The 144,179-nt window shown below is 36.1% G+C and overlaps 20 protein-coding genes across 20 annotated transcripts; 12 read left to right on the forward strand and 8 right to left on the reverse strand.

Moving 5' to 3' along the window:
- Nucleotides 1-1,112: 1,112 nt before the first annotated feature.
- On the reverse strand, nt 1,113-4,376 carry K444DRAFT_613465 (lysine aminopeptidase ApsA). Its single transcript, XM_024880355.1, has 2 exons — nt 1,866-4,376; nt 1,113-1,805 (listed from the first exon to the last, which is right to left on the reverse strand). The coding sequence occupies exons 1-2, from the start codon at nt 4,071-4,073 to the stop codon at nt 1,317-1,319; spliced, it is 2,697 nt and encodes an 898-aa protein (XP_024735467.1). The 5' UTR covers nt 4,074-4,376; the 3' UTR covers nt 1,113-1,316.
- Nucleotides 4,377-5,984: 1,608 nt separating this feature from the next.
- K444DRAFT_630282 (uncharacterized protein) lies at nt 5,985-7,266 on the forward strand (the record flags this gene model as incomplete). The annotated part of the gene is made up of 3 exons (XM_024883183.1): nt 5,985-6,531; nt 6,601-6,696; nt 6,755-7,266. The coding sequence occupies 3 exons, from the start codon at nt 5,985-5,987 to the stop codon at nt 7,264-7,266; spliced, it is 1,155 nt and encodes a 384-aa protein (XP_024735468.1).
- Nucleotides 7,267-8,575: 1,309 nt separating this feature from the next.
- K444DRAFT_663899 (uncharacterized protein) lies at nt 8,576-10,024 on the reverse strand. Its single transcript, XM_024886899.1, has 2 exons — nt 9,747-10,024; nt 8,576-9,694 (listed from the first exon to the last, which is right to left on the reverse strand). Exons 1-2 carry the CDS (start codon nt 9,970-9,972, stop codon nt 8,649-8,651), a joined length of 1,272 nt encoding a protein of 423 aa, XP_024735469.1. The 5' UTR covers nt 9,973-10,024; the 3' UTR covers nt 8,576-8,648.
- A 6,451-nt stretch (nt 10,025-16,475) lies between these two features.
- Nucleotides 16,476-21,133, forward strand: K444DRAFT_630284 (ankyrin; the record flags this gene model as incomplete). The annotated part of the gene is made up of 3 exons (XM_024883184.1): nt 16,476-19,632; nt 19,728-20,251; nt 20,372-21,133. 3 exons carry the CDS (start codon nt 16,476-16,478, stop codon nt 21,131-21,133), a joined length of 4,443 nt encoding a protein of 1,480 aa, XP_024735470.1.
- A 23,669-nt stretch (nt 21,134-44,802) lies between these two features.
- On the forward strand, nt 44,803-45,343 carry K444DRAFT_723981 (uncharacterized protein). Its single transcript, XM_024888601.1, has one exon. It carries the CDS (start codon nt 44,909-44,911, stop codon nt 45,209-45,211), a length of 303 nt encoding a protein of 100 aa, XP_024735471.1. The 5' UTR covers nt 44,803-44,908; the 3' UTR covers nt 45,212-45,343.
- Nucleotides 45,344-48,391: 3,048 nt separating this feature from the next.
- K444DRAFT_723983 (carbohydrate-binding module family 13 protein) lies at nt 48,392-49,035 on the forward strand (the record flags this gene model as incomplete). Its single annotated transcript, XM_024888602.1, has 4 exons — nt 48,392-48,501; nt 48,548-48,660; nt 48,748-48,832; nt 48,900-49,035. The coding sequence occupies 4 exons, from the start codon at nt 48,392-48,394 to the stop codon at nt 49,033-49,035; spliced, it is 444 nt and encodes a 147-aa protein (XP_024735472.1).
- A 3,458-nt stretch (nt 49,036-52,493) lies between these two features.
- On the reverse strand, nt 52,494-53,657 carry K444DRAFT_413145 (uncharacterized protein). The gene is made up of 3 exons (XM_024872627.1): nt 53,373-53,657; nt 52,785-53,323; nt 52,494-52,708 (listed from the first exon to the last, which is right to left on the reverse strand). The coding sequence occupies exons 1-2, from the start codon at nt 53,554-53,556 to the stop codon at nt 52,794-52,796; spliced, it is 714 nt and encodes a 237-aa protein (XP_024735473.1). The 5' UTR covers nt 53,557-53,657; the 3' UTR covers nt 52,494-52,708; nt 52,785-52,793.
- Nucleotides 53,658-55,376: 1,719 nt separating this feature from the next.
- On the forward strand, nt 55,377-57,389 carry K444DRAFT_531619 (uncharacterized protein; the record flags this gene model as incomplete). The annotated part of the gene is made up of 2 exons (XM_024875003.1): nt 55,377-55,468; nt 55,532-57,389. 2 exons carry the CDS (start codon nt 55,377-55,379, stop codon nt 57,387-57,389), a joined length of 1,950 nt encoding a protein of 649 aa, XP_024735474.1.
- Nucleotides 57,390-58,540: 1,151 nt separating this feature from the next.
- K444DRAFT_562408 (cyanate hydratase) lies at nt 58,541-59,549 on the reverse strand. Its single transcript, XM_024876985.1, has 3 exons — nt 59,481-59,549; nt 58,941-59,380; nt 58,541-58,878 (listed from the first exon to the last, which is right to left on the reverse strand). The coding sequence occupies exons 1-3, from the start codon at nt 59,511-59,513 to the stop codon at nt 58,857-58,859; spliced, it is 495 nt and encodes a 164-aa protein (XP_024735475.1). The 5' UTR covers nt 59,514-59,549; the 3' UTR covers nt 58,541-58,856.
- Nucleotides 59,550-61,229: 1,680 nt separating this feature from the next.
- On the forward strand, nt 61,230-62,680 carry K444DRAFT_630288 (uncharacterized protein; the record flags this gene model as incomplete). The annotated part of the gene is made up of 2 exons (XM_024883185.1): nt 61,230-61,339; nt 61,393-62,680. 2 exons carry the CDS (start codon nt 61,230-61,232, stop codon nt 62,678-62,680), a joined length of 1,398 nt encoding a protein of 465 aa, XP_024735476.1.
- Nucleotides 62,681-63,080: 400 nt separating this feature from the next.
- K444DRAFT_531019 (glycoside hydrolase family 76 protein) lies at nt 63,081-64,454 on the reverse strand (the record flags this gene model as incomplete). Its single annotated transcript, XM_024874948.1, has 2 exons — nt 63,081-64,324; nt 64,370-64,454. The coding sequence occupies 2 exons, from the start codon at nt 64,452-64,454 to the stop codon at nt 63,081-63,083; spliced, it is 1,329 nt and encodes a 442-aa protein (XP_024735477.1).
- A 6,651-nt stretch (nt 64,455-71,105) lies between these two features.
- K444DRAFT_613473 (ubiquitin-domain-containing protein) lies at nt 71,106-73,750 on the forward strand. The gene is made up of 3 exons (XM_024880356.1): nt 71,106-72,735; nt 72,808-73,000; nt 73,053-73,750. The coding sequence occupies exons 1-3, from the start codon at nt 71,292-71,294 to the stop codon at nt 73,288-73,290; spliced, it is 1,875 nt and encodes a 624-aa protein (XP_024735478.1). The 5' UTR covers nt 71,106-71,291; the 3' UTR covers nt 73,291-73,750.
- Nucleotides 73,751-76,038: 2,288 nt separating this feature from the next.
- K444DRAFT_613474 (uncharacterized protein) lies at nt 76,039-78,401 on the reverse strand. Its single transcript, XM_024880357.1, has one exon. It carries the CDS (start codon nt 78,335-78,337, stop codon nt 76,082-76,084), a length of 2,256 nt encoding a protein of 751 aa, XP_024735479.1. The 5' UTR covers nt 78,338-78,401; the 3' UTR covers nt 76,039-76,081.
- Nucleotides 78,402-81,989: 3,588 nt separating this feature from the next.
- K444DRAFT_493838 (ankyrin) lies at nt 81,990-84,628 on the forward strand (the record flags this gene model as incomplete). The annotated part of the gene is made up of 3 exons (XM_024873254.1): nt 81,990-82,243; nt 82,504-82,700; nt 82,869-84,628. Coding segments are annotated over 3 exons (2,211 nt in total), but the record flags the coding sequence as incomplete, so codon positions are not given.
- A 20,994-nt stretch (nt 84,629-105,622) lies between these two features.
- Nucleotides 105,623-107,165, reverse strand: K444DRAFT_590408 (uncharacterized protein). Its single transcript, XM_024878147.1, has one exon. It carries the CDS (start codon nt 107,120-107,122, stop codon nt 105,695-105,697), a length of 1,428 nt encoding a protein of 475 aa, XP_024735481.1. The 5' UTR covers nt 107,123-107,165; the 3' UTR covers nt 105,623-105,694.
- Nucleotides 107,166-109,248: 2,083 nt separating this feature from the next.
- On the forward strand, nt 109,249-117,594 carry K444DRAFT_530546 (polyketide synthase; the record flags this gene model as incomplete). The annotated part of the gene is made up of 11 exons (XM_024874910.1): nt 109,249-109,416; nt 109,475-109,728; nt 109,808-110,032; nt 110,086-110,363; nt 110,419-110,666; nt 110,717-110,896; nt 111,128-111,461; nt 111,513-113,074; nt 113,108-116,323; nt 116,376-116,690; nt 116,746-117,594. The coding sequence occupies 11 exons, from the start codon at nt 109,249-109,251 to the stop codon at nt 117,592-117,594; spliced, it is 7,629 nt and encodes a 2,542-aa protein (XP_024735482.1).
- Nucleotides 117,595-127,379: 9,785 nt separating this feature from the next.
- On the forward strand, nt 127,380-128,927 carry K444DRAFT_413345 (HET-domain-containing protein). Its single transcript, XM_024872628.1, has 2 exons — nt 127,380-127,857; nt 127,909-128,927. The coding sequence occupies exons 1-2, from the start codon at nt 127,515-127,517 to the stop codon at nt 128,532-128,534; spliced, it is 969 nt and encodes a 322-aa protein (XP_024735483.1). The 5' UTR covers nt 127,380-127,514; the 3' UTR covers nt 128,535-128,927.
- Nucleotides 128,928-131,678: 2,751 nt separating this feature from the next.
- Nucleotides 131,679-134,125, forward strand: K444DRAFT_663908 (choline-sulfatase). Its single transcript, XM_024886900.1, has 2 exons — nt 131,679-132,563; nt 132,613-134,125. Exons 1-2 carry the CDS (start codon nt 131,968-131,970, stop codon nt 133,739-133,741), a joined length of 1,725 nt encoding a protein of 574 aa, XP_024735484.1. The 5' UTR covers nt 131,679-131,967; the 3' UTR covers nt 133,742-134,125.
- Nucleotides 134,126-134,675: 550 nt separating this feature from the next.
- K444DRAFT_613478 (heavy metal translocatin) lies at nt 134,676-138,989 on the reverse strand. Its single transcript, XM_024880358.1, has one exon. The coding sequence runs from the start codon at nt 138,576-138,578 to the stop codon at nt 134,889-134,891; it is 3,690 nt and encodes a 1,229-aa protein (XP_024735485.1). The 5' UTR covers nt 138,579-138,989; the 3' UTR covers nt 134,676-134,888.
- A 2,733-nt stretch (nt 138,990-141,722) lies between these two features.
- K444DRAFT_663910 (uncharacterized protein) lies at nt 141,723-142,440 on the forward strand. Its single transcript, XM_024886901.1, has 2 exons — nt 141,723-141,835; nt 141,888-142,440. The coding sequence occupies exon 2, from the start codon at nt 141,897-141,899 to the stop codon at nt 142,365-142,367; it is 471 nt and encodes a 156-aa protein (XP_024735486.1). The 5' UTR covers nt 141,723-141,835; nt 141,888-141,896; the 3' UTR covers nt 142,368-142,440.
- The last annotated feature ends 1,739 nt before the right edge of the window (nt 142,441-144,179 follow it).

Genomic DNA, 144,179 nt, shown 5'->3' on the forward strand with positions numbered 1-144,179 from the left:
TCATCTGAAAGTACCTTGCAGCAGCAACGCGAGGACAACCTTGGAGTACGGAGAAAGCCTTCACTCTCCAAGGACATTCCCAGTGAAAATGCCTTGCGCATCACAAAAAAGGCATCTCTTACCCCACACGAGCAATGAATCCGAAACAAGGCACCATCAACAAACCCTCCGACTAGGGATGCTAATAATTTCAGGACTTGAATATGTAATATCGTAATATAATCACTCCGACTTGATTATGGTGATACTTATTATCTTGCATATGAGACACCATATGACCTTAGCCAATCAGAAGCCTCCATTTGACTAGCGCGGTTTCGTGTTCCTCCCCAATAATCAAATCCATTAATTTACTGCCTTCCACGTGACGAATTACGCACGATTTATAGGCAGTTTTATACAGTGCGTCATGAAATACGTATTTGACGACATGATCATTGTATAATTACGCCGGACTTGATTATTATAATCGTAATAATTACAAATTGAACATCCCTACCTCCGACAAATCGCATCAAAATCCCCATCGCTTTTTGTGAGTTCGTGCGGGACGATCTTCGGTACGAGTAGCCCGGCCGAGATATTGAGGTTTGGGCAATGCTTCTAGACGGGGAGACGAATCGCACGTTGTTCCGAGACTTGCGTTCTGGAAGAGAGAGAAAAAGAATCGCGAGTTTTGTTGCCAATGTCTACTCCAGAAGGACGACGCTTGATGGCACGAGGCGAGATCGTCTAGTTTCTTCCACAGACTGCAAGAGGAGCCGAGGGAGTTTGTTGACACGACAGGGAGGATTGATTTCTAAGATCTTACCTTGATGATGGATGCGATAGGCTGCACACAGGCGTTGCTGACACCGACATGAACTCTCATCTTTGTAAAACAAACCAACGACGTGTTCAGAAAAGGCAGAGAGCGATTACGAATTTTTGCCATTTAAAGCAAGGAAGTTTGTGTTGCGGTGAGGCTGAACGAATTCCGATAGGCTACTCGATACGCCGTTGCAGATCTTGCGGACTTGACTTCCCTCGAGATGATAAGTTCCATGAGCTTTGTCCCAGACTTCGCAGGATTATTCAAAGAAGGAAATTTCGACGAGAACGACCAACTCCTCCTTCATTCTGTATTGATTCAGCTCAGGGCATCTCCTTTCAGGATGGACCCTGGACTCCTTTAGGGTGTCTCTCCCGAAATTTATAGGGGCTTCTCGCTAATCACGTGCTTCACACCTGGAAGATAACAAACATCACTTTCCTTCTGTATTGTGCTTGTAAGAACATGCCAAAAAATGAATCAAAGATGCCCTCTTCTTTCCTATCTAAGAGTCATCTTCGTAATACCCATTCGCCCTCAACCACTCTCTCACCTCCTTCCGGTCCCTCTCAACCCACCCAACCTTCGCCCTCACAGCATCCAAACTCTGCTCCAAAAACTTCTCGAACTTCTCCACACCATTCCCCTTCTGCCTTCTCAGAAAATCCTCAACCTTTTTCAGCTGGCCTTCCCTCGTGAAGCCCTCCACACAAAACCCCACAAACCTCCCACCCATAATACCGCCTCTCTCGCCAACAATCTCGTCCCAATTACCTGTTAGGTATTTCCAGAGGGCGTCGATGCCATTTTGATGTGCGGAAAGCGCGGAGAAGATTGCGTTCCTGTCGGTCGTGCTCTGGACTTCGGTGGAATTGGCGAAGTCGAGAGTCTTTTGCACTAGGGTAGGACAAGTTGCGTGGCCGAGAGCTTTGATAACATCTGAGCGGGTTCCTAGGCTGGAGGTCGTGCGGAAGACGTGAAGGAGCTTATTGTACTGTTCCCAAGGCGTTAGTGCAGCCAAGATAGATTCCGAGAAGGAAACGGAGGTACGTACGTTGTCGTCGTTGTCCGACAATTTGGGGTCAGAAAGCACTATTCTAAACACTGCTTGTCTGATGTTCGGGTTCACGGCCTTGGTATCGCCATCCATGAACTGGTCGAAAAGGTACGAAGCGGTGAGTTTCACAATTTCATAGCCCGCAGCATTCCCGAACAGGACAGCTTTGAAACTCTGTTCTTTGTAACTCTCGCCTGGCTTGAAGCTCCACAGGTCTTGGCCCAAGCCGCCCAAAACCTTAGACATTAGGTCTGCTTGAAATCTTTTCAATGCAGCGAGAGTGGAAGAATCTTCGAAGAGCCATGCTCCGTAGACATCTTGCAGACAGACGAGTATCTGGCGCCAAACAAAATAATTTCTTTCATTCTTAAAATGAGAGAGGAACCCGAAGAGGTGCGAGGTGTGAATTTCTGTTTGGCCGGCTGTTGCGATGGCGCGAAGGTCGGAAATGAGACCAACTCGATCAATTGAGGAGAGGAGGCCAGAGGAGTAGAGCTGTTGACCAAGATTTTTCCAGCGAGAGAGAGGATACGAGATGCGGTACAAACCTGTTTGGCCTGCGTTGAGTTTGTAGAATTTGAGATCAACCGGAAACGTGTTTTCGCGAGACGAGAGTTGGGACTTCTGGTCAATGCCTTGCTGGGTCTTGGTCTTGAGATAGACAGGATAGAGGACTCTGTCAGCTTCAGGGGGAACCTTGCCAGATTGGAGGAACCGATGTTGGGAGATCTCGATAGTTTTTGATTCTTCGTCCTCAATGATTGAGAGAACAGGGTATCCAACTTTCTGCGTCCATATTGAGATGATCTTTTGAACGTCCTGGCCACTCACAGTGCCGAGAGAGTCCCATAGATCATTCGTAGTCGCGTTCCCAAACGCGTGTCTCTTGAGATGAAGCCGCACACCTTCGATGAATACTTCTACGCCTAGAAATTCCGATAACATTCTTAAGATTGTGCATCCCTTCGCATAAGTAATCGAGTCGAAGATCTGGGAGATTTCTGAAGGTGTATTGACAGGGACCTCAATCGGATGGCTCCCGCGATTAGAATCCAAAGCCAGCGCAGCTTGGTAAGCATTCAAACCTCCGTTCGGATGTCCAGCCACAAACTCCGACCACGGCTCCCATTCCGGCCAGATGTGCGTGACTGCATTGTATGTAGCCCAGTCTGCGAAAGACTCATTCAACCAGATAGAGTCCCACCAAGACGCTGTCACGATGTTGCCAAACCATTGATGGGCTAGCTCGTGAGTAACGACATAAGCTTTCGACAGATTATCCTTTGCCGAAGCATCGGATTCGTCGGAGACCAGATATTGTTCGCCGTATATGACACAGCCCCAGTTTTCCATTGCTCCAGAATGACCAGGAACAGCCACCATGTCTAGCTTGGGAAGCGGATAAGGCGAACCAAAGGTCTCCTCATGGGATACCATTGCGCGTGCTCCAGCATCCAGGCAGAAGGCTCCCTGTTTGATGTCTCGATCTGGGGTTGCATAGATTCTGACTGGGACCCTGTAGTCATTGGATTCAATGTAGTTGAGCTCTCCCACAACGAAAGCAACCAGGTATGTAGACATCGGGGGGGTTTTGTTGAACACGATTTTCTTCTTGTCGCTACTGATCTCTTCCTCCGAGGCAATGTCCATGTTACTGAGAGCAGTAAGACCTTGGTCTACAATCAGGGTTGAGGAAAACGTCGCTTTCAAGCCGGGCTCATCTGCGCAAGGGAAGATCTGACGGATACCAGTTGGCTGACCTTGTGTGGAGCCAAACCATTTTGGCTTTCCATCACGTCCTACGTACCTACTCCTGTTGAAGCCGGACATCTTCTTGGAAGAATTCAAACGACCTTTGAATGTCTGACGGATCCGAATCTTCGAGCCCGCCGGGATTGACTCGGGGAGGGGAATCATAATTGTTTGCTGGAGTTCATGGTAGTGGACTCTTTCGATCTTGATTGATTTGCCGGAAGACTGAACAAGCACCGTGGTGAGTATCTTGATCTCGTCGGAGTTTAAAAGGATGAATTTGGTGTCTTGGAGAACATCGAAATGAATGACAACCGACCCGCCAAACGAGCCGTTCTCCAGATCAGGCTCGAGATGCAGGTCGTAATGAGTCGGCTTGACATTCTTCGGCAGTCGGTAATCTGCATTCTCTGGGCTTGATTGCCCGATGAAGGGATTGTAGTGGTCTCGCATGATGGCGTGGGCAAGGGGTGAGAACGCTAAAGCAAGATCAGAAAATTGTACTGCGTAGGGGGGACGTACTCTGCAAGCTGATACAATGCAATGAGTCGGTTAATCTACCCCGAAAGTTTATCAGAATGGGGTAAAACGGTGCCTGGAAATTGATTGCCTTGTGCGGTGTTCGGAGTTCAAGATATTTCAAACGGACCTGCTATTCGGGGCGTCCAAAACCATGACTTCATGACGATGTGCGGCGGCAACAACAACGAGGACTTAACCTTCGCGGCTCAACTCTCGAACCGACTTGGAAATCAATTCCAGACTCCAAATTCCACGATGAAGTAGAAAGATCAAAAGGCAGCAACATCTCTCGTCAGGGAAATGGAAGGGAGACCAACTGAAGCAATTGGCGGAGACACACTTCACAAGGAGTCCGCACGACAGCTGTAATCAATCAAGAGCACCAGAAGAAATTCTATGCATCAGGTCGACGAATTGGTCGATGATTGGGTACCAGTAAACGTTGAATTGGGTGGTGTTTCGATGAACAATGAGATGAAGTTGTTGATGTGCAGTCACGTCAAGCCGATGAGACTCGACGTCGGCTCCTAGCGGATGAGGCGTGGGCGGGAGCGCTAACTCTTCGGGGGTTGCATCGCAATCCGCGTTCCTGCACTGCTTTTTGCGGGCGTCTCCCCGCGAAAATCAGGGGCAGGCTATAGTCATATTACAGCACCGTGCAATATTCATTCCCTTCCTTCTTGACTTGCTTCACTCTTGAGACGCGTTCATTGTCGCACGAGCAATCAATTACATGATTTTTATGAGGAATATCACACGTGCGAAGCATACAGCATTAGATCGACAACCATCCCTGCCCCCTTCCTGCCAATACTTTGAATTGGCACTGTCTGATTCTGACATGAGTACTCCCCAAGAAAAAACACCCCTTTTCCGCAAGTCATTAAGCTGACGACAGTTAAGGCGATCTTTCCCCAGCGTGGAGAGTGTACAATAACTTTTCCGTTACGGAGGGGTGGCTAACCATTCAGTATTTAACACATGGTTTTAAAAATCGTGCATGGCTGGCTGTTCCTTTCTGTCCGATTTGAAGGGGTCAAGGAAAAGGCTTGGACGACTTACAAAAAAAGCGTGATCGAAAGGCAATCAAAAACCATGGTGCCCTCAGCAAGGGTGACTAAGCTGGGTGCTAGCGGGGTCCAAAAACGTGCCAAGATTTTGGCAGGACCGGGATTTCGCCCACAAACTTACCAATTATCTGCCTTATTGCCTCGCGGCAGCAGGATTACATCTTTTGCTCGTACCACGTGCACCCTGCCACAAGAAGCATTAGGTTTTCTGTCGCTGTCTATGTGTGATCACGTGACACCTTCCTAACTCCGGGGCACTCCCTCCAAGATATGAATGGTTTCCCTCGCCCTGGCGCATTCCTGACGTAATATTGCTTCATATGCGCTGACTCGTTGAGCCTAGCACGTTCGCTTCTTTGTTGCCTTATGCATTTTCCTACTCGGTGGGCGCGAGAGAACTGCTGAGCCTTCGCCAGCGCCCACGATAGCAAGTTGCCAAGGATTCGACATCAAGTCCCCAGAGCCTCGCCTCCGTTTATTCCGAGCCTTCATTTATTCACATACCTTTTTCATCTATTCATCGTTTTCTAATCTTAAAGCTAAATTGCATCCTCCTGTCGCCTGCTCACTCAACTGCAGCTTCCCCAAGATAGGTCTGCCCAAAGATGCTAAAAAGCAGCAGTATAACAATGCTGATTTCTTGTCCTTTTAGACTTCGAAGAAGATCCGGCCTAATTTTTTATTCCGGAACTCTAAGGTTACCACAACCTGGCCGCCAGCGAGGATCATAATCCTTTGAAAGCGACGGAAAATTCAACATCCTTGAGAACCAATGGCTCATCAAGCCCCCAATTCTGTACCGACATCCGATCGAACTGATGTCGAAAAAGCTGAAGAGGAGAGGTGTACGAAAAAATTTCTCGAGTGCCTTTCCAATTTCCGGTACGAGTGGGATGAGTTGGATGTTAGTGAATTTGCCCTGTTCTATTCCGAGAATAAGGAGGCGGGGTGTGCATTCCATGTGCTCCGGTGTATATTCAAGAAGGTCGACGCATTTATTGGCATTAAAAGCTACATTGATTGTCCATGGGTATACTTTTCCGACTTGAAATTGCTTGTTAGCTTTAGTAAAGTAATTGAGACACTTGCGAACGCAGCTCAAGGAGTTAATGAGCCACCGGTGGTCGAGAAAATGCGAATAGTCGACCGCACTCGTATAAGAAGAGCGATGCTCAAAAGGATCGCCGATCTTAAGCCTTCACGCAGAACGTTCAATGCCGAGGTTTTAGAGTACCTAACAGATCGGAATACTATCTTCGACAACTTCTGGAAGGCTGTGTATAAAGAAAGAGCGAAAAGGCAAGATCTTTCTATGACAGGTAAGGCCAAAACTGGGTCATTATGTGAATGGATACATTGTTTTAAACTATACTAACTGAATGGCACAGGTTTACGGCAGAGGAAATCGAAGAACGTAACTTCGGCCGTAAAATCTCGTGGTGAGACGAAGATGACTGAGGCCGGAGGGAAATTTCCAAATTCCAGTAAGTTGCCTTCCCAGGTCACCATATGATTTTTAAGCAGCTTATGAATTTCGAGCAGGGCAACTTGGGTATTTCAGAGAAACAGTCGGTCGGCTCTTCACAGCGGTAAATGGCCCATTCCAAAGACCCAATTGGAGAAGTGTAAGAGACTTTACTGGAAGAACCGGTACAGTCCTTACTGTCTCAGCCATCTGTCTCATGACCACCACAGGCCTTGCTTGCAGAGCACTCTTCCTCTCACTCTACGACCCAATCCAGCCCAACACCATAGACTCCGACTTTTTCACGTTACTGCAACAAAGTATACTCTTGTTCTTCTCTCAATATGTACTTGTTGTCCCCTACTTGCGCAGCCTGAGGTTAAACACTGAGCGCTTCTGGTTCCTAGCCACATTAATAGCCAGCACAATTACTGGAGTGGCATCGGTTCTCGCCTACTTCTGGACGCTTCCGGTATCGACATTCCTTGGCTTTGTAGCCAATGCAGCGCAGATCATAGCAACTCTCTTGTTAATACAGGAAGCCACTCTCCACCGTCCTGCGAACCCTGTCTCCAATGCAGAGTCGTAGCTGGGTTTATGACGACAAATTAGTAAATTAAATTACTTGGGTGGCTTGAATGAGATTAAAATGACGTTGCAAAAGTTTGAGAATAACTTTCTCGTGTCCCTGTGAGATAGTGGGATATGTAGAGTCAGTGAGTGTGGTCGAGCTTCACAGGTATATGGAAACTTATAGTTCGATGGCTACGAGATTTCTATATAAGGGGGGTGTATATTTTCAAGCCATTCACAGGAACAATAACAACACGGGATTAGAGTATTGCGTGCAGTTTCCGGAACATTAAATAAGAGAATGGCTAATAAATAGCGATCGAGAATATTAAAGTCGGTGGGCCAATGTGCTTAAATCTTATATCTGCTTTCCTGTACTTAGAAAAGCCAAACCGAGATTATATTAGTTCTAAGTATATTACCTTATAGTACTACGGGTATTATCATATAATATTATATAAAATAGTAATAAAGTATATTATATACTTTAGTATTTTAAAGTTTATATTTACGAGAATATTATATTATTATAAGAATAAATATTTCTAAATATAATTTATTTATTAATTAGAGAAAAAATTAAAATAATAAAATAAACGGAAATTATATAAGAAGATATTATAGTAATTTGTATTATAATACTAAAACTTAGTATATTTTAAGGTTTTATTTTATATTTTATTTATATTTTAAATTAAAGTAGTTTTAATTATAATATTATAATAAGTTCTTTATTATATATGTGGCGGCGCTAGCTAGGGGCCATATGGGGGTGGCTGTCACATGACTGGTTTCACCTAGCTAGCCGGCGTTTCAGTGGTTTTAGCTAGTACTTCCCTTCTTTTATCCCCTTTCCTTCTCTCTCTCTCTCCTTCTTCTCTTTAGCTTAGTATTCTCAATACATGGGATTTTCCTGGATCTTTGAGCCCTTGTACCATTGCCTCGATCCCGCCGTCACAATATATATTAATATATTTAATATATTTACTAAAATAAGATACTAGTATATTATAAGTTATAAAAGCCTAGTAATTATAAAGGAATATTAAATATTCTTAGTCTTAAAAGATATAATTAATAATAAAATAAAATATTTATTTAGGAGAAAGCTAAAAAGAAATATTTTATTATTATTATTATTATTATTTAGAAAAGTTCTTTTAATTTATTTAATATAAAAACTAATTATTAAATATATTAGTATTTGTAATAAAGTTATTAAACTTAAATAAGAAATATAATTCCTCTAAAAAATAGCTATTGAGAATTTATTAAATAAAACTGTAAAAGTTTTGTATTTTTAAGTTATAAATATAATTAATAAGCTCTATATTAAGTAAAATTACTTGAGCCTACTATCTTAACAAGCAGCAGCCTCCTCTATGCAACTAAAACCAATTATCCACCACGTGCGTCTGACGGCCCACTCACATGTCTCCTAAATCGTGAAGCTGGAGTCGAAAATTCTAACATCGGCTCGCTGCGAACCCTCTTCCCAGCCTGGGCTGAAGCAGGCCTATTTCCAAGGCGTGCAGGGCTCAGGAGCAGCGAAGGGCTGGTCGCTTCTGGTATCGGTCTTACCTCTCTCTCGTACAGAAGAGGCGTTCTTGGACGAGGTTCAGGCTCGTCTTCCCATATGCTTGCCCACGGACCCTGGAGCAGAGGCGCAGAGTGAAGGTATAATCCCGGCCGTTCCTCTACGATTGTGTTATTTGCAACAGCCCATAATCTCTGCACGGCTGCTTCCCCATCTTGCAAGACGTCGCTTGGATCTTCATTGCATGTGAAGCTCGGCACCACAGGTGGCGTTGGTTCGAGAGGAGTTATGTCGTAATATGAGCGAACGGGTTTTGGAGGGAACATCCAGTTTAATGCCGATCTAGAAGAGCTGCTAGTTCTAACCAGGGAAGTACTGGAGTCCACCGTATCTTCAAATTTGGGCATTTTCCAGCCGGAAGCTGGCGAGTATATATTACTTCTTTGAGGACTCGGGGCAAAAAGAACTCCCAACGATGTTTGGCTTGAAATAGCACTTCCGCTCCCTTGGACAGGATTACCAACCGAAGTCTGATCGGTCTGAGGGTTCAACGTCGTTTGACTCGAAGATGCACTTCCTGCGGGAGGGCGTCCAAGCGACGCTTGGCTGGAGTTTAGATTTGCTCCAGGTGGTTGAGGAGGTCGCACAGGCCGAAGTGGCATAGGAGGCAAAATATCTCCAGGATCCGTCGCTCGGAAGGGGCCGGCAGTCCCGGTCAAGATGAGATTCGACAGCTCGTCCATCGTCAGGATCGTATCCTTCCTCGCCGCCTCTGAAGCTTCTCGAAGAGCAATGGGATTGATTTTGGCGTTATTTCCTCCCTTCTCGGCCACGGAACTTGTCAATACGTCGACAACAGCGTCGCGGAATCTCTTTCGAATGTTTCTTATGCTATCTAGGGATTTTTCTGGTCAAGGCATCAGTGCATCTCCAGCTGCTCGTGGTCGGCGAGCTCTTACTATCACCGGAGTGGAATCTTGCCCCATGTTGAAGAGACAAGTGGTTGAATGTCCCTTCTATCGTCGTTTGTCCTTCGTGTAGTGACGTTTCGCATTCTTCTTGTCCCACAGCCTTCTTTCCGGCTCTTCCTTTGCGCCACCTTTTGAACAACTCGTACGCCTCTGCAAACTCCTGGATGATGGAAACAATGCCTGTACGAACATCCGCGATTGGTGAGGAGTCCATGGGAGTGTGTCCAGCACGACGGTCTTTTTTGAAGTGGTAAAGTCAAGATCTGCTGCCTGCCTCCGAACACGGCTGAGGCGTTCAAGACATTTCCTGTCCCGTTCGCGCCGGGAAAATGTAAAACAACGCCCCGGGGTGTCGACCAGGGGCCAAGGTATTAACGACTTGTAATTAGCTACTTAAGCTCTGTAAAGACATCAAGTTAAAATTTTAATATAAGTATAAGCTAGTTTATTATAAGGCTTATAATACAGTCACGTTTTTCTTATCTTATAATAGAAAGATATCTTAAAATATAATTTTCTTTAAAGGAATTAATATACTAATTAATTAAGTTACAGTTTCTAGATCCTATAAAGTCCTATAAATCTAGAGCTTATAGGGTTTTTATATCTAGTTTAAGGACTTATTTGCTAAATTTCAAGGCTTTCTTTAGCTTACTTTTAAGCTATAAAATATTTACGCTTTAATTTCTTTAATTTAAAAAGATATTATTAATTGTTATTTTATAAAATGTTAATATTTGAATAGCTCTTAATTGGCCCTATAAAATTTCAAAAGGGTATTAAAATCTATTAACTTTTTATGAAGTAAATTAAATTTGAAGACAAAGCTAGATTTTAGTATTCCTGTCCGAGCGCTTCTACTTTGGGTTGGTGGCTAGTCCGGCTCCCAATCGATACCCCCAATCGACGCCGCGGGGCTGTCGTCTTACTTTTTTACTTCGCGCCGATACGGGCTGATTTAGCGACGATGCTGCAACTATAATTTTTTTCGCAAAATCAAAATTACGATAAATCGCGATTTATTTAATAGCCACATTTTATATGGAAAACACACCTAATTATGGCCAAATACGCAACTCCCATACATTATAGTCAAATGTATCCAGTAGTATTACTCTGTTCTCGCTTTTTTGAACTGCCCCCGATTATCCCTATGCCTATTCCCCGGCCTATAATCACCATCCCCTGGTAATTCCTTCTCTTCATTATCAAGATCTGAATTATCGTCGTTATCGCTTAATATAATCACCTCCCGCTTCCTCTTTAATATAGACTTCAGAGGACGTTAAGTGGGTGGAGCGGGAGCGGGAGCAAACGCTAGTAAAAACGTCAGATCTACTAGTATATTTAAATCTATTAACTTACTAGGTATAGAAGCAGGAGCAGGAGCAGGAGCAGGAGTAGGATCAGGAGTAGGAGCAGGAGCAGGAGAAACCGTAATTCTAGCTTCTAGCATAGGCATATCGTCGTCTGAATTAAAATCGTCAGAATTCAGGTCATTACCTGACCAATTCTTTAAAGGAGTAACCTTCTCCCATATAGCTTCGATCTATTAATTAGGAGTCGAAGCAGGTAAAGAAGATGCCGTAGATATAACTATAGATATAGATACTACGTTAGGGGTAGTATTAGGAGAGTCTCCTAATAGGGGACTAAAATCTAGGAGATAAGGCATCTCTCTATCCCTTCTTTTATACTCATCCTAAATCTCGTCGTCTCTTGCCTGAATTTTATTAATATCTTAATTAAATACAAGATAAATATACTTTGGCGTTCTCTTATTTAATTGGCTAAAGTGGGATAATAAGCTATTAATAGTATTTTCAGCTCCATATATCAGATTAGTCACATGGTTAATCCTCTTGTTTTTGTCCTTTGGCCATACCTAATTATATTAGTACTAATTATATTAGGATACTAATAAATAATAGCTTACTTTAGTAGTAAAAGACACCCTATTTGCGCGTTCCAAGATCGTAATCCATTAATTAAGCTCCTAGTCTTCAAGTAACGGAATTAATAATAAAAAAGCCTTAGCTAAATATATAGCAAACTCCTTATATAATAGTTCTTGACTATAATAAAGTACCATATTAGCAAAGAGGTATGTATTTCTATAAATAAGCTTTATATACGTATTAAACTATTCTACTATCTATAGCTTAATTTAAATATTTTGAGCCTCCTAATACTCTTCTAAGCTAAGGAACTTCTTTGTGGTTAAAACAGGTATACTTCTCCTAGTAAAGCTACTCTCTAGTTCTTCTATTTCATATATACGTAGTATAATAGAAATAAGGACCTTATATCGTTTTTCGATAATAGGAGCAGGAGAGATTAGTGATTTACCCTTACTAAAAGCCCTTATACGTGTCCCCTGGCCGAGAATAAGGGAACCAAGGGCTTTACCCCTTTTAAGGGCTAAACCTAATAAAATTAGTATTAATATAGGAGTTAAATAGATAGATACGCACTTTCGCCCTAAGCTTCCTAATGGAAATTACTATATAATCGCTCTAAATACTCGAGCTTAGCCTACTATCTCCTCTTACGTGCTTCTGATTCAAGGACCTCCTTTAAGAGATTCATATCCGGGGGATAGTAAAAAGGATAGGAATTAGCTGAGATATTAACCCCTTGGTCTCTTAATAGCTAGGCGGTAGTATTCTGAAGTTGAGTTTGACTAGAAAATAGTATACTATCTAATATAATAGTCGGTATAGCTAAAGTAGAAGTAATAGGAGCAGGAGGAGAAGCAGCTAGGTTAATTGCACTACATAGTAGATACTTTACTATAGAGGGGGGATATAGTACCTCCCGTATAAAACAAGAGTTCTATAGATTGAGATTATCTATTAAAAACGTTTAGGGATAATATAATAAGGATCTGATTTATAATTAAATATCAGAAGGAAAATATAGCTAATAAATCTATAGTTTAGTAAATAATAGTATAAAGTCAAGTAGCAGGATAGAACTATAATATATTAATATTATTTTAATCCTTTAGCCCATATCCCTATAACTTTTTCTCTAGGGAATTTATATATTAGAGACTTATTTTGGAGGTTATTAATAGTAGCGTATTACTAATATATAAAAAGGAGTAAATAGAAGGACTATAAGAGATGCCCCTTAGTACAAGTTAAATTCGGACATATTTTATTTATCCCTAGTATTATTCCTATATAAACTATAGTTTCCTATACTAGGGGCTATAGAATATTAAGTAAGGAGCTATAGAAATTAAGGGGGGGAAACTAAATTCCATATAAAAAGAGACATTTTTACCAAATATGTCTTATAATTACTTTAAAAGTTCTCAAGAACTATTAATTTAATAGAGCTAGTATTAACGGAGAATTTGATCTATACTATAGACTCCTTACTACTAAAATAACAAGTCAATAAAATAATTATAGGGGATATAGAAAATAAAGGAGCAAGGGTCGATTTTCTAACGAGGTAAATCATATAATCTTTTAATATTAAACCACCTATAACTATGTGAATTTAACTAATTAAGCAGATTACTATTAGCTTCTATAATTAATTACTTTACCAAAAATTAATATTTTTAGCTAGTTCTTTCTTTAGGATATATATTAATATGTCCCTATTTAGCCTCTCTAAGGCCGGGTAAACCGACTAATATTTATAGGAGGAATTTCTAGATTATCCTCCTTCTCCGCTTTAGGCTCAGATACGTATCCATTATTCATAAACTGTCTATACTCTTAACTATTTATAACCCAATTGCCATTTGCCCTATTAAAAGTAATACTATCTATAGTAAACATTATCTTTAATCTCCGCTTTGTTATTAGAGCTAATATAGGTGAGATCTTTATCTCTATAGCTAGTATCTCTTTCTTTATTAATAAACTGAATACTATCTTGATTATTATAATCCTTTAGCCTTGCCTCTTCTAGTCCCATAGCTACCTCTGGTAATAGATTCCAATTATATATATCCTTAGGTAATAATAAAAGCCCTAGCTTTGGATAAGTATTCTTCGTATTAATTAGGTAGTCGCTAATTGACTCCCTTAGATATATATATATATTCAGGTAGTTCAGATCCCCATTCGAGTTACGTATAGACTCTGTAATTAGGAGTATAAAGCCGGCATTCTTAAGCTCTTGCTTATACTACTCAAGTATAACCTCCGGTAAATATACGTCTTTATTATAGCTAGTATATTCTTTACGTAGCTTGTTTAGTTTATCGATATTAATAGGAATCCCGTAGTCCCTAACCCCTATTTGCTCTGAAAACATGTAGTTCTGGAATAGTTAACCAGGGATAATATATGGATAATTAGGCTGTTTCCTAATTAAATGAATATTCCAAACCCGGATAAACTTCTTAGTTTATTCCCGTATAATAGGTAAATAGACGAAAAGCATAGTAATATAGTCAGGGAGAAGTTTGCGGGAGTAAAGCCTTTGAGAGCGTAGTTACTTGAAAAATATCTTCTATTTATTTAGTATACCCTATATAATATTAGCTAATTAAATAAGTCTATATGGGATTAGTATAGATAAATTACCTTTGCAACTTGCCCCTACCATACCTCAATTCGTTAATTAGCTATACTAGTCCCAAACCAATAGAGATCTGAGAACTAATATGGATTAATACTCCTTGTTTAGTATATTGCTTTATGGAGGATATAATAGGCATTAGTAACTATAGATGTTTCGCATCCTCTATCCGATCGAATATAGAGCGAAATAACCTCTATTTCGTCTACTAAGTCAAGGTATTATACTAGGATAGTAACCTGGAAAGTAGTATAAGTAAGTGTATATTAGTATAATATTAATTAGCCTAAAGAAGAATGTGGTGTGGAGATTTAGGGGATTTATTGCCTAAATTAAGGGTTTTTCAAATAACTAGTTCTCTATAATACTACAGAATTATATAGCCGAAATTACGACTAAGTGAATTTTGGCATTTTTAAGGGGATGTATTTATACCAAATTAGGAAATACTACTATTTATAGTATAGCTATTTAAGATTCCAATATAAATCCAAGGTACGAATCGTGAGTAGGCATTAATACTAGCATATATCTCAATCCCACAAAATCGTAGCTAAGTAAACGGATTAGTAGTTATTGAGATAATGATTTTTGAAGTTAAGTATATACTATACTTACCTTATAATAGCTATTAATAGACTAAATAAAGTTCGGCCCATAAATATTATATTTCCCCCTAGCTGCCTTTATCTTTTCCGAGTAATGTTATATACTTTCTGGATTAATTTCCTGTATTACAGAAGCTATTCTATTCCTAGAAAACTTCTGGCCATTCCCTAGGGAGTTGAGATAAGTATATAGAAGCCGGCAGCCATAACTTCTAGTATTGCCTTATAGGCCTTTATCTACTGTGTATTACTTGAGGATATGGCGAAGTTGCTCCTTTTCTAGCTTAACTTGCGAATTAAGCATTCGACGTCGAAGGCCCATAGCCCGGCGAGCTTATTGTAATAGTCGTAGATTAGGAATATTATATCCTAAGCTCCGGAGGTTAGTAAGTATATTAGTATTAGTCATATGGATATTATAAAAGAACCAAGCGATAAGACCCTTTACCTGCGGCGAAGGATCAAATATCGAACGTTTAGAGGGCGTTTTCTATTCGGAAAGCCTACTGCGTAGCATTCTCAGGGAAATATTAATGTTAAAGTCATGCTTTAACCTCTCTATAATAGTCTCATATAATAGCTACTGCTCAATTAAACAAAGAATATGGGCTTGATAGCACATAATATTAATCTTGAAACGACCCATTATAAAGAGTTTAATAATAATAGATTAATAGTATTAGAAATAATAATATAGGAACAAAAGTATAAACGAAGTGTGCCAGATGGCTAGTAGGCCAGGGGGCATATCACGTGCATTTTATTGATTTTTCCTACCCTATTGCATTCCTACCATGGAATGCAATAAAACACCATATAGATCGACTGTTTTAATTGTATTCTACCATAGAAATTAGCTAGACTATTAATAATAGCACATTTTTAAAATATCATAATTTTGATTTTGCGAAAAAAAATTATAGTTGCAGCATCGTCCTTAAAGGAGCCCGTAGCCGATGCATTATCACAATGCATACAGAGCGCCAAAATAGTTGAGCTGCAAAGCTAGTATGTTTCACGAACCCATTTTCTAAATACGTCAGCGCCACATTCCAATCACAAACAACACACTGCAGGCTCTCCCAAATCCGTTTCACCGTGCATAGGCACTCGCCTGTTTTCACTCCTCCTGGAGGAGGCGCAATTCACACTGGTGCGGCGAGTCCGTATCGTGCATCACGAGTTGGTCATTTGCACTTGCTTCTTATAGATAGATAGTTTGCAAGGCGCAATCTGTATCGGGAGCTTGTTTGTTCGCTTTCTTTTTCTCTTTTACGACATTGGAACACTCGCCATTAGCAGCATCCCGCCCTCAGCCTGATCTAGACACAGCAGCACGTGCAAGTCACACCGGAAGTCGTGACTTGAAGGGCATCGCGCGAGGTAGAAATCAAATTTTCTTATATCCATTCTAATCAGCTCCCCAAAGTGTACAGTACATGTCTAATTAAGGTTATCGTATTGCCACTAAACTTGTCAGCTCCGAAGAGTAGTCCCTCTAGTTCGTCGAGAGCCATCGGATGCCGACGAGGCTGTGGTCGAAGTCAGCTTAATCTCAAACATGGATGAAGGGCTTGGTCCGCTCACTGACAATGCCAATACCATTCATCTACCAAGCTTTAAGCAAAGGTCGCAAATACGGGAGGAAGAAATCTACAATCCGGTGGGTCACGACACCGACGTAGACATACAATACACCAGGCAATGGTCGCCGAGACCACACGAGGATTACAATCCACCAACCCCCCACATTAGCCAAGCATATACAGCAAGCTCGTACGAAGAAGACAGCCCGCCAGTCCGCGATATCGATCGAGCATATACACCAAACCCCATGCCACGGTTTCAGGGACGGGGTGGAGAGCCGGGTTCAATGCTTCGCAATGTCAACATCAATCCTACACACACACCAAGCATCAGGCAACGATCATCGAGACCAGACAATGAATACGCTCCACCAGTTCAAGATACCACTCTTGAATATGCACCCAATGCTCGGCGATGGTCCCACAGACGGGGCGAGGAGCAGGGTCCCATACCTCGCGATGTCGATGCCAACCCTATGAATACACCAAATATAAGGCAATGGCCACGCAGATCGAACGAAGAATACACTTCTCCAGCTCACAATACCAACACTACCTACGAACCAAGCATCATGCGGGAGCCGCGGTCTTTCGCACCGAACAAGAGAGACAGCTTTCGAAACTCCGAAGACAATAAAACGGCCCAAGAGATTCTCAACCGGAACAAAGAGGGGAAAATCGAGAAAAGGTCTTCTCTCTCGCGAATGATGATGACAAAAGCCAAACGGACGAAGTTTAATCAAAGAGAGATATATCGTGCTCTCTTGGCGGTGGTCAATGGGCAAGAGAGAGGCGGGCCAGGAGTCGTTCAAGCGCTGATGGAACAATTTCAAGCAGAACATGGAAATATCAATTTTGTTCCTCAGCAGAAGAAGTCTCTTGGAAGTCTATTCAAGAAGGGCCATGAGGAACGGAGTGGGCTAATTGAGATGGCCGCAAGAGGTGGCAATGTCGAAGTTGTTCAACTTCTATCCAAGAATTCGGACCAGACGGGTTTGAACAACGCATTGGAGATTGCGTTCCGCAACCGGAATGCTATAACCGATCGGAATACTACCCGCGAAGACCAAATGATCCGCATATTGGTCTCAAGAGGCGCGGATGGCAGTCATACTATCGGTGCTGCTGCGGCTGCCGGAGACGAGACATTGTTACACATGTTGCTTGACGGTCATCCTCCAGTCCTTGCGTTGTCAGAAGCTCTGCCCGAAGCCGTCGCCTTCCGGGACACGGAAATCTGCCGACGACTCACTAGAATGCTTCTTGGGAAAGGTGCTGATGTCAACCACAGCGGAGGCGAAGCGATATTCCGAGCTACCAGGCTGTTTGACATGCATGTCTTGGATATGCTGCTTGAACGCCGTCCGCATGTCCCGTCTCTCAGTCGGGCCTTCGCCTCAGCTCTGACTCAGCCTGACTCAAGCCGCCGATTCGAAGCTTGCCAAAAGTTGATCCGTGCTGGCGCAACAGGCGACGAGGTTAGCAGAGGCCTTGCAATTGCTCTTACGACTGAGAATCAGAACATTGATTTCCTCAAGCTGATCCTCGAGAGTGCATCAGTTGACTTCGAGGAAGGCCATGCATTGTGTCTCGCTGTTGCCAACAACTACCAAGCGCATTTGAAGTTGATGCTAGAGAAGCGTCCAAACGAGCGTACCTTTGACCATGCATTTGAAGCCGCACTGAGATTACGAAATCATCGTGATCAACTTAAATACTGCAATATTCTTGTTGGGGCAGGTCCTCCACGGGATTCCTGTTCTAAGGCCCTGTTTATTGCTGTCACGATCCAGAAGGATGAACTGTGCAGAATATTCCTGGAAAAGGGAGCTTCTGTTGACTTCAGCGGGGGAGCATCCATAACGACAGCAGCTCGGTCCGAGAATGTTGGAATACTGGAGCTATTGGTTGGAGGAGAGTTTCAACAACCTAATAATGCCAGCCTGGTTCCGGCTTTTGAAGTTGCTCTCTCGCTGCCATCACCTCCGGCGAAGAAAAAGAAGCTGATTCAACTCATACTTGATGCCGGCTTGCAAGGGCCAGCACTCGATGTGGCACTAGTAAATGCATCGAAGAAAGGGCAAGAAGGCTTGCCCATGGCCAACCTCTTCCTGGAGTACGGTGCCTCGGTCAATGCACATGGGGGCGAAGCTCTGGATATCTGTACACGTTCCGGGAATCTTGAGTTCCTTCAAGTGTTACTGCATGGCCAACATCGACCTTCATCGGAGATCTTATCGAGAATATTTAAATCTGCTCTGGAGTTGGATCCTAAAGTTCGACATCTTGCGATTGAATCGATCTTCCGGGCGAATATGTCGGTCGATCTTCAAGTGGCTGCAGCGCTGGATCGTCTTGTGCAGGATCGACGCCCAGATATGCAGACCATTGGGGTCCTTCTATCATTCCATGCTCCAGTAAATTACGAAAACTATCGCCCTCTCGTGACGGCGGGCAAAGCCTTCAACCAAACATTGCTAACTCTCTTGCTTGAGCATTCGAGAGATGCCACAGCACCATCTGTCGTTTTCGATGCCCTGATGAAAGCGGAAGCCTTCTGGGGGAAACGAGATGCATTCACCATCCTCACCCTCCTACTCGAGAATGGCGCAGAAGGCATCGCAGTTGATGATGCTTTGATCAAAGCTGTTATGGACGCCCAGCCGGGTGCAAGACATTTTGAAGTTACGTTACTTCAACACGGCGCGAATATCGATCACAAGGATGGAGAAGCTCTGCAAATCGCCACAGAACGAGGGGAAGCCGCCTTAGTGAGGAGAATGCTCCAAATGAAACCCACTTCCGAATCAGTATCAATGGCTTTCCCTTATGCATATGTTTCCAAGCTCCCGGAGGCAAACGCCCTGGCCGTCATAGACTCGTTTGTGGAGTTGTCTGCTGAGGAGCTGTATCCAGATTTCATGCATCCAGAAATACCTGAACCACCGGTTTTTCTCTGCGTCAAGCATTATCCAAATAATTTGAAGATTCTTGAGTTGACTTTGAATGCTGGGTTTCATATTGATCAGGCCATGTCTTCTGAGAGTGGCAAATACACGGCTCTGTATTGGTCGCTGGTTCAAGGAAAGAAAATTGAAGATCGTGTTCTGGAGTTTCTTATCAGTCGAGGTGGTGAGTTTGATATCCCCTCCAATTGTCCACTGGGAGATAAGACGGTGGATGCTTCAGTGTCCTACAGTTCTCCATGCTGACTGAAAATGACCCAGCTGATTTGAAAAACCACCCCGAATCGCTGCTCCACCTCGCCATTGAAACTGGTCGTCATCGGATCGTTCAATGCCTTGCTAAAGAAGGTACAGACATTGATCTACCCAACGAAAACGATATAACGCCACTGAGTCTCGCAACTCAAAAGAATGACATCACAAGCATGCAAGCATTGCTTGATGCCTCTGCCAGCGCCAATGATGGAAGCTTGCACGATGCTGCTCGCATGGTCAACGCCGATGCCATCCAACTCCTTCTTAAAAATGGACATGACCCGAACTTCCCGTGCGTTCGCTTTGACGGTCGACCCCCTCTATTCGAGCTCTGCCTTCAAGCCCCAGAGTATCTTAAGCAAACACAAGCAACGACACAGCAGAAGGAGAAACTGGCGAAGAGAGCGATTGAGGCTTTGATTTCGGGCGGAGCGTTTGTGAAGGATCGTCTTCCGCAAGCTGGACATCGCTCTCTATTGTTTCATGCTCTTGATAGTTCGAATCCTCATCTGACGACTAAAGCATTCCTGGTAGGTGTTGAGGAGAACCTTTCCACCTGCTTTGAACTCTGTGTTGTGATTCTTGAGATAGAGTCCTAAATTTCCTGAAACATCCTGATGGAGTAATTCGCTAACTTCACCGTCATTTAGGAATGCGGCCAGTTCAGAACTATCAACAAGGACTTCAATCTCTTCACCGATGGCGAATACACATTCTCGCCAACCAAGTATGTCGAAAAAGGGAAATGCAGAGGCGACAACTCGCAAACACAAAGCCTTATCAAACTTCTGAAAGACTTCAAAGCCATAGACAGATATTGGAAGAACGAGGGACCTCAACCGCCTGACTACGAGGACGCGCCGCCCCACATCGTGAAGGCAGAAGAAGAACGAAAAGAAGCCGAGAGACGCAAGAAACAAGAAGAAGAAGAACTACGCCGTCGAATCGAAAAGGAACAGCGCGAACTGGCCGAAGCGCGCAGAAAACTCGCCATGGAGGAAGAAGCTGCACAAGCTAAAGCAAAGCGAGAAGAGAGGGCGTTCCGACAACGACAAGCGCAGGAGGCGAGGATCCACGATATGAATATCGCGAAGGAGAATGATAGGTTAAAGTTGAAAGAGGCGAAGGATGCACACGCTTTGAAGCAGGCTGCGAGTATGAGCCAATTAAGGAATGATGAGAATGAGGCGGAACATAGGAGGAGGTTAAAGCTGATTGGTGAGAGGAAGAGTTTAGCGCAGAGTCAGGAGGCGCTGCATTGGGCTTATACTAAGGGGGTGGAGCAGGGTGGAGCAGGTCCTGTTGGCCCAGGTGGCAGGAAAGCGTTAGGAATGAGTGGGTATAAATCGAATTTGGATTTGGGGAGAAGATTGCAGATTGAGGGAAGTAGGATTGAGGAGATTGATGAGTGATGTGTATTTGATTTCTTTTGGATGTTTACATTCCAGAGCTTATACCCTTATGACGCATTTGCGAATTTCTTTAATAAGAAAGACTAGAAATTTTCACGCGCTTAAATAATGTATAAATAATCGTAGTAGATATGAAACTATTATAAAAAAAATTATTCATTAATCGAGTTTTAAAATAGAGCTATACACAGGTGCAGGCCCTAATGTTTGTTACCCGCCTTTGCAGGGGTTGCGCTGAAATGCCCTGTAGCCATGCGCTGTAGCCGACGTTTGCTTAGCAGAACTCAAGGTAGTGTAACAAACATTAGGGCCTGCACCTGTATAAAGGCAAATTATTATATATAAAATAAAGTATATATTATTAAGGGAATAAGGCAAATAAAACTAATATAGCTTAAGAGACTCGAAACTTATATTAAATAATTCTTAAAGAAAAAAAGTTAAAAAATTAATATATATAATTTATATATATTTTATATAAATTATAATTATATTTTATTTTATTATAGTTACAAACTTATAAAAATAGTATAAAGGCTTTGCCTTAAGAAATTAAAAATAGTATTTTTAAAAAAGAAATCTTATTTAAGCTTTTTAAAAGCGTTTTTTATATTTCTTTAAATATAATTATATAAAATTACAAGTATTTATATTATATAATTAAGTAATAAATAAATTATAATTAGATATTAAAAAAGAAAATAAGAATATAATTAAGTAATTTAAATAATATAAGAAAGAAATTATAATAAAACAAAATCTTATATAAAGAATATTAGAAAGTAAAATATAATTAAATAATAAAAATGAATATAATAATATATAATAATAGCCTTAGAATTTACTATTTAATTAAAACTTTAAAATTATTAAACTAATATAATTTTTATAAAATATTACTTATTATATTATATTTATTTTATTAGTAATTTTAACTTTTTATTAATATTTTTAAAATATAATAAATTATATTAATATATTTTAAATAAATAATACTTTCAAATTTACTTTTAATAAAAGAAATAAATCCTTAATCAAAAACTTTATTTTTATATGTTTCGTTTTAATAATAATTAAATTTATAAGAATTATATTTTTTTTTAAAAATAATATATAAATAATATTTCTTTTTATAAAAATTAAAACTTTTATAGAATTTTCTTTAAATTTATTTTTATAAAAGTTTCTATTTATAAATATATATTTAATATTAATATTTCTATTTATTAAAATTTATTAAATTAAAAATAAGTAATTAAATAATAAAAATACTTATTTAAATTCAAGACTATATTATTAATAACTAAAAAGCTAAAATAAAATAATTATTTCTTAATATTGATTTATTAGTAATATATAATATTATTATATAAATATAAAATATTATTTATATAAGATTAGTAAAGTTATTATTTTTTAGAAATAAGAATTATAGTATTATAATATTAATATATAATTCCTAAATCTATTAAGCCTAATAGAAACTAGCTACTAGTCAAGTTATCTATATAATATAAGATTATATAATTATTATTTATATTTTATTATTTCTAGTAATTTTTAAATTAGATAATTATATTATATAATTATTAATAACTATAGCTATACTAATACTAGAACCTTTCTAAAAAAACGCGAAAAATAATATTTTCTTCTAATTATATATTAATTTCCTATTTTGGCCTAATATTAGATTTTCTCTAATACTTTATATATTTATATTACTTTTAAGGTTTTTAGTTATATACTAAAAGCTATAGCTTTTTATATATAACTTCTTTTCCTATAATATCCTCTTATTTTCTATATCTATTTCTTATTATATTTATATTTAATTTATTTCTCTATATCTAATTATATTATATTTATATTAATTAGATATTTAAAAGTATTTAATAGTTTTAATTTTATTATAGAATTAGTAGAATTTGATTTTCTTTTAATCTATTTAATTTCTATAATCTCTTATTATTTATATATCTAATAGAAATATATTATATTAATTATTAGATATTTCTTTCGAGTAATATCTAATTTAATAAGGCATTTATATAAATACTAGTAATAGTTCTATTTCTAGTATTCTATTAATTATAGATTTAACTAAAGTACTTATATTAAAGCTATAAGCTATACTATAGAATTTTGAAACTAGAATATATCCGATTTAGGAAAAGAGATTTTTATTATTTATAAATAAAATATTCGTAAAAATAATTAAATATAAGAACTTTTTTACTAGTTTTATAAATTTTAGTTCTCTAATAATATTTTTAATTTATTATTAAATATATTTATTAAATGCATTTATATTAGTTTCTAAAGATTTAATAGCTTAAATAATAATTAATAGGTTATATAAAGCTTCTAGTTAATAGACTAATATAATATATAAAGCTTCTAGTTAATAGACTAATATAATATATACTTTTTTAGTATATTAGATAATATATTAGTTTTTAATAAAGAGATTTTAATAAATAGTATTTGTATTATTTATAATAATAGTATTTTTTATAGAAATAATTTAGAGGTTTTTATACTAATATTTCTATATAAGAGTAATTCTAATAGTATTTATATAAATAATATTTCTATTAAACTTGTAATTATAATTAAAAATAAAATATTTATATTTTTTAGTTAAGAACTTAACTTTTTAGAATTTTAATTACTTTATTTTTATAAAATTATTAGTTTAAAAGCTAATAATTCTAAAGAATTACTTATTATAAAGGAAGCAAGGGTTATAAATTAATTATTTTATAGAAAGCTTATTAATATAATAGAAATAGTAAGTTTTAAACTAATAGTTTCTAGCTTCTAATATATTATATAATAGTTTTATAACTTTTAAAATAGAATTATTTTATAGATTTAGCTCTCTAGTAAGCTTATAAAATAAATTAATATAAAAATTATAATTAAATAAAATTATTAATTAGATATAAGTTTATAAAATATTTATTATTATAATAATAATACTAAAAATAATTCTCTAGCTAATATATTAAATAATAAGTAATTATATTAATATTATATATTTCTTATTATTATAGGTTTAGATAACTAGTTTCGACTTTTTAAACTCTTTTTCTATATTATTATTCTTAATCTTATTAATAAACCGGGAATTAAAGATATATATCTTTTTTAATATCTGAAATCTAAAAATAATCTTAAATATATCCTTTTCTAAGAAACTAGTAATTTTAGCTTAATAGAAGTTCTTATATAGGTTATTATTCTATAGAAATAGTATAATATTCGGGTTTTTATAAAGGTATTCTTTATTATACTTTAATAAAATAATAGAAATAATAAGAGAAATTATATCTATATTATTTTTAGTTTTATTATAAAGTTTAGAAATAGTTTTAGATTTAAAGCTATTAGTAATAACCTTAATATTTTCTATATAAAAGGGCTTTATTATTATTATTATATAATAGAACTAGTATATAGTTTTCTTTATTAATAGCTACTAGCTTATATAATCTATTTTAATTATTAGATTAACTAATATTTCCTTTATATTATATAAGAATATTTGAATTTAAAAGAAGTTTATAAATATTAGTAATACTAGAACTATTTCAAGTATTTAGGATATTTATAATCTAATATCTAGTTTAAAGCTTTTAAATTTCTATTATTACTTTTTTAAGTATTACTAATTATTATAATATAATTAGTAATAGAATATTATATTTAGTTATTCGAAATAAAATATTATTAACTAAAAGAATTAGAATAATATTATTAAATTCTATAAAAATTTTAATAGCCTTAAAAGCTATTTAAAATATAATATCTTTATTAATTCTATTAATTTTGGCTATAATAATAAGATAAATATATTAAATTAGGCTATAGTAATATTCTATAATTCTAATAAAATTATAAGCTTTTATAGAAATGATTTTAATTTTAGTTTCTATAATATTTATAAGTTAAATAACCTTCTTATTAGTAAATTACTTTTTAATATCTATTATAATCTAATTAAAAGAGCCTAAATAAATATTAATCTAATATTACTTTAGGATATTTTAAAGCTATTAGCCGGCTTAGTTATTAAATGCCTTTATTAATAATATAAAATATAAGCTTACTAGAAATATAGAAAATATTAATAATAATAGAATTATTAAAGCTAATATTATTTTTTAAATTAAATTTGAATTATTCTAGTAATTATTTAAATTTCTAGTATTATTTATAGTATTTTATAAAATATTTAAAAGCTTTTATATTAATATTATAGCCTATTTATTTTAGTATATATTAGAGCTTACTAATAAATAAAAAACTAAAATAGTAATATAGATATTATAATTCAATTTTTATAAAAAAACAGGAATTATAAATAAAGAATTCGGAAATAAAGCTTTATAATATAATATTTTAAAATAAGAAAAAAATATCTAAAATATTATATTATAAATATATAATATCTAGTAAAAATAATAAAATTATTAATAAAATTATTAAAATAGACTTCTAGCTTATTTATATTAGCTAAGCTGAATAGAAATAAAAAAATTATAAATATAATATAAATTTATACTTATTTAATTAGTATTTTTACTATTATAGATTTAATAGAAAATATAAATCTAATATTAAATTCAATATTAACTTAATTTTTAATAGTTTTACTAAGTTTAATACTATTATTAATTTATTATAAAGCTTGAAATTTATAAGATATTTATTAGTAAATAATAAGATAATAAAATAAATTAGTAAGTTATAAAACTATAGTATTAAATTTAGTATAGAACTAATCTTTATCTTTCCTATAAGGTTTAGGGAAGCCCTTTCTAAATAGGAGTCCCTAATAACATATATATAATTAGTAATTTATAAGCCTAATACTTATAATATAAATAATAGTTAGTTATAATATTAAAGGGCTACTAATTTCTTTAATTAATACCTATAATATCCGAGGTTTATTATATGCCTTTAAGTTATATATAACCCTATATATATTATAATTATACTTCTTTTCTAGGATTTTATTCCCAAGATCTATTAATCTATTCTAGTAAATATTTATTTAATTATTTATTTAATTGAGGTAAATTTCTAGTATTTTAGAAAGTAGTTTTACTAATATAATCTAGATAATAGATATAAAAATCGTCTAATTAGATTAGGGCTAAGTAAGTAAGAAAAAAAAGTAATTATACTTTAGGTATAAGAGCTAGCTAGTAATTATAATTTCGTTTGGGATCTAAGTATTCTAATTAGCTCGATTTAAAATACTAAGGTATTATTTTATAAAATTAATATTACTTATTAAATCTTATATTAGAATAATCTAAATAGCTATATGAAAAGAATTTAATAAATATTCATATAAGAAACCCATATAAATATTTCTAAGGTTCTGGAAATTATTTATAAGCTTCTAAAAATATATATTAATTAATTATACTAATTTCTAATTAGGACTAATACGAAAACTAGTAATTAATTCAGGTAGTTCTTTACTTTTATAAAAGAATCTCTTTATATTACTATGTATTTTCTTTCTTTCTAATAATTATATATATAATAACTTTTTCTATTATTATTTTTTAGCTTCTTTTTCTGCCTTTTTCCAAATCTTTTTTAATTATTTTTAATTAATTTTATAATATCCTTTTCTGGCTTTATTATCTATCTATATAATAATAAGTATAAAGGTAATCTTATAGCCTTCTTTCCTATTACTAGTAAATACTTAAAATATTTCAAGTATTTACTTATTAATTCCTTTACTTTATATATTATAATATCTAGTAAAAAGAATTATAACTATTATAATAAGAGTTCTAAGTCTTATATATTAGTAAGTTCTTTAGCTTTAATATCTATTAAAGCTAATATAATTTCAGATTTCTTATTATTTATTAGAGGCTTACTAGTTCTAGAAAAATACTATTATAATCTTTAAGAAATTTCTTAGAATATATCCTAAATAATATTATACTAATAAGAATAATACTATTAATTAGGTTTTTAAAGACTAGAAAAATACTAATAAGCTTCGGAATTCTTCTTCTTATTTTAATAGGGTAAATAATAATACTATTTGGGTTAGTATTTCAAAAATAAGTTTTTTCTAATATATTTAAGTATTTACTAATTCCTTAAAAAAATACCATAATATTACCTTTAAGATATTGATTTTATTACCGAACTTACTATTAAGATTACTAAATAATTTATTACTAGTATTTCAAATACTAATAATATAATATTTATAGCTATTTAGAACCTGATTTTAGAAGTTCGGGCCTTTTATAAGATATATATAGCTATTATAAGTTCTTTACTTATTTCTTTAATATTCTTAATACTAATATTATTATAGTATAACTATATTTTATTAAAAGATAAGCGGATTCCGGAAAGTATTAACTAATTCTTTACTAAGTCCTAAATAGGGCTAGTATTTAGTATTCTTGCTTTGGGAATTAGGAATTTATAGGAATTAGAGTTTATTTATTTAAGATATTTATAATTAGTCTGAACCTTTCTTAATTCTAAACCTTTTTCTAATAATTTAAATATAATTCTTATAAGCCTTAATAAAACCCTAGAAAACTTTTATAAGTATTATAGTATATATTATATATATGGCTAGTTACGTAATATATACTATACTCTTATATAGTAGAATAGCTAATAAGGCTTCTAATCTTATTATTATATCTTTTGGTTTATTTACTTATATAATAAAGCTATTTCCCTATATATGCGTCTATTAGTCTAAATAACTCGTAATAGAATAATAAGATTCCTAGTTTTTATATACCTGAGATTAAGTAATATATTATTACTTAGTAAGGCTATATACCTAAAACTAATTAGTACTCTGAAATTACTTAGTAAATAGCTAGCTAGACCCCATACTACTTATTACTTTATAATAAGAGTATTTAGCTAGCAAGTTAACTTTAAGTTCAAGTAAGGTTATAATTAACTATATAAGTACTAAAGAGCTTCCCTAAAAGTAAAGTACCTGAGCCCGTATCTAGAGGTTCGGGAATGAGCCTAGCTAAAAGAAGAGAATAATATTATAATATATATTATATATGCGGCTAGTTATATAATATATACTATACTCTTATATAGTAGAATAGCTAATAAGGCTTCTAATCTTATTATTATATATTTTGGTTTATTTACTTATATAATAAAACTATTTCCTTATATATATATTTATTAGTCTAAGTAACTTGTAATAATAAGTAAAAAAACCCAGGGAAAAAATATTTTTATTATTATTCCGGGCCTTTTCTTAGCTATTTAGATTCTTTCTTTCTTTTAAGTAGTCTTTTTCTTAGAAGTCCAGAATTCTTTTTAATCTTAAGAAATTATTAAAAGATAATTTCGAATTCTAAACTATAGTTTTAATTATATAATTTTAGAAATTCCTTAGAATTTTCAAGATTAGGAAAAGCAAATAATTAGGTATTATAATCTTTAGGCCAGGCTTTCTATTTAATTAAATACTATTATTTTTTGCTTTTACTATTTTATTAATAATTAATAATAGCTTCTATTTTCTATTCTTGTTTTTTATTATTATTTACTAATTCCGGAAGTTCTCTAGAGAAATATAAATATGACTTCTAATTCTTTTTTATTATATATTTTTTAAGAAAGGAAATATAGAAAGTTAGATATAAATAATTATATATACTTAGTAGTTCTAATTTATATATTAAATTACTAATATATTTAAAAATCCTAAATAAACCTATAAATTTTGGCTTAAGCTTCTTTATTTTAAGTTTAATGTTTTTTATTAATAATATTATCTAGGCTTTTTTAAGATAGTATTTAGCTAATTAGTACTTATTATAATAGGTTTCTCGGTTATTTTATATATAATATTATAAATTCTCAAGCTTTCTCTATTTTATTTTAAGGATTTCTAGTCTTTTATATATAGCTAGTACCTTTTCTATAATCCTGTTTTTAAGATTCTATAGAAGTTAAAAATAGTATTCGTAATATATATAAAAAGATATATTTTATAAAACCTAATATCTTGAGTTATTATATATAAATTCCGTAAAAAATAACTTTTTAAACTAGTTATTTTTCTTAGATATTATAATAATATCTTAGATAGTATTTCAGGGTCTGGTTTTATCTTTCTATTTAATTATTTATTTAAGAATAATAAGCTATACTCAAATATTATTTATATATTAAGTAAAAGCAAAAAGCAAATTAGAACTAGCTAGTAAATACTATTTCTTAATCGGAAATAATTTTATTAGGAAAGCTAAAGATTAAGAAAACATATTCCTATATAATCTTAATAAGCTTTAGAAAGTTAATAGTCTTATAATATATAATATATCTTGCTATTTTAGAGTACTAGTTAATAATTATAAGAATTATATTAAAATCGGAATCTTTTATTAGGTTTTTATATAATAGTAAACCTATAATAAAATCTATAGAGATCTTATTTTAGGGGTTTTCAGGCTATAGTAAATTACTAAATAAACTATATAATAAATACCTCTTTGCCTTAATTTTCTAATAAATATTATATTCTTAATAATAATTATAAATATTTTTTTTTTTATATTCTCTTAATATTAGTATAGCTATTTCTTTAGGAGTTACATATATAGTTACGGGATACGGGATACGGGATATAAGTAATAAGATATAGGTAATGAGATATAGAATACGGGATATAATTATATAATCTTATATCCTATTAGTAACTTGACTAGTAAACTAGACCCCTTTAGGCTTAGCAGATTTAGGGATTATATATTAATACTATAATACTATAATTCCTACTTCTAAATAATAACTTTACTAACTTATATAAATAGTATTCTATAACTTATATAATAGTATTATATATTACTAGTAAACTAATACTAATTAGTTTATATATATAGATTAGAGAATAGAATCTTTTGAACTAAAGAAGTATCTAGTAGCCTATAGCAAAATTAAACTAGTCTATATTAAAGGAGGAAATTACCTATTAACTCTATAAAGCATCTAGTAGCCTAAAGAAGAAAATAGCTAGCTCTTACTAAGGACTAATAACTACTTTATTAAAGGGGGAAATTATTTATTAACTCTATAAAGTATCTAATAGCCTAAGGGAGAAAACTCTAGTTCTTACTAATTAATAAGTAATTAGCTATTTGACTATCTATCTATTTAATTATCTATTATTCTTTAAAACTAACTTCTTTTAGTCCCAAGACTATCTTCTTGGAACCTATCTTTTCTATTTATATAATACCCGTATTTATAGAATACTTTTTCCGGAATATATACTCTATATATATCCTTAAAGCTTTTTAACTACTACTTTAATTTTACTATTAAATTAAGTCTTTCGAGCTTTAGATTCTTCTGGAATTATAATATTTCACTTTTTAAATTTCTCGTTATAGACGAAATATTTAAGGGCAAAATATTTACTTTAATACCCTTAATATCTCTAGATATCTGGGGCATCTGGTATCTGAACCAGATATCTAGTATCTTAATCTAATATCTAAATCAGGTATCTAGTATCTAAACCAGGTATCTAGACATCTTTACTATTAAACCCTTTCTATAAACTTACTATAAACTACTTTATCTTTAAACCTCTCTTACTATAAATCATATATATATTAAGAAGAGCTTGATCCTAGGGATTCGGTATAATAGAACTATAGGATAGATATATATAAATAAAGAAGTAAAAAGGCGGTATTAACCTAATTACCTATAATAATAAGGAAGTCCTAAACTACCTCAATATTAGACTATTCTAGTATAAAATAAAGAAGTCAACTAATAATAATCTCTGGGAATTATTTAAGAAAGATTTTAGTAATTTTAATTTTAAAATACTTAATTATCTAAATTAATATATATTATATAAATTATAAGCTACTTTATAATATAGTAGTATTTATATTAAATAAAATAATAAGAAACTTACTATTATATAGTTCTTAGTTAATACTATTTAGAAAGAAAAGTAATATACCTAAACTATAGCTAATATTATTACTACTAGACTAGACCTTAATACGGGCCTTATTACTTTATTATATATATCCCTTAATAATAGTATTATAAGAAATAAATAAACTAAACCAATTATTACTTATATTTCTTTATTATCTATAATTACTCTTACTAGTACCGGACTATAGAAAGCTAGTAATAACAGATTTTTATTATTTCTATTACTTCTATTATTTTTAAATAGCCCTTTAGCTAGTTCTCTTACTATAAAGCTAATTAGAAAAGTAGTAAAAATATATACTAAGATATAAAAATATAATAAAACTAATAATAGTTTTAATTAAAAACTTGCTATCTTTCTTAATATCTACTAATATATAGAGCTTTTATAAGAGGTATTAGTAAGAGCTTTTCCTACTATATTAAAAGAACTAGTATAAGATTACTTTTATAATAACTAGCTCTCTTAATATATATATAAAAAGGCCTATATAAATATTTATAGCTTCTTTAAAGGCCCTAGTTTCTAATATCGAAACTTAGATAAGTAAAATACTACTATAATAATAACTATAATAGCTTAATATCCTAAAAAGATAATATTTAAGCTCGTCTAGTTATTAATTAATAACCTATATAAATTATAATATAAACTAGTACCTGCCTTATAAAATACCGAATTCCTATATAATAAGATTATTACTTTCTATTAAGATATACTAGTATACTAATATATAATCTCGGATTCTTTTCCTAATTTTAGCTAACTTATTAATAAGATATAATTATTTATTATTACCTATAAGAAAAAATAATAGATTAATACCGAGATCCTCTTTACTAATTAATAATACTATTCTTAAAATCCTCTAAACTATTATTTATCCGGAAATTATTAATATAAATCTAGCTATAACTTCGGAATCCGTAATAATTACTCTAAGCCTTATAATTATAATAATTATACTCCGAAGTTATATTTTATATATAAGAGACTCAAATACTACTTATAGAAATATATACCGGAAAAATAAGAAACTAAGAAAGCTTAATTCAAGAATAAAAATATTTACTAATTTAGATCCCGAAATACCCGCAACTTTAATAAATACTTTAGTAGTACTTATATATAGTATATTACCGAATTTAAAGAAGAAAAGAATAATAAGAGTAGTAAGAATAAACTAGTAAGTAATACTTTTAAAGCCTTACTAGTAGAAACGAATAAAAGAGAGAAATATTATTCTAATTCCTATTTTACTTTTATTAAAAGCTTCCTAGCTATTCTTATAGCCCCTATTCCTACTATTCTTATAACTAATACTCTTATAGATAACCTTATATCTCTTTTCTTTATATATTAGATAATAGGCGAAAACTATATCTTAGAGTCTATTAAATAGATAGAAAACACCCAGATATTTATAATTAATAGTATATTAAGATATAATATTTATTACTTTTATAGAATTATAATTAATACTAGAGCTTTCAGATTTTTAATTACTAGTTCTAACTAATTCCAAACTTTATAATAGACTAATAATAGTATTTAACTTAATAAAACTACTAAAGGTTAAGTTAATATCTAGTTTAGTATTAGATCTATATTCTCTATTAGATTTATAATAATAAAAATACTAATTAGACAAGTATAATTCTATATTATATTTATAAAGATTCTATTTCTATTTAACTTAACTAATATAGATAAGCTAGAGGTCTATTTTAATAATCTTACTAATTATCTTATTACTTTTAATAAATGCTTTATATCTATAATATAATATTTTAAATACTTTTTCCTGCTTTAAAATACTATTTTATAAAGCTTTATTTCCGAATTCTTTATTTATAACTATTGCTTTCTTATAAAGATTAAATTATAATATCTATATTACCGTTTTGGTTATCTATTTATTAGTAAGCTCCGAAATGTACTAGAATAAATAGGCTATAATATTAATATAGAAGCCCTTAAGTATTTTATAAAGTACTATAAGTAATACCAGAAATTCGGATAATTACCGGAATAATTCAAGTTTAACCTAAGAAATAATATTAGCTTTAACTACTTTATTATTATTAATATTTTCTATATTTTTAGTAAGCCTATACTCTATATTATTAATAAAGGTACTAGATATTAAGCCGGCTAATAGCTTGAAAATATTAGTATATTATATACTTGAGATACCCTAAAATAATATTAAATTAATACTTATTTAGGTCTTCTTAATTAAATTATAATAAATACCGGAAAGTAGTTTACTAGTAAGAAGTTTATTTAGCTTGCGAATACTATAGGAACTAAGATTAAAATTATCTCTATAGAAGCTTATAATTCCGTCGGAATTATAGAATACTACTATAACCCGATTTAATATACTTACCTTATTATTACGGCCGAAATTAATAGAATTAATAAGGATATCATATTCCAAATAGCCTTTAAGGCTATTAATAATTCTACTAGACCTAATAGTATTATCCTAACTCGCTTGGTTTATAGTACTTTACCTCGAATAACCGAATATAATACCCTATTACTAATTATATTATAGTAATTAGTAGTATTTAAGAAAGTAATAATAGAAATTCAGAAGCTTTAAGCTAGATACCAGATTACAAATATCCTAAATACCCGAAATAGTTCCAGTACTACTAATATCTATAAACTTCTCTTGAATTCGGATATTCTTATATAGTATAAAGGAAATACCGGTTAATCTAGTAATTAGAATAGGCCATATAGGCTAGTAGCTATTAATAGAGAGAACTATATACTAGCTCTATTATATGGCAATACTACCTTCTACTTAATCTCTATAAAGCCCTTTTATATAAGGGATATTAAGGTTATTACTAATAGCTCTAAACCTAAACCTGTTTCCGAATTCTATAATAAGGCCAAAAGTAATACAGGTATAATTCCTCTTGCTATTCCTACTATTTTACTAAAGTATAGCAGAGAATACTCTTATAAGAATCCGGATTTTATAATATTTCTATAGGATAATAACCTATATAAGAACTTCTATTAAGTTAAAGTTACTAGCCTTCTAAAAAAAGATATATTTAAGGTTATTTCTAGATCTTAGATACTAAAAAAAATATATATCTTTAACTCCCGGTTTATTAATAAGATTAAGAATAAGAATACGGAAAGAGAGCTTAAGAAATCAAGACTAGTTATTTAGGCTTATAATAATAGTAAGAAATATATAATATTAATATAATTACCTATTATTTAATATATTAGCCAGAGAATTATTCTCAATATTACTATTATAATAATAGATATTATAGAACTATATTTATATAATATCTCGCAAGCTTATATCTAATTAATAACCTTACTTAACTATAATTTTTATATTAACTTATCTTATAAGCTTACTAGAGAGCTAAATCTAAATAATAATTCGGTTCTAAAGATTATAAAACTATTATATAGTATACCGGAAGCTAGAAACTACTAGTTTAAGACTTACTATTTCTACTATATTAATAAGCTTTCTATAGAATAGTTAACTTATAATTCTTGCCTCTTTTATAATAAGTAACTCTTCGGAATTATTAGCCTTTAAACTAATAATACCCTATTTATTAGAACTAATAATTTTATAAAAGTAAAGTAACTAAAGCTTTATAAGGCTAAGTTCTTGGCTAAGGAATGTGAATTCCTTACTTTTGACTATAATCTCAAATTTAATAAAGGTATTATTTATATAAATACTACTAGAATTACTCTTATATAAAAATACTAATATAAAAACCTCTGAACTATTTCTATAAAGAATACTACTACTATAAGTAGTAAAAGTACTATTTATTAAGATTTTTCTATTAAGGACTAATATATTACCTAATATACTAGAGGAGTATATATTATATTAGTCTATTAACCAGAGGCTTTATATAACCTATTAATTACTATTCAAGCTATTAAACTCTCAGAAACTAATATAAAGGCACTTAATAAGTGCATTTAATAGCAAATTGAAAATATTACTAGAGAACTAAGATTTATAAAGCTAGTAAAAAAGTCCTTATATTTAATTATTTTTATAAATGCTTTATTTATAAATAATAGAGATCTCTTTTCCCAAATCGGATATATTCTAGTTCTAGTAAATAAAACTAGATATACTAATATTATTTACTAGTTCTTTACTAAATACAAGAGAATTACCAGAAGTATTCTAGCTTTGGAACTCTATAATATGGCTTATAGCTTTAATATAAGTACTTTAATTAAATCTATAATTAATAGAATACTAGAAATAGAACTACTACTAGTAATTTATATAAATTCGAAGTCATTATACGAATACCTTATTAAATTAGGAACTACTCGAGAAAAGTATCTAATAATTAATATAATATATCTTTACTAGATATATAAATAATAAGAAATCGCAGAAGTCAAATGAATTAAGGAAGAATTAAATCCTGCTAATTCTATAATAAAATCGAAGCTAATAAATGCCCTCAAGTACCTAATTAATATAAATACTATATAATTAGATATAGAGAAATAGGTCGAGTATAGATAGGACAGGAAATAAATATATAAGATAGAAGAATATTATAGGAGAGAAGTCATATATAAAAGGCTATAGCCTTTAATATATAACTAAAAACCTTAGAAGTATTATAGATATATAAAGTATTTGGGAAATCTAATACTAGGCCGGATTAGGGAATTTATATATAATTAGAGAAAGATACTATTTTTTGCGTTTTTTAGAGAGTTTCTAGTATTAGTATAGTTATTTCTTTGGGAGTTATATATATAGTTACGGGATACGGGATACGGGATATAAGTAATAAGATATAAGTAATAGAATATGGGATACGGGATATAATTATATAACCTTACGTCCTATTAGTAACTTGACTAATAGACTAGACCCTTTTAGGCTTAGCAGATTTAGGAATCACATATTAATACTATAATACTATAATTCCTATTTCTAAATAATAACTTTACTAACTTATATAAATAGTATTTTATGACTTATATAATAGTATTATATATTACTAGTAAACTAATACTTAATATTAGGATTTTCTAAGGAGTTCGAGAGTTTTCCTTATTCTATAATATCTAGCTATTAGATTATTATAATAAAGCTTTATAACTTCTTAATATAAAACGGAATTATTAGATATAATAATTCTTAAATAATATTTAAATAAGCCTGAATTATTTTTCCAGATTTCTTTTTCTTTAGTATCTTTCTTACTAAGCCTTTATTTTATAATATTCTAATATTAAGAATTATTTCTCTAAGTTATCTAGATAATATCTAGAAGAGATTTAGATAGAAGGGCTAGTACTATAGCTCTTTTAGTAGCTATATATATTTATATATAGGAAATTAGGTATTTATAATTATCTAATTCAAAAACTCGAGAGATTAAAGAGTTTTTAGTTCTATTAAGTAATACGGTTATAAATACCTCTATTACCTTAGCTATAATAATAAAGCCTTTAAGATATCTTTTTATATCTTGCTTTTTAATTAATTCTATAATTAAGAAATTTATAAAATAATCTATTTACTTGTTTTATAATAAATATTTCTCCTTAGCTATTATAAATATAGTAAGTATTAAATAATACTTATTCTAAAAGATTAGAAGCCAAGTTATATTAATAGAACCTTTTTTATAATTAGGTCTTTTACTAGGTCTATTTACTAGATTTGAGGTGCCTTTATAATAAATAATATTAAAATTATATATTATATGATATATTACCTAATATATTTAATAGTTTTCTAAATACTTTATTTCTATAAAGTATTAGAGGTTATTGGAGTCTATAATAATCTTAATTATAAACCTGGACTTTTTAAGGTAATAGTACTAATATTTAAAGGCTTTAATAATTATAAATAGATTTCTATTATAGGTATTATAGTTATATTCGGTTCCGGAAAGTTTCCGGAACTAGAATATTACTAGATATTAGTATTTTTTCGGGCTATTACTAGAATTAATTTATTATAAAATAGTACTAATAATTACGAATTTTGATATATTAGTTTTAATATAAATCTTTTTAAAAGAATTAAAATAGACCAGAATAGATATTATAGTAAAAGCTTTTTTTAAAGTCTTAAAGCTTTTAGCTACTTTATTTATTTATATAAAGAGATCGGATTTCCGGCTCTTTTCTATTTCTTTTAAGAGATTTATTAAGCCTATAGTTATCTGAGAATAATAATAAATAAACCTATAATAGAAATTAGTAAATCCAAGAAATACTTAAATATTATAAAATAATTCTGGTTCTGGCTATTTAATAATACTATAGACCTATTTAGGATCCGTATAAATACTTTTTATTTTAATAAAAAAGCCTAAAAATTCGATTTTCTTAATATTAAACTTGTATTTACTAAGTTTATAAAACAGGTTATTTTTATATAGCCTAATAAGTATCTAGTAAATATAATTATAGTATTTACCTTTATTTCGAGAGTAAATAAGAATATTATTTAAATAAATAATTATAAAATAATCTAGAAGTTTTATAAATATAATATTAATATATATTTAAAATATAGCTAATATATTAGCTAGCCTAAAAGATATTATAAGATATTTAAAATAGCTATAATAAGTCCTAAAAGCCGTTTTCTATTTATATTTTTTATGAATTCTTATCTAATAATATATATTCTTAAGATCTAGCTTTATAAAAATCTTGGCTTTTTAAAGCTAGTTAAGAATATTATTAATAAAAGAAAGCAAATACTAATTCTTAATTATAACTTAATTAAATCTATAATAATTAATATAAAGATATAGTTCTTTATTTTTCTTAGAAATAAAAAGAATAAGTATTTTTATTAGGCTTTTATTAGGCCTTATCTAATATTTATAAAGTATATCCTATAAATATAGATATAATACTTCTAGTTAGATCTCTAATAGATTATATAAAAGCTTATATAGGACTATACTATCTATATTAATAGAGTATTTAATACTACTAAGATTAGGAAGTTCTAAAGCTTTATTAGGGTTAAAAATCTCTAAAAAGTCTTTATATTTATTATTTCAGAAATAAATAAGTACTTCTAAGGCCTCTTTTCGGAGGGTATTAATTTATTATATTAAAAACTCTTGTTTAGTATTACTAGAACTATATAATAAAGCAGAGATTTAGTAATTATTATAAATATATAAAGCCTATTATCTAGAATAGTTATATTTGCTTTTAGTTAAGAATAAGACTTGAGGTATTAGCTTAGGATACTAGTTAAGCTTCTTACTAAATTCTTTTAGTATTAGGATCTTAATATTATTAAGCTATATAAATATATATATTTATTATTTCTTAATATAGTTTATATATTATATAAGAATTACTTTATAAAATTCCATACTAAAAACGAGGCTATAAAAGCTAATATTCTTATATTTATAAAACCGGAGCTTAAAAGAATATATTTTATTATAATTATTTATAATAAATATCTTAAAATTATAGGTTTAATAGACCTTAAATCTATTCTTATAAAAGATTACAAATTCTTAATTATATTTAGCTAAAGTAATAAAGCCCTGGCTTTAAGACTAATTATTATTAAGAAAGTTATAATCTAATTCAGTATTATCGAGTTTATTATATATCTCTAAAATATCTATTTTTAGCTATATTAATCTTATTTAAATAATTATATAAAATAATATATCTTTTTTATTATAGCCAAAATTATTAATATTTAAGATTTGGTTTTTTCTTTTCTCTATTTCTTAGAAAAGTTTCCCCTAGAATATTTTTTTATAATAATAGTATTAACCTGCTTTTATAAATACCTTAACTTTTTTATAGTTTTAGCCTTATTAGAGTTCTGCCGAGTCTATTTAGTATACTTAAAATACTTTATATTTTCTAAAAAGTGTTTTTTCTATTTATAAGTTTAATAAACTATACCTAAAATAGAACTAGTACTTTATTAAAGCCTTAAAGAAGTTAAAGTATTATCTAAGAATTTCTTATATAATTTTCGGAACTTATTCTTTCTTTTTTAATAGCCTTATAAATTAGAATCTACTAAATTAGAGTTTTTAGGAATAGAATTACTCTTATTAGACTTTCTTGCCTTTACTTTTCTTAATTTGGAATAAATAATATATTCTGCTTTCTGAGCTTTCTTAAGCTATTTAGAAATAAATATTATCTTATTTCCTAAAAAAATAAATATAAGTATCTAATAAGTCTTATAATTAGATAAAGTAATATTAAGAGTCCGGATCCGGTTTCTTTTAGAATATAGGTTCTAGTTAATTTCGAGACTAATTATTTAAATATATAATTTAGTAATTATCTTACTATTCTTCTAATAAAAATCTAGGAGCTTTTTAAAAATATTTTATTAATAAGTTTAAGGTACTCAAAATATATTAGCTAAATAGGCCTTAAATTATTTCTAATAGATCTTATATAATAATAGGCTTTATTTTATTATAGCCTTCCAAATATTATAAAATTCGTTTCTAAAAGTACTTATAATAAAATTAATTCTAGAAAAGTATTTATTATAGGTCTAAAGTTAGGTCCTAAAGACTATTTTCTAGAAAGATATAAATATTCTTTATTTCTTAAGGAACTTTCTATAATATAAGTCAGATATCCGGATTTTAAAAAGCTTTTTTTAGTCTAAATATATTTTTAAGATATTATATAATAGCTTCTAATAAATAGTATTGAGATTACTTTTAAAGCTTATTATATTAGGAAAGGAAATAGGTTCTAATTCTATTTTAGGAAGTTCTCTAGTAGAAATTACTAAAGAAAATAGGATAGATTTATAAATAGAATTTCTATAAGATATAATAAACTATAAGATATTTCTAAGAGTATTCTTATATTACTCTAATTATAGGATATATTAGTTAATTATATTTACTAATTCTTGCTTTTATTAGAGTACTTCGACTTTAGTATATAAGCCCTATTCTATAGTTTAAATAGTAGTAATTTGAATATTAATCTCGGTATTTTAATTATTACCGGAATTATTTCTATTATTATTACTAGCTTTTGGAGGCTCCTAAGAAGCCTTATTAAAAGTATTAGACAAGTCTTTACTATTACTTGTATTAGGATTAATTTAGTTAACTTCCTCTATAGAAATAGCTCTAGTAAGGAATTATATATTTTATAGATTTTAAAATATAATTATTTATTAAACTATTTCTTTTAAGAGTAAAGAGATTAGCTTATAAGGTATTTATTAGTAAGTAATAAAATAATAGAATAAATTAATAAGTTATAAAACTATAGTATTAAATTTAATATAGAACTAATTTCTATCTCTTTTATAAGGTTCAGGGAAGCCTTCTCTAAATAGGAGGCCCCGATAATATATATATAATTAGTAATTTATAAGCCTAATACTTATAATATAAATAGTAGTTAGTTATAATATTAAAGAACCGCCGATTTCCCTAATTAATACCTGTAATATCTAAGATTTATTATATGCCTTTAAGTTATATATAATCCTATATATATTATAAAATTAGTTAAAACTAATAGTTAAAAACCTAGAAACTCTACTATTAAATATAATTTTATAAAAGTAATAAGTATTATATTTCAATATATTATTAATTATAAATATCTGAATATTTTCTATTTATTTAATAAATTTTAAAATATAATTTTTATTTATTATCTAATATATATAAAAAAAGAAATGAAATTATTTATAAGAATATTAATTATAAAAATAATAGAAATAGAAGTAGTAAAAATAACTAGAAAGCTTTTAATAGAAATAAAATAGGAATCTAAATAATATTTCTTTTCTTTATTTATTTTTATTAATAAAGCTTTAAAAGTATTATTTTCTAGTTTGTTTTTATTATTTTTATTATTTTTTTCTTTTTTAATTTTAATAATATATTATATATAGATATTACTAAAGTATTTATTAAAGTTATAAGAGTTTCGAGATCTAAATTAGTAAATATTTCTATTTTTAAATCGAGCTTTCTTAGTCTTTTATTTTTCTAATATATATTTTTATAAATAATATTTAAATCTTTTATATATAAAATATAACTTTAGAATATAATATTTATAATTATAGATTCCGAAGTTATAGCTAGATCTATATTAATAATTTCTAGATAAATAATAGCTTAAAAAGTTTTAAAAATAATATTATTAATTAGTAAAATAAATTTTAGTATTAATTTATTACTTCTTTTTATAAATAATAATAAATAATTAGAGCTTATTAATAAGCTAGCCGAGTTTATTAGACGAGTTTAAAATTATATATTAGTATATTAGTAAGCTTTAATAAGAAATAATAATTTTATTATATAGAAATTCGATATTTTATAAAATAGAAATAAAGCTATATTATAATTTATATAAGTTATTAATTAGTATTTAAATAAGCTTAAATATTATCTTTTTTAAAGTCTTTTACTATTATAATTACTAAAATAATATTATTTTATTTATTTAAATTTTAATAATAGAAACCAGGGCCTTTAAAGGAATTATAAATATTTATATAGATCTTTTTATATATATAGCTCGAAAGCTAGTTATTATAGAAGTAGTTTTATACTAGTTTCTTTAATATAATAGAAAAAGCTCTTATTAGTATTTTTTCTAGAAGCTTTATATATTAATAAATATTAAAAAAATAAAAACATAATAACTAATATTATATAATTAATATAAATATAATTTTAGCTAAAAGAATTAGTTTTAGCTAAGATTTTAAGCTATAATTTAAACTAAGCTCGCTTCTAAAACTCGGTATTTTAATAATCTTTAATAAATTTAATAATAATAATAATAATAATAATAATAATAATAATAATAATAATAATAATAATAATAATAATAATAATAATAATAATAATAATAATAATAATAATAATAATAATAATAATAATAATAATAATAATAATAATAATAATAATAATAATAATAATAATAATAATAATAATAATAATAATAATAATAATAATATAAGAATTTTAGAAATAAGTAATTCTAAATACTTATTTTTTATAAAAGTTATAAAGTCTAATAAAATCGAGTTCTTTTAAAAATCTAGTTTAGTTTCTAAAATATTCTTATTTAATTATATATTAGAACTTATACTAAATTTCCTATATTTTTATAGATTTAATATATATTAGTAATATAGTTATTTTCTTTATTATTATATTAATTTCAATTAATTAAATATTAATATTATAACTAAATTCAATTCAGAAAAAGAAAAAAGAATAGTTTAGGCCTCTAATTCTTATATTAGAAACCCATATATTAAAAATCTATAATTAAATTATATATCTTAAAAGTATAATTAGCTAGCCAATTACTATAAAATACTAAAGAAGACTTTAATAAGGCTCTTTACTATAATTAGGAAAATGCCCTAAAATAATTTTTTAATTTTTTAATCTATTTAGGCTATAATATTAATTTTAAAAAAAATATAGAAAATATCTAATAAGATTCTAGAAGAAAGTATATCTATTTACTAGATAATATATATTTATATATAATAATAAATATTAGATAAAAAGCTTAGTTTTATTAAGCTATTTCTTTCTTTTCTTTTTATTTTATAATAATAGCTTTAGTAATATAGTTAAATTAGCTACTAATAAAAAGAAAATAATTATTAGATACAATAGTTATATAATTAATTAATTTCTTAAAATTAAAGCTTTTTAGGGAAATTACTAATAAGATAAAGTATATAATATTTCTAGTATTTTATACTATATATATATAATATAAAAATAAAAGAATTTCGATTATTAATTATAATATAAACTTTATATAAACTATAAAATATTTTTCTTTAATTTTTACTAAAATTCCGAGAATTAATATTTCAAAAAAAATAACTATATTACTAATTTTTAATTATATTACTAGTTTTCCTTTCTACTAAATTTATAGAAATATAAGAGATTTAGTATAAGTTCTAATATATAATTATATTTTTTAATAATATTAGTATTATTATTTTATTATATAAATATATTATTATATTAAAGAATCTTATATAAATATTATATTTTTATAAGTTTAAATTTATTAAAGTTCTTAAAATTATATTTAAATAATTCCTAAAAAAGTTTATTAATTATTATATAAAAAGTTTTATTAAAATCGTTTAATATTTAGATTAATTCTATATCTTTATTATTTTTTATAAAAAAAATTTAATAAAAAAAATATTTATTATAATAAGCTTTATTATAATAAGCTTTATTATTATATATTTTATAAACTTATATTTAATTTGAAATATAATAGCTTATAAGAAATTTAAGAAATAAAATATTAAGATTTCGAAAGAATTTAATTATTTTAAAGCTTAAAAGTTTTAAGAATTCAATTTTCTTTTTAAGAAAGTTTTATAAATATTAAATAGAAATAGAAATAAAATAATTAAATAACTAATTATATTTTTTATTTATATAATTAGTTTTAATATAATATAATTAAATTTTAATAAAACTAAATATTTCTTTTATTTATATAATTATATTATAAATAATAGAATTAATAATTATTTCTTTTTTAATTTAAATAATAGCTTTATTTCTAAATAATTAAATTTTAGATAAATGGAATTTAATCTTTTCTAATTTATATATATAAACTAATTAATATATAATACTATTATATAATTATAAATTATTATTTATATAAGCTAATAAAATAGTTAATATTTAGAAATAAAAATTATAATATTAATATATAATCTTTAAATTTATTAAACTTAATAAAAACTAGTTATTAATTAAATTATTTATATATTATTGCCTTTAAATTTTATAACTAAATAAATAATTACCTTATTTTTATTTTTATAATCTTAATAATAAATTCTTTTTTGGAGAATATAATTATATTAATATTTATTTATTATATATAAAAAGTATTAAAAAATAAGAGTTATTATAATTAGATTTAAATCTTTTATTTTAAATAATAATAATAAAAAGTATTTCTTAAATTATTCTTAAAAATATATAATTATAATTTAATATATAATAATCTTTTTGGTTTTGAATTTTCTAATTTTCTAATTTTCTTAATTATTATATTAAGAACTAATCGTGCGTCGAGACTAGCACTAAAGCCCCTGCGTCCCTGCGGGTTTAGTGCGTATTAGCAATACGGTCAAAAATCAGCGATACGGTCATTTTTTTTACTATTATATCGATTTTAATTAATTAAATATTAATACCATGGCCAAATTTGACCCAGAAGAAGAGAAAAGGATGGCCCAGGCCTCCGATTTCTATACCAGGAACCCATACGTCAAAAAATCTACGATTGCGCGTTAATTCAGGGTCAAATTACGCCTCTGGAAAGCGCGTTTGGCTGGCCGCACACCACAAAACACTAAAGGGGGCCTCAATAAGGTCCTTAATCCTGATCAGGAGGAGGCCCTAAAGCAATTTATCGATTTTATGATCTATTTAGGCCATAGAGCTAATCTCAAGATAGTACGGGCGGCGGCTAATAAGATCCTTGGGGATAGCGCTTCCACCTACCAAGTAAACCGCCTATAGGCATAATAATAGTTTAAACGGAACAAATTATGGTTTAAAACCCTTCGCACAAAGACACTAGCACAAGAGCGGAAGGCGGCATATTAAAAGGAGGATCTGGAAGAGCATTTTACGGAGTATTATGGGGCGTTAGAGAAATATGGGATCTGCTTTGAAGACGTATGGAATATGGACGAAACCGGCTTTCGTATTAGCATTTTAAATAGAAAGATTATTATTATATACCTTAATACGAAAGCTGTCTACTTGGCAGATCCCAATAATCGAGAATCACTTACTGCGATCGAAACTATATTCGCTAGGGGCAAAGCAATTACACTATTCCTTATTTTGAAGGGGGAGATCCTGGTAGAGGCACACTTCGATAATGATCTGGATACCGAATTAGTCTTCGCCATAAGCTCTACTGGGTATATAAATAATGCTCTAAGCCTGAAATATATTAAGCACTTCCATAATCAGACATATTAACGTATACAAGGCAAATGGAGGATGTTAATTTTTGACGGGCATGGCTCCCACACTTTAGACGAGTTCTTATATTATTGCTGGTCCCACAAGATCGTCCCCTTTCAACTACTACTACATAGCACATATCTCCTTTAACCGCTCGATATTGGCCTCTTTTAATCTCTCAAGTACTGGCATTAAATCAGTATTTACGATAAGATTCAGTATGGTAATATTATTTATACCAAGCTTGATTTTCTAGGGGCATACCAGACGGTTTATGGGAGGACATTCAAGCATAGGACTATTATTAGTGCCTTTACCAAAGCGGGCTTATTAGGACCTGATACGATACGGCATGCGTACGAGAAGCTAGCTCAATTCGAACCAAAAGAAGGTTTGTTAATTAGTAATTTATATAGTAATATAGGCTAATTTTATAGTGGATAAGCAAATCGAGCCTCTACCCCCGCAAATCCCTCCATCGTCAAAACCCTTCCAAAACCCCCCTACCTCTGTAAATCGTACGGCACATAATACCTATATATATTAACGTTTGGACGATTATTTTATCCTTGCAAAGGATAACGAGGAATACGCTCTTATACCAAGTTTTTGGAGATCTTGGAGGGCATACCAGAAGTTGACTGAGCCTAAGCTAATTAAGGCTGGGCTAATTATGGAAAGAGAGCTTGTAAGGGAGAAGGCAGTACTCCAGGAATAGCATAATAAGCTAGATAAGGAGGGCAGGAAGCATGTGCAAAAGTATGGAGTTATATCCAAGGGTTCGGCTATATGTCAAATCGCATATCGCAGAGAGTCTCTCTTTACTCCTGAAGAGATGGATACTAATGCCTACCTAAATTGCCGAATCAGGGAGACTAATACCTATATTACAAAGCATATTACTAGTAAGCTTTCACGCAGGAGACGTACTCGGGGGGAAATAGCTCCGTACGATTTAGGGGAGCCCTTTGGCTATAGGGATAAACCACTATTTGTTGAATATGGTGAAACTGGTCTAAAGGCTCACTACCAAAAATTAATAGCAAAATGGGCGGAATAGAGGCAAATCGATTGCAAGATAGAGCTCTTTCATGCGAATAAGATGGATTTTAGGCTAGCTTCTCCCGGATACCAGGAGGAATAGGTTAGTGAGTTTGGTAATATGCGGGTGGAAATGCTAGCTAGGGAGCTTGGTTTTGTCAGACCACCACCCCCTCCCCCTTTATTTTATGATAATGGCTTTGGTCATATAGTCAGATTGGAAGCTAGTGGAGAGGAGACTATTATTGGGTACACGATTTAGGACATGGTTATTCTGTAATTAATTAATTTCTAAGTTAGTAGCATTTTGGGGGGGGTCGCCGGTAAGGTGAAGTGTGTAATATTTCCACTATTTTTTACTATATGCATATGCAATGTGAAAGTAAGAGAATTTGATTTATTAAATATAGTGTGAACTCCATATAAACTATAAAATATTTTTCTCTGATTTTCACTAAAATTAGGAAAATTAGTATTCTAAAAAAATGACCGTATCGCTGATTTTTGACCGTATTGCTAATATGCACTAAACCCGCAGGGACGCAGGGGCTTTAGTGCTAGTCTCGACGCACGATTATTTTAATTAAAGTAATAAAAAGATATTTTAAGGAAAAAAAAATTTATATATTAATTTACTAAATTATAAATTATAGTCTCTTATTAAAATTACTACTAATAATAAGCTTTAAAATATATTTAAAGTAATTATAAAAAATAAAAAAAACCAAGACTTATATATAATATTAATTTAATAAACTACTTTTATATAATAAATAGATTAATAAAAATATATAAAAACTTATTATTTAATCTATTTTATTAAAACTTTATAATAAGAAATTATATAAAATATTTATATAAAAAGTATTTCTTTAATATAAAAATATTTAATATAATATAGAATAAAATAAAATCTTTAATAATATTAATATATATATAATTAATTAATTACTTTTATAGTTTATAAAGTTAGTATTTTTTTAATTTAATACTAAATTAGTTTTTAATAATATCTTTAATACTTTTTAAATTTATATTATACTTTATATATAAGAAATTATATATTAATTATAAGGTTAGATAAGATTAATATATATAAGAATTTGGGAAAACTAATATTATTATTAATAAATTTATCGGGTTTAGACTAATATTATATAATAAATAATACTATTTATTGGTATTCTTCCCAAATAGGCTAGAACCTATTCTGAACTAATAGAATTACTATTATTACTATTATATGCGAATAGAATTTCGCATAATTATCTAAACTTCTCTTAATATTAATTAAGTGTCTCTGTTTTTTCTCTGTTTTACCTGTTTTTTGCACTAATATTACATAAATTCCATGAATTCTGTATAAATATAATGCATTTATTATTAGCCCAGACCAATATTATTTACATAAATTAAATCAATTCGGCCATCCCTAGCGCCAGGCTACTGTAGTAGGACTCGGCAAGACCCGACTTTTCGCAAAACCGGCTGGAAATGTGTAGGTGTCAAGATCTTGCATCAAAGCGACACAGGCATGAAGTTGTGGAAAAGTGGAAGGATTTGCTGCAGAAGTCCTGCATGTGGATCCAGTGGCTATGGTCACATTACAAGATCATCTTGTGGAGTGGAATATGTGCCGAGCTGAAGAATATGCTGTTTCAAACCGTGATCACTTGTGTTCGATTGGTGCAATATGATTGCATAGAGAATGTGGTTAGCTGAACAGTATGCTGTGTAACGTCTTGATCACTTGTGGAATGATATTGAGGCTTTAAGCGTGTTTTATTCGCGCAATATGGTCGCACAGAAAGGTGACCAACTAAAAATTATGCAGTCTCAAGTCGCGAGGACCGTCATTGGGACTGTACGCTTGTTGTCTTAGACTTGTCTTATGGTTTGCCCCTTAGAGACAACAGGTATTAAGATAACCGAGTCAAGAGGCGCCTGCAAGAGCGAACTGTTATGATATGGGCTGGAAGTATATTCCAATCATGATGAGACCTTGATCTTGATACTCCACTATGACGATCGTGAAGTATAAATACATGGCATCGAGCTCAGCAAGGAACCAATCTCCAAGCACCACACACACTTCTTCATTTAACAAGAACGTCTACCCAAACTCCAAAAATCAAAAATCCACTCATCGCAATCATGAGCGACTACACCGGCCCAGGCGTCTACATCTTGGTTTCCGTAGCTACCGGCACCATTATCAACTTGTCCGGAGCCAATCCTGCAAACAAGACACCCGTCATCGGCTTGTGCGCTACCCTTGCTGTTCCGTATTCTTGTGCTAATTTGCGAAAGTACTAACGACTCAGCACCAAACGCGCAATGGCAGATCGCTGATGCTGGAAATGGGCAGTACTTGATCATTAATGTCGCAACTGGCACCTACTTGACCGGAAGTGGTGGTGCTAGTAAGTATAACGTTCCAACTTTCAATCCCGATTCTCTCTAGTCTTCCTTTGCGGACTGGAAATATTTGCTAACAAATTGACCCGAAGACGGCGCCACCACAGGCAACCTCATCTCCCCCACTGATAAGACAGTAAGATATACTATTGTCCCTGCCGGAAATGGGGCTTATATGTCAGTATGCCTTCGCTATATGATTTCAACATCCATTATAAACTTTGGTCCTAACGCATAATTGCAGCTTCTACAATGTCGCCTTCCCGGCGTCAGTTCTAAATCTTTCAGGAGCTTCGGCTGCCTTGGGTACGCCCGTGCTTCTTTGGCCAGAGAGTGCAGGTGCCAAAAATGAGCAGTGGTATATTAAGTATCCAGCATAGGCGGGAGGCTAGAAAATGCTGCTTTGAAGTAGTGGGTCTAAATTGGAGACTGGATGGAATTGCTAGCTAGGTAGTTTAGTTTCTTGAAATGGAAAACATCACGCTCTTTAACTCCTTCTTCGATGTGTGAGAGAGGTGGTGCAAACTCAGAGAATTGAATCCTTTGAGCACGGGATGGCCATATGTTTCTCCACCTTCGGGTCCCGGCCCTTGCGAGCCCACTAACAGAAAGTTATTATTCTAGCTATTTAAAGTTTACTTTATCCTTAAGCTAGATACTAATATACTTGTTATATAATTAAGTAAAGCGGCTACTAATCTTTCCACAACTCTAGTTATTTGCTAACTAATATAAACTTAATTATTTGGCTTTAAAGTTAAGTAAATTAAGGAAATTAAGTATATTACTATAAATAAGTTATTAAAATATTTTTAATAAGAAAGCAATATTAAAAATAATAAGAATATTAATAATTAGTTAGTAATAAAGCTTAATACTATTAAAATAATATTTATTAAAGAAAAGATTTAGTTAAAAAGAGAAATTTCTAATTAATTATATAATATTATTTTAAAAAATAAAATTCCTAAAATTATTACTAAATACTCGAATAATATTATTTGAATATTAAAAGTTAATAATTAAAACTTTTTATATTTAAAAATAAATTAAAGCCTTTAAAAAATAATAATATTTAGAAGTTATATAATAAAAACTAGGGCTTTTTTTTTACATAATTCTTATACTTTACTTAATAACCCAATTATTTCTTTAAATTCCTTAAAAATAACTACTTTAAATATTATTAAAATATTATATATTATCTTATAATACTTTTTAAATTAAAGCAAATATTAAGAGCCAAGTTTTACAAATTAAATAAAAAAGCTCTAAATTATAATATAAGAAACAAACTATTATATAGATTTATATTTAGAATATATTTGCTTTAATTAGTTATTAATAATTGGAAATAAAGAAAGATTATTATTAAAGACTATTGTTTCCACCAGATTCCGCGAACTGCGCGTTCGGCGATTCGCCTATCACTGCAGAGGCACTAGATTTGCTCGACACGCGCTTCAAGGCTATCCCATTACTGAAAACGATCATTGTCAATTTCCAGGCGTACGCCGCAGAGGATGTAAGCGATTATCGGATAAAGATGCGCGACTGTGGATGGACTGTCGAGGTCACAAAACTCCCGAAGAAATCTTGGATCAGCGATGATGACCGAGTCGAATTTGATAATGAAGAGGATTGCAACGCGTATAATGTGGAAATGCTCCTTTTTGATCTGCAGAGAGAGGAAGAGGAAGAGGAAGAGGACAAGCGGTGGACGGAGGAATATTGCCGTAGGAGACGTGATCCCTATTGGAAGAACGATTCGTGCTACGATTGAACAGATATGTTGCTTTCTTGGGGAAAATGATTTATCCTGTATCCTAAATAGGTGAGGAAAGGTTTTTCCGTAATACCATTTGAACTGCCGATAGGAGAAATCTTCAAGGGAATAATATACTTGGTTCTGAAGTTTTTGGTGCGAAATTCACTGATCTGACCCAAAGCATACACATCTCGACGGAAACATTATTTACCTCTCGAGCGTGCCGAAGCTAAAGCGAGGAGACTGAAACAAGGTAAAGGGCCGGTCAGGAGCACCGAACCTTGGGTAAGGAAACGGCGCAGAGACAGGACACCGCCAGAGCATCTTGATTCAGACCGGGAAGGCATATTCGCAGAGCAGGAGCAGAGGGCAGTGAAGAAGGCAATGATGGATTTGGAGGCACCGGGTAGATCGGTTGCTGGAAACATTCATTGTATTCATATCACATTTCATTCACATTAAGCAGTTGGCTACATGGCACATCGACTGCGCAAGCCATCTATTAGATTGTGAGAAACCACTCGACTCCACTCGACTCCTGCGTATGAATTTCGTAGCCTCCCATCCGACTAAATCATACTGGAATGGTCCAGTATTATATAGCCCTACGTCGACAGCTCCATCAAACGAAGCTGGGCGCTGTCTGATCGTTGAACAGAACATATCCGCAGTCGTCCTGCTAAAAACCATTCTCTTTCCTCTCTTTCTTCGTCGTTCCAAACGCCCTCACTTGGCGGTTCCCAGAAGACAGATCAAGGAGAAATATTATCACTCCACATGCCTGGCACCCACAGATTGTAGTTGCCACCTTCAAATACAATACAAACAGCATCAAACTTTCCAAGACGACCGCAAGGCTTGGTTCCGCCTACTTAACGGCAACTAGCAAGCGGTAATTCTTCGCCATTGCCTTTCATTGTGCCCGAAATACGAAATACCCTCTGCTATACAAGACAAATCCCTTTCATTCAGCCGATCCACAACACTATTGTCGTTAAGAGGAGGGTGGCGTGTTACAGGCCGTGTCACTGCAGTTATTTGGGCCCTCTGCTTTCTCATAGGTTTTAATATAAGTCGCAGGAGTCAGGCAAGTAGTAATTGGTACATTTCGGCTTTTGATATGATCGCAAGAGTAAAATGTCTTGGTTGAAGTACATATCCTAAACTATCACTGAATAAGAGGGTCTTTTATGGTAGTAAGTACTACTCTTACCTTGCGTATAATAAGTGCTGAGTATAATAGCAATTGTAAAGTATCCAGCAGTAGGTATTGTTCGGTAGCAATCCTGTTTGGCTTGTGACTTAGTATGCGCATGTCCTAGCAACAAATATAATTAGTCCCCGGAAGGTTAACTTTTTAGCTCGGCTCAACTCTGTCACTCACATAAACACTGCTCATTACGACTTTGCTTTAGCTCTCAACTGAGAGCGACCTACAGCTCTCGATAGCTCTTGAGCCTTTTATTCCTCCCTGCATCCACAACTCGTGTTATTGTCTCTATCCCCCACTACCTACCAAGCCGCTCAGAATTCAGATTTGGGGGCTGCTAGAATCGATTCAGAAGATTTTTCCCGAAAATATTATGGGAGAAGATTGTGGATTTTCCGTAGCCAGGAAGGTTAGAGCTCACAAGACTTATAGATCGGGCACTATATAGTAAGGAGGGTAATATTCTAGTCGTGTGAGATGAGTATTTGGTATAGGTAATAAAAGGAAAAAGACTACTAAACTAAGGAGGCATTGTTTATAGTATTACATGCTCTTCTTGTTAGCTAACTATTACTTATTACTTTAGCTATATTGACTACTACGGAGTTATATTCGATTACTTATTCCTGCCAATAATCCAAACCCAAAAGTGCTAGCAATTAGTATTATCAAAGTGGATAATAATAAAGGAGCATTTGCTAACGAAGTCCTTTCATTTGCAATAGACCTGACAGAATATATAGGGAAGAAAGTCCTTGTAATGCCGAGATATTATTAGGATAATGCTGGGCATGCTGGAATCTTGAGTGTGTTGTGAAGCTTGATGAATTCTGTCTAGCGAGAAGTTGCTATCTGAGTAAGGCTAAGCGAGATTCCCTTAGCGTACGTGATTCCCTAGCAGATAAGAAAAGTACGCACGATTATTAGAGGTAAAACGATTTATAGTAGTATGTTTATATAATGCCACTAATAGCTAAATAATTATAAAACAAAAAAATAGTTCTCAAATAAAACCGGTAGAGTAGATAGTACAACGAACTTTTACTAAGCCCTCTGAGTATATAATATCTTCGTACTATTAACAAGTGGTTAACTAAAGCCACTTCTCGGCTATTACAAACCTCACAACACGGAGTCGGGATCAGACTTACAAGAAAGCATTACCGAACGGCCAGTCGAGGATCATGGTACTTACATTGGCACTCGGCCAGCTCCAGCTCCAGCTCAGCCAAGGCCCCCGCCCAAGTTGAGCAACGGATTCCCCGTGATGGCGATTTCTTTCCATCTGTATTAGCTGAAGGAGTGTTTCCTTGCATACGATACGACTGGCTCATAGTAATTATTTCCAATGAGGAGAGATCTTTGAGGTTAAGGTCGAGTTCAATTAGGAATACCAAGTCCTTCATATCTGGTGTAGAAAGGGTTAGGAAGGCGCTGAGGTTTCGGTGCAATATTCTGTCGACTCGTCCATCTGATTTGAAGTCCGGACCCGCAGGCAGGGGGCTGTTCTCTGCAATTATATACCAACTGGCTTCTCCAAGGTTGATGGAGCTGATGTCTCCTGTTGCTGAGGGAGCAATGGTCACGTTGTGGAAGAACCCATCATTTACGCATTGGCCGAGGCTAGTAGCATCTTGCTGATTGGACATTAAATATGTTCCCAGAGAACAATCCAGTGCGTGAACATGATCTGTATCTGGGTTTAGTAAAGCAGGCGTGATTTGGGTGTGGCTTCTTACTGAAGGAAAGGAGGGGCAGGAGGGCCAAGGCCGGTCGAAGAGCTATACTTCGCTTTATGATTGAAGGACTCCGTCTTGGAAACAACATTTTGACCCGCAACAAGTGATTGGAAGGAGGGGAGGAGGCGGAGGGAAGTAGAACAAGAATTTGAAGAAGCGCAGGAGAACTTAAAGTGCCTTCCATTTAGCCTTGGGGCACGTGCTTGCTAAATGTTAGAAATCGCTGTGCTGTGACCTGACTGTCATGGAAAGCGTGACATGGAAAGAAAATTTCCCTTAAAATTACTTCAAGACAACTTTACTCGATACCTTGTAAGAATCCAAATTTGTTTAGCATATGTTGGCCCCAGGACTAGATTTAAGACCCCCACGTGATAGTGTATGCCGTCATGTCTTCAGTAGATAGTTATTACTGCCAACATGCACTGAATTCGGCCGCGGCTGAATGGAAGTTGACCTTGAATGAGAAGAAATTGAAGTGCAAAGAGGAAGGAGACTTCTGAAACGCCGGGAGACTTCTGCCTTGAGGTTTCGTTCAGCCTCGAGCCACAGCCCCAGCCACGCAGCCACAATGCTCGTCTCGACACCACTCACAGTTCAGCACCTCTCGGCCTTGCCATGGAAAAAGTCAAGACGGCCTGTGGAAACATTCTGGAATGCTTCTGGCGCCAGTCATGGGAAAAGGGTCGACCTGTGACGAGACAGGACTCTGTGTTGCTGCTATTGTGGCTTTTGTGCGAATACCCTGCACTCTCTCACCAACAAACAGAAACGTGGGGGCTCTCAAAACCTCCCTGGTTGGCCATCTCGCACAGAACTCTTGCTTCACACCGACTTCTCAGTGCAGGAGTGGCTTCCCTCCCTCCCAGACTTCCGCACCCGCACTCAAGGTCGCGAATGGGGTTGCAAGAGAACCTCTCTCTGCAGCATCAAAGCAGCGTAGCCATTGGCCAACATGCAGAAGGGCAAGTCGAGCACTGGGATTGGAGCTCAGGGGCACGGTCAGCCCTACGTGCTTCCAGGCTTCAGCGGGATTTCAGCCCTGTGATAATTGCAGCAGCCTCCCCCCCCTTTGCCACTATCGCGGCTCCCATTCGTTTATCGATCCTTCCCGCCCAGATGACGCGCGAGGGTGAGCTGCAAGCCATCAGGGCTGTGGTCATGCCGGGAGCGCAATATATTTTTTGATGGGGATGGGCGCACGACCGAGTACGCAGTCAAGCCTTAAATGCTGGCCCCGCCCTCCTGGGACACACTTCACTCTTGTGAACTCATTGTCTCGACAGTTGCAGCGACGTTTGTTCCACTTGTGCCTCTTCCGCCCATTGCAGCTGGCTGCATGAGATTCGGTGCCTCTTTGTGTCTTGTGTAACTTTCGATTTAGTGCCCCGAAGGCAATCGCCGAGTCTTGTTGGGGTGGCGCCATCTGCTGCACGGAGTTGATCTCCCCAGGGGAATACACGCACATGTACGTAAAAGCTTTCATCTCGCAACGATGTCAGGCATCGGCAATGGCACGGCGCTTGTTACGATGTGAGCAGTGAGCATCGAGAATGAGCATGAGCATGAGCAGCGAGCAGTGAGCAGTGAGCTGGAGGTCGCCGACACGGAAAGCCAGGGTCAGTTACCCGTCCTCCCTTTCAAGGGCCGGCGCGGGGATCTCTGCGCAGTCGACCGAGACACACCTCACCCAGGGTTCAGATCTTCGCATGATTACTTGAGGATGTCTGTGTAACATGCTGACTGCCGCGTCTCACTTCTCCTCATCGGGCACCCCCATCGTGATCGTGGCACCGACGATGTCTGCTCACTGACGCTCGTTTTCGTCTGATCTCAACCACACCGTGCTAAGCTTACAGATCCCGCACAGCTCGAGACACGAAACGCAACAGAACAGAACAGAGCAGAACAGAGCAAAACACGCGAAATAGCTTGGATTGCAAGGACGACAGTGCGACCGCCGCCGAGAAATGCCTATGCAAAGAGACGGCACAATACTACGCGATGGAATCTGCTGGCAGCGCCGCGAAAGTGAAGCCCGCGAGGCAGCGGAGGGCCAGTAAGCCCAAGGTCAAGACTGGCTGCAACAATTGCAAGTGAGTAGACTCCTTCCCCACTCTGGAGGTCTCCCGCGCGTCTACTTACGCCCTGGGGCACAGGAATCGCAGAGTCAAATGCGACGAGACCAGGCCGCAGTGCAATAAATGTGTGCGATCGGGCAGGCACTGCGATGGATACCCAGCATATAAGAGGACGGTGGAGGCTGCGATTCCAATTGCACCACGGCCGGGCTCCTCGACTGCCACCATAATATCGACTTCCTCATCCTCCTCATCCTCGCCGCCAAACTCGGCAGAGCTGGCTAGGAGGCATCCTCTGCGAAGTGTACCAGCAAACCCTCGAATCCCGACCGTGAGGATCCTCTCCCCGGCTTCATATAAACCCGGCGGGTTGGCGTTCAATGCGCAAGAGGGGCAGTATTTCCAGGTGTTCCAGAAACACACGGCCAGCGAGCTATCAGGGTTCTTCGACTCTGAGTTCTGGACGAGAAGTGTATTACAAGAAAGTCACTCCGAAGCCTCAATACGGCACGCAGTGGTCGCATTGGGAGCTCTATACAAGACCTTAGAGAAGGCCTCGGAATCACCACCGGGCTCACCAGACAACAATTCCTTCGACACAGCAACAAATCATTACAATTTCGCATTACAGCAATATGGGAAAGCTCTCACGCGATTACGAGAGAGTCTGGAGAACCAAGAAACGCGCTCGCAACGGACGATCCTGATATCAATCGTGCTCTTCACCTGCTTCCAATCCTTCACCGGGGACCACAAAGCCGCGATCTTTCAAATCCAAAGCGGCCTCGGCCTCCTCGAAGAGCGACGGCAGGAATCAGGACAACCTCTCACCCGCCGCAAAGACGACATAGTCGAAGAAGAGCTGGTGCAAATGTTCACACGTCTAGCCATCCAAGCCAAGTCCTACGACATGGCCTTCCACTTCCCGCACCCCTACGTAATCCGGCTCTCTCCCCAGCGTGGGGATCCCTCCTCCCCAACCTCCCCATCCTCTCCTTCAGACGCCGCCTCTACAGCGTCAATGGACGCACACATCCCTCTAAAGTTCGCCACCTCCCAAGAAGCGCGGCAGGCCTTAGACTCCCTCTGTGAACGTATAATGCGCTTCAACGAGCTCCTCTCCTCCTTCCACCCAGGGCCGAACAACATCCTCCCCAAATCCGTCCAATCCTCCGGCCACGGCTTCAAAATGCAGCTTTCCCAATGGGAGAAGGCCTTCGACCCTCTCCTCGAATCGCGCCGCCACGCCAACGTCTCAAACACAGAGCGGGCCGGCCGCGACGTCCTGAGGATGATCCACCTCATGACCACCATCCTCTTCATCATGGGCTTCAGCAAGACGGAGATGGATTTCGATAACTTCGTCCCCCTGTTCAAGGAGATTGTTGAGTTGGCGAAAGAGGTTGTTGTGGACGAGGAGTTGTTACTTGCGCAGGAGAGGTGTGGCGATGTGAACGCATGTCGGCATAAAGCGGACGGTCGACCGATGAACCGTCCTCACTTCCCGGGCCTGGCGTTACACCATCCAGGCTATCGGGAAGAGGATGGGTTCCTGCATATCAAAGCCTCTTTCGCGATGGATCTCGGTATCGTGCCGCCATTATTCGTGGTTGCGACGAAGTGCCGGGATCGGAAACTCAGACGGGAAGCGATTCGTTTGTTGTTGAGCAGTCCGAGGAGAGAGGGCATGTGGGATAGTATTTTGAGCGGGAGGGTCGCGCAGTGGATTGTGGAGATCGAGGAGGAGGGACTGAGTAGGTATGAGGGGCCTTGGGGCAAGGCGGCGATGGAAACGGTGGGTGAGGAGAGGAGGGTCATGGTTAAGGAGATTCTGTTCGATATGCAGAGGAGGGAGGCGAGGTTGCGGTGTGGGACGAGGGGCGCGAGAGATGGGGATCCGGATGAGCGGGCGAGGGTTAAGGATATGTGGTGGTGATGAGGAGGCATGAGAGATGAATTACGCGTGGGCACGACTTTCGATGGATTTAATATGGGTAGCAGGAAGGAAGGATATTACATTGGGAACTGGCCCTGGCAAGGGAAGTCACAAGACTTTGAAAAGCGTGTACCATATTGTACATACGCTCTGGATCTTTCGCTGTTGGAGTTACGACGTTTAGCAGCACACGCAGCAGGCCTAGGCAACACATCAAGCAAAGGAGCACAATCGGCGCTGGAGGCGCGTCTAGCGAACCTTTCCTCAGAAACATATGATTGCATACTGGTGTCATCTCAGCGTTCCGGCTGCTGGAGGTCGTTTTCGAATATAATAACATCTGTCATGTCCTGTTCCTGTTCTCCTACTGCATGTGTTCTGTGCGGTAATATTCACTCCTGCCAGATAGTGTCAAGCAAGTCATGCTTCGCTACCCCCTTTCCCCCTCCCCACTCCCATCCGCGTAAATCCCCCTATCACCCGTGGAAGCCTCAGCCGTGTCCGCACCCGTTGCTCTGAAACAGCCGGCCGTCTTCTAGAAGCGTCAGCTGCTCCTTCTAGAAGACCGACGTGCAGGGAGCTCTCCACAGTTCAGCTCCCATCGCCGCGCTTGCTCCGGCCGGAACGCCACAGCAGCCAGCCCCCCGTCTTGGCTACGCTCAGCTCGCGACTAGTGAGCGCGAATGCTGCGACCCCTTTCTCCTGAAGTACTAGTCTTCACCCATCGCAAGAGCACATGGAGACTGAGTTGTTCTGTTGGTTACCTCGTAAGCTTGGCGGGACATGGCGGTGTATTTCGTGCGACGAATTCTTTCGAGATGATACAGTGAGGCTAGGTTTTTTGTGCTCCTCTTTCTTTCGACTTTCGAGGCACCTTCTTGACAGAACAACAACAAGAATTTATTTTATACTGTCCTTTCTTCAGCGCAGCCCATTTAGGGACAATTTCAAGAAGCCTTTGCGGCAACTGATCTTTCGATGGAACGAGATGAAAAAGCTTCATTCCCTCAGCTTGGAACCCACAGCCTCAGAATTTGAGAACGCGGGGAACGATATCCCAGCCGGCAAAAGGCTCCTCATTCGAGGCAAAATATCCCACTCAATTCAAGATACGGCAGAATATTTGGGCCGTGAGACAAACAACAGCATCGAGCTTTTGGCAATTTGAATTGATTAAAATGGTGAACTTGGTTGAAGAGAAGAGGAAGAGCAAGCATTTGCCTGCTGATACTTCTCCCATGCTGCGAGAGACGAAGAAACCCAAAGGACATTACGACAATAAGAGAATTGACCAGAGCGAACGTGATGCTAGAATTTCAGCTCGCTCTTCTTGATTAATATGCAGCCAGACCAATGTATCCACCAAGTAACGATTTTTAATTCCGTATTCCATATTCACCTCCAATTTGATGCCAATCCTTCCCATCCCGTCCCATCCCAATCCCATACCCGTACCCATATATGCATCTAGAATCTCGTGAACGGAAGCCTGTCGCATCACACGTCAGCACGACTCCCGTCTCGCACACACCAGAGAAAGAGAAAACTCACCACTTCCCCCTCAGCGTGATAACCGCCCAGGTAGTCCCAGCCTCATCCACCTCCTTCTCCACCTTCGTCGAGAAGGCAATCGCGCTCATGATCCCATCGCCAAACTTCTCGTTCAGCACCGCCTTGTACGCATACCCGTAATTCTGCACAATCTCGTACAGGCGGTAGATCAGCGGCTCGACCGGGGGCATGGGGCCCGCTCGCCCGCGGTCCGGGAAGCCCAGCAGTTGCTCTGCGAGCGTTGCTTCGGGGACGCCGAGGATCGAGGAGAGCTTGGTGACGTCTTCGGGCGAGGCCTGCGCTTGGCCGTAGAAGAGGGCTGCGACTGCGACCTCGCTGCGGCCGAGTTGTTGGGCGATCGATTCGAAGGTTAGGGATTTGGCTGCTTTGGCGTCGAAGAGGGTTTTGGAGGAGACGGGGAGGCGGTCGATGAGGGAGGTCTAGTATAGTCTTTCGTCAGCGCGAGGTCTTCAATTGAAGATGTCGAGGTCAAGGAGAGCGAATGCGGGGTAATTGAGGGGCAGCAGAGAGGATACTCACGTCGAGAACTGCGATCTTGGACTTGTCTGCCATTGTGCAGGTTGTATTCGTTGATTTGGGGGAGAAGGGTCAATTTGTCAGAGAAAATTGAAGATTGGTGTTTGTGGCAGGAGGGAGGAAGGAAGGAAGGAAGAGAGTGTTGATAAATAGTCACGTCACGGTCATCCAGTCCGCGGATAATCTCCATTCGCGGAACCTGAAAACGTCATCCCGGGTTAACGCCGAATCTCGACCGCTGACCCCGCGATTCGGCAAAAAAAAATATAGGGGCTCAGGGGCCATGATGAGTCAAAAGCTTATTTAATTAAGGGTACATTTTGCGGCCCCCTTTTGCGTGAACTAGTGATCAACTTACGAACAGATTTTGAACTACGGGTCTGCACTCGGGCGGAGCTTACCAACTCCCCTTAGACGGGACTCGGGAGTATCGGCACGGAGAAAGTTTGTCTTGCTTAGAGTGGTGCAGCCGTCGTTTTTTGAAGTGTAAACAATGACAGGATTTGTCACTAGCAAAAATACACGAAACGGATTAGAGAATTTCGAGTTGCCCATTTCAGTTCGTTGAGATATAAAAGCGCCGATGGATGGGCGAAATCCCTACAAGTCAATTTGCTGTCCACCGTTCTTCTCAGTTGTCTAGGTATTATTCTCTCACCTCACCAATACAAGCCAAGCGAACCCACGAAATCCTCCGCCGCATCTTGTAATCGTGAGCAGCGATGCACACTTACAAGCCTTGTTCCCTGAGCGCAAATTAGAGAAGATCTTGAGCGTCATGCATACGGAAGCCAGTTTCGCAGAGAAGGAGTTCGATCGCTGTCGTGTAAGCAGGCTATTTGATGCATATATTGTTATCAAGTCGGCGAACTTGACACCAGTAATTGATGGTAACCCACAAGCGATTGTGAATTATGTCACCCTGGGTTCGTGAAGACTGGGATGGGGGTTGATGAACAGTTACCTTTAGCATTGCGATTGCTGCAGTATTTCCTTGCGAGGACGCCGGAGAAGCCGAGTGTTACGGGATGGACACCCCGGGGGGTCTCCAACGATGGCAAAGGCCAGAGTAGGGGGCAGAAAGATGATGTATTCTCTATGGGAGGCAGCTAGCTAAGTAGTCCTTCCCTAGCGGCTGCTGACGTAACACCGAGTTTATGCTATGTGGATGCTGCGCGCAGGAGGAAGGAGAGCCATGGGAAATATTTGAATCACCAGAGGGTATATAAGTAAGTTGAGAGGAGATGTTGGCAGAAATCGGAGACGAACTTCCGCAGACTAGGTTATTTTGTCAGAAGAGAAGAGGGCGTGGCAGTCCGAGGAAAAGTTTGGGAAGAGATCTTTGGTGCTTTGGAGAAGGTCAAGCCAGATGTGAGAAGTACAATCTTTTTGCAAAATAGCTCTTGAAGACGGGTTGAATTGCGGGTGGACTCAATGATAGGAAGGGGGCATGGAGCCTTTGAAATGAAATTATTCTTCGAGTGCATAAGAACAAAGTTCGCGTCGCATCCCGCAACTAGTCAGCGGTTCACCCTTGAATTGTTGAATATAATTTTTGGTAAGAAATACAAAGACGCACCTTGACTTTTCGAGTCAAGGCTCTCCTCTTCGAAGTTCGGCTGTGGAATATCTATTCTGAAGGCGTCTTGTCGGAAACCAAACTGTTCCTTCCGCAAACATCTTCCACCAACCTTAGTGTAGAGAACGAGTGAACAGCACCCACGATCGTCCTCCCACAAACACAGCAACGAGATGGAGTCTGAAATGAGCTGCAGTTTCAGCCGTCGTCAGCGCTCGAGAATTCCTTGCACTCACCCTGGATGTGGTGTTCAATATCTGCATCTCCATCCCGGATCACCCGAGTATGCCCCCCGTCGATTACCACGTCATCTTTGTTATTGACTGATCTCCTTAGGATCTGTGGTGACATACTTCCTTCTGCCATTCTCGACTTAAATCTCGAATTCATCATAACCACCTCGGAAACCGAGCCTCTGACCGAATTCACCTGCTTCAGCGAATTTCCCTTGGAAATACGACGTCTCATCTGGACGACATCATGCATGGTTACCCGCCTGATCGAGATAGAGTCAGAGAAATACTTCACAACACCCCTCACCATCTCTCCAGGCAGAAATCTGAACATACACTCTGGATTTGGCCTTACGTTCAGCTCTCGCCACCCAGCACCGGCCCTATTCTACGTATCCAAAGAAGCTCACTCCGAAGCGAAGACCGTCTATAAGCTCGTCAACTTCAACGGCTATCGCCCTGAAGGTCCCTCGCCGCATCCTTACGCGCGCAAAGTGTGGACAAATCCCATGTGGTTCAACCCACTTGCAGATATCGTGTACTTCGGCGACCATGTTTGCCTTGGAATAATGATCTCCGTTTTGCAAACTGGGATTGAGATTCATCGAGTCGCAGTCGACGTTCGCGATTCGAGCACCAGTGGTAATTTTTACCCTTGTCCCTGCAGCCATGGAGATGATGTCCCTTCTATCCTCCAGCCAACTCTCGGACCGCAGATCGACCTACTTACACGCCAGCTGCAAGTTCTGCATGGATTCGCTCTGGCGGGAAGCACAGAGAAAGTTTTCCCGGGATGTCCTGCTTTGAACGAAGTCATTGTGTTCATGAAGGAAGCGGGGCCATTCGACCACGATATCCAAGACTTCGACGCCTGTGCTGGCTTCAAGAACTACACGGCCGCTGCTCCACACTATCCCCTTGTAGGCAATACTAGGTTGGCCACGGATGCTTACACCGAGTACCAATCCACCACCGCTTTGGCTCCCTTTGACACGGGGGCCATTGTATGGAAAGGAGACAAGAAACCGACCATCCAATTGGCTCGCCGCTCACAAGCCATCCCAGTTGACCAACATTTTGAGATCCTCGCGATCAACCTCCCTGGAGTAGGCCAGCATCGGATGGTTTGGTGGAAGGTTCGTGAGTTTGATACTCGTCGTGAGCATCACACTCAATCGCCAAGCCTCAAATGTTCCCTCTTTCCAAATGTTTACAGTGGTCCGGGAGACTACCTGTTCAAGTTTATGGGTTCGAGAGAGGATGTTGATTGGGTCATTGGTGAGGTTCTTCGGGAGGTAGCAAGGGGCGAAAAGCTCTTCAAGCAAGAGATGCGCATTGCTGATCCAACCAAGGCTGTTTTCCCTGCTACGATTGCCAAGACGTGTCTTTGAGCCGGCAATAAGAGCATTATGAATGGTGACAAAGAGCATGAGCGTTGGTTTCGGGAGAATTAATGGGTAACTTGGCGCTTCTGATTCAGATTCTCATGGGGAGAAGAGCTCAGAGGTCAGTAAAGAAACTCAGAAAGAGGAAACCCCTAGAATAACAGGCAATAACTTTCGAGAAAACACAAATCCTGTCACTCGTTTGCCCCAGATCAACTTATACTCAGACCAAGCTCAGGAGTGAGGCTTGAAAACATTTCTTAGTCAGAGACAGGCAAGTGGCAGAAACTTGAAATGAATTCCAAACGGGGTATCTTCGGCACTACCGTCCTTCTATGTACGATAAGAAATGGGAACAACTTTTCCCCCAGGTCACATTACAACGACGGCATCGATACATCCATACTCACAGCACAAACCACATCATCGACCCCAATACACTAACCAACAAAGCCATCCCTGCTCTCATCGCAACCCCATCACTCTTCTTAGTAGACGAAGCCACCGCCCCAGATGCGGTCGAGGTCGAATTGGCGGCAACAGCAGTACCATTAACCGTAGCAGGCAGTCCCGTCAGCCCAGCCTCCTGCCACAAAAGGCCTTGCACAAAGCTCAACGCATCAATCGACGGTCCCACCACCCCAGTCCCATTACCATCAATCCCCATATGCTTCCCATCCCAAAACAACGAGCAGCCCGTCCCATCACAAGCGTTCGCAGCAGCCTGGGCAGAGCTCGTCAACAGTGGCAGGACAGTATTAGCAGTATACGGCGCCATCTGCACCGCATCCGCAAGCCAGTGGCCCAGCAAGCCTTTCATAGCCATCATGTCCACCGTACACGCATCGCTCTTCTCGCACGCCACCTCCGTCGCGGCCTTATTACTGAAGAACACGCTCAGCGTCTGGTTCAGCAGCCCATCTAGTTCCGTTTTCCACTTCGAGTTCCCGTTCGTGATGTTGTACATATGTGCCACGCCCGTGATATACGTTCCAGCCACGTATGAATACTGGACCTTGGAGACATCCGTGCAATTGCTTGAAACAATAGGCGCACCGTCATACACGTTGAACTTGCTGTCAATAAACCCCGTACTCTTCGTCCAGTCATACGCCGTGTTCGCCCACGTCGAATAGGTTGCATTCCCAGTATACCTCGCAAGTCTCGACGCCAATTGGAAGAAATGCCCATTCGAAGCACTGTTCTTGTAATAGAAGCCCTGCGCAAAAGAATATATCTGCCATCTCAGTCCTCCCGAACAGGTCGCGGAATCCCATCGCTGAACCAAGATGTTGAACACGGTGTCTGCCAGCGCAAGCCATTGTGTCCCATTCGTGAACTGTGCTTCTGCGGCAGACATCGCGGCCAGTGCCCATGTTGCTTGGCCGTCGTTTCCTTCTGTTGCGGATTGGTTCACGGGCATGAAGTCGCTGTTTTTGCCGACTTGACTGAGGAGACCGGTGGACACGAGGGAATTGTATTGTGTGTCGCCGGTCAGGTGGGAGTATTGTATCAGAGTATCAAAGAGAGCACCTGCTTCCCACCAGGAGTAGGGAGAGGGGAGAGTTCCATTCTCGCGTCCGGTCGAGTTCGCGGTGTAGTATCCTACGAGTTGGCTGGCGAGGGATGATGCTGCAGATTTGATGGAGTCTGGAGATGTCAGCATAGACATCAATTGCAGAGAGGAAGCCTTACCAACGCTATTCACATCCAGCTCGATGCCATTGACCGGGGCAAAAGACAGGGCCGCGAGGGCAAGGAGTTGGATGACTCGAACCATGATCAAGGCACGCGGCGCAGCAAGCAAACGCAAAAACAACAAGGCACAAACGAGAGGACGTATCTCAAACAGATACCAAAACCGAGCGCGACATGAAAGAAGAGAAGGATACCTACAGAAGGAAATTAGAAGATCTCACGATGTTGCGACCCATCGGTCCGGATATTAAGATGAGAAAAGGGTGAAGTCCCGGACACGAGGGGCATTTCCAGGGGGTTGAAAACCAGGCTAAGCGGGCCTCGCTTCAGCGTTTCATGGTCCGAACGTAGCCGCTGTTTTCTTTCCCCCATCGAACAACGCTTCATCAATTCGCAAGGAATGTTTATAAACTTGCGCTCAGTGAGGTTTGATGTTGTATTGGCTTCGAAACCTTTCCGTTTTTGATCTTATTGAAAGGGTACAAACTTTGAGAGCAGGGTCATTTAGCGGGCACACGCTGTTGCGTCCTGCGGCCTGCGTTTCAGCTTATTCCGCGGGGTGCGCAGAAAGTTCTGGCGTGTGACTTCTCATGCATCAGCACTTCATTTCAACTCAGGAGCTTCTCTCCGTACAACACGCTGATTATATTGTAAGCCTCATTCTTACATCTATTGTGAAAATAATGAGCAGGCGAGTGAATAATTGTGAAGGCTTCACTAAATCATAGGATGAGCTGTGCTACTTCGTAAGGAAGTTGTTCTCAAGGCATTGCTGTGAATAATCAACGGAAGTCAGATACGAGGCGCCGGTGACCAAGCCAAGCCAGACATCACATTATCGTAGTTTAGATTACTGCAAGTCGTGCTATAAAAATGTCCTCCTCCCTCAAGTCTCACGATTTTCTCCTCCCTTCCTTCTATACCAGAAACAGAGGAGCAATCTCACGAAGTCCAAAACAACAACATACCTGGACGACGAAGTTAAATTCAAGCTCAGATATCTCTCCTACTTCACAACAATAGCAACGGCTGATAACCATTCCAACCGCCATGGATCCATATCCCAAACGGCCCAACGGCGTCGCACAAAAAATCGGCACTGGCGAAGGCAAGAAGCTGACCCTAGAGCAACTCAAAGCCACCGGGGAACAAGTTACCTGGAACAGCTGGTCGAAGCCGTAGTCGAGGAGAACAAGGACGGAGGAAATTGGCAAGAATTCCACATCGATGAGCTGATGGTGTATCTGGAATATGAAGTCCAGATCGGGCGCATCCAGCAGCTGGGTCCAATGCTGTATCGCTTTGTTCCTGAGCATCCACTGAACAATTATTAGGATGTTCAATTAGTGGAATAGGGGAAGGAATGGGAGGGTGTGGTGCTGACGAGAGACAGGACATGAAATAGAAATCGTTGGACTTTTCTAGTTCTTTGTTGAATCATCCTGACGATCAGAAGTTCCTCCCCTCACAATCGTGATTCAGCATTTCATTTTACAATTATTTAAGTTCCCTTGTTGTCTCTTTCTCTCCATTTCTCCTTCACTTCAGTCTTCAAAATATCCTATAATACAAACACTTTCAAAGTAAGAAACAACAGCTTCATCACGAAAGCCAGAAAATTGCCCATTGGACATATATCACAACAAGCCAACAGCCCACCACCATGTCTCGATCCACACTACCCAGCAGACTCGACAAAATCTACGGCAAGGAGGTCAACTCGGGTGCCACTAAGCGCTACACGCTCGAGTATCTTATGGAGACAGGAATCCCTGTCACTCTTGAGGAAATGGCAGAGGTTGTCCGTGTAGAACAGGCAAGGCTGAAAGCTGCTGGCTATCCGGAAGCTGATGATACTTTCTCGCTTGAGTCGTATTATTATCAACATGTAAGGGCGAGTGTAGCTGCTGGCGCGATTATACAGCTCGGTCCGAATCTGTTTAGGTTTAATCCGAGAAACCTGGATAATAGGGCTAGCGTGGAGGATGCTTATAGGGAAGGGAGATTGCCTCTTAAGCATTAACGGGGAAGGAGAGGTGGGGTTTAGAAACACAGATCGTTGGTTTACTCTAGCTCTCGTGAAGTGCACTTCTTTACAATATGTGACCTGACATGATAGACTTCTTTTCTATTTCTGGACAACTATCATTCCTCTTCATCATGACGCTTGAATAACTCGTAGACGTCTACAAATGCAACCCAACTTGGGATTCACATGAAGAGAATGATAACAACATTGCGAGAAAATGAGAAGATGGCACAATACATTTATTATTCAGCTACCTGAAAAGTCAGCCAGTAGAGCCCATGCGCATTGCTGGCATGCTGTGAATCATATCACTGGATACCATGAGATTGCTATATTCTATTTAATGAACCTTTATTTTGCAAGTCTAGGTTCTTGTTTGTTCCTCATCCCAAAACGAAAGAGCGAGCTAACTTGGTCAATGCCTCATCATCCACAACCCACCTATACTGAGACTAAACATATTATCACTACACAAATACAACTAGCTTCTACCAGCCACCATCACTATGGGCGGTCCCAAAACAAGCCACAGAGACGAGTCCAATTCCAAGTCAACCCAGAACCGCGATCTTCTTCAACTCATAAAATCCGGTGATTCATTTACCCCAGAAGAGTTTCAGGAGCTAGTCGACATCTCCAGCAAAGTGGCAGGTTCCCAGCCGACTGCATACGTCTTGCAACTAATGCACGCACAGCTCAACGGCGGGGCCATGCAACAGCTAGGACGGAACTCGTTTCGCTTTGTGCCCGAACACCGGTGGAATGCCGATGCTGTAAAGGAAAATGAGAGGAGGGAGAAGAAACCGTTTTGGCCGGACCCGACGCGTCCGTGGCTTTTCACGGGATGATGATAATCCGGTGAAAGATTTGGAGGGAAGATCCGAAGAATGGAAAGTGGGGAGAGAGACCCGAGTTTAACAAAATAGCCATCCTTGCCCTCCTATCTTTTTGTTGTGAAGTTTTATGTCGAATGTGAGATTTCGAGAAATGAAAGCAGAACTTGAGCTGTATAGATTGCGGTTGGCTTCGCAAGACCGAAGTGTTTCTTAAAGTACTGGTCACCACTCTATCACATTGTGGGTTTGGCAAAAGGGTCCTCGAAGGGTAATAGGTAGTTACAATACATCAATTGTTGCCTCATCTTCCCTTGAGCTGGATAATTAGACATAATATATCAAGCTGAGCTCATTCGACAGAGAAGAGCTTTTTCAACCGCTTTCATATGACCCCATCCTTCACGCTCGTTCTCCACTATCCAATCCCAATTTTGGTCTCATTTTGAGACCCCATAACTTCAAAGCTGGATTCGCACTGGGCGTTGTATCTCTCATCTCCGACCCTTCGCATCTCTCGCCTCTATCCTCCCGAAAATCAATGAAGATAGGAACCTTCTGCGAAAGCCAACCCTTGGTTGTAATGGCCCGCCACGGCTGTTCCCCTCGACCCCCCAAAAAAATAACTTCCGGGACGGTCTTAGCCAATTTTTCGGCCGTACAATCTTCCGCCTTGGCAGCATCAAGTAGCCAGGCGAGCGTTGTGGGGTCGATTTGTTCCATTGATGGTATTTTGGTTTGGATACTGGTTAGAGGTGTTTTATACTCGAGTTTCGTGATGTGGGAGATGAGAGAGGAGGAAGATTGGTCTGAGAAGCCAAGAAAGTCACCAATTTATAGGAAAAGAGAAGGCAGGGGGAGCCATGGGAAACGAAAATATTCTTGTGATGACAATGGATAATAGAAATTAATAGGGGAGTGGAAGCGAAACCAGAATTCCAATGAGGGAATCAATCCTTAACTAGCCATCGTGCTAATTCTGGGAGTTCTAGGGTTTATCTCTACTAATACCAGGACCTCAATGGGCCAGGGGCACGGCGTTACGCGCCTTTGGCGCGAGACGGCGTGCGGAGCGTATACGTATACCTTGAGTGCGTATACTGAGCGTGCGCGTATACTGAGGATATACTTTTTTAAGCGATTATAAGGGGCAAGAGAGGGACGTGCTTCTTGCCCGCCTTTAGTATGCGTGCCGGGGGCTAAAGAATAGTCGAAAAGAAAGCCTTACTTTATGATAAAAATTATAAAAATTAGCTTGCTAAGTACGGGGGAGGGGGCCTAGGAGGGAATCAAACTCCCAAATGCATAAGCACCCGTTCTAGGGTCTACCCAGAGAGGGTGCTTATGTATTCTAATCAGAGTTGGCCTCCTGTCATTTCCCCTTTGGGCATATACCCATGTTTTAGGAATGTTATGCGAGCAAAACAGGGATGTTGCAGGGGTTGACAGGGGCACACTGTTTTTCTTTCCAATGGCGCTTTAAGTATTGATTTGGATGCCAGCTGCTATACACGTGATTCTCCTCATTAGGTTAGCTCGTTTACAGAGGCAGGGTTATATACCCTCTGCTAAACCGCACGTCTTGTATTTTAGATATGTCAATCTACATTAACTTTACCCTCATATTTGAAGCATAATTACACGCCAAACACCGCTTTGTTCATGGAATTGTCATTCGAACGGACAGCGAGCTGGCCTTGGCTATCTGATAATACGATTGCGGCGGCTGCTTGTTTCCACGTCTCGGCTGGCACGCTTCACTCGCTTGTGACCTCTTGTAAATAGCTTCATCTTGCTCAATTTATTAGCTCTTGAATCGATCCTTCCTGAACGGCATCCGACAATGGCAGCATGCTTAAAATAAAGTATAAAGATCTCTATTTGTTAAAGATATAAAATTTAAAGCTAAATGGAAATAAAAAGAAGTAAGAAATAGAAAGAAGTAAATAAAATATTAATTTAATTAAAAAAAATTAATTTCCAGTAATTATTTAATAATAACTATTATATTTAAATACTAGTATTAATTATTTTTTATAAGCTTTTTTAAAATATTAACTTTATTTAAAGCTTTATAATTTATAATTCTTTTAAATTATATCTTATATTAAATTAGTTAATAATTAGTAAATAAAATATAATTAAATTAAATTAATAAAATTAAAGCTTTTATAATTATAATAATTATTAAATAATTATATCTTGCGAAATTCTTTTTATATATTAATATTTAGTTTATATTCTTATAATTCGAGCTTATTTAAGTCTTTATTGCATTAAATGCGGTTGTATTATAATATAATTAGATTATAGATTAAGAGAGGTATAATACAGATAGCCAGAGCTAAATACAGTATGTGTGGTTACGTGAGTAACTAGCCTGCAGTTGCTGTGCAATAGTCTTCTTTTATTAATAAACTTCTTAAATAACTTAAATTATATATATTTTAAATTTCTAATACTTATATTATAAAATGAATTACTTTAAAGGCACTTATATATAATATTTATATAAATTAAAGCACTAAAAGCTTTTAATAAAAGTAATAAAAATAAAGAATAAAATAAAGAAATTAATTAATAATTATATTTTTTATAATATTTGCTTTTATAAAAAAGAAAATTACTAATAAATTTATATATAAAAATATATAATATAATATTATATTAGTTAAGTAAATTCCACTTATTAATACTAGATATATTTTACAAATAAGGAAATAAAAAGTAAATACTTTTAATTAGAAATTTATTAATATAATAAAAATAATATCTTATAATTTATTATAGCTATATTATTAATTTTAAATAAATATATAGCTATTAAAATATTCAAAATATTATAAAGTATTAATATATAATAGATTTTGTAATTATATAAAAATTGAAGTATAAAGTAATAAAATTATAACATATTAATTATTAAAACTCTATTATAATATCGTTTATAGCAAACTCAGCCACTATAGCCCTTGTATTTTCTGGGCTATTATTATAAAAACAAGCTATAAGCCTTTAATAAAGAGTGCCACACCTTTTTAAGATTTGTTTCCTGTATTTATAAAGGCTTACTTCCCAGTTAGCCTGATAAGAGTTGTATTCTTAGCGTCCAAGCGCTAATACCCTTAAAGATCTATAATATTGCAAATGCCTTATATCGTGTTTCTAGGGCATATAGCGTGGAGATATAGGGCCTTGTAGAGTGCGCAGTGCCTGAATTGGGTTTTATAGTGGGTTCAGCATCGAAATGCCCTATAATCCCATCAGTTTATGCCGCGATCTCTGTAATAAAGATATAATGAAATATCATATCTTAAGGGAGGCGGTTAGGGGGTTTGGGTGATTGGCTGGTAGATTTTTCTAGTGATAAACCGCGAACATTCCCAGGGTGTCGCTCATAGCATTATCAATTGGTCATCCAAGGTCACAGGATTCAGGGTAGTCATGGGCACAGTATTGAGTTGCTGTCAGTGCAACTTGTGCCATTTCAGGCTCACAGCCCCGCTCGCGTGTGACATGGATTGGGCAGCACAGTCAGCGGATTTCAAGCCCGACAAGTATCAACAGATCAAAGTGGTAGCTAGCAAGAGCTGACAAATAGAGCTTTGCCTTCGTCCGCTTATTCATAATGAAAAAATGGACATTTCATAGTGCAAGGCTGTGGAAGTTCATATTTGCTTTTCTGGTTCAGGCTTTTCTGGTTCAGGGTGGAGTGATGCATGCAGCTCTAGCCTATCAGAAGGTTCATCGGGCGTTGTGAGGCCTCAAACACGTGACATCCATCCCACAGCCCTGCTAGTGGCGTTGTGGCTTGAGGTTTGAGGCCTCAATCTGATATCGCGTAGCCTCCATTGTCCTCTTTCATCGGTCTACATAATCAGGCTGTGGAACCGCATCTCAGTTTCAAGTCCAGGCGTCCTTGACCTAATTTACAGAATTCTGGTTTCCAATCCTTACAAAAAAAAAATTTCCCACTCGCTGCATACCTATAGCTATCGCTCCTTCACTGGTTCACAGCCTTGCCAGTCTGGAAGCTCGACTCCGGATTCATTCTAAGATGGGATTCACCAACGCCATTCGTTTTGTTGTGGAAGCTATTGGGCTCAAGCCCCAGAAGCAGCAGTCTAATAAGCTTCGTCGTCGAGACCATCCGGGCAGTCCTGAACCACGGAAGACTCCACTGGTCGATTCCAAGCCTGTCCCCAAAAACGCTAAAGATGGTCGTCGTCGTCGAGGCCTTCCAGACAATCCTGAGCATTGGGAACCTCCACTCGCCCCACGCACCTCAATGCCCATCCCAGAAAAAGATGAAGAAATCGGTCGTCGTCACCGAGGCCATCTGAGCAGTTCTGCGCAGAGGAAAGCTCCACTGGCCTCTTCTGCTTCCAAGTTTGGCCCCCAAAAAGTTGAAGCTAAAGATGTTCGTCGCCATCGAGGCCTTTCAGCCAAACCGGGACAGTGGAAGCCTCCTTCAGTCATTCGTATCTCCAACCCTGTCCTTGAAACAGCCGAAAGTGTTGGTGACGATTTCAAGCAATGGAAGACTCCATTGGCCCTACGTGTCGCCAAGCCTGGCGTGCGTAGATGTCATCGACTCTTCGTGAAGACCCTGACCGGCAAGACCATTGATCTGGATGTTGAATCCTCCGATACAATCGACAATGTCAAGTCCAAGATTCAGGACAAGGAAGGGATACCTCCTGATCAACAGAGGCTTATCTTCGCTGGTAAGCAACTCGAGGACGGCCGCACCCTTTCAGATTACAATATCCAAAAGGAAAGCACTCTGCACTTGGTCCTTCGGCTTCGCGGAGGCATGCAAATCTTCGTGAAGACACTAACCGGCGCGACTATCTTCCTTGAAGTTGAGTCCTCCGATACAATCGACAATGTCAAGTCCAAGATTCAGGACAAGGAAGGGATACCTCCCGATCAACAGAAACTTATCTTCGCTGGCAAGCAACTCGAAGACGGCCGTACCCTTTCAGATTACAATATCCAAAAGGAAAGCACTTTGCACTTGGTCCTTCGGCTTCGCGGAGGCTGGCAACTCCTTATAAAAGATCCAACCGGCAAGGAGTTCGGTCTGAGCCCCAACCTTTCTGGTACGGTGTACGATTTGAAACTCAAAATCCAGGAGAGTCAGGGTATTGCTGCGGAGCAACAAATCCTTATGCTTGGCAACATCGAGCTCCAAGATTTTATGACGTTGGCCAGTTGTAAAATTGAAGCTGGAGGTCAATACGACCTTCGTATCACCATCAATAAAGTATTGAGAATTGTCGAGCCGCGTTCCCACAGCTCCTACTCCCCCCACCCTGTCTTGTGCGAACCTTGGCCTTCCGACTTTCCCCCTTCTACTGAGGATCCTAGAAAGATATGGACTCCTTCGGAACTTGAGCTTGACATGGAATTTACAAGAGACATCAGGTCTTTAACCGTACTTCCTGCCACAATGCTTCCCACCGGGCCACCTGAGCCCATTTCGACTCCAGTTACCGGTAAGGCACCCGGGGAATTCCATGTCAAATTCAAGTAATTCATCAAGAGAATATTTGCTGATTGGGAACTAGGTTCCAAGCCTGCAACCCTTCATACCGCGCTTCCGAATGTTCTTCGGAAGAAGATCTTTCCAATCCCAGTATCATCTAGGACTCCACGTTCCATTTCAGGACCATCAAGCCCTGGACGATCGGCCACTGCGACAACTATTACCTGCACCGTACTAGACTGCAACACGGTATTTCAGACACAAGCTGAGTACAGGCATGCCACCCCACTTCTCTTGTTAGGAATGCAAACAGTAACATTCAATCAGCCGTCACATGAGGTACCATAACAAGGCTGAGAAATGTCCCAACTGCGAGCGAGGCTTTGGAACTAAAACACATCTCAATCGACATATTAATGACGTTCACCGAACGTCAAGCATGTACTATTGTCCTATTGAAGGATGCAACTACTCGATGGCTTCAGGGTGGAGAAAATACTTTCCACGGAAAGATAATTTGAGGCGGCATATGAAACATAGGCACGGAAGACCTGATGGGGTTTGAAAACTTGGGGCCGCCGACTAAGAGCAGGCGGCGCTGGAGACTGAACTCTGGCCACTTCCGCCTGGAAACCGCGCTGGACGAGCCATATTGCTTATTTGGGATGTGGTATGATATCAAACGCGCTTTGCCAGGTGAAAGACTGGTCTCTACCGGGGATTTCTTCGTGATAAAATAGGTATCTTGGCAAGCGCAAATCACATAATAATCCAAAATTCTAGGTCGCGCGATGCCTTCGCCTCTAGTCTCCTTTCTGATCGAATTCCTTGAAAGTATCTTATAATCGTTACCTATCGAAGATGCACGCAACTTCCTTTTGAGTTTCAAAAACAATCCACAAAAAATGCAAGCACGTCTTTCACGAGACGTGCTTTCGTACTATTCTAGTTAGTGTATGTATCTTAGGCAAGCCTTTATTCAGGTAAAGATCTCTCAAGAATATAACAAAACGAAGCACGCTTAGTATATGCTATATAAAATATTATAAAATAAAATAATTAATTATACTATACAGAGTTTATTTGAAATTATATAATATTAATTACAGGCAAATATTTTATTTTTATTAATTATAGTTTTTATTCTTTAAAAAGATTAATATAGTAATTAAAGTATAATAAAATAAAAGAAGAATTTTATTATAACTTTTTAAGTAAAGATTATAATTATTATAATTAATAATATTATGCACTCTTTAAATCCTCAGCATTATTTATTTGTTATAACCATGGATGGCAAACTGCACCTGGCACCCACCAAATCCTCAGAACGTCCTAGATATTGCGGCCGGCATTAGAATCAGGGTAATAGAACATGGTCACCTCCTTATTCCCCGGTTGAAGTATTTTCCTACTGATTCCTCACAGCACAACAATTCCATTCAGCGTCCCTCCCAACTACCACTTCCAGTGTGTCAAATAATTTAATTAATTATAATTATTGGCCGGTAATCAAATTAAATTAAGTCAGAATCGTAGTAATCAAATTATAATTAATTATTTGCTTAATTTAATTAAATATAATTAATTACTGGGTCGCGTATTATTATACATAACTATAAAAATAATATAAGCGTTATGGCGCAAAAGTAAAGCGTATTTTACCCTAATTTAGATATCGCCTTACTATTATAGGCTTAATAGCTAGTATCCCGCCTTTACTCGCTTTACTTATCTTTGTAAATAAGTACTATAGTAGGGGTTTTGACTTCTCTAGTCACGTGGGTGCGGTCATGTGATATCCAGAGCAAATAATTCACATATATATTACCTTGCTCTCCTTCTCTCTTCTTTGGAAATCAATTAACCTTTACTCTCTTTATGCTTTAGTCGTATATGATTTAAAGAAAAAGATGAGAATTTATTACTTATATAACTTTTATAAGGGTTTCACGTGATAATTAGAAATATTTAATTATAATTTTTCTAATAATTAAATTTTTTTTTGAAAGTCGATAATCAAATTATAATTAATTATTTACTTGATTTAATTAAATATAATTAATTACCTTAATTATTTTTTTGACACACTGACCACTTCGACACCGACGACGCAGAAGAAGAATGGGCTTGATGGCCCCTCGACTACACCAACGGCTGCGCCCTTGTGCTCTGCTTCCGTGGCCCGCCTTCTGTTATGGCGAGAATCTCCGCAAACCTTAGTCCCAGTTGCATTTTTGAATTTCAGGAACTGATCACGCCTTTCAAATCTATCGGTGATACCCCCTCTGGCACAACTCTCGATCAGTTATACATATCATATCAGTGTGCCCCTGCCAACCCCTGCAACACCCCTGTTCTGCTCGCGTAGCATTCCTTAGTATTACAGACAGCGCTGCCCCTCTCTTTAACCATCCTCCTCTTCAATCCTTCCCCAATACCTCCCCTTACCCGACTGCTCGGCCGCTCTGTCTCGCATTTTTGTTGACCAAAAACCCATATACTGAGACCATGCGAGTTGTAACTGTGCACTTTTAAAGTTCTGGGAAGCCAGAACAGTCAGCCGCCCGAGCCAGTAGCTGAACCATAGTATTGCTTAAGTTGAACCGTATTATCAATTAGCGAGATTACCCTTGTATTTTCCATAATATGGATCAACTTTCCTTACCAAAAACCACACTGTATCTACTAGCTTTAATAATATATAGACACCAGTCCCCGTTTACACCCACCTTCCAACCTTGACCTCCTCCCAATAGTCCGCCAGGCATACTTCTAGCATGTGCTTAACCTTTACTACTGAGAAGTAGCACATAAGTAAGTTGGAATAAATCTTGCTTTATTATTATTATTACTCTAGCATATGCTCGGTATATGGAACCCATATACTTAGCATATGCTAACCCTAACCCGTAGGGCATTTACGCTTAATTATATCCCAATGGGGGGCTCTCACCGCCCCCCAACCCCCGCACTAACCCTAACACCTGACCCTAAGCCTCCTCGCAAGCTCGGGACTAACCCGAACCTTCCTAGCCCGTATAGCCCATAGCCTGTACATATGCAAAGCACATGCCTAAAATATAATTGCTACAAAATCTACCTATTCATTTGCTCGGCTAGCTGTCTCGCTTCTTTAAGCAATACTATGGATCAGCTAAATAAACGAGCATATGCAGAGTTTGATAATATGGTTCAACTTAAGCGATACTATGGCTCAACTAAAAACCCCCAGCCGCCCTCAATGCCGCCGGCTTCAGGCCTTCAAGGAATTCAAATAGTCACAGCTCCAGTAAGATGGGTTATTCAATGGAAAGAATTTACAGTATATTTCATTTCATTCATCAACACCCTTCTCAGCACAAGACAAATTTCTGTACTTGGAACTCGCCTTTGACCTGAAAAACAATTGCTTCGGAGTCCATGAAACCATGCAAATAGCATTCTCCAATAAACAAATATTCTCCCCCAATTCTCTTCCGCAGAACTACCGGCACACTGCAACCGAACAGAACACAGATCAGATCTCCCTGCTGCGCTTCTTGGGGGATTGCTCCAATATAACCTTCTTTTGTGACAGCCATGCACCGTCTGGTCATTCCTGCTCCTAGGGCATTGCAAACTTTTGCAAGAAACGATTCCCGTTCAGGATCAGCAGTATCTGCAGGAAGATTCAAGCTCATGAATTTTTGAATATCATCCTTTGTGAGGCGTTCGGTTGTTGAGATCCGGCCGCAGAGGAGACTTTGAAGGTATGCGTCAAGGATGTATATTGCGTGGAGAAATGAATCCGACTTCTTTGGCTCGAAGTATAGAGAAGGCTTTCCTGTGGGAGGACTGAATCTTGCTAGTTGGTCTGTTGATTGCGAGTGCTTCGACAAACGATCCGTCGATTTGGACGATTTGGGTAGACGAGCTGTTAATGGTGATTTTATCGACACTGACTGCAAGTGTTTCGAGAATTGATCCAAAGAACCCCAGTATTTGCTATACATGCTGACAACAGAAGATATGTCTTCCAAATATGATTGGACATCCTTTGTAAAGCCGTCGAGGAGTCCACCGGATGAAGAGATGGTGGAATGCCACATGTGTTCGATAGAGCCGAACGGCACATCTTCAGGCAAAGGATCCGAAAGCATAGCAATGGTATCAATGCAAAGTCCACTTGTAGGCAAGTGTGTCCAGAAATGCTTCAGTTCTTGTTGATCCAACGCCATATATTTCGATCTGTGGTCATGTCCCGAAGCAGTGAAAATACTTTCCCTGCCGTCAATTGGAACCAGGGGTGAAGCTGCAAGGTCTTGATTCAAGCTGTAGTCAGGTATCCATGAAGGTAGTTGCTCCCGTCGGCCGAGACTTTGCCACCCGCATAGAGGGTCTAGTGATCCAGATTGTTCTATGAAATGGAATGTAGCATTTGCATAAACCTCGCTCACAGACTTGGTGTAATCAGGCATCAAGAATGTGTTCATCGTATCTCCCATCATGCCAAGAAGAGAAAAGATATTGTCTCGTGGGTCTGTGGCGTTTCTGTATCGACACTCTCGAATTAAATCTCGGAGTGGCTGTCGTTTTCCGTTGTTCCAACCCTGCCGAATCTTCTCCAGTCCAGTTAACTTTCGAATATTGTTGACCGGAGCTGCAAGACTGTAATTTAGAAAGTATACAGCACGTAGGAACGACTCCCAATTCACTGACTTCCCATATCCGAGGATCGAAGCGTTATTAGATGCTCCTAATTCTTGTACAACCCACATTCGCTCAAACCAAGTACAGCTTTGGATCAGCTCGTGGTCGATCAGGTTTGCGATGAAAACAAAATCTTCATCCTGAACAGTTTTAAAATGTCGTGAATGTGGCTTCCATTCAACCAACGTTTGGATCGTATCATGATGGAGTGATAGTATGGCATCGGGGTCGAGAAGCATTTCTGCCTTGTCATCCCTCACGTCCGAATCCAAGACGTCCGTAATTTCTACCAACGACTGTCCAAACCCATACCCAGTACGCACAATTCCAGCCGTGGATATCAACAACCCCTCCACAAATATCTCTTCGAATTTACTCTCTTCCGATGGTACCATATCGGATTCTTCGGGTCCATAATTTCCAGTGAGATCAGCAATGAATTTGAGACATCTTCGGCCTTCTTCAGTAGGTGACCCAAGCCATATTCTCACATCAGATGCAGCGTGATAAACCTCTCTCATTAGAAGAATCTGCGCAGACCGCTCTGTAAGGTCATCTTGGCAAATGCAAATTGCATCAGCCCAGACGTATACATCTCCAATTGCATCCCTCTGAATATCTCGAAGAGCCTTATGCAAATTTCCTGTAATACCGAGCCTCTTATTATCGATGGTAATCTCGTGCGTTCGAGCCGGATTTCCCCAGACATAGGACAGAGCATTGAAGGACGGTAGCAGAGCAACCCGTAGCATTCTCTGCCTCTTGGAGAGGGTAGTCAAGGGCAAAGAGTAGTTCTTTAGTTGCCCGACCAGAGGATTCACATTGGCACGTCCAAGTGCTTGTCTGATATCGAAGGTGAGTTTTAGGAGGCGAATGTCCTCTGTTGCATTTTTCAAGGGTTGGTAGATATAATCAGACATTGTAACCAGAAGATCCGTAGAAATAAGCTAATGGAAGAGAGGCACAGAAGGCATGGGAATAGGAAGATAGTCCATGTTCTATTGCAGTGGTTAAGGCGAAAGAGGATGGCCTGATTGAAAGAATCGACACCTGGCACCACGTGATTTAGCGCAAGCCACAAACCGTGTTGGATTTCACGATCCCAGCCAATCGGATGAGTGGTATCATCAATACCCAGAGGTGAAATAGGCTTCCTCTCGCACATGGACAGGCAATACTGTAGCTTAATCTCTGGTTGCCTACTTGATTTGAAACTCATTCGGTGGTGCAATCAGGCTAAGTCGTTGTCAGTTTGTGAAGGATGACGCAAAGACCACGGGGTGCCCGAAAGTGAAGAGGCCTGTGATCAACCAGTAATCGTGGCTGCCCTGGTTTGCTGCACATCGCAAAAAGGGTCGGGAACGCTTTCATGCAACAAAAAAAGCAAGAATGTGTGCAATAGATTTTTTTAAAGGAAAGGAATCAAAACGGGGCAAACGAGCTTGGAATTTATAGCTTTGAGCACAACTGAGAAAATATGCAGTAGCTTTACGGCTTCTGAAGAGGTCATTTTGTGCGACCACTGTTCGAAGGGCGCTGTGGCCTATTAGATACCACAAAATTGGTTCTTCGCCCTTTATCGATCCAGTCCGCTCGGGCAAACACAGTTTCGAGCGAGCTGTTGTTCATAATTGGCACGCTGCACGAGGCCTCTGAGGCTATTATTCTTGAACCCTTCTTTTAGTAAAGTGTTAATCAAAATATGCTGTGCAGCATTCAGTTGCGGCGCCATGTTCGCTGACGCGAAAGCTTTTTCGGCCTAAGCAATTTTCGATTTGTCCTCGTCGTAAGCAATGGCTCGATCGACTACTTGCGGATATTGAAGCGCATTACGGCCTCATTGAAGAGCTGTAGCGGTCATATTGCTATACGTCGCCACATTCACGGTGACCCTAGGCCTACGGGGAAGTGCTAGATGAGCGCGCTGTCATCCGAGTGCTCGCGATCGACCGGAGGCCTGGAACACGCTGCATCTCGGCCTCGGGAACGATTCCACGATAGGCAAGGGCTTCAGAAACTTTTCGAAATTTCCCCAACCATAATTCGCAAGTTCGCAGGATTTGGGCTGAACTCGTGAGAGATCAGAGATGTCTCGGAAGATCCCATTCCAAAACGTAAGGCTAACCCCTGATGACGCTAATAGTTCTATTCAGAGATACGAGTAATGGTTCGGCCCGTCCTCACCTAATAATTGTCTAAGCGGGTGGAGGTGAAAACCGCCGAACGATCACAGCCGCACGTGAAACTACAGTTCCCTGCCCATTTTTAAGCGAAATTTATCACAACGCGATTTGCGCAAACCGCGATTCTACCCCTAGACCCTACGCAACTAATTCTCAATTAAAAATTAAATTATAAGCCCTTCTAGAACTATACTACGGAGCATATAAGAACTAATCTAAGATAAGGTATACTTGTTCTAGAAGTATAGTTCTTAAGTTATTTGCAATAGTATTTTTTGTCCCTTGCATTTGCCCCACATTAAGAATTTTGGTATATTTTTCTAGTAAATTGCCGACCTCGCTACCATTTCTTAATCAAACTATAAGCCTTTATAATAATGTAACGGGGAGCACTTAGAAACAGATTTAAGCTAAGGTGCACGTGTTTTAGAGATATAGTTCTTGAGTTATTTGAAAACGGGCTGGTTTAATAGAAAATCGAGAGGCTAGACAGGGGGCTAAGAAATGCGAGGCTTAAAAATCGGAATTTTTTAGCCGCTTTTAATAACTTGAATTATACTTCTAGAACACGTGCCCCTTGGCTTAAATTGGTCCTTACGTATTTCTTGTTGTATTTCCAGAAGGGCTTAAAAATTAAAATAATATTTCGTAAAGTGGTCGGTGACTTAAAAATCGTGGTTTGCGCAAATTGTTGAGAGGGTAATTTTGGGGTCCTGCAAAAGAGCATATATTTGATGTAAAGGCTAAGGTTTACAAGTGCCCAAAAATCAGAGTTTTACCCTTAGCGCCATCACGTGCAAAACAGCCCTTTCAACACAAATCACGTTATGATAGGTTTCGCTTAAAAATGGGCAGGGAACTGTAGTTTCGCATACGGCTGTAGCGAGTACCAGGGGGTACGAATTTGTAAGATTAGATGAGGTGATTTCCGGCGCCCGTTCTGCGTTCAACGAGGGAGGAAAGCTTATGAATTTTGCGATTTTCTTTGGTTTTGCGGATCAATTTTGACAGATTCAACTTCTGTGTTTAATTTCTCTATTACTTACCACCTATGGAGTATCAAGAACGGAAACTACCATACCCAGAAAACGTGGGCAAAAGATGCGCTGAGGGACCCCGCAAAGATAGTCTTGGCCTCAACTACCAGACTAATATGGAGTCATGCGGAGGTACAGCCCATAAAGATAGTAATAGCACTAGCAAGGGTTTCTTGCGCACGTACATTTTTCAATGTCGCCTTGCCAAAGTGAGCAAACAAAACAAGCCAAACGAGGGATTCAATACCTGATCAAGTCAAATCTTTCGCCTGCCTGGTTGCTAGTGCGATTACTATCTCTATGGGCTGTACCTCCGTAAGTTTGCAAGTTCCCACTAGTGGAGCGACCGTTAATTGAACCTAGACACAATGACTTGCAGAGGCCGTTGCGAGCCCCAAGCGTAGGAGGAGATCAACGAATGCTTTCCATTTTGACACACGGCACAAACTTTGCGCGCTGTCCAGCGGCCGTCGCCCGGAGATTTGGAATGCCACATATCAGGACCCAGGCAATTTCTCTCCTCGTACATTGACTTTATTATGAGGCTCACCGGGCAAGCCACGACCGAATAGTGAGATGGATACCAAATCTCAGAGGATTTGTGGTCATATCCAGGAATTTTGGCACGATTCGAATTTCCATTCTCTTTACGGAAGGAGCGAACAAGGGGGCCAAATCGCAATTTCAAACAATTGCCAAACCGTCTTCACTGCCAGATATGGAAAGACCTTACCGTGGCCATCGCTCAGGTAGTCGGCGATGTGGTCTTGCAGATTTTGTGATTTCTTCTTTTCCCTAGTCTCCTTTTTATTCCTAATCACTCTCTTATTGCCAGAAGAAACAAAACCAAAACTGCATTTGAAGCTATATCGAGATCGTGAACACATCGGTATGTCGCATGTTCTACTTGAGGACTCGGTTCCATGAGACCTTAACCGATGCCGCTCTCAACGGCGCCTGTGGCAAGATGTTTTGCCAGGACTCGCATCGCGTTGAACGGCCGAAGAGGCGCGTCTAGACGGAATCTTTCATGTTCCTCGACAAATCAGTAGTTTTGTTTCCGATCTGATCTCGATTCTTGACTTGCTATTCTCACTGGGGTGAAATGGGAGCAACTAACTTTTGCAGAAATTTCGCGATGATCTTGGGATGACCTGCGGCAATCTCACGATGGAATTAAGAGCCTCAAGAAAGGGTTTAATTTCACTTGCCTCGATTACAAACCTGATCATTTTTATTTCTCATTGCTCAGGATGTCGAGTCGCGACACTCCGACGGAATTTTCCCCAGCCGAATCCTGCGCCACTCCTTTCTCCTCGACTTCGCAGTACCCAGCACGGAGAAAAGGCGCAGTCTCTCGAGAAGAATGCAGCAACTGTTTAGGTTTTCTGAACACGCCGAATGGGCAGGCTTTCCTTCGGCAATGGCATGTGGAGCTTCAAGCGCGGAAAGGCCAAGACGGAATTGCAAAGCTCTCGGAAAAGACAAAATCCAAAGAATACGAGGACCGGAAGTCAGAGATCTTCTACCATTACATGCAGGGTCGCAGTGCCAAATGCATCAAAAAAGAACTTGACCGTGCTGGTTTCGAGTTTTCAGCCTCATCGTAAGTATTCTTGTCCATGCCACCCAACTGCCACCCAGCTGCTAGCCCCTCTGACAGCGGGGCGTTTCTCGAGTGGACGATCTCGTTGCTTGGATTGTTCAACTTCAAGCTGAAGGATCAGATCATAATGACATCCAAGTCGGGGTAGGTGTCTGACTCGGACTGTATCAAAAACCGTGATTGGAGGAAGCCGAGAAACAGGGTCATTGGGATTCTCTAATGTGCCCCTGAGTATTTGCAGCTAACGAAATTTTTTTTAGAGAAAAGACTCTCGCAAACAGATTAGAGGACTGGGGATTTACTTTGAATCCAGAAATCCGAAAACTTCTCAAGTCAGACCTGCGTAAGCAAGTAGCCCACTTGCTAAAAGTTAATTGTGAGAACTCTATTCCTTTGAGGTTGATTATTAAATTAATTCTTCACAATTATTCACATTCCCTTCGATTAAATATATACCGTTGATATATGCTTTTGTTCACTGTCAATTCTACTCTAATACTATTAGATAATCAACTGGACCACACTGAATCTTCAATCCTGTATCCCAACCAATTTCAGACTGCCACTTGTGGCGATCCTGCCTTGCCTTCAAACGTTTTCCCTTCTTCATCGATCAATCGCCCAGATTCACCAACTTTCAACCCTCCTGCCTCGGATTCTCAGGCCGCACATCCCGCATACGATGCTACCTTCACCCATGGTAATGGGGACTTACACCACTTCAATGATCCGCAGGCCAGTTTACGCGCTATCCCGAGTGTCTTGGGTCCACCAACCTTTGTACAGGAGCCATCAACGCAAGATTTTGAACTCCAAATGGATCTCGACTTGGGCTTCAGCAATCCGGCACATCTGGGTGAAACAAATTTGGAGTTCAGGAGCCAAGATATCGCATCGAATCCTGTAGATGTTGATTCAGGGTACTATTCGATGCAGAATCAAGTCAATACGGCTTCTCAGGCTGGCATCATCAGCCACCTGCCGTTCCACCCCGACATATCTTACTTCGATCCTAACATTACCGTTGAAAAGGTACCCGAAGCCGAGCATGGCACCTCTCAAACCGCGGCGGACCTGTACCCCCACTTCAACCACCCCATGACCTCCGATGATTTTCCAAAGAGGGTTTCAATTCTTCACGTCATCCCCTGCAAAAGAGACCACACTCCTGTCAGACGGGGTCAGAGCACAATCTGCGAATGTGGCGTTCGCCGAGTTCATGCCACGTGTATGCGCATTCCAGACCTCAACGATCGCCGGATTTTGGAGCGACTCGAGAGGATTCACGACAAGGGTGGTGTTGACGGAGCTGGAAACACCGCTCTCCACTACATTGCAGAGACAGGGAGAAGACAACTACTCGATTACATGCTCAACTTCGAAGGTATTGATATACAATGTCGCAACACACTTGGACAGAATTTTCTGCACGTTTTAAATGCCAGTGGTTTTGGTGAAGAGCTGGCCAGCTTCTTGTGGAAGTTCAAGGGCTTTGGTCTCCTAGACCAACGCGACCACCACGGTAGAACTGTCCTACATGGCCTACTCCGACACCCAATTAGACAATCGGTATGTCGTGAAATCTGCGAAATGTATGGGCCAACCCCTTCTCATCACCTCGCGCTCCGAGATAATGAAGGAAAAGATGCGGCAAGATATCTGGAGGATGTGTCCAAGCAAATGTTTCCCTTCGCATCCTATGCGCAAGTGGATTATGCACAGACAATTGTACTTCTCAAAAACGAAGCCAAATCCTTCATCGTGGGTTGCAGTGCGGCGGATGAAAGCCATCCTCGAACTCATCTGGAAGAAGAGCGTGACCGAAAACAAGTGCTCTCGCAACGTCAAGGACCCAATACTGAAGATCTCAGAGGCAAAAACACTCTTCATTGTTGGGCATACTGGCCACCGGGCCACACTTCGGCTGAGGAAGACTACCGTGTCCAACAAATGACACAGGCATTGGTCAGTGGAGTTGATATCAACAGCTACGACAGAGACGGGAGGACACCGCTCATCACACACATCTGTCAAAGCCCTCCGAACGAAGAAGAATCTGCAATACATTCCATCACCGCATTACTCATTAATTACGGTGCCAATGTGCAGATGGTCGACCGGAATGGTCATTCGGCACTTTATTACGCGTTGCAGAAGGGCTTCAGTAAATGTGTCGCGATTCTCATCCAGAACGGCGCTCGTGTCAATCATCGTGCAGCCGGTGGACGCAGTTTACGAAAGATAGCACAGAAAAACCTTGATGAGCATGCGAGTGCAAGAGACGAGGAAGGCTGTAAGAAGCTCAAACACTGCCTCGCGATAATGTTGGCCCTTATTGATGGCAAGGCTGTTCTTGACCCGACCCCTCTAGAAGAGCAGGGTATCCCTTGAAATTATTACGAGGAACTTATCTTCATGGCTTGGCATAGCGCGTTGGAACTCTCAGGAGTACTTCTTTTGGGTAGTTTGGAGTAGTGGCTGGTTTTCTGCAGTTGGCCGTGATTTCTCAACATTACGCACACAGTTCAAAATACCCTATTTATTTACACTATTATTTCGCCTTTTCGTCTTCTCATTTATGTACAAAAACATTTAAAAGGGCCAAGATCAAGAGAGAATATTTTCTCAAAAAGGTTACTCTGAAACTTTACAAGATACAGTGTTCATAATGTATAATCGCAGATCAAGATCCAGAAACAGAAGTTTACCGTTGTCAAAACCCACTACCCCAAAATTATTTCCTCTCCACTAAATAAATTCAAAAATACATTACAGGCGAACTGAGAGATATTCAAGGCCTCCGGTAGAACTCGTCATCAAATCTAATACTGGAAAAGCGACTCCCCGTCCTACCTCCCCTGCCCAACTCAAACCATACACCACCGAACATTTCGCCTTCCGTCGTTTTCCTCAGTGCAGATTTCATCATCCTCCATATGCTTTCGAAAATCAGTCTCAAGAGTCTTAAACTGATACTTGGATCAATCATTACTCACATATGTCGCATGGATTGGGCTTTGGTGGTGGCTGTGGTTTGGGTTCAGGCTTTGCCTGTAGGGAAAGTCCCAGAGATGAAGAAGGCATTCTGAATTTAAGCTAGGGAAGTTGTAAGCAGATTTTATTCCCCGCCGTGGTTATCGTACATACCTTCATTACTTGCTTGCAGCGAAGTATTCTGAAGTTCGGCCAAATGAAGGAGCAAGGCGATGGAACACTGGGAACAGGTTTGGATGTCACGGGAGTGCGAAGGAGAAGATGGCGGGACGGATGAGCAATTTGGAATGAAGATTTGGAGAAAGAAAAGGATACTTATAGACGTCTAGGTTGCGCAGTTTCTAAGTCAAATTTCGAAAGCTGTGAGGGGGCGTGCGAACTTGCAAGGGTAGTTTCGCATTTTAGTATATTTCGAAAAGGGTGCATTGACGGTTAGCATCATCCAGCCACGATTGATCAGCCAATCGAGGATCCACTAAGCAGACGTTCCTTTTCAAATCCATTAACAGAACTCTCGGCCTTCTGCTCACAGTCATCATCGAATCCCATACTGGCCTCCAAAGGACGGATTTAAGCAGACTGCACGTGACTTTGCTTCGTAGACAACCATCCGGTGGAGATGACTTCCACTCTCTCGACCCCAACGTATGTTAACATAAGTTCAAAAGCCGCAACATTAGGTAGACTTTCTTGGTAACTTTTTCATTTCCCAGCACCGTAGTCTTTATATGCCTCACTCCTTATTGCCCTTACTCAACCCCTCCCCCCTCCCTCGTCCCCGAATCTATAACCTTAACAACCGCGAGGCTGAGTGGCGCCTACGTAAAGCGGCGACGCCGGCTAACCGCGTTAGAAGCGATGTAGGTTAATATTCGGCGCAGATTACTACTGAAAGACAAAAAAATTATTTTATTTATTTATTTTTGAGAGCAATATGCCTGCCGTTGTTCGCGATGTGTTTGAGGTAGAAAAATTGCCAAACCACATAATCTACGTTTCCCTGGTCACGTTGAAATGGGGATGGCCGGAAACACACTATGGCATTTTGTACTCACCGACATACATTGGGATTCAGGATCACTTGATCTCATGTCTACTCGTGATCTCATCTCCGAAGATACTTCAATCATCACCACTACAAACTATAGCAGAAAGAAAATGCTTCTCTAATGTAAGACTCATGTCCACTGCTGAACTGTATGAGAATCTACCTCTGACCCTCTTTATGGGCTCGAAGATATCCCAGACAATTCTCTAACAAGACGGGAACATCCTTCGGCAGCTCGGCTCATGTAGTTCGAGGTACAAATCAATCGATTAATTCAGCTACTTGTTCATACGTCAAATGCGTTGAGAAATTCAACACTATTTCCAAGGGAGCCATGAATACTTTCATATGCAGGTTATCCTTAATCTAGTAGTGAGCAATCTTAACGCGTTTAGCAGAAGTGAGTCAACATCATATTGGCAAGGAAAATATTTGCATTGGACATACCATAGCAATGCTCTAAGTGTTGAGGAGTATTTTAAACAAGGAGAGCAAAGTATGTGAAGTCTTTTGCAAACCATTTATATAGGTAGGTGGCTGGCTGGGCTGAGAAACTGGCGGTCTCTCTCGAATAGCCTCTAAAATGCTGCAAGTTGAAGTCACTTGTGTTACGAGAGAGACTCTTGTTGGGCCCCAACGATGGCAAAGGCTAGAGTAAGGGCAGAAAGATGATCTATTCTTATAGGAAAAAAGCTACCTAAGTACTTCCTTCCCCAAAGGCTTATGTAACAACTTGGAATTGTGATCTCAATCTCGGTGATTTCATGAGGCTTCTTGGCAGATAATACCAGATCCGAGACGGCTATCAAGAAGTCAACGTCTCCTTACATACAAATTTCCCGCACCTGTCTGAACAGAACATATCCCAGCTGATATCAACTAGTCACTTGGTAGATAAAATGACCTTGATAACAGGCTCGGCTATAATACCTAATTTCCGGTATTAATACGGTATCAATGCCAGAATTGTAAGGTATCGATACCTATTAATAAAGAATTGATTCCTTGGCGCGAATTATATAATATAATTTTCTTCCTTTAAAAACACGAAATAATAGCACTCCTAGCCTTTAAGGAATTATCTAGAATTCTATTTCTCTTTTAATGCTTTAAGTACTCTTATATCTCAATAGTTTCGGGTTTTATTTGCCTTTTATCTTAACTTACTATATAGCAAGCCCTTGAAAATACTCTCTCTAGTTTATAACTTATTAGTAAAATTAAGAGAATACTAATAGCTACAAAAGTATAAGTATAATATATATAGGGTTATATATAACCAAATTGCATGTAATAAACCTCGGGTATTAATTAGGGAAATTAATAACTCTTATAAATTATTATTATATTATTATTTATATTATAATCTTTAGGCTTATAATTCTCTAATTATATATATATTATTATTAGAGCCCTTATTTAGAGAGGGTTTCTCTAGACCTTATAAAAGAAATAAAATTAGTTTTATATTAAATTTAATATAATAGCTTTATATTTTACTAATTTATTTTATTATTTTATTATTTACTACTAAATACTTTATAAGCTAATTTCTTTACTTTTAAAGGAAATAATAATAATACTTAAGTTATTATTACTTAAATTAAGAAATAAGGCTTATAAACTAAAGTTAAAGCCTTTTAATAAAGCAGGAATTAATAAATATAATTAATTAATATATTTTATAATTAAAATAATACAAAAGTAATTTTCGAGATATTTATAAGTTTATTTTATTTTCCTTAATAATACTTATAAAAGAAGTTCTTAAAATAGAATTAGAACTTATTTCTTTTTCTAATATAATAAGCTTTAAAAGTAATCTTAATATTATTTATTAAGAGCTATTATATAATATCATAAAAAATATATTTAAATTAAAAGAAACTTTTTAAAATTAAAGAACTTTTATATTTTTCTAATAAATAATCTTTAAAACTTAACTTTAAAGTTATAATAAATACTTTACTAGAATTAATTTTATTATATATATTTTTAAAAACAAATCTTATAATATCTAAAAAGTTATAATAAAATAAAGTTTACTAATATATAAGATTTATTAAAAGTAATTTAAGGCTTATTTAATTAATATATTTCAAGGACTTTAAATTTATTAGTAGAATGCTTTTAAGGAACTTCAAAATCTTTAATAAAAGAATAATAAAATAATTACTAAATTATATATTTAAATAATTAGTCTTATAATTAATTAAAATTTATATTTTAAAAGAAATTAGATTTATACTTTTAATATTACTTTATTTAACTTTAAAACTTACTAGATATTTATATTAATTTCTTCAAAAAATAAGGCAATATTTATTTTCAAGTAATTTAAAAAAGCTTAAAAAGCAAAGTATATTACTTATTTTAAATTAAGAAAAGTAAAAATAAAAGAAGTTAATAAAAGTTACTTTATTTTTAAAATCTTTAATTTAATAAATTTTTATTTATAAGGCTATTAAAAGAAAAAGAATAAGTTTTAAAAAAGTTATAAATATTATAAATATAAGATCTAGGGCCTAAAATGCTTAATAAAACTATTTTTATTTTAATAATTTAAAGCTAAAGAAAAAAGAGAATCTTAAAGAAATCTTAAATTTAAATAATTATAAATTATATATAAGCTTATATACTTATTAAATAAAGTTATAATATATAATTATAACTTTATTTCTTGATTTTAATTTTAGTTTAATTTTTATTAGTATTATATAATATAATAATTATAGTATTATTTCTTTTTTTAAACTAAGCATATTCTAAGCTTTAGAAATTTATATTAAATTTTCAAGTATTATATATTTTATTTATTAGATAATAAAAGCTAAAGCCTTTATTATATAACTTTAAAAGATTTTTTATTTATATTATATAATTTCAAAAAGTATTATTTTTTATATAATTTAATTACTATTACAAGTTTTTATATACTTTTAGCTATTTAGGGTTTCTAATATAAAAGTTCTAAAAAGCTAAAAAGCTATTATATAATAAGAAAGCTAAATATTACTTTAAATTTTGGTTTTATTCTTTTTATTATATTTAGTATTTAAGCTTTTTATAAAGTAACTTTATTACTAATACTTTCTAAACTTTATATTTTATTTCCTTATTTTATAATTTTAATAATAAAGGCTCTAGATTTATTTATTTATTTAAAAAATTACTTGAATTTTTATTTTTAGTAATTTTTTATATAAAATACTAAGTATATCTTTATTAGTTTTAATAACTTGAATTCAAAAAAATATTTAACTTGTATTAGAATTTTATATAAACTTTTTATTTAATAAACTAGCTTATAACTTAAATAATTGTTTTTTAATATTTAAGAATAATTTATATCTTATTTCTTACTTTAAAGTTTACTAGTTAATAATATTTATTAACTTAAATAATATATTATTTTTATATAAGTATTATATTTTCTTATATTTTTTATTATAATTTATAAAGCTATATAACTAAAGCCTTTATTATTATTTATTTAACTTTTCTTTTAAGGTAATAAATTATATTTCAGTTTTTTAATTAATAAATACTTTTAATTTATAGCTGTTTTTTAATAAAAAAAAGTAACTAGTTTATAATTTTATAAATTAAAGTCATTTGTTATTAATTAATTATTATTATTTAATTATTTTAATAATAATTTATATAAAGGCACAAATATTAATTAATAATTCTTATTTAATTATATATTTAAAAGTAATTAATAATTAATAACTTGAGCTTTTTTTAATATATTTATTAAACTTTCTTTAAAGTTTAATATAAATTATAAGTTTTAATTAAATATATAGTTTTTAAAATACTTATATAATATATAATATAAGTAAGAAAAAGAAATACTAGTTTTCTAGCTATAATAATATTTCAAATAAGAATTATAACAAGTTATTTATTTAAGTAATTAATAAAAATTATTATTATATTATATTTATATTTATTTTTAAGGGATTTCTCAAAATTAATTAATATATATTATTATAAATAATTAAGAACTAGTAATAAATATAAGAAACTTAGCTTTTTATTTCTGGAAATACGAAATTATTTTTAGATTAACTAATATTTATTTCTTGGCTTAGCTAATAATAATAAGTTTAAAGAAATTATTAAAGGTTATATATATATATATTTTAAATAAAAGTAATATATAAGAATATTTTAGATATTATTATATTATTAAATATAAATAACTTGTTATATTATAAGAAAAAGCTATTTTATAATATTTAAATACTTTCTTTTATTTCTTGCTTTAGCTTATAGCTTTTTTAGCTCTAATAACCTTTAGTTCTTATTTAATAACTTATTTATAAGCTAGATATTATTATATTAGTTTCCTTTTTAAGCTAAATCTATAAAGCCTTTAATAAAGGCTAACTAGAAAATTTATATAATTTTATTATTACTTTATTTTAGGTAATTATATCTTTATTCTTTTTATTAAAAGTATTTATTTATATATTAAATTTGCTTTTTTAATATATAAGCTTAAAATAATAATAAAAAAGTACTTTATTTAATAAGCTTATTTTACTAAAAGTTTTTTTTATTATTATAAAGTATTTAGAAGCTTAATAATTTAAGTAAATTATAAAGAATGCTTTTATAAGCTTTTTAGCTTTATATATTATTTATATAAAGAAAAAATAATAGCAAGTATTTTTTTATTATAAATATTATAATTTAATTTTATTAATTATATAATTTTAAAAAAGAATATTATTAGATATTAAAGAATTATTTAAAAGTCTTATTATAAGAAACTACTAGCTATAACTTTATTTAATATATTTATTTTAATTATAATATAAAATCAATATAAAGAATATAACTTGCTTTAGATTATTAAAAACTTCTTAATATTATTTTATTTATTTATATATAACTTCTTTATATATTAAAGCTATTAAGAACTTAATTATATATTTGTATTTTATAATAAAGTATTAATAAAAGTTATAAAAGCTTAAAAAGCTTTATATTTCTTTAATTATTATTTTATTTGAATTTATTTTAATACTTTTAATAAAAATAATAAAGCCTAAATACTTTATATAAATAATTCCAAGTTTTAATTTCTTAATATTTATTTAAAAGTTAATATTTTATAAGTATTAAAAAACTCTTTATATATAATTATTATATTTTAAGAAATTATTTAAATAAATAAAAATATTAAAGTAATTGAAGAAAATATTATTTATATATCTTTAATATATAATAAAGCTATTAATTAAGCTTTCTTTTTATTAAAAAAAAACTTATATTTATAAGTATTATATTTTATATAAAATATTATAAGCTTTTCTAATTTTAGAATAATTTTAATTTAATAAATACTTATTAAATATTTAGCTTTATATAAACTCTAGCTTAAGCTAATTATATTAAACTTTTATAAATAAATAAATAAATAAATAAAAAAGAAAATAATAGTTTTTTTACATTAAGTTATTTAATTTATAAAGCTTAATTAGTCTTTTTTATAAAAAGAATTAAAGATATAAATAAGAACTAGCTTGGCTTAATAAAGCTTTATTAAAAGTTTCCTTTAATAAATTACTTAATTATTAATAAAGAAATAAATATTTTAAGCTTTTTAGGCTTTTAAAATTATTAATTTAAATCTTATAATTATAAAACTAATATAAAAATAAAATATTTAATACTTTTACAAGAAAATATTTATAAATCTTTTTAATTCTTTTAATAAGATTCTTAGTAGTTATTATAGATTTTTTTTTAGCTATTATTTATTTAAAATAAACTTATTTTCTTATTATATTTCTAGCTTTTTATTAATTTCGAAAAATAATATTATAAAAAACAAGTTTCTTTTTTTTTATAAGTTTATTTAAAAGCTATTATTATAATACTTATAATATTAATTAAAGGCTTTTTCTAATATTTATATTTTTTTTAAATATTACTAATTTCTAAAAGTTTAGATTTATAGCTATATAATAAAAAGCTTAATAAATATTAAGTTTAATACGAATTTTGGCTTTAGATAATTAATTTAAGATCTTATTAATAAGTAAAAAAAAAAATTAATTCTTTTAAATAATATTATTTAAATAGCAGTAATTAATATAAAAATATGAGTCTCTATTTGCTTTTTTTATAAATAGAACTAGTAAATTAAAGAAAGCTTAATTAGCTTTAATAAAGCTTTTAGCTAGATTATTTTCCAGAAAGCATTTAATTTTCTAAAGCTTTTAAATAAACTACTAGTAAAGAAATTAATATTTAATACTTTTAATTTTCTTTAAATTCTTAATTTGAATTTTATAATTATATAATTTATAAAATAAAAATATATTTCTTAAATTCCGGAATTAATATTCTTTCATACTATTACAGCTTTATTTCTTTTAATTACTAATTCTTTAGTTTAAAAATAGCTTCTTTTTTTTCTAGCTTTAAGCTTTTATTAATTTTATAAATAAAAATTCAACTAGTAGTATTTTCTTTTCTTTTAATTATAAAATTAAATATTATTAAAATAAGATTAGCTAGATCCAGTATTTGCTTTTTATTAAAAGTTTCTTTTTACTTCTTTGGCTTTTATTTAGATATTATATTTTAATTAGGCTATAAAAGCTTCTTTTTTATAATATTATATAATTTCTTTTAATTAATTTAAAAAAATAATTTATAATTAATTTCTTATTAAAACACGTATTTAAGAAAAACACTTTTACTAATTAAAAGATAACTATTTTATAAAATTCTTTTATTTTTAATATATAGAATTCCCTAAATATATAAAGCCTATTAATAATATAATTTTTTTTAAATAATAAATATATCTTATAAAATCTTATTTTTTCTTTAGTTAATATAATTAAGTCTTTTTTCTACTTTTGCTTTTATTATATTATTTCTTTATTAAATTATATTTAACTAAGAAATATAATTTTAATAAATTATAAAACTCCGATTTATTTAAATATTTAGAAAGACTATATATTAAATATTTCATTTATATAATATAAAGGTATTATATAGTAAATATAAGAGAAAATACAACCTTTATTATAAAGTTCTATAAAAGAACTCGAGCAAATATTATAATATCTAATATAAGGAAAAACAGGAATTTATTAAGCCGAAAATATAAAGAAAAACCGCAATTTATTAAGCTAAAAATATAAGAAAAAACCGTATATTAATAAGCTAAAGATATAAAGAAAAATAATAATATACTAGTAAATAAATATAGCTAATAAGCTATAAAAAAATTTTATTACTAATAATTCTATAATTATAAAATACTAAACCGTTATTTTCCTATAATTATAAAATATATTATTATAAATAATAAAGAATATATTTTTAAGCTTAAGCTATTAAACCAATTAAACTATAAAATATTAGTAAAGCTTTATATTAAAGAAGTTTAATATATTATTAAATTAAATAAGAATATATATATTATAAATATAATATTTATAATATTTAATATACTAATTAAAGAAAAAGGCAAAAATAAAATTAATAAAATAATAGAAGAAATAGTAAAGTTAAAGCTTAAAAAGAATTTTGAAAAGCTTAAAAAAAGCTTACTTAATATAATAAAGATAAAGCTATTATTCTATATTATATTATATTATTTACTTTCTAATAAAAATACTACTAAAATTAATAAGCTAATTTGTACTAAGGCAATATAGTAATTCTTTAAAATAAAATATTACCGATTTTTTCTAGTTAAAGTTATAATAATAATTTAGAAGATCTAGAACTTTAAATATATAGAAAAGAAAAAAGTATATTCTAAATAGGCTAAAATAAAGAAATACTATTATAGATTTAGTCTTATAGAACCTATAATAAAGAATATATATTTTAATTACATATTATTTATAATATTTAATATAAAGTTATTAGATAAATATAAAGCAATTATTAATAGATTTTATATAATAATAATTTATAATATAAATAAAAAGATTATTACAGGTATAATATTTAAAGCTTAGAAAATAAAGTAAAAGGTTTCTTATAAAAACGATTTAAAGCTAAAAAAGAGAAAACTAGAATATAAAAAGCTATAAGGAAATATATATATCCTATAATATATTAGTTTATAAGAGGCTTAGCCTTCTAAATATTTCTAATATATTTCAAGTATATTTTCTTAGTAATATAGCTATATTATATATATAGTTATATAACTTAAAGATAATAAAATATAAGTAATATTAGTTAAATAATTATACTAGCTAACTAGATTAAAAGCTGAATTATAACAGAAATAACTTCTTTAGAAAAAGTAATATTAAAGAATAATAAATTTATAATAGACTTTATATTTTATAAAATATATATTAAAGAAATTACTTTAGTATTTGAAACTAAAACTGAATAAAGTATAAGAATTTCTTAACTAATCATAGCCTAGTCCCTTATAATAGCTAATTTAATAAAAGAATATTTAGTAAAAACGCTACTTTAATTAAACTTCTTATTATTATTTTATTAGCTATTATTACTTCTAGAGACTTCTTGAGTCTTATTCTAGAGTAACTTTAGTATGCAAATCAGAAGCCAATAAGAGCTACTAGCAGACTAGTCCCAAATCTTTAACTAGATTATTTGAAGGTAATAGTAAAGCTAAATAAGATAAAAGTGGCAAAGTCTAATAAAATAACAAGTGTCTTTCTAGTGTGAGAAGGAGTAAATGAGGTAAAAGGAGACAAGTCCTTCTGCTAATATTTGAGAGTCTCCGTTATAGCCACAAGGCATATCATGCCATTCGACTAGTTTATTTGTCCATCTTCGGGGGCTGCTCCCGGGACGTGACGGAAGACTCAACGTCAGTGATTTTTCTAGTAGGTTGATGTGCAAATCAAGGCATTTGGTGGATATAATGTTATGTAACTAAAAATCGGTAATGGCATAATTCAAATACTATTAATTTATGTGATTTTTCATATTTATGCTCCATATAGCTTGCAACCTAGCAATCTATTGTCTCGATTTCCAAATTGTGCTCTCCATTAATCAAGCCACAGTTCGGAAGCGCTGCCCTGCGCCACAAAGCAGTTCATGAGGTGCAGGTATCCCTGCACCTTGCAAAAGGCTACCCTTTGTCGGACACTTTTATCCCACATTCCATTCTGGACTATAATCGCGGAATCTGATCCAAACTTGACTTCTTCATATGCGAGAGACACGGGAGATCCTAAGCCGTCCGAAATCATACGTCTCTTAGAGATAAAAGCCCCGGGCGAATTTAGCCCAACTCAGGTTACTACTTATAATACCCTTCCCTATATAATCCTTTCACACACTTGGTTAAGTAAAGAGGTCACTTATTAAGATTTAATTAGTAGTGCTAGAAAAAGCAAGTCTGGCTATAAAAATATTAAGTTCTATAAAGAATAAATAACTCGAAATAGCCTATAATATTTCTGAATAAATACTTATTATATAAATAAATCTAATTATACTAAGCTTTTAATAGCTATTAATTCTCTATTTCGCTAATATTGAAATATAAAGAAATATTATATATATCTTATAAATATATTAATACGTGCTTATAATAAAGATATTTAACTAAGTTAAAATATATAAAAAGCAGCTTTCTATAAAAGCAAGTAATTTTACTTGAGGCTAAATACTTTAAGAACTTATTACTTTAATAATAATTGAATTTTACTTTAAAGAAAGCACGCAATTATATAATAAAAGTTATTTAAAAAGCTAATTTACGAGATTACTCAAATTCTAGTTTAGGCTTTATAAAGGAATTCTTTCTCTAATTTTAGTATAGCTAAGTAAAATAAATAAATAATATAATATTAAATAATAAAAGTAAAGAATCTAGTATATTATTTATTAAGTCTTTATAAGATATCTATACTAATAATTTATAATAAGAAAAAGAAAATTATATTAAAAGGGCTCGAAATAATAATAAAATAATTCTTCTAAAATAATAATAAGTTAAAAAAACTTAAAGATATAAAGATCTTATATAACTTAACTTATATTAAATTCTATTTTATAAATAATATTATTTTATTTATTTAATAGAAACTTAAATTATATTATTTATAAAATATAATATATTAAAGTAAATATAATACTATTTATAAGATATTAAATAATAAAAGTTATTATTATAAGACTTAAAAAATAAGCAAAACTTAGCTTATATTCGAATATATTTATTAAATAAGAAATAAATATAAGAATTATTTAGTAATTTTAATAATTTATTGCAAATATAAAAAGTCTTTATTAAATATATTAAGATATTACTTATTAATTTAAAATACTTAACTCGAATAAAAATAAGGCAAATATAAAGAAATATATATAAGCTTATTTAAATAAGAAATATATAAGCTAGTAGCTTTTAATATTTAATAATACGAATAATAGTAATATATAAATTACTTAATTTAAAACTAAGCTAAGAGCCTGCTATTTAATTAATTATCTCTTATAAAATAATTAAAGATATATTATTTTTATAATATATAATAATAAATAGCTATTAAGTTTATATATTAAAATATTATAAAAGTATTATAAATAAATAAAAATATAGCTATATAATTATTATAAAAGTATTTAATTAACCTGGAACTAATTAATAATAAATTAAATATAATAGCCTTATTTAAAGAGCTTACTTATTTTTTACTAGTTACTATTTAAGTAATAATATATATTAATAAAAATGAAATAATATTTATAAATTAAGAAAAAAAAGTTATTAATTTAATAAGAAATTTGAGAGTTACGAGATATATTATAATATAAAAAATCCGGTAATTATTATATTACTTATTATATTTAAATAAATCATATATTTTAATTCTTTAATAACTAATTACTTCTTATATATATATTATATTAATTAAAAAAACATTTTATAGATTCTTTTTTATTAGAACTATTTTATAAGAATTAGAAGTAATTAGAACTTTTAATATTTACTTCTTTATTAGTAAATAGCTTGAAAATCTAGCTTTTAATCTCTATTATCTAGTATATTTTGTAATATAAAATTAGTTTCAGAAAAAAGACTTATTTGCTTAATAAATAAATAAAGAATATATTTTCAAATAATAATTATTAAAACAAAAGTAATTAAAAGAAATATATAAAATACTCGCGTTTTATTTTAGAGTTTAATTAAATTAATAAGTATTAGAAAAGTAAGATTAATTAGCTTAAAAGTTTGAAATATATTTTTATAATAATAAATAATTTAATAAAGCTAAGAATATACTTATAAAATTTATAAAAACTTATAAGAGAGTATTAAATATAAAGTACTCTTTTATATTAGCTAATATATTTAATCTAGTTTTAATATATAATAATTAAAGCTAATAAAAAGAAGTTAAAAAGCTAGAAATATAAGTAATATAGGCAAGAAAGAAGTTTTTAAATATAAAGCATTCTTTTATATTAACTAGTATTAAAGCTAATAAAAGAAAGTCAAAGAGCTAGAGATATAAATAATAGAGATAAGAAAAATAAAACTCGAAATAAACTATTTAAATATATTAACTAATATAAATAATCTTACTTTTATATAAAAAGAATATAATTGAGATATAGAAGCCATTAAGCTAATAAAGGAATATATAATAATACGGCTCTTATTTTAAGTACTAATTATTCTAATATTTTATTTTCTAGTATAATATTACTTAAATAATAAATAAAAGAATTAGAGATTAGTATTTTAGCTATTAGAGAATAATATAATTAATTAGAATAAATAGTATAATAGTATAAAAATCGTTTACTAATATTTTAGTATAGGAGTACTATTTAATATCGAGATGAAATAATAATTAAATTACTAAAGCTTAAGGCTATAATATTTACAAGCCATATTTACTTATTACTACCTCTGCCTCATTTAGCCTGAGGCCTCAAAATTAGAAACAGAAAGTATAGCCGAGGCATATTTCATAATACCCGACTTTCCTATATGAAACTTTATATGAGCACCTATAATATTTTCCCCAAACTTACTATTTACTCGATAACTTTTGTTCCATATTCTAAGAATACATAAAAATCATTCCAATCGATTTCTAAGGCCTTATTTCATCTTTCCCAGTACTCTAAGTATTATTTTAGGTATAATATCGTCTTCTACCCCTATCCGGGCGAATTTTTCGTAATTCGCCTCTCAAACTGCAGACTTTATATGCCTGCAAGAACCCCCCTTCTCTACTAATCTTAATCGCACTTCAAAGAGACAAAAAGAACTAAATATTAATTCTCTTTCCCGTCTCGACTTAGGTAGCAGTATATATACCTGTAATACTACTTCTAAGGCCATTTCCGGCTAGTTTAAAGTACTCGAATATAAAGCTCGTATTTAATATACTATAATATATAACTTTGCTACTATAATAGAATAGTTTATATCTACCTATAATAAGCCTAATAAGTACAAGTTTATATAAGATATATATAATAAAATTATCTACTACTTTATAAACTTTCTTTTTACTAAATCTAGTATTTATATTCTAATTTATATTAAGAGCCCACCAAATTCTAGTATATCTATAACTAACTTAGTAAAATCCATTATCTGGGCAGATATTATAAAGACCCCGAAAAATTCAGGAGCTAAACCTCGGTCTAATAAGTCTAGCTCTATTTCTTCTTTTAAAAGTCGACTTACTTTAATTTCCGGAGGGGCCTCTTTTACCTTCTTTTCCTGCTTTATTTTAGCTAATAGTAATAGTAGGAACTCGAAAAAGAAAGAAAACTACCGCTTTCTAATCTTAATAGAGCCTTAAGCTTTACTAAATAAACTAGAGCCCTTTATATTCTATTAAGAACTTACTACTAAAATTACAGGCATTTCCTTAGTATTAGTTCTACTAATATTACTAACTCGAACTAGATAAGCTATTATATTATTCGATCTCTTTACTAGAGACCTTTTTAGCTTCTAAGAGAATATTGAAATTATTACCCGGATTTTCTAAATAAAAGCTATTAGGTAGCCCAAAACCTAATATAACTATATTATTTCTGGAGTTCCCTTTAGCTTTTAGTTCATTTCTGGATTTAGTATAACTATAGTAATTAGTATTACCGAGATTATTAAAAAAGAAGTTATAGCTTAAACTACTAAGCGGCTAGTTAGTTACTAACCCTTTTACTATAGCCCAAATCTATAAACTAGTAAAACTACCTGAATTATATTCTTCTTAATTTCTGTTTATTTTTTCTACTTATTTAATACTAGTAAACTATTAAAGACTATTAATAAAAAGATTACTATAACCCGCTATAACCCGGGCTATTAAGGCTTTTATAACCTCGCAAAATATACTAGATAAGCCCGCTATAATATATATAATACCCGAATTAATTAATATACTAGCCTCTCTAGAGTAAATTATATAAAGAATATATACTATACTAACTATTATAGACTATTTCCGGCCGGATATAAATACTATTTAGTAATATCCTACTAAAAGAATAGTAAAATTATTAAACTAATTAAAAAAGAAATAAATAATCTTTATTACTAAAATACTCGTAATTACTAAATACTTAATATATTAATACTAATTCTAATATTTATTTCGGAACAAGTATTTAGTAATTTATAACTTTAGCTATAGGCCTAAAGTCTAGCTACTACTAATATTATAAAAATGAAAAAGCAGAAGAATATAATAATTACTAATTATAAGAAGAAATCTTAAATAGCTCTTATTTCCTTATTACCTTCTTTTTCTAGCCCAAACCCTAATAGCCGTTTTTAATAGATTATAGTAACGGGCAAGAATCTTAATATTACTAACCTGGCTACTAAAAGCTTTAGTAATAATAATATAGAACTTAATAACTTAAATCATAAATATTAGGAAACCAGTAATAGTTCCGCGGCCTATATTATATATAATAGCCCAGAAACCGAGATTTATGAATTTACTAGACAAATATAGGCAAGAGAGCCCCTTACTATATTATAATCTTATAGTTTACCTTTATTAAAAATATAAATATAGTCTATATCCAAGAACCTTATACTTATTCCAGAACTAAGACCTAGAACTATCCGGGCTTTAATTACTATACCCTAGTTAATTCCTGAAATAGTAAAGATCTTACTAGATAAGGAACTAAAAGATTCTATATTATAACCTATATATATAAAGAACCTAAATTCAAGATATAATAATACCGCCCGGTTAATAATCGGGACTTATTTTAGACTAATATTAATAGATATACTATTCTTAATATTTATAAGTAATTACTTTCTTCTAATATTATAAAATATATTATATATCTTATTATATTTCCTAATTATTTAATAGAGAGTAACTTTAATATATAATATAATATATTCGAATCCGGAATTTAACTAGCTTACTAAGAAATAGAACTAGTATACTAGTTCTTAAATAGCGGTATAAACTTTATTAAAATACCGGAAATAGTTATTTAAAAATTTAGGTATATTCTAAACTTTATATTCTTAAATATTTCTTTTATATATATATTAATCCGAACTAATCTATACTATAGCTCGAATTATGAGATATAGATTACTATTATCTCTAGTTAAGATATAGTTCCTCTAAACTAATTCTAATATCGGATTCCGGAATATAATTTCTCTAAGTTTACTAGACTAGTTAATAATAGCCTAGCCAGATTTCCGGATTCCTGGAATATTACAAGCTCTAGATAGCTTAATAGCTATATAAAAGTACTAATAGAGGTCCTTAGCTCGTTAATTCAGATAATTAATAAGCCAGACTATAGTAAAGGTAATCCAGTTATCTAGTAAATACTAGAATATAAAAAAGCCTATTAACTTTACTTATTAGTATATAATAGAGTCTATATAAGTAAAGTTCCTCAAGAAATCCGAGATTTCCTAATTATAGTCTATAAAATCAAACGGAAATACTAGAAATAGCAAATTAATAGAATTAAAAATAATAAAGACCTTTATAAGATTATTAGCTAGTATAAACTAGTTTCTAACCTTAAAGCCCTATTACTAGAAATTAATAGTATTTGAATTAAAGATGTATTATAAAAGGCAGAGGCTCTTTATACGGAAGTTCTCGGCCGCTTTAATATAGCTAATAATCTTAAATAGAATCTATTTAATAATTAAAATAAAACTAGAAATCTCTCCTGAAATTAAATTATTTTTATTAAAAATATAGAATAGTATATTATTAATATATTAAGTACCTTTTCTAAAATAAACTACATTATAATTAGACTATTTAGGTTATACTAGAATATTATTAAATATATTATCTATAGCCTCTATAGCCGGTATTTAGTCTTTAACTATTTCCTATAATTATAGAAACTTATTAAAGTAGCTATATTATTAAAAGTCGAAAAAAAGAATAAGTTCTTTATTTAATTCTAGAGATCTATTATATTATTCTTATATATTTTAAAGGGCCTTAAAAGAATTATTACTAGATATATAGCCTAAACTGTCTTTATTTATAATATTCTCTTTTTATAATATAGAAGCGCTTTTCTAAAGCATTTAGTAATAGACCTCGTTATTATCTTTACTTATAATATTAAAGTTATTATAGTAGCCAGTAAATAGATAATAATAATTACTATAGATATTTAAGGTACTTTTAATACTTTTTTTTATTAAAAGGCTTCTTACTTATATAATTAAATAAAGCTAGCTATTGCTTTTATTTTAATTTATTTATAGCTTTCTTATAAATTAAAAAGTTAGAGTTAGGCTCGAGAAAAAGACTACTAGCTATTATAATATTAAATATAATACTTTTCAGGAATTTCTATTATTACTAGTTATTTATATACTTTATCTAGCTAAACTTATTTTATAAGATTTCGAATTATATTTTGGATATACTAATAATATATATTTATATTATATCTTATATTTTCTAGATACTAATATTAATTTTCTAGCCTCTAATATTCGTAATATTCTTACTTATAAAAAGAAGAATAAGATCTTTTTTATACCTAAAAAGCTCGAGATAATTTATTTATCTAATAAATAAAATAATAATTTATTATTATATATAGTTAATAAAAATCTTATAATTAAGCTAATTATTACTATTCCTAAAATAGGTAATTAGCCTGCCCTTTATTAGCTAGGCATCTGGTTTAATTATAAGCTTATATTTAAATACTATATTATTAAATAAACTATAAAAGCCTATAAAGTCTCGGGCTATATTCGAGGCCTTACTAGAATTAAGAATGAACTACTAGTATTATATTTAAGGAAAGCTATTATAACCTATATTTTACTTTTAGTATTTTATAATACTAAGGCTTAATATATAGGCTATACTAAACTATTATATATATATTAGTAAAACCGGAATCTAATAGTTAGTATCCGAAATAAATAGTATATTAATATAATTAATAAAACTCTTACTTTTACTTATTAAGAAGTTTTACTAGTATAGAGAATTACTTTAATAATTATACTATTTCGGGATTCTGAACTTCTTTTAGCTATTATAGTATTTAAAGAATTAAAACTATACTTTATAATATAGCTTTAAATAATTAATAAAAAATATCCTCTAATTTAATAAATTACTTTATTACTAATAATTAGAAATAAAGATACTAACTAGTACTAATTAATGCCCTAAAATAAAGATCTAATAATTAGAAGTTCTATTTTCTAGTATCTTATATTCTAGGCTAATAATACTATATTTCTCTCCCGGCTATTATACTAATCTTATAAAAGAAGTTAATAAAGTAATAGTATTAGCTAACTTTAAAATCTAGTAAATAGCTTTCTTATTAGAGAATATTATAATTTTCTTAAACAAATCTAAGAAAAATAAATAAGATATAAAGTTTATTAGATATAGATAGATTATTTATTAGAATAACTACTAAATTACTAAGAGCTATAGCTTTATTAATATACTTTCTCACGTCTTTAATATAAAGATTATTAGTATCTGGGAAGGTCTTTATTATATAATTAAGAACCTTTTTCCGGAAGTTAACTAATATTATATTATACTTTATATAAATAGTATTTTAGTTATCTAATATTTATAAGATAATGCCTTCGAATTCTTATAATAGGCTTTTTATAACTATTAGGGAATAATATAACCCTATAATATTAAAATTAAATAGGCCCTTAGGTATATAGGAATTAAAAGAAACGAAATAGTAAATAAGCTTTACTAATATTAGTACTTTCTAAAGCTATAACTCTGGTCTCGTATTAGAACTAATAGTAAGCGGAATTCGTTTAATTTTTATAAGCCTACTAATAGTAGTCTATATATATAAGGCATTTTCCAGATATTTTCAGGCTTTAAAAATTCGCTTATAGGCTTTAGAAAACTAAAGTCTCTTTAAATACTTAAAGGTTATAAGATAATAAATAATAGTTATGATTTAATATTTAGAATTTAAGAACTAAAGTAATCTAAATATAATTTAATTAATTAATTTTTAAAGATTTATATATTTCAAATTTTTATTTATTAGTAAAATGCTCTAAATATATAGACTACTATTATTAGGCTTATTAGATAGTATTATAGAGAAGTATAGAATACCTAATAGGCTTAGTATAATACTAAACTTTCCGTATATTATAAGAAATAGAAACTAGACTATAAGGTAAAACTACTACCGGAACTCGAGCTCTTATATTCTATTTTATATTATTTACTAGTAATATACTTTATATATAGGGATTTCTTTTAGTATTACCAAAAGTTTAACTATACTAATACTATATTTACCTGCTTTTATAAATACCTCAAGAACCCGAAGTATATTATTTACTATTATAAAATAGCTAAGATATTTATATACTAGCCCAAAAGGCCACATTTTAGTATATTACTATCTATAATTATAGAAGTATTTAGTTATCTCTCTAGCTTACTTAATAAGCCCGAAAACTTTATAAACCTTTTTATTATTATAAAGTTTTACTCTAAAATATATTTTTACTAAGCTATAATTAGGGACTGCTATATAAATGCTCTTATATATATATATATATATATATATATGGATCTATATAGTAAGCTAGGCTCTTGCTTTATAAATACCTTCTGGATTAGTATAATACCTTTTCCGAAAAGATTTGCATTTATATATATATTTAAAAATAGTTTTAGGCTTTGAGATATTTTATTTTAGTCTCTATTAGAGATTTTCTTTATCTACTATATAACTTATACTGCTTTTCTTTATATTATTCCGGGTTTCTTAGCCCTCGAAACTCGCTATATTCTTTATTTTAGCTCTGAATCGGGCCTTTTAGCCATATACTCTTATACTTTATTAAATAACTCTTGAGAATATCTCTCTTATATATAATCTGCTACTACTTCAAACGGCCGGAGAGGTAGGTAGTTATAAGCCTTATAGTATATTTGCTTATACTAGAAATACTTTCTATAATTATACTTTTATATAATAAATTCATAGCTTAGCACGTCCCCATATCCTATAGGAAGTTATAGGAGGTAGCCAGTTTTACTAATATCCCGCCGGATATAAATAATAATAATAATAATAATAATAATAATAATAATAATAATAATAATAATAATAATAATAATAATAATAATAATAATAATAATAATAATAATAAATAATAATAATAATAATAATAATAATAATAATAATAATAATAATAATAATAAATAATAATAATATAATAATAATAATAATAATAATAATATAATTATATAATAATAATAATAATAATAATAATAATAATAATAATAATAATAATAATAATAATAATAATAATAATAATAATAATAATAATAATAATAATAATTTATACCTCTTTAAATAAAACAAACCCAAATGTTATAAATTAATATACCTGCTCTTCTTTAATATTATAATAGTTTTAAGCTTTGAAAACATTACTAAGGCAGAGGCAAAACGCGATATAAAGAAATATGTTATAACGGCTGGCGTTCTATAGTTACTACAGATTAGTTTTAGCTAAGGTTTAGGCTAAGCTCGGCGTTTTAGTGGTTTTAGCCTTACTTATATATCCACTACCACAACTCAATCTCTCCTTCTCTCCTTAGCTTTAGATTTTATAAGACAGGAAAAGAGATCTTTATACCTATATCTATTGCTCCGCTCTGCTATTACATAAATTATAATATAATAATTAATTAAAACACAATTAATAAACCTTTATATAAGTTCTCTAGAAAGAAAATACACATATTGTAATTAGAACACATTAGTTATACGGTTAGAGCATTACGAATTAAATAACATTATTTTAGGTTGAGATAATTGTGATTTAGTCGAATATTCAGATTTGCTACGGGACTTTCGCCTCGCAGGGATGTCAGTTCTATGAGACAATAAGGCTAGTCAGAAACAAATCGAGCATATTGCGTAAACTCCTTATCTTCCTTTAGCACTTCTAGCGTGTCTGCATTCATATAAAGAATGACCTCCAACCCACCATCAGCATAACGCGGCATGATGAGACCATAACCATCCATCAAAGCCATGGCTGGAAGCCTGAAAGAGATCATGGAACCCATTTTGGGACCCCAGTAATTGTCCAATATAGGGAAAGCCGACAGATTGGTGAGATGGAAGTCGGTCTTGCAATTGAGATCCATAGTACGCTCAATATCTCCGACACGCGGCCAGGCTTCCATCGCGCCCAGGAGTTCCCAAATCTTGTCCGAGGACCACCAGTCGATGCTGCTGCTGATGGCGGAGGCAATGCGATACAACGCATCTTCGTCCGAAGAGAAAATTTCTGAGAGGGGCAAAAGCGTTCTGCTGGGAACAACAGAGTTACCCAGGTATTGGGGATGAAGCGGAGGCTCAATTCGTGAGCGGATGTTGCAAGGGTAGTGATATGATGCCTCATCGATGCCCTGCCGCTCCAGGCGTCTCGCAAGAGTGTAATGCCGGAAAACGAACGCCGAGAGTACTGAGCTTTCCGTCATCTTGGGATCGTCTGGGTTCCTGGGCATTGCCTTCTCCTCGATGTGCCGGAGATTCTCTTTGGTGAAATACCAGCTTACCCCGTTGGCAATTTTGGCGCCCGTCACCTCCATACGCTCACCCACATTCCAACACGAATCTCCGTCCGGGGACATATCACGCCCATCTTGAAAGCTAGCGAAGTCACAGAGCTTAGATCGGGAACTGTTCTCAGGAAAGAGGACGGTGCGGTCAAAAGCTTCAGCTGGTAGTAAGTCGGACTCGGGCAGAATTTGACAATCAGACACAGCCCTAACATGCTTAGCCCATTGATTGATTATCGCCATAGCACCCTCTCCGTCAACAACCGAATGATGGAAATGCATCGCGAGAACTAACCCGCCACGAATCAAGTTGACTTGGATCTGCATGCAAGGGGCAGTGGCATCAGGCAGAAACGACCTTGGACACATAACCGCAGGATTGAGCGCAGACACAGGAAAGCCGCCGAGCTCCATTTCTTCAAAATCCAGCACTGGGCCATCATCGGCATCTGCCATTCTCCTGATCTTGAGAAGTACTCCTCCATCCTCGGGGATTTCCAGAGTGAGAAGGTCACGTGATTCGTCATCTATGATCACGTTGCCGGCGAGGAAGGGTATCTCGCTCAACAGTCTGGCAAGGCCCTCTTCCAGTTCGGAAATTATTACGTCGAAGAGTTTGTGGTCTGGCTGCTTGAAGATCGAAAAGAGTGGCAAGTAATGTCTGCCATTAAACTGGTCAAACGGCGAAAGTGTCATTGTCTCGGCCACTAGTTGAGTGATCGGTCGCACGAAAGTCTCTGTCGTAGCCATTTTAGAAGTGTCTCGCGGAGTATTGGAGAAACAGGAGTAGTTGATTGCTGCTTCATGTGCAGATAGTGGCGGAGAACGGGAAAAGGAGACCCTTTTCTATTGTTTGCCTCCTGAGCCGGCTCGTCTGAAGTTTTTGCCGAGTTCTGGTTCTACCTCTGTCATGATGCGACGGCATTGGTATCAGAAATGGGATGGTATGTTCCTGCTTTGCGTTTCCAGGGATTATGATCATATTAAATTAATCAATCCCAATTTGGTAGGTCGAGTTATCCCTCCCGCTGCCGGAAGCCGATAGCGAGCACTCAAACCACAGTATCTCGCACGATTCTGTTTACTAAGAAAATAAGGAAAGGACATTGGTTGATTCGTGTAGACGTTACGTAGTTTCGCGAGCTGTCCATGCGGCGCATGGTCTTACCTATTTTCAGGCATGCTTTGCTGACATGCAGTGAGGTGGCGGCGAATTCAATCATCTTATCTAAAGGCCTTGGAGCTTCGTAATTTACATCATAGCTCAACAATCGTAAGGATATTGTTGCCCCCCTGATCCGATCGGAGATGTACTTTTCGTACTACTTTCCTATAGGCCTAACAAATCGTACTCTTTTCGTCTGTGCGTCAAAAATATATTTAAACTGCAAGCAGTAATAATTGATGAAATAGAGGGTGCTTCTTGGTTGATCGCCCCCTTGTTTACGTAGAACCTTTGAGAGGAGCACAGACAGAAAATATACGATTATTTGGGCCTGTACGAAAGTACTACCTACAGGCCGTTTTACGGAGTAAGGTAGCAGCGGCGCCACCCACAATCTATTTTGTAGTTCCAACGACCCATCGCGTGTCTATCACACACTAACCATTCTGAGCTTGCACGAATGCGCCAGTCGCGCTGCGGGACATGCTGGTTCATGTAAGAGCCAGATTAGAATCCTTGATGAAGTGGCTTAGCGGCACGAGCCGAGGCGCATCGTGGGGAGCGAAGGATGCGAACCCTGGCTTGGTTGCAACATGGCTCGGTAGAAAGGGTTCCTTGCTCAACCGACCACCATGAACGAAAACCTAAATAATATCACAACGACATTAATTCATAAAAGCAAATTAATATTCGGAATGCTTGACTTTTCCTTAACTTAAAACACTAGCTGTCAGCGATTTCCAAGCACTTTGACAAAAAAACTCGAAATTTTTGGTGTTCCTAGGTGGTGGGTTGAGTGGGGTTGGGTACGCGGTGCAGGCCCTAACGTTCGTCACACCGCCTTGGATTCTGCCGAGCAACATTCGGTTACAGCGTATGCTACGGGGCGCTTCAGCGCAACCCCCTGCAAAGGCGGTGTAACAAACATCAGGGCCTGCACCTGCGTAGGGTGGTCGGTTGAGCAGGGAACCCCTTCAAGTGGGTAAGTAATATGGGAGATGTATGAGCACTCCCGCAGTTGCATGAAGATAAAGGTAGTTTATTGATTATCTCTCTCTCTCTTGGGTATCCCCTTGCGAGCTGTTGGATTTCAGTGATGGATTCTCTAATTCTACAGTGAGTGCCTATATATAATGCTCATTCAGCCCTATAACACCCCATGCTTACAGGTTCCTTTAGGCTGTGCCTTAGCCTACGTAAACCCCTACGTAGTAGCCTGTGTAAACTCTATAGCGCAAGAAGCCCTGTAGGATCAAAGGACTCTAGGACTTTACGCGCTATAAGCTTACGCTACGTACACTGTAATGCAAAGATCTATACTAGGCATCCATGATAAGCAACACGAGCTATCATGCCGCGACTGGGGTATACCGGCTTTCTTTCGGGATTTTCGCTAAAAAGGGGAAGATCAAATCACAACGAAACTTGACCAGCGCTGCTTGGCCAGCTATTCTGCTGCAGCAGAAGAAGCGCTCTAGGAAAGTAACTTAGAGGGGATATAGATATGCTCACAGTCCATCTCCCCATCAGATTTTTCAAGTAGAACAACAAAGATCACCAAACACAAGAAGAGAAACAAAAACCATTGCTCCAAAGCTTTAGGATATTTTTAGCACCTACATCTTTACACACAATGACTCGGACCACACAAGCGCATTTGAATGCTTCCGGGCAGACCAACAGCTCAGATGGAACAGAAAATATCTCTGTTATGCCAATTGCCGTCATCGGCATGGGCTGCCGCCTGGCTGGAACAGCAACTTCTCCACAGAGGCTGTGGCAAATGCTAACGAGAGGACAATCAGGATGGTCCCGCGGAGACAACTCGAGATTCAAGATGGACTCCTTTTATCACCCTTCCAAAGAACTGAGAGGAGCGGTATGTTAGATGAATGACTGTTGCCCTGTTGGTTGTATACACGCTGATCTGATTTCAGTTCAACGCAAGAGGCCTATACCTTCTAAAGCAGGACGTGTCTCATTTCGATAATCAGTTTTTCCGCATCAGTCCGCTTGAGGCGCAGGCCATTGACCCTCAACAGAGGCTACTGCTTGAGGTTGCCTACGAGGCTTTCGAGAATGCGGGGATATCGATCGAATCACTTGCATCTTCAGAGACGGGTGTCTACTGCGCAGTGTCAAATAATGATTATGAGAGAATGCAGAGCAGAGACCCAGAATTCTCTCCGAAGTACGTTTCAGCAAGACAGTTCAAGTCGAAATGATGTGGATAATTGGCCGTATCAATGGCTAATAGTGCGTTGCAACAGTCACCGATTCATAGGCACAGGCACGGCACTTGCGTCAAACCGGATATCATACCACTTTGATCTGAATGGTCCTAGCATTACCATAGATACCGCCTGCTCTGGCAGCCTCGTAGCAGTACACCAAGCCTGCAAGGCTATCCGAAGTGGCGAAATTGATCAAGCGCTTGTAGGTGGGACCAATCTAATACTTGATCCTGAGCAAATCGCCGTCATGTCGTCAATGCAGTATGTAGGCGAATACCTGTTTGTGTCTGATTTGAGGGCTAAAGCTGAATTAGAGTTTTGTCTGACGATGGCCGCTGCTACTCTTTTGACAATCGAGCCAATGGATTCGGTAGAGGCGAAGGCGTGGCAGCGATTGTCTTGAAGCCGCTCAGAGATGCCATGCGTGATGGAGATCCAATCCAATCAGTGATACGAGCCACTGCTATTAATCAGGACGGTCAAACTCCCAGTGTGACAGTGCCCTCACAAGCAGCACAGGTGAGGATGATCAACAAAGTGTATGCTGATGTAGGACTTGATCCACGAGATACATGCTACGTCGAAGCGCATGGTAAGATATGTTTGGCGCTATTATGCTAGAATCAAATACTGATGTTTTTGAATAGGTACTGGAACGCAAGTCGGAGACAAGATTGAAGCAGCTGCTATTTTCAACACCTTCTGCTGCGGTCGCCCATCAGATTCTCCGCTCTACGTCGGTAGTGTCAAAACCAACATTGGCCATACAGAGAGCACTGCGGGTATAGCTGGGCTTTTGAAAAGCGTGATGATTCTTAACTCCAGAAAGATTCCTCCGAATTTGAACTTCTCCCATCCCAACGAACAAATTCCTCTACATGACTGGCAAATCAATGTATGTGTCTACAATCCCGCTTTGCGGATGCCTTCTTACATTCATCACAGATACCACGTAAAGTGCTTCCCTGGCCTGAAAACCACATCCGGCGAGCATCGGTGAATAGCTTTGGATATGGCGGAACAAATGCCCATGTCATTCTCGAAGCACCAGAAGATTACTTGGCCTCACACTCCCAGCTGCATGCAAACCACGAGCATACAACAACGAAAGGCACGACAAACGGGGTGAAGCCAGTAAATGAAACATCAGTAAACAAAACATCAGTGAACGGGACACTAGTGAATGGAGCACCAGTGAATGGAGCACCAGTGAACGGAACATCAGTAAACGGAACACTTTTGAGCGAAGCACAAGTGAACGGAACGCCAACGAACGGAACACCAGAGAACGGAACACTAGCGAACGGAACATCATCAGTTCACTACCTAAGCGATGGCAATTCGCCCCAAAATCAGGAATTGAAACTCTTGCGTGCACCCGAAAATGCGGACCAGGTCCCTCAGAAGAGGCGTCTGTTTGTTTTCACGCATGCTGCCCAACGCGGCATGGGTACAATGGCAACGAATTTCAAGCAGTATCTCCGGACGTGGGCTCAGGATCAGGATGAAAGCCAATTTCTCGATGAATTAGCTTATACGCTGGCGATGCGGAGATCTTACCTCGCATTCCGAGTTGCGGTGAGTGCTACCAACTTGACAGAACTGCTTGATGCTCTTGAGGCTATCTCCAAAGGCATAATACGTCCCCAAAAGGCTCTTGAGAACCCAAAGATATGCTTTGCATTTACTGGTAAGATTGGTAGGGCGCAACCTTGAATCATGTACTGATGAATTAATCTAGGCCAAGGAGCGCAATGGGCTCGCATGGGCCAAGAGCTCCTCAGTACCTATCCATTATTTGCGGCATCTATGCAAACCGCTGAGCTACACCTTGCGAGCTTAGGCGCAGAGTGGTCGCTGTTAAAGGAACTTTCCCAAAAGCCTGGAGAATCTCGCATGAACGAAGCTGCCATTTCGCAACCATGCTGCACAGCCATTCAAATTGCTCTGGTAAATCTGTTACGATCTTGGGGAATTCGACCGACTGTCGTTTGTGGCCACTCGAGCGGTGAGATTGCGGCAGCATATGCTGCAGGCTTTCTTTCTGACCATGATGCTCTGAACATTGCCTGCTTCAGAGGGCAAGCTGTTGGAAAGCTGAAAACAGAGCACCCGGAGCTTGATGGTGGTATGATGGCTGTGGGATTGTCGGCGGAACAAGTACAGCATTATATCGATGAGAATGCTTCAAACGATCCTTTCGTGAAGGTTGTGGTGGCATGCATCAACAGCCCAATGAGCGTAACTCTGTCTGGCGACAAATCTGCACTTCAGTTGATACGAACAGACCTCGAAAGCGACGGTGTTTTTAACCGTCTCCTCGCCGTGGATGTTGCGTACCACTCCCATCATATGGGACTCGTTCGAAAAGAGTACCTCGAACTGATGAAGGATCTGAGACCACTACAGTCTAATGACGGTATACGCATGATATCCTCTGTTACCGGAAAGGAAATCCATGGCAAGGCAATGAATGCCGAGTACTGGGCTGAGAACATGGTGTCTGCCGTGAGATTTTCCGAGGCTCTTGAGGGTGCTCTAATATTGTCGGACGAGGACATCAATGGTTCACGTTTAACTGTGAATATGATTCTGGAGGTTGGACCACACTCAGCGCTCGCAGGGCCAATCAAGCAGACACTGAAGGCCATTGCACATAGTTCGGCCAAAGTGTCATATCACTCCATGCTTTCGAGAAATGACGACGCTGTTAAGACCGCAGTCGACATGAGTGGTCATCTCTTTACCCTCGGATATCATGTCTCCTTCAATTCCATCAACGATCCGAGCAACATCCTGGACAAAAGGACATTGACGAATATGCCGGTATATAACTGGCAGCATTCAACATCCCACTGGAGCGAAGGTCGTATCAGCACGCAGTTCCGACTCCGGCAGTTTGCAAGGCACGATCTCCTTGGCGTTCCCAGCAATGACAGCATACCTACGGAGCCGACATGGAGAAACTACCTGAGCTCGTCCGAAATGCCTTGGCTCAGTGGTCACGTTATTGATGACCAGGTAATATTCCCAGCTAGCGGTTATATATGCATGGCTCTCGAAGCTCTTCGCCAAATGACGATAACGAATGGCCGGATGTGGAAGAACATTATTTGTCGATTCCGTGAGGTAGTCATTGGAAGAGCACTACTGATTCCTGAAAATTCTCGGGTGGAAACATTTTTCACTCTTCGACGTTATGCATCCTCCACTCAAGAATCTTCATCAATCTGGAAAGAATTTCGGGTTTCTTCAATTTCGGCCACGGGAAAAGACACTGAGCATTGCCGTGGTTTGGTTTGTGTAGAAAATCGCGACTTTAATGATGAAATTGAGGCAGCGCAAGAGGATCTTTATCACATGGAGACTACCCGAAAGGGTTTTGAGGATGCACAAAAGACCTGCCGACGCACGATCAATGTGGGAAAATACTACAGCGATCTCAAGTCGGTTGGAATGAGTTATACTGGGCCATTTTCGAATCTCACTCAAATCAGCACACAGCCACTGGATTCGCTGTGTACTGTCACAATCCCGGAAACAAAATCTTCAATGCCTGGGAAGTACCAACAGCCCCATGTCTTGCATCCTGCCACCCTGGACATGTGCTTCCAAACTGTCTTTCCAGCTTTAATGGCCTCGACAAAGATGGACTCTAGTATGGTTATCTCAGGTATCGAAGAGTTGAACATTTCAAGCGATGTCAGCTCCGAACCCGGAAAAAGCTTCCTTGCTCATGCTACAATTCAACCCTTCGGACGTTTGAAGTATAGGGCAACTATTGATGTTGGAGATTCATACCTCAAAGAGCCTTCACTGATCAGCATCAGAGGGTTGCGCGCAAACTCTACATATGAAATATCAAGCACCTCGAATCAGTCACAGAAACACAATTTGTGCCGCCAGCTGGAGTGGGGCCTTGATACTGCTTGTGCAAAGCAAGATGATCTCAACCAGCTCTGTCGATTTGACCTTGAACTTGACCCTACGATGGAGCGAAGAAACACTTTCGATTGCTACATCCGGCATGTCATACAGCAGGTGCTCGCCGTCATCACTGACAAAGATGAGGCTTCAATGGTAGCGCATCATAGGAAATTGGTACACTGGATGCGCTCACAAGAGCGGGATCCGCTTGCAGAAGTTCATCCGAAATTAAGAGAGAATATTCAGTCACTTGGCGCTGATGGAAAGATGTTGGTGCACGTCGGCGATCATCTCGCCGACATCCTTACAGGAAAGATCGACCCTCTAACAGCCATGATGAAAGATGATCTGCTCTACCAGTTGTATGCGATGGAGAACATCCAGAGATGCCACATTCAACTTGCAAATTATCTGCGTCAACTCCAATTCAAAAACCCCCGTATGAGAATCCTAGAGATTGGCGCAGGCACAGCGAGTATGTCAATCATTGCACTGGAGGCATTGACTGGCGACCCAAAAACCCGTCGAGCGGGGAAGGCAAAGCTCGACAAGTATGTGTTCACAGATATCTCTAGTGGGTTCTTTGAGAAGGGCAAAGCCACCTTAGCGGACTGGGGAGAACTGGTTGAGTTCAAGAAGCTTGATATCGAAAAGTCAGTCAAGGAGCAAGGATTTGATGAAGGTTGCTACGATCTGGTCATTGCCTCCAATGTGTTACATGCAACTCAGACGATGTATAAGACGATGCAAAACGTCAGAAGCCTGCTTAAGCCAGAAGGAAAACTCGCTCTGGTGGAAATTACGGAAAATCATATGTTCTGGCACATTACAGTTGGAGCCCTTCCTGGGTGGTGGCTTGGAGCTGAAGATGATCGCATTGACTCCCCACTACTTGCCCTGCCGAAATGGGACAATCTTCTCCACGATACTGGATTTTCCGGAATTGATGCTATGATGAAGGACTATGAGTCTGCGCACGAGCATCAAGTCAGTTTGATCATATCTACCGCCAAGGCCCGACTTGACTCGGAGGATCAACCAGCAATAGAAATCATTTGCAGTGACAAGGAGAAATCCATTGCCGATGCATTCTACAAACTGATAACATCTGTAAACCAGCAGCGCCAGATTCTCCAGAGCTCCCTCGGCCAAGCTGAATATTCCAACAAGATCTGTGTGGTACTTCTTGAAATCCTAGCACCCTTCCTTCGTTCCTGCACGGAGATTGAATTCCAAAAAATCAAATCGATGTTCGGTCAGGCTAAAGGAATCCTCTGGGTCACTAGGGGCGGTGCGATTGAAGCAACAGAGCCCGAGAAGGCCATCATTACCGGCCTTGTTAGAACTCTGAGGTCGGAAGACCATGCACTTAATATTTGCACCCTTGACCTTGACCCTAAGACTGAGAACCCTGCCGATATGGCGCAACACGTCTTTGAGATATTCGGCCAAGCTTTCCGACCTCATAGCGAGCATGGCTACTTCCGGGAATTCGAATATGCTATTCGGAATGACAAGATCCTGATTCCTCGAATCGTGGAAAATGATCCGCTAGAAAGTTATGTTCGGAACACTGTCAACGATCTAGAGCCAGCGGTTGGATCTCTAGATCAACCGGGGCGTTCTTTGGGACTCGAGATACAGACTCCAGGAATTCTAGATTCGCTGTACTGGACCGATAGCACCAGCCATAATCGAAAACCAAACGCCAACGAAGTTCGCATCGAGGTAAACATGATCGCGCTTAACTTCAAGGACCTTATGAATGCCATGGGCCAGCTCCCAGGCCTTAGTGCAATGCTGATCGAGTGCAGTGGCACCGTGGTTGAAGTAGGCGATGCAACAAATGGTGAATTCAAAGTTGGTGACCTCGTCTGCGCTATCTATCCCGAAGGTGTCGCTACGAGGAGTAACATCGATTATCGTCAAGTCCAGCGTATTCCAGATGGAATGCCATTAGAACTTGCTACAGCCATTCCCATTTCTTATGCCACTGCACTCTACGCTTTAAGGGATGTGGCCTGTATCAAGAAGGGAGATTCAATCCTCATCCACGCGGCGGCTGGGGCATTAGGACAAGCAGCTATTGCAATTGCTCAGTACTACCAGGCTGGGGAAATATTCGTTACTATTGGCAGTCCAGAGAAAAGAGCACTCATCAAGAAGAACTTTGGGATTTCCGACGAGAACATTTTCTCTAGCCGAACACTTTTGTTTGGTCAAGGAATCCAGAGAAGGACTAACGGCAGAGGCGTGGATGTGGTTCTCAATTCCCTCAGTGGCGATGCAACGCGTGAGAGTCAAAATTGCCTTGCTCAATTTGGACGGTTCGTTGAAGTAGGTAAGAAAGATCTCTTGTCGAATGCTAGAATGGAAACTCAATACCTTGAAAAAAATGCAACCTTTTCCGCGGTGGACTTGGGAATGGTGGCACAACATATACCGTCGAAGTTTCAGGAAATCCTTAGGACCGTTATCGACCTCGTTCACACGCAGAAACTTCAAGCCGTGCATCCTGTTACATTATTACCCATCTCGGAGCTCGAGACTGCGTTCCGTCAAATGCAGACGAGGAAACACGTCGGCAAACTTATATTGCAGATCGATCATGACTCTCAGGTGAAGGTATGTTTTAGTCTCAGAAGATGTCTGGCCTATTTCACTAATGTATTCTCAGGTTCGCCACGCACCTCTCCCGCCAACGAAACTGAAGGATGATCATACATATCTTGTGGTTGGCGGTCTAGGAGGCATTGGTAAGGCACTCGTCAGGCATCTGGCAGATTTAGGTGCAAAACACATCGCCACACTGTCAAGGTCTGGTGTGGATAACGAAAGCAAGACCGCGCTCGTGAAAGAGATGCGCGAAGCTGGAGTCAACCTCGTCATTCAGCAAGGAAGCGTTACTGAAATTGAAGACATCAAGAAACTCAAAGACCTGGTTGGGGAGCGAACAATTCGCGGTATCATACAAGGAGCGATGGTGTTACAGGTAAATCAAATTGGATATAAGCTGTCAGGGGCTTGAAATTCTAACAGCAACGCAGGACTCCGCCATAAGCAATATGACTCATGCCCAATGGCAAACAACGCTGGGACCAAAAGTCACGGGGACCCTGAACTTGCATTCCGTTTTCGACGGTGCACTCGACTTCTTCATTCTCCTATCGAGTGTGAGTGGGATAGTTGGCAGTCATGGCCAGGGCAACTACAGCGCGGGCAGCACATTTCAAGATGCCTTCGCACGTTGTCTTTCCTCGAAAAATCATCCCGTCTGCAGTATAGACCTATGCATTGTTAGCTCAGAAGGCTATGCAGCAGAGCACCAAGTAGCAGCGAAGCACGCAATGCGTTATGGCGCAGGTGTCGTTAGCATGGAGGAGGTCTTTGCACTCGTTAACCATGCAATTTCATACCCGCTTGCAAGCAACCCAACAATGGCGCAGGTTCTCGTTGGAGTCAATCCTGCCGACCCAACATCTAGTTCTGAAGAGAGTGCTGCGCAGCGGCCTGACCCCCGTTTCTCTCACATCTGGAATACTTCTTCACGCCTGGGTACAACGAATGCAGGTACCAGTGAGGTTAATGCTTGTGCGGCACTCCTGGCGGCCACAACACAATATCTGGCTGTTCAAACAGTCTTGGCTGCATTCGCAGAGAAGCTGTCGCGGCTTTTGGGAGTATCGGCTGAGGAAATCAACCCTGCGCAGTCGGTGTCGAGCTACGGTATGGATTCACTCATTGCAATTGAGCTGCGGAATTGGGTATTGAAGCAGTTGGAGTCGTATGTCCAGACTGTTGAGTTGATGAGTCCGTTGTTAATTCAGGATCTGGCGAGATTGATGGCGGAGAGGTCAAGATTGGTGCCTGCAGGGTTGTTTTCGACGAAAGATTAGTGATGTATTCACTATAGAATTTCAGTCGATACCACTTAGAGCTGGGTTGGTGAGAGAATACAGAAGGATACGGGTCTATGTTATGATAAAATTGATCATGAATCCATTATTCCGTGTTGTACCTAGGGCTAGGTTCTGTCCGTAGCCAAGTAATTTCTAATGGGATCAATCACTGCTGTGGTCTGTTGCTGTTCGAGCTATCCTAGCAATAGTCTTAAATTATTTATTGTAAAAAGATCTTAGGTTTGACTTTGTCAATTGGACAGGCATTAAGAGAGTATTTGATGATGCATGGAAGGTGATTAACCAACGCAGGTTGCGTTGGATCAGGATCCGCGAGCGCTAGGGGTCGATCAACCGATGTATGGAGCATGTATACGTCATCAGTTGCTTTTGAGGTTCTAGCCCGATATATGTTCTGAATATCGTTATTGGTATTTCGATCTAGGTAGTGCTTGACGAAGGTATTAATGCTTAAGGCCCTGTTTCGCAACCTTGAATGCTAGCATTTGGTCAGTATTCGAACACCAACAGTGTGTCAAAGGATTATTCAAGTTATTCGAGTTATTCATGAATAATTCATGAATAACTTGAATAAAATAATATAAGAGTAACGAATATCTTAAATAATTTGAGTAGAATAGAATAATTATTTATGAATAACTTGAATAACCATGAGCAATCACGTGGAAGTCACGTGATTGTAATAAATCAGCATATATTTAAATTAAAAAAAAAGAACTAAGGTATATATTAAGCAGCCTTATACAAGCTAAGCTAGTACTTATATAAGACTGCTTGAATACTAATTTTCTATAATAATAAACTAATTATTCTTCTTAAAATCTTTATTTTTTAATTTTTTTTCCTCTTCTTTTTCCTCTTCTTTTTTAGCCTTTTCTAATTTATCTTTAAATAACCTCTAGCTTTTTGAGCAAGATATTATCTCAAAAATACTTTTATTAAATCTATTATATAATTTAAATATAATAAGAATATTTTAAGAGAAGAATCTCTTACTAGTAATCGAAAAAGCCGGAATTCCTAAACATTTCTTAGTTATTAAAGCTAAAATAGGGAATCTAGCAGTATTAGACTTCTAATAATCTAAAGATTTAGTCTATATATATATTAGTACTAGTATATTAAAAAAAATATTAAATAATATTAAATAATTATTTAATAAAATTTAAGTAAAGTTTTTTATTTTTTTTATTTTCTCTTTTTTTTAAATAAGTTATTAATTTGTCTTTTATTTTAGAGAATAAACTAATAATATATATATTTGAGTTATTGGAATTGAAATCGGAATCGGCTATATTAATATTCAAGATATTAGATCTAGTTTAAAATATATTATAATTATATTTATATTTAAATTTAAAAATTAGTTTTTAATTTAATAAAAACTAATAAAAGAAATTACTTATATATTATAATTAGTTGCAATTTATTATATATATCCGAAGATATATTACTAGATAAGCTAATACTATAGTAGGGATTTTATCTTTATTAGTTATATAGTATAATTAAATAATCTTTAGATATTTATATATCCGGTTTTATATATATATTTCCCGCCCTTCTTAGTTCTTAGAAATCAACTAACCTTTACTCTCTAATTCCACTTCTTATATACTATAATTCCATGCTATAAAAGCCTATTCTATCTCTATATATTACTACTTGTTTTATATTTATATTATAATACTAATTAATTCTTCTTATTTAATTCGAGAATTAAAAGTAAAAGCCAAATATAAAGCTTTACTTTTATTATTTAAAATACTTGTTTTAAAATAATATTTTCGAAGCTTAGCTATACTTTTATTAATAATATTTATAAATGTTTTATTTTATTAAAAATTAGTATAATATTATTAATAATATAAGAAAAATTTAAAAAAAGACTTATTCTAAATTTCTTTTTAAAATTTTCAAGTTTATTATATATTTTATATATCTTAAATATAATATAATATATAATAAAGTAATTTTCGGCTTATAATTTAGTTATAGCTTTAATAAATATTATTTAAATAAGTAATTTTATATAAGGCACATAATAGCAGGGTAATATATAAGTAGTTAAGGTAAGTAAGCTATAAAGTAATACTTGTAAGTATAACTAATTCCAAGAATTAATTCTAATAAGAGACTAATTAATACCTCTTCTAAAGCTAGAAGCGTCTCCCTATATATTCCCTAGTACTTAGCCAGGCATATAAAGCCCTTTACTTAATTAGGAAATCCTATATAATTTATATAATTCCGATTATAAGCTATACCTAAAATAGAAAACTAGATCTATAATATCTAATACCTGTCTATATACTATTATATATATCTATTATATTAATCCCTCTTCTGGGCCCTTATTCCCAAAAGGCCTAGGAAAACTATAAATAGCTTTATAAATATTTCTTTAAAACTTTCCTGGCTACTAGCTTTCCCCAAAAACTCCCTATAATTGCCCTATTATTATACTAGGTAATAGAGTTAAGAATATAGTTTACTAACCCTTCCTAGCTAGTTCGTAAATTGCCTCTAGTAATTTCCCCTTATAAAAGTAATATAAATATAGTATATACTATTAGATATAAAGCTTATCCGATCTCCTAATTAGTTCGTAAATCCTAACTTAGCCTCTATTTATAAATAAATTATTACTTTATAGGCCCAAGAGTTTAGAAAAGTTAATCTAATTTTCTGGTTTATTTATAAATTCCTTCTTTAGAATTTTCTAGATATTTCTGGTATAGAGCTAGTTCCGAATTCGTAATTACTATTCGGAAAAAGGGTATTATAAAAAGGCCTCTCTTTTCCTACTAACTAATCTTCCTTTTCCTTAACTATAATACCGTATCTAGCTCCTCCTTATCCCTTACCTTTTTTTTTAAGCCTTCTTTAAGCTCCTTTAAGCTTCTTTAAGCCTTATTTAAGCTTTATTTAAGTTTCTTTCTAATTTCCTCTTTTACTTCTTTATTTATTAAGATAAATACTTCTCTTAGTACTTATTAGCCTATTACTATTTATTTGACTAATATTCCTATATTCTTAATTTACCCTTACTATCTTTAATATTCCAAGAATATTACTAAGTTTCCTAATCTTATTTATATTAAGAGTAATAATTACTTAGTATATAATTACTATTACTTCAAGAATAAGAAGTATAATCCTATAAGTTATAAATTCCTTCTTTTATTTCTTATTCTAATACTATTTAAGATTCCTTAAATATATATAATATAATTAAACTATTTTCTTTAAGCTATTAATATATATAAGTATCTTTCTTATTCTTTACCCGAAAGAAAGAAAGAAAGCTATTACTGCCTTTCTTTTATATTAAACTATATATATTTCTTATATTAAAGCTATTATTTAAAGCTAATAGATTCCCCTAATAATTCAAGAAATAAATTAAGTAATTCTTACTAGCTTAATATAAATATAAAATACTCTTAATAATATAATTAATATTCTTTAATATTAAGTAAGCTTACTTCTTTCTTATTTCTTACTAATAGCTAATAGCTTTATAGGCTAATTTATTATCTATTTCTCGAGAGAATTCTAATAAAAATAATAATAAAAATAATAGAAAGTAATTATAAGAATAAGGTATTTATAAAATATAGAAATTAGAGTTTTTAATAATTTTTATATAGTTTTTCCAAGAATAAATATATGATTTTTTAATAGTTTCCTAATAAAAGTATTTATCTTTTATATTTCCGTTTAGCTAATAGTATTATAATATTACTCTTTTCTAAATATTCTTATAATTCTTAAGCTATATTCTCTAGATTACTTAGTAATTCCTATATATTATTTACTAGTAAATAGCCCTTCTAATAAATAAGATACTTTTTTTCTTTTCTACTTTTCCTATAGGCTATAATAAATTCTATCTCAAATTCCTCTTTGCCCTTAATCTCGACTAGCTCTAGTTCTACTATAGTACTAGCTTATAGGTACTATAGTTCTAAGAAAGAAATATAGAAAATATTATAGATCTAATATAATAATAATAATTTCAAGTAATATACCTATCTATATATTTCTATAACTTCTAGAACTTTAAAGAAACCAAGATATCTATCTACTAGCTTTATACTAGGTTATAGCTATTAAATATTCTTTATATAAAGCATAACTTTATTATATATCTTAAACTTCTTATTAATATATTTCTTATTATAGTACTTTTTCTATATATCTACTATTTCTTACTATTATTTCTCTAGTATTTCTTATTTTACTTAAATCCTTTATATTTTTTCCTATATTACCGGCGCCCTTTCTTTTAGAATATTATCCTTAATATATAATTTAATACTAGAATAGAATTTATATAAGATATAAAATAGAAATATTCCTATTATTAAATATATAGAATTATTATACGTGAATTCTATAAGAATAAGCTTTACTATCTAGTTATCTTACTAATAACTAGTATAGTACCTCAAGTATTATTCTAGAGTTTAGTTTAGATTCTCTATTTATTTATTAGTTTATAGGTAAAATACTATATTTAGCTATTATTAAACCTTTAAATAGAAATATAGACTTAATTAGAACTTACTTATAAAAATAGATTTTCTATTAGAAATTATATCCGTAAATATACCAAAGTCTTTAATAATATAATATATAAATAGCTTTACTAGTTCAGGAGCCGAGACCTCCTTAGTAATTAGAATATATTATACTATTTTTATATACCTATTAATAATAATAAATATAGAATTATATACTTTACTATAAAACCTAGAAAAAGGCAGCCCCGTAATAAAGTCTATAGTAATTTCTTGCTATAGCTTAGAGAAAAGAAGAAATAAACTAAGTATATTATATAGCAGATATCTCTTTACCTTAGTTTATTAATATATAGAATAGGTTCTAATATAGTCTTTTATATCCTTTCTTATACTTTACTAGAAGTACTTTCTCTAGAGAATCTCTAGTATCTTACTAGTACTAAAATACTTACCTATAAGATTATTATAGTTAGCTTATAGTAATTCTTCTTTAAAAACTAGCTTATTTAATATATAAATAGTACTCTAATATCTTAATAACTCAGATATATTAAGTTCCCAAGTCTTAATAGCTCTAGTAAAGGTCTCTTTTAAGAACTATTTATACTACTAGTATTATACTAATAGATTAAGCCTTTAATACTATAATAGTAATTCAAGTAATATCTTTCTACTTTCCTTATGTACTATTTCGAACCTAGCTACTTATATAACTAGAATCCGTAATACGTACTATTTATAACTAGCTATACTAGTAATAGGCTCAAATAATAGTATTTCCGGTACTATTCTATTACTAAAATAGACTTCCTCTTCGGAATTCCTTAGTATCTTACTAATTAAAAAGTACTTATTTCCTCTTTCCTGGACCTTATATTATAGTATTATAGGAATAATATAATATCCTATTACTATTACCTATAAGATTCTCTATTCTATATTCTATAGCTTATTATAAAGTATAGGTAATAAAGTATCTTTATCTATACTTACTATAAAGTCTGGCCTCCTTAATAGCCTATTAGCGGAATTACTATATCCCGGCTAATATTCTAAAACAAAGTCAAAAATAGCTAGCTTCTCTACTTATCTTATCTATTAACTATTTAGTTTTCTTTTAGTTATAAAGTATTTCAAGTTATTATAATTTATCTTAATAATAATAATATATTAGATATATATTAGGTAATACTACTAAGTACGAAATACTAGAATAATAGCCAAGAGTTTAGAGTTATATATCTTATACCTGCTTTTAATTATAGTTATCTTTTTTAAATAGAAAGTAATAGGATATTATCTAGCTTCTGCCTTTTTACTAAAGAGCTAGGAAATCATACTTATAATTACGAATCCTAAAGTATCTATTTCTATATAAATCTTTAAGGCTAGATTAAAATAATAAAGAATTAGTACTATTATAAATATAATTTATAACTTCCTAAAAGCCTTATCTATCTTATTTATCTAGCTAAACTAATATAATAGTTTTCTACTAGTTTTTAGTAAATTAGTTAATTCTTTTATTACTCTAAAGTATTTATAGATAAACCTCTAGTAAAAGTTAGTAAAACCCAGAAATACTTAGACTTCTCGGATATTATTCTTTAGGGCCGGCTATTTCCTAATAGCTATAACCTGGCTAGCCTCTATTTCTATATTATCTAGGCTAATTACAAATTCCAGGAACTTTACTTTCTTTATATTAAACTCGCATTTTGCCAAGTTTATAAAGAGCTAGTATTATTATAATTACTCGAGTATATATTAGACTACTATTATATATTATTCTGGATTCTCTAAATAAATTAAAATATTATCTAGATAAATCATATAAATAATATTTATAAGGCCTACTAGTATATAATTAATATATATCTGGAATATTACTAGAGTATTAGATAGTCTAAAGAATATAATATAGTATTTAAAATATCTATAGTATATTCGGAATACTATTTTTTACTTATTATTCTCTTATATTTATAACTAATAGTAAGTATTCTTTAAGTCTAGCTTTATATATATCTTTGTTTTATAAAGCCTATCTATTATCTTACTAATAAATAATAACGGTATTTGGTTCTTAATAGTAATCCTATTTAGACCCTAGTAATTAATATATAGATATAGGCCGCCTTTTTTCTTTAGAACAAATATAATTAAAGTACTAGCTAGGCTAGTAAAATAATAGATCTATTTCTTTTTTAAACTAGTATTAAGATATTCCCGAAGAACTTTAAGCTTTCTTTCTAATAAAGTATATATAGAACTATATAGTAATTAGGTAATATACCTATAGCCTCTATAGAGAATACTCGGAAAAGGTCCTAATACTTCCTAGGAAATATAGCTATCCCGTTTATAGTAATAGTAATAATTCTTTAGCTATCTATTATAGAATAAGTAATTAATAGAAAAACATATATCTTATACTTTATTACTTTAGTAAACTTTCTAGTATTTAGAACTTTAATTTTCTATAATTAAATCTGGTATCTTTATATTACTTCCTTAAAAGAAATTAGGAAATTAATCTAGTAGAACTATAGGAATTCAAGTATTATATTAATATAGTTCAGATCAAAATCATATAATATAAAATATATATTAGCCTCTTTTTAGTTCCCTAGTATATTCTCGGTAATAACCCTAAGAATATAATCTCTATATAAATAAATCCTTCTTCTCTCTAGTAAGAATAAGAGAATTACCTTTAATATTAATAGAATACCTATATTTAAGGCTAATTTCTTCTTTATATAATTAGCCTTTATACTCGAGTTAACTAATACTTTAATTCTTTACTTATTTTTCTTTATCTTAATAGTAACCTTAATTATTATTCTTATTTTAGGGGCCTTGCCCTCTATAGTATAAACGAGTATAACTACTATAGAATATACCTGTTTTCCGGCTTCTTTAGTTCTAGGTACTTATATATCTTATAGCCAGATTTATTATAATTATAGTAAATTGGTTTTCTCTAATTTAGGCAGGTAGTAATATAGTAACCTTTTTTCTAGTAAATAAAGCAAGTTATACCCGGTCTTATAGATCCTAATACAGGTACTATATTAGACCCCGTTACTATACTTTTACTATTCCGGTTATATAAACCTTGTAATAGAGATATACTTCTCTTCTGTTTCCTTTTATTATTTCCTTTTTTCTTTCTTTAATTTCCTTTCTTTTATTAACTTATTAGCTTATTATTATATTTCCGTTAAGCAAACTAGTTTAAGTTATTCTTGACCCTTATAGCTATAGAAATAAGCTTCTTCCTTTCTTGTAAAGTATTTCCTTAGTAATTAATCTCGTTCCGAATCTCTTACCTTAAGCTACTAAATAAGTTATCCCGCTCTTATAATAAACCCGTATATCCCAAGTTATTTAATAGGCTATCCAAGTAGAATATAAAGCTTTAGATATTCTAATCTGGCTGCTATTTTATATTCTTAAACTTAGTAAGAGTATTATTACTATAGTTCTCTGGATCCAAGATAGAATCCTTTATAAACTTAATAAAGGTCTCCTAATCTATAGTATTAATATCTACTAATTACTCCCTATACTTCCAGATATTCCTGGCTATATTCTTAAAGTAAGAAATATAATATATAACCTTTATTATATCTATAGCCCAGGTAATCCTGCCGTCTTTATACTATTTTAGCTCTGCCTAGTAAAAGAAGTCCTGGACTTCCTTAATACTCTTCCTTTTATAAGTTAGTAATTCTCGGGTTTTTAAAGTCTTATAAACTAAATATATTACTAGTAGTATAATAGGTTCTATAATAGATATCCGAATATCTTTAAGATAGCGAATCTGAGCTTCCAGATCCTCTAGATTCTTCCTCTATTATATCTCTGCTTCTAACTTAGTAATATAATAATGAGCCGCTACTAGCTTCTTTATTATTATTATCCTGCTAGCTAGTTCTGGGGATATCTGAGTTCTACTTCTTTCTCCTAATTAGGCGGTAGCTAGAGTAGCTAACTAGGCACTCTCCTGGATACCCGACTGGATTACCCTAGTAATAGTAGAGGCGCTTCTTCTGGTTAATACTCTAGCTATTAGTGGTTTTGTCTGTTAATGGCTTAACTACCTCGTAACGAACTGCTTCCCGAAGGTTAGATTAATTAGAATATAAGGCACGTAATAGCAGGGTAATATATAAGTAGTCAAGGTAAGTAAGCTATAGAGTAATACTTGCAAGTATAACTGATTCCAAGAATTAATTCTAATAAGAGACTAATTAATGCCCCTTCCAAAGCTAGAAGCGTCTCCCTATATATTTCCTAGTACTTAGCCAGGTATGCAAAGCCCTTTACTTAATTAGGAAATCCTATATGATCCATATGATTCCGATCATAAGCTATACCCAAAATAGGAAACTAGATCCACGATATCTAATACCTGTCCATATGCCATTACGTGTGCCTATTATATTTTAATATTAATTAAAACTAGATTTTAATTTTTAAAAGCCTTTAAATTAAAATTATTTATAATTACTTTAATAGCTTTATATATATATATAAAGTTCTTTAATATATAATAAATTAAAAACTATTATATTTTTTAATTTATAAATAATTGGTATTAATTAATAATTAAAAAATTAATTATTTACTAAATTAAGGAAATCGAGTATTTTCTATATTAAAAGCTTTAATTTAAGCTTCTAATAATTGTCTTTTTTTTTTAATTATATTTAAGACTTATAATAGTTTTTCTAATCTTTCTTTAAATTAATAAATTTATAATTTATTAATAATTATCTTATAAATTATATAAGAAACTTACTTATTACTTGTTTTTTATCTTTTCTTTATCTTTTCTTTATCTTTTCTTTATCTTTTCTTTATCTTTAAGTTCTCTTATTTCTTGCTTATATAAATCCGTAAAATAAGAAGTATTATAATTATTTTTCATAAGAACTTTGAAAATATCTTGAATTATTAAATTTAAAATATAAGCTATATAAGAAATGTATTTTGACAATAAGAGACAAAATAATAATAGGGAAAGAATCATTTAGCTCTATTGAGAATGTATAATATATTGAGATACCCACAGGTCGCTTCCTTGACTTCTGCCAGTGGACTCATGGCTCATCTGCCAAAATTACAAGGCCACAAAGGGAAGTGAGCCAGTGGGAGGTGGCTTGCTGACTAACAGATGACTCGCATGAAACTTCCTGCCACCAATGCTGTCTAACCTCCGTGGCCACCCCCTGGCAATGCCTACACTGCCTACATCGTAGAGGAAGCTTTCGCAAATCGATCTCGTTCACCCTGGCGAATTTGCTGTGTGGATTGCAGCTAGCACCAAACCCTAAAAATTCTCGATAGGTGGTCACGATGCCCAGCAGGCTGTGTGAGCGCTGCAGCCTGATGGCCCAGCTGGATGCAAATATCAACGGGGCAGAGATGAAGCATCACAGCAGCTATCAAGAAATGGCAGGATTCGCGAAAGCTGGCTGCGAAATATGTTCTGCAGTCGTTTCAGGAATTGTGGAGCGGTCGCCGGGGGAAATTGTGGAGCAGAAGCAATCCGGTCTCCATGACCATGAGACTGACGACATGCAAATATTTTGCAGAGCTGTCCGGCGCGGAGAGGGAGAGGATTCCTACCTACACCTCGCCTTTGAGGGTAAACAGCTAAGGACAGTCCACCAGTTCCTATCTCGGCGGTCTACAATAGGTAAGGACTTTTTCTTCGACCTGGGTTAGAAGTTGCTGAAAAGTTGAACAGACGAAGATGTCGAGGAGAGATTCAATCCGAAGGTGGGGCTGAGTATCCCTAGAAGTTGTAGATCTCCTGCGTGTTTTGAGATGGTGTTACAATGGACGACAAGGTGTATCGAGAATCATGAGAGATGTAACCGCGACCCTGCATCGCCCTCGACAATGCCCACCCGAGTCCTAGATATCGGCAACTTGGCAACTCCACCTCGGATATTGGTCACGCATGGCAAGAAAGGAGAGTATGCTACTCTAAGCTGCTGCTGGGGTAAAGGTTACCAGCAACCTATTACCACAACTTACAATCTCGAGCAACGAGAGACAGCTCTCTATCTCACAACCTTACCGCCTGTTTTCCAAGATGCTATCACAATCGTAAGGAAATTGGGATATAGATATCTCTGGATTGATTCTCTTTGTATTTTGCAGGATTCAGTAGACGACTGGAACGCAGAGTCAGCGAAAATGGACCAATATTATACGGGCTCGAGCCTCAATATCATCGCGGCGGCCGCCAAGGACCCTACTTACGGTATCTTCGACTCAGCAGATCTTTTGAGGGACAAAGCCAGATATCGAAATTCGCTACGGGAGAGTCATGTACAAGGTCAAAACTTCGTTGAAAAACGGGCATAGACGCTTCAAGAGGAAATTCTTCCGCCACGGAGCATACTTTACACAGGAGGCGCCATTCACTGGATTTGCAACCATGAATCATATACATAAGATTGCCCGTCTCAGCCACGGACCGAGGGGCTCTGCGTACGTAGTATGTCCAAGACTAAACTGCTGTTCAACTTACCAGTACGCTGGGATAAAAGATATCAACATGGATTGCCCCAAGAAGGGGATGAAAAGGATAAAGAGAATGAGCAGTTCTTCCATTGGTGGTATGAAATGTTGAACAGTTATTTGGATAGGGAGTTGTCTTTTGATCGAGATCGATTACCTGGGACAGCTGGACTCGCCAAGGAATTTGCAAGGCGTACGAACGCTCAATACTTTTGCGGCCTCTGGCGTGAGGATTTTATAAATGGTCTCTGTTGGATCGGACATGGCGCCCGAATCAAGTCTTCCGAGTATCTCGGTCCAACCTGGTCATGGGCAACCCTTGATGCACTGAACGGACATGATCTTTTGTATGATCGTTATCTTGGTAGAAGGCTTTTAGTCAATGAAAACACTGCTGAGATTGTTGATGTCCAGGTTGTGAATGAGGCGCAAGATCCGTACGGACAGGTCAAAGAAGCGGTTGTGGTTTTAGAAGGGCCTTCCAGGAAGCTGAACACCCTCTCCGATCCGTTCTATATTGGTTGCCCTGAGGGGTTTGGGGGCTATCCGCACCAACTACGATGTACCCTTGACGATCCATCTGTATACAGCTCTGATTCTGCTATATTTCCACACCCTGAGGCCATATACTTACAGCTGGGGAGATGGGAGGATGAGGACGGACCCCATGAAATATTTGCCTTGGTACTGGAACCAACGGGAAGAAAGAATGTTCATTTTAGCGAGTATATCGAGTACCAAAGAGTTGGAATCGCGAGATATCCCCCCAACGACGAGTTCACTAAGGGATGGATAAAGCAAAAAGTGGCTATTATATAGGACATAATATCTCCTGCTGCTTGTGCCTACTTTCATAATATGTTGGTCTTTCTCAACATTCCCCAGATGCAATTCATATTTGGAACTGCATTAGTTGTATAAATCGCAGGATTGTTGCTACAGAAATTATCAGCAAGCTTACTGACTGCATGCGGAGCACAAGAAAAAAAGGGGTTGACTATAATACCAACATATTCGAAGTGGAAGCCGATTTTGGTTAGGGATTGAAAATGTTTGTGAAATATTCGCTGATGACTGCTGGCTGCTGACTGCAAACCTCTTCAGCCACAGTAAGCCTGTATAGGCGGCAACGCTTGTCTTGAAGGTCCTTGTCTTTACTTACTCGTTCGTCCCGCAAGCTCGTTCAATTTGTGAAGCTCCCCACCTCCGATATTCACCCCAGGGCGAATGCGTACAATCTCACGGATATGTGGTTCAACCTTTCCAACAGTGTCTCCCGCCATTACGCAATAGCGAAGTCTTTAATTGACAGAAGTGAAAGGGCAAATATTTATCACAAGACAAGCATTATTATCCTTCACCCGAAGTTTTCTTAATCACACCAAATCAGGTTAGAGTTTGAGGTGTAATTTATGTGATACTATCCCCCCTCTGGTTCAAAGCTCCATCATGATATTGATAAACCACGCCTGCACGGGCCTTACCGGGGGTCGACAGCGAATAGAGACTCTTCAAAGCACCTGAGATTTCCTATATTGGGGGTATGTTGTGTCGTCACATGACTCTTAGCTTAGCGCGGCACCCCGCAGCTTGGTCTCAAGCTCCGCGCTCCTTCTTCTGTCTTTAGACGTAATACAACCACACACCCGAATACAGCTGTTTTCCACGAGAACATCAGCTCTAGGGTCGTGATAGGGTATAAACGAGGTTTTGGGGTGACGTTACCAATATCGTGATGGAGCTTTGAACGAGGGAGGGAAAGTAAGATACAGTCAACAAGAGAAGGAAATGCGAAAGTCGCGTCAGCTCAGCTCCTCGGCAACGTGTGTTGGACATAGCCTGTTAGTCTCATCCCCGGGAATGGCTCGCATCAGTTGTCCAGATTCGGAAGATGACTTTGCATCTCGGCGTCTCTATCGAGATAATCGCCATAGAGGTCGGCGATGTTGGAAGCCTCTGTCAGGATCACTTCGCCTTTTCTAGGCACGATATCCTTCACGAAACAGATTGAGATCAGCTGCTTCCTGAACCAGTCACGTGCTCGATCGCGAACTTAAACACTGCATCAAAGACTTTGTACACACACACTGATAAGAGAGGAAGGGATATAAGCTGGATCAGGAGAGGTGCTTTATCATCTTTAAGCCCCCCACCCCAAGACAGAACCGAACAGAATAAAGTCGTGCCACCCCTCTCCTGACCCCCACATGTGTCACCACATCCGCTAAGGAATCAGCCCTCCTCCATTGGCGACCCAATACCCACACTCACAGATGGCGTTAGATGTCCCAAAATGCTAATCAGACCTCTCCACCTATGAAACCCACCCCTCATGGCCAGCCTACGCAGTACAATGTCGGAACCGGGGTCGCACTTGAAGGGAGCTCGCATCGCAAGGCTCCCTCTGACGAAATGCCGCAATGCTAGTGGGCAATGGCAGAAGAGTGACCAGGCGGCGTCTGCAAGGCTGAGGAACTTCCTCGCAGCCGCGTCACAGCACAGTCAGATACAGTAGTTGAGCCAGGGTGACCATGGGGGAGGCGGGAGGAAAGGAAAAGCAATCAACAGTGGCCAAGCTCAAGCTTGACAAATCCAACGCCGTGCATGCGCTGTAGCATGTCCACGTGCCAGCACGAAATGCCGGGCGAGACCGGAGTGCGACCGTCGAATAAAAGGCAGGCCGTGGAGGTGTAGATGCCTGGTTTCTAGGGTCCTTTATCCAGATCAGGCAATTGTGATCCCATTCCAACTTGGGGATCTGGGCAGGGGGAGGCTAGAACAGCACAACTTTCGAACTCAGCCTTGATACTGGTAAATGAGGGCTGGTGACAAAGAATGGAGGCATTTAGAGGAGGGGAAGCATATAAATTTTGTCAAGAAAAAAGGGGTCCATTTCTTGATGCCTGGCGCTTGACGGGGCCGATAAGACATGCAGGGACCTCGCTTGAAAGGGTAAAGTGTCTCGTGCAATCACGAATTTTGGGCCATCGATGTTGCGATTGTCACGGATCTTCTCGCCTCAATGCTGCCGCCTCAGCTTGACTGTCCTGTCCTACTGCTCCCTACTCCCAGTCCCCTCCCTTTCCTTTCCCTTTGTTCACCGCCCATTCAAACCCTCTCCCTCCCTCTCCCCTTCATCCACGTTGCATCTTGTCTTCTTCGCAAGATCTTTCTTTATCCCTTTGGTCCAACTCCTCCTCTGTCGAGAACACTGACGATCTAGCATCGAGAGTCGAGAGTCGACTGCGTTTACTTCCCCTGCGGACGATTAGCCACTATGGCACCCGATCTCAACTCTGTCCCTCTGTCGCCACGACAAGAGCAGGTTGAGAGCTTCACCATGGATCCCCCCGACCGATCTGTCCCTGTGACAAAGAAGCCCAATATCCTCTACATCATGGCCGACCAGCTCGCAGCTCCCCTCCTCAAGATGCACAACCCGGACTCCCAAATCAAGACACCCCACCTCGACGCCCTGGCTGCAGGTGCTGTTGTCTTTGACAAAGGATACTGCCCCTCGCCCCTTTGTGCTCCCTCCCGCATGTCCATGATCTCGGGCCAGCTTCCAACAAAGATCGGGTCCTACGACAATGCCTGCACAATCGATAGCAGTGTGCCGACCTATGCCCACTATCTGCGAGCAGCTGGCTACGAGACTACTCTGGCTGGCAAGATGCACTTTGTTGGTGACCAATTGCACGGTTATGAGAGCAGATTGACGAGCGATATATATCCTGCAGACTATGGTTGGGCCGTCAACTGGGAGGAGCCGGACAGGCGATTGGAGTGGTATCACAATGCGAGCTCGATTGAGCAGGCTGGCCCTTGTGTCCGTAGCAACCAGCTGGACTATGACGAGGAGGTCATGTATAGGTTCGTGCTCGCTTGAAAACTTCAGTGAAAAGTAAGTAACAGAATTTAGATCGAAGCAATTCCTCTATGACCACGTCCGTAAAGGCCCCAATGCCCGTCCCTTCTGCATGACCGTCTCCCTCACACACCCGCACGACCCCTACACAATCGAGAAGAAGTACTGGGACATGTACGAGGATGTTGACATTACACTCCCGGAAGTCACTATTCCTCAAGACGAACAAGATGCCCACTCCCAACGCTTGTTGAAGGTCTGCGATCTGTGGGGAAAGGAGTTCACACCCGAGCAAATCAAGCGAGCACGGCGAGCTTACTACGGAGCTGTCTCCTACGTAGATGACTGTATCGGCAAGCTGCTCGAGACTTTGAAGGAGTGTCACTTGGACCAGGACACTATCATCGTCTTCTCAGGTGACCATGGAGATATGCTAGGCGAACGAGGACTGTGGTACAAGATGTCCTACTTCGAAGCCTCGGTCCGCGTCCCGCTGCTCATCCACGCCCCATCACTCTTCACACCTCATCGCGTCTCACAAAACGTGTCTACCCTCGACATCCTGCCAACCCTCGTCGATCTCGCCGGCACAAAACTCTGGCCCAAGCTCCCCATGGACGGTAACTCCTTGCTCCCGCATCTGGAGAATCGTCCTGGTGGCTCAGACACTGTTTTTGCCGAGTACTGCGGTGAAGGCACGATTGCACCGATGATGATGATCCGTCGCGCTGAGTGGAAATATGTCACCTGCCCAGCGGACCCTGATCAACTGTTCAACCTGAAATCCGACCCCTTCGAGAAGATCAACCTCGCTAGTCTCTCATCCAAGCACCCTCTCAACACGGAGCATGTTTCTTTCGTCCTCGCTGCGTTCCAAGACGAGGCGAAGCGGAAGTGGGACATGAAGGCAATCACCGAGCAGGCTCTGCAGAGTCAGCGTCAACGACGTCTGGTCTGGGGTGCGTTGCGGAGCGGCAAGTTTACGAGCTGGGATTACAATCCGGTGGATGATGGGCGCGAGAAGTATATCCGGTCTCACATTCCGCTTGATGATCTTGAGCTGAAGGCGCGCTTTCCTCCCGTCGATGCGAAGGGTCGCGATCTGTACTCGGGACTCAGTGGTACTGGTGCTGGCGGAATGGGCACGATTACGGTTGATCAGGCGGGTGCGCATGGTCAATGATCTGCTCACTCTCCGCTCATCTATCTTGCCTCGATTCCTCTCGCGAATCTTGGCCGGATGAATGAGGGTTGAGTTGATGAGTTGCGATTGTACGGCCATCACCTTATACACTTCTTCCTTTTCTGTCTTCACTTGACATCGATGGTCAGATTCTGCACTTAGCGAGCGAGCGTGCTTTTCTTGCTTTTACAAAATGCTTGCACTACAAAGACTGCGTTGTACCAGTAGACACGTTGTTTTTCTGCTGGGTTTCGAGAAGACTGATGATCACGAATGCATGCAATGATGGGTGGCTAAGACTTTGCTTTGCGATAGATGATGAATAAATTTGAGCATTAGAAAATCTCCGAGTCTGTGAATGTGACTGAGATGGTTTGAATTGGGAAATTGAGAAAAAGGTCCCTCTCGCAGCAGTGTCCAACAGCTCTTAACATTCTACCGCCGAAAATGCGGGGAAGGACCATGTATGCTACCTTTGATTCAAATGTGTGTGATTCACGGGTAGATCACGTGGAGCACCCATCTCAACCCTAACATCACCTTATTAACAACGCCAGTACCCAAGGTGGGTTATAATACTCTCCCTCATTCCTCGCTTTCATGGTTCTCTTCTGCACTTGAGTGCGAGATTTGAACGGAGCGTGAAAGTACGCCATGACGGACTACCCAACGAGATTCGAATATCGCAGACTCGCAGTGTTGCGTGGCTTGTGACCGCGCCGATTCTGTGGCTAGGGGAGAGTATTGTCATTGTTGGGGTTGTTGTTATATCAAAATCCGTATCTGCGAACAAAGCCTTCTCTTTTGCCCGTACTCGGCCCACCTGCAGAATAAAATTTGAAAGTGGAGTTAAGAGCCGGTTTAAGTTCCTGACTACTTTATCACAGATAGAAGAATTCTTTCTTTAGAAGCATTTTAGTTTAGTGTTATAGATGCGCCAAGCAACTAAAAGGAACCAACTGAGGCTCGTGAAACAGCTGCTACTTAATCCATCGAAATTGCACGGACAGACATGAGAGAACCTGAAACTTTCAGCCAAGCTCCACTTGCATGACAGTTAACTGCTAGGCTTTTGAAAATGCAAATAGTTGATAAAAAAACCCAAACCCAAACCTTGAATCCCTATAATCAGCAGAGACTCCGCAGTTTACTCTCGAGACCCTGTTCGCCCCTTGCCCGCTCTAAAACCCACGACCAGCAGCCTCGTCCTCAACAGAAGGCTGCTACAGACAACACTCAGACTGCTTAATGCCATAGCTACACTAGCCCAGACAGGGTCAAGCCTGACATGGCCTCCACTGGTCTTGATCGGATATAGCGCGCCAGCAGCTACAGGGAGGGCAAGCAAATTGTAGACCAGGGCCCAGCCGAAATTGAATTTGATTCTTGTGAACACGGTTCGGCTGAGGTCGATGAGCGTGAGCAAGGGGGCCAGGCCCGGTGAAATGAGGACAAACTCCGCAGAGGAAATGGCGATGTCTGATCCAGAGCCAATGGCAATGCCCACGTCGGCCACGGTTAGAGCAGGAGAGTCATTGATACCATCTCCAACCATGGCGATTATTGCTCTTTGATAACCGCGATTCATCTTCTTCAAGGATTTCTGAAGGGACTTGATCTTCTCTGCCTTTTGATTGGGTAGGACCCCAGCGATAATGTTTGTTCTTGGAATGCCAACCAGATCGCCTACCGCAAACGCTGTGGTAGGGCTGTCGCCAGATATCATCCAAACGTCGATGCCCCGGCCGCGAAGCGCCATAATGACATCGCGAGCTTCAGGACGAAGCGGATCCGCTATTGCAAAAATTGCTGACAGCCTCCAAGTCGTTTCCGTTTTCAATGTTGTTACAGGTGTCTCGGCGTTGGAGACCGATCTCACAGCCACCAACGCAACCGACTTCCCTTGAACCTTCCAGCTCTCAAGGGTAGCAACGGATGATTTCGGGATATCAACGTTGTGATCCATCATCAAAGGCTCGTTCCCGATCAAGACCTCGATGCTCTCCTTGGTTGTCGCCGACACCACGGAACCCTTTAGTCCCTTGCCAGGAATTTCTGTTAGTCGTGTCGATTGAAGTCTTTCCGCCTGCCTAGCCTCGCAGAATGAAACTAACGCCTTTGCAATCGGGTGGCTACTGCTCTCTTCTAATACCTTAATTGCACCAAAGGTAAAGTCAGAGTCCTCCTCGCTACCCAAGACATGGTCGGTAATAGCAGGCTCTCCGCCTTGGGTCAGCGTACCAGTCTTATCGAAGACAATACAATCAAGATCGCTGGCTTCTTGAAACGCCTCTCCTCCCCCTTTGACGAGGATCCCATGTTTGGCTGCTAGACCACCACCAACGAAGAGAGCGGTAGGAGCAGCGAGTCCAATGCCACAAGGACAAGCGATAACGAAGACGGCGATTGCAAATTGTAACGACCAGAACGGCCAGCCTCCAACGCCAACATCCAGGTAGCTTTGAGGAAGCGAGCCAGAAAGTCCGAGACTCAACCAGATAATCCAAGTGGAGACCGCAATGAAGGTGACAACCGGGACAAAATAGCTGGTCAGTACATCGGCAACGCGCTCAATTGGCGCTCGTTTTGTCTGCCCCTCTCGGACAGCTGCAACGACTTGATCTAGCATAGAGGCTCCAGAGATACGAGAGACTTCGATAGAGATAGGGTCGCCTGTATTGATTGTGCCGGAAAAGACTTCATCACCGATTGACTTCGCCAGGAGTCTGGATTCCCCTGTCAGACTCGACTCGTCAAACCTCGACTCGCCTTCGATAATAATGCCATCGCAAGGCGGAGAGCCGCCGTGAAGGACTCGAACGGTATCACCGCATTCGACCAGGTCAATGTGGACTGACTGTTGCTGTCCCTGGGTATTATGGTGGTTGTACCCGAAACCTCCTCCCCTGTGACTAGTGAGGATTGCTTCAGTCGGTCGAAGTTTCCCCAACATCGTCACCGCATCCCCGGCCTTCGCTTTGCTATATGCTTCGAGTAGCCTTCCGATCAATAGGAACATTGTTAAGAACACTACAGCATCGAAATAAGAGGAACTTGCTTTCATCGCTGTTGCATCAGAAGGTTGCGTAGCATCGATAGCCAGCACGGCGATTGAAGAGAAATAAGCAATCGAGACACCCCAAGACATAAGCATATCCATACTACCAAAACGGTAAAACCTTTGGAGGATTGGTGTCTGACTTCCTGGTCTCCACAGCGCTCGTATCTCCCTAATTGCGCGACGGTGGAAGAGGTCTGCTGCGAAGAAGTAAACAGGGGTAGCTGTGATAAACTGCGCCCACTCCCCTCGACTAACGTTACCGGACCATATCGGATGCATCAAGTACTGCCGACCGGTATTGCTAGATGGCAGAAGGTTCATGAAGACAATTCCGATTATAAAAGTCGGGATGGCGGCCGTGATAGAAAGTATGAGACGAAGCAAAATACGGCGCCTATGTTCGGCTTGCATCTTTTGGGAGCGTTCTTCAAGTGTCGGAGGATGATAGACAGAGGCTCTAAAAGATGCATCTGCTGCCGATATGGTGGCAAGAATGTGTCGAATCGTAAATTCGGGTGCGTCAGGAATGTATGTGACCTTCAAGATGGGATTCGTCCTTGATAGAGTCCCCTCGATTTGCACACGGCTCCCGCCCGCTTTCAATGCGTCCAAGATTCGCGAAGGGCAATGATCACAATACATGCCGTCAACGCGAATAGATACCGTCCTCTGATTGTCCTGCTTGCGAGCCATGTTCAAATCGTCCATAGCACTCAATGTCGCCTCGTATCCTATCTCTTCAATGGCCTTCGCAATTTGCCCCAGGTGGCCTTTCCCTTTGAATAGCACCGTAGCGCTATTTGAGATCAAGTTGACTTCTACCCTCACAACCCAGTCAAACATCTCAAGCGCTCTCTCAATGCTACCAACGCAAGAACTGCACGTCATTCCACCTATGGCATAAGATGCGCGCCATATATCGTCCGTCCGTGATAAATCATCGGTGGTCTGATCCTCAATATCTTCGTTCTGGTGAACTGTTGCTTCGTACCCAGTGGATTCGATGGCATCGGTAATATCGCCAAGATGTTCCCTGCCATAAAAGTCCACAGATGCGCTGTTGGTGAGAAGATTGACATCAACAGACTGTATCCACGTCTTAGATCGGAGAACCTCAGTGATATTGCCAACGCAGGAGCTGCAGGTCATGCCGGAGATCGACAGCCAGGCTCGTACTAGTTGTGATTTGCGGGTACCTACAACCGTAAAAGGTTGATCTGTAGGCGCTACATCGGCGACATCGTGGGTTGGGTCCATTTCACCACGTTCGTTCTGCTGAGGTAACTCCTTGACGCTCATCGAGGTAGGCAGAATCATGGATTTTGATCCCCTATTTTCCTCCTGCTCCGCGCGACACTGATCACATCTCTCTAAATGTGTCGCTCTTTCTCGCTCTTCCTCGTCCTTCTTGTTTCTTCCCGAAGTTCCCCATCTTGTCGTTCCCTGTGGATGCAACGGCGTTCGCTGATGGCCATCTTGCTCAATGCCAACCCCTGCAGCTCCATCGGACTCGGTAATATGATCTGGAATTATACTGTCTATTTCGAAGCCAGCTTCCCTAAGCGCGTGTGCGATATTCTCAACCGGCAAAGACAGTGTGTGCTGGACCACAACGGTTTGAGACACGATGGAGATAGAAACCGACAGCGGCTTCGGATCAAGAGTGGAAAGGACATCGTTGATGTTCGATACGCAGGATGGGCAATGAAGATTGCGTATCAATACCGTCGTCGTGCTGGTCTCGAGCTGAGTGGCTGGGTTCTTGGGTTGCTCCATTGTTTCAAGTCGTCGCTTCCGCCTGACAGTGGAAAGGAGGAGGGCTCTGTTGGGTGTGTGATATGGGCAAGGAAGTGAATTGTTCTTTTAAAGGCGTCGTTAGATCAGTGAATTTGGGGAGATATGGGAAGTCGCATGCGGAATCTTTTCTGTGCTCAACTCCCTTGAAAATCTCCTCGAGGGAAGGTTCGAGGCTCGACCTGACGCTGACCGAGAAAACGCACAAATATCGCAATTACAAACCACCGAACCATGCTGAGCCCAGCCACTCCCTTGTCACCGCGCATGGCCGTACTGTAGATGAAGCATACGCCTTTCATCATTGGGTGGTGTGATGTCTGTTTTGACTCATCGGCGATCGCGCACAAACAGCGCAGCCTTGGAACTCGCGCTTCACGAATCAGGTTGTGTGTGAATGGACGAGGAGTGCCATGAACTGCAATGTGTCAGGCACATGCTCTAGTTTTAGGATTAACTCGTAAGGTGTACGACGCATGACGGTACAGTACATATTTGGAGTTGATTTAGGCTTGTCAGTGGCAACGCACAAACCCCGCAGCCCTCGAGAGGTCACTCGCTTAGCGGGCTTCAGCGCACAAACCCCTCGGTGGCCAGTGAAAGACCCCGAGGGGTGGCGAGGTCAAAATCTCATTATCTTCCATACTAGCATTAGCCCATAGGGGCATCTTATTCTATATGAGCGGCCAGGGAAGTCAATAAGGATAAGATAGCCCAAGGCTTGACTGTCGCTTCCTCTTTAACGCTCTTGATTTCTGAGACTTGGATGGAAGCTTGCAATCGTTCCTTGAGGCCCGAGCCACCAAGCTTCATGTCCGAGATCGCAAGACTGTCACTAGTGCTGTGGGTTGAGGCTTGCCATTGGTGCATCTCAAGTAGGTGGCTTGCAACCAAGGAAGTGGAAAAGGGGGAGTCTCGTCCTTTCCTTCGCTGTCATCTACTCGTCCGATGTCTTCTGGCCCTGGTTTACTTTTGCTGTGGGAATAATGAGAGTCGAGAAATTTAGTGTTGAAGGTGCGTTTTGTAGCAAGACACATTAATAGCGATTGACACGGGGGAAGTGAAGGGGTTCCGCTTAGATGTTATGGTGTTGCCTTCACTACAGAGAATCCCGCCATTTGGTGCTATCTTTATCCAGGATTTCTCGTTTCGAGACTATGAAGTATAAAATTAATTGGTGTATTTAATGCTTTTTACGCGACATCAAATCGTGAGTTAAGCGAAGTTTTCTCGTTTTAAGGTGTGAAGCGAGGGGCGAGGATACTTTTAGTTGATTCTCCGTAGGTAGGTTTGGGGTTGTGCGTGCAGGGTTGGTTTCTTGTTTTCAAGGAGGTTTTCTAACTTAATTTTAGTTGTTGTCTACTAGTTTCCATTTAAATCCGCAGGTTGGATGGGGACAACGGCTCTCTTGGCGATAATATGCAATTATGGCGTGCATCTCCTCCTTGATTGGATCCTGTTTGGGGCAATGATGATTATGATTGCCGACACACCCATGGCATTGAGAGACCAACGTGGAAGGGAAAGGGAGCTGATCTGAAGATACCTATGGGTTTAAGAATGTGTGTTTCGGCCCTTATCGACGTTCTGTAGCTTGTCTTGTTGTCGTTCTTGTTGTCAATCTAGCTCTTGCTGACACATTTCACTTCATCTTCCATGTTATTTAAAGCGTGGATAAAGGTACCGTATTTCAGTGCCACTTCTCAATTAAAAACCCTCTTCTCCGTATTCGCTAGAACTTGTCTCGTTGCCAGCAAGTTTCGCTGTATTCGTCGATGTTTCCTGTGGTGGCCTGTAACCTCCGTGATGGCTCGCGCCGGACACTTGTGGATTTGACTGACTCTGCTCCTGCCTGTTTATAGCCTCAAGTCCGCTATTCGAGGTTCACGTCCTCTCACACAGACACTCTTTCCGTAGAAGTTCCCTCTACTTGCTTTGTAGAATAGGTCGATTCGATTGACAGAACGCCCCCTCAACATACCGACAGATACGCAGCTTTGAATGCCTTGGCAACCCGATTCCCGATATCCTCATCACCCAGAGCCAAGGACATCAAGAATGTTCAAACCCCTTCATTATTGCCTTATTGGGTTGTGTGGCCCATCTTCCAATTTCAAACTTAAATTCAAACAAAGGGTGCTGAATGATTTTTGATGAAGGATAATCGTTCCATAGCTTCTCAAAGAATAAAGTGACAACAGCCGAAACAACGTCAACCGGCATTCTCGGGCCGTTATCTCTCGCGCTCTTATATTGTTTAACTAGAATATTCTGTTTGCGCTTTCGCGTTTTCTCTTAAGCCAAGCACTTGTATCACGAGTCCTGAGTGTCTCTCTAATAGAGAATAATACAAGTCAGACTTTTCTTGTTCTTTTCGGATGGAGAATTTCGTGTGTATTTTGCGTGATAGAACGTACGAAGGCAAGTTTTATACAGCAATACGCCCAGGTACGAGATCTTTCAAGTGTTCCAAAGGACTATAACTGCGTCTTCAAAGATTAACAAAGGCGTGAGAGCAGAATTTGTACTTCTGCTTGCTTCCATACTCAAGGTGCTTTGAGTTCCGAATAATCAAGTCAAGATGTGAAGAATTGGCCTGGGGGGATGTTCTTTTTGTGGCCTGGACACACGTTTGGGGTAGGAAGCGGGGCCGAGGTCCACGTCCGTTATTTCCCATTTCATCAGATCTTGTTTGGACTAGGATTTTTCAGATTACGCAAAGAGTAGGACCTATTTTTATAGATCCTACGAGTTATCATACGCGGCTTTGGGCGAGTTCTGCCGTTTCTTCTATTTGGCTGGCTTAGCGCTCGGGATGTATTAAAATTCCCCTTTTGCTCACCGGAGGATGACGAAATCGATTTATATGCACTAGAGCAACCTAAAAATTGTTACGATTGGTTTTTAATGCTCAGGTCTCAGATAATAATATCGTTCAGCCTAGTTGGGTATCTGTATTGATACTTGAAACGTTAAATATGCAGGTGGAAATAAGCAGTACCAGGCATGGCTGCGGCGCGGCCAAGAAGTCGTGTCTAAAAGGGGGGATAATAAGCGAGTGTGCTCTCACTCTTAAGGGACGATAATTCCAGCTTTCATGGTCATTGCCTTTGAGCTTGTCTAGATGCACGAACCTCCCCTATCTCGCTAACTGCAAAATTAAATCTTGAGCAACCAGACTTGGTCATCTTTTTATTCTGTTTAGAGCTCTCAACCCCTCAGAAGTGCAATAAACACGGGTTCGTAATATGTCGAATCTCTCTACAGAGCACTTATCTGATAACTAGACAGCCCTTCATCATGGAGCCTAGCTTTCCGCTCAATCAGCCACCCACATGCAACTGCGGCCACACCGCGAACCCGCAAACCGTCAACTCGCAAAATCCCCACGGTCACGTTGGCCGGCCCTACTTCCATTGTGACGACGTTTGCCATGGTGGGAAAAGCAAATTCGTTTCTTGGAACGACTACCAGGGAATCGTGGAAGGAAACCCACGTTGTGTATGCAAATTCACGAGTCGCATGGGGATTAATAATCAAACACAACAGCAATGGTTTCATTGTCCCGTAGGCAGATGTCGCTTCAATGAGGATGTGCCAGATGGATATGCGGCTACCTGGAGAGATGGCGTAGTTGGGCCTCCTGGGTATGGGAGCTATGCTGCTCAAACTGGGCCAAGAACTGAGATGGGTATGAACAATTATGGGGCACAACTTGTCCATGACAGGGAAGAGAGGCGAGGAGGCTGTTGTGGTTGCTTGGTTATGTGATTTAGTTACATGGATGGCATTTGATTCTCTAGTTAGTCAGGATATTGTTGTTTTCCTACAGTGTTTTACCCAGCTTTTGACTGTTTTACTCTATCTCATACAACTCAAAGAGTGACATTGCTATAAACATAACCTTTGTCCATTGGTTTCTTTTAATCTTGGAGAATAAAATTCGCTTGAGAATGTATCACTTGGTGGTGTTGGGTTTTGTAAAGCTCGCGAGTTTGAGTACATGTATCCATTAATCCAACTACGTGCGCAACTGCCCTTACCAACGAGCTCCCTGCCCCTTCATTTAGGTGTGTATTTAAATGAAAACCTTTATTTTGTTGCCAATCTACCATTGTTGTCGATCATGCCCTTGTTGTTACATATGTCTAAGACGAACTACTTAGTCCAGTGGGTTCTCATTGAGTTCGGTTGATCTCAACTCAGAAGGTACGAAATGTTAAAGTACAAGAAGGTATAGGCTAGTTACATTACATCTGTTGTCCTTTAAGCCGTTTTATGGCTTTAAATGAATATGTTTTGAGGTAAATAATGGGCTCGCTCTAGTTCTATACAGTGCCTCTGTATTTATAATCCTTTTCACAAATACTGCCAGCTATATACTCTATTATTCTCTCTATTAAGGATTTAAAGGTATATAGGGAGCCATATTTTGAACTCTTTAAATCGCGGTATGGCCGTGACTTAAGAAGAGACTTTCGGCAGCCTCTATTTAACTATAATATTAATATTATATTAATATTATATTATATAATAGTATATAAAGTATTACTAAATCGATACCGTATTAATTCTGTATTAATACTTAGCTTATATTTAGCCTATTTAAATATTTCCTCTTCTTATTATTATTTATTAAAAATAAAAATAAAAATAAAAAATTCCTTAAAATTCTAGTCTTTTTATAAAAATATAATAATAGAAATAAAATAATAAAACGAGATATAAAGATTAGTAATTCTAATGTTTTAAGAGTCTAAAGCTAAGAAGAAAAGAAGTCAGGTATAGTAGTAAATAAGTAGGTATAGCTAAGACTACTAAAATACCGAGCTTTAGAAGCAAGCTTGATTTGAACTATAGCTTAAAACCTTAGCTAAAACTAACTTCTTTAGCTAAAACTAATTATATAATACTAATTATTACAAAAAGAATATTTATAATATTATTAATAACTATAAATTAACGAGATTAATTAAATGCCTCAAATACTTATTTAAAGAATATTAGCTTTACTAACTTTAAATTCACTTTAAAAATTCACTTTTTAAAAGCAATTTTTTTTCTAAATAAGCTAAATAAAATAGGTTTTAATTTCGAATTCTAAAGCTTCTTTTCTTTAATATATATATAAGTTAATTCTTATATCTGCTATAGGCCTGCCTTTAGCTTATAATACTTTTTATAATTTATAGAATTTTTTTTCTTCTATTTTTTATTATTATTTTAATAATATTAGCTCTAGATCTAGCTATAGCTCTAGCTTTAGTATTACTATTACTATTATTAATACTAGTACTAATAATAGTATTACTAGTACTAGTAATAGTAATAATAGTAATAATAATAATATTTATTCTATTTATTTTATTTATTTTATTTATTTATCTAATTTATATTATAATAATACTATTTTTACTAGCTTTATTATAAGTACCTGTTTTATAGTCCGGCCATACTATTAATTCCGCCTAGCCTATTAACCTAAAGACTAAGCTTAATTAATTTATTAATTAAGTTTATATTATTAAATATATATATTATACTAGTAAATTAAATATATAAATAATATATATAATTATAACT

Source organism: Hyaloscypha bicolor, assembly GCF_002865645.1.
Source record: "Hyaloscypha bicolor E unplaced genomic scaffold K444scaffold_87, whole genome shotgun sequence".
In the NCBI taxonomy this organism is placed as follows: domain Eukaryota; kingdom Fungi; phylum Ascomycota; class Leotiomycetes; order Helotiales; family Hyaloscyphaceae; genus Hyaloscypha; species Hyaloscypha bicolor.

Bases quoted from the DNA above. Each gene is read 5' to 3' on its own strand.
- K444DRAFT_613465 (XM_024880355.1), bottom strand. From the start codon at position 4,073: ATGCGAGACCACTACAATCCCTTCATCGGGCAATCAAGCCCAGAGAAT. The intron at 1,806-1,865 runs GTACGTACCTCC...CCTTGGGAACAG, and splicing joins TGTCGGACAACGACGACAAC to TACAATAAGCTCCTTCACGT.
- K444DRAFT_663899 (XM_024886899.1), bottom strand. From the start codon at position 9,972: ATGGACTCCTCACCAATCGCGGATGTTCGTACAGGCATTGTTTCCATC. The intron at 9,695-9,746 runs GTAAGAGCTCGC...TGCCTTGACCAG, and splicing joins AAGATTCCACTCCGGTGATA to AAAAATCCCTAGATAGCATA.
- K444DRAFT_723981 (XM_024888601.1), top strand. From the start codon at position 44,909: ATGGACGAAACCGGCTTTCGTATTAGCATTTTAAATAGAAAGATTATT.
- K444DRAFT_413145 (XM_024872627.1), bottom strand. From the start codon at position 53,556: ATGGAAGGCACTTTAAGTTCTCCTGCGCTTCTTCAAATTCTTGTTCTA. The intron at 53,324-53,372 runs GTAAGAAGCCAC...ACCCAGATACAG, and splicing joins CCTGCCCCTCCTTTCCTTCA to ATCATGTTCACGCACTGGAT.
- K444DRAFT_562408 (XM_024876985.1), bottom strand. From the start codon at position 59,513: ATGGCAGACAAGTCCAAGATCGCAGTTCTCGAC. The intron at 59,381-59,480 runs GTGAGTATCCTC...AGACTATACTAG, and splicing joins CCAAGATCGCAGTTCTCGAC to ACCTCCCTCATCGACCGCCT. The intron at 58,879-58,940 runs GTGAGTTTTCTC...GTGATGCGACAG, and splicing joins ATCACGCTGAGGGGGAAGTG to GCTTCCGTTCACGAGATTCT.
- K444DRAFT_613473 (XM_024880356.1), top strand. From the start codon at position 71,292: ATGGGATTCACCAACGCCATTCGTTTTGTTGTGGAAGCTATTGGGCTC. The intron at 72,736-72,807 runs GTAAGGCACCCG...ATTGGGAACTAG, and splicing joins CATTTCGACTCCAGTTACCG to GTTCCAAGCCTGCAACCCTT. The intron at 73,001-73,052 runs GCATGCCACCCC...ACATTCAATCAG, and splicing joins CAGACACAAGCTGAGTACAG to CCGTCACATGAGGTACCATA.
- K444DRAFT_613474 (XM_024880357.1), bottom strand. From the start codon at position 78,337: ATGTCTGATTATATCTACCAACCCTTGAAAAATGCAACAGAGGACATT.
- K444DRAFT_590408 (XM_024878147.1), bottom strand. From the start codon at position 107,122: ATGGCTACGACAGAGACTTTCGTGCGACCGATCACTCAACTAGTGGCC.
- K444DRAFT_413345 (XM_024872628.1), top strand. From the start codon at position 127,515: ATGCCCAGCAGGCTGTGTGAGCGCTGCAGCCTGATGGCCCAGCTGGAT. The intron at 127,858-127,908 runs GTAAGGACTTTT...AAAGTTGAACAG, and splicing joins ATCTCGGCGGTCTACAATAG to ACGAAGATGTCGAGGAGAGA.
- K444DRAFT_663908 (XM_024886900.1), top strand. From the start codon at position 131,968: ATGGCACCCGATCTCAACTCTGTCCCTCTGTCGCCACGACAAGAGCAG. The intron at 132,564-132,612 runs GTTCGTGCTCGC...AACAGAATTTAG, and splicing joins GACGAGGAGGTCATGTATAG to ATCGAAGCAATTCCTCTATG.
- K444DRAFT_613478 (XM_024880358.1), bottom strand. From the start codon at position 138,578: ATGGAGCAACCCAAGAACCCAGCCACTCAGCTCGAGACCAGCACGACG.
- K444DRAFT_663910 (XM_024886901.1), top strand. From the start codon at position 141,897: ATGGAGCCTAGCTTTCCGCTCAATCAGCCACCCACATGCAACTGCGGC.